The sequence below is a fragment of the Trichosurus vulpecula genome, chromosome 7 (assembly GCF_011100635.1).
Source record: "Trichosurus vulpecula isolate mTriVul1 chromosome 7, mTriVul1.pri, whole genome shotgun sequence".
In the NCBI taxonomy this organism is placed as follows: Eukaryota; Metazoa; Chordata; class Mammalia; order Diprotodontia; family Phalangeridae; genus Trichosurus; species Trichosurus vulpecula.
Window position 1 is genome coordinate 8,763,189 of NC_050579.1, and position 105,266 is coordinate 8,868,454.

Sequence of the window (105,266 nt, forward strand, 5' to 3'; positions counted from 1 at the left end):
ATACTTGGGAGTTTGCCTACCAAGACAACTACAGGAACTCTCTGACTAAAATTACAAAACATTATTTCCACAAATAGCGATCTAAATAACTGGAGGAATGTCCCTTGCTCATGGCTAAGCCAAGCCAATGTAATGAAGATGACAACACTACCTAAAGTCGTTTATTTACTCAAGTACATGGGAAAAAATAAGGAAATTAACGTAGAGAAATAACATGTCAATTGTCTCAAAGGAAGTCATGAAAAACGCGGCAAAAAAGGAGGCTCAACCTCACATTATGCTGCAAAGCAACAATCATCGAAATAATTTGGTTCTAGCCAAAAAATAAAGAAGTCGGTATTTTGGAAGAGAGTTGGTATACAACACATAGAAGCATTCAAATCTAGTGGTCTAATGTTCCTTGAATCCAAAGACTTCTGCTACAGAGATAAGGACCAAATATTCTTCAAAGTTGCTGGGAAAACTGCAAATCAGGCTTGCAGAAATTAGGTGTAAACCAATCTCTCTCACTATGTACAAAGAAATGCTCCACATGGATACATGACCTAAATAGGAAGGCAGTGGAATTTGCTAGTGAGGGAGGAGAGTTTGGGATGACACGATTGGACCTGCCCTTTAGGAAAAAATCAATTTGACAGATAAGTAATCCTAATGCCTACCTTATGCAACGTGCTTTGCACTTGCTGTGGTTACTTGTCATGATGAGGGCTGCATCTGGAGGGGGGAGATTGTTGGTGACCTGGGTTGACTCTGGGCTTTGGTCCTAGTGCTCATGACATGCTATGATAGAGCCATGTGAATCACAAGTTGAAGCTGCATGGTGTTTGTTTGTTAATAATAGTCAGGCTGAAAAGTCTACTCCATTCAGATCATTTTAAGCACCTACTACATGCCAAGAACTGTGCTGGGCCCTGGGGATACAGTGGCAATTTTGGCTCAGCTCAAGTTACATTCCATTCTGTCCTGTTTGTTGCTACTACTCTCCCTTTGACCCATCACCTAAAAATATATTGGAATTTACTACATATGAAATTTGTTTGTATACTTGGCTTTAAAGCTTAATGTTTCTCATTAAATTTTCCATTACGTTAAAAGGCTTTTATCTGCTCCCTTTTTCCCTCCTTCTCTTCCCTTGAGGAAAAAAGAAAAAGGAAAGCACTGTAACAGACCTACTTCCTAATATGGGTAATTCCCACATTGGCCATTTCCCAAAAATGAATGCCTCATCTGATGCATCCAGCCTCTCCCTTCTCTGCTGGAAGGTGGAGAGTATGCTTCATTGGGAATATTCTGCAGCTGTGTTTCATTAGCCCAATGATCAGCAGCCCTAAGTCTTTCCAAGGTGTTTGTCTTTACAGCATTGTGGTTTCTTTATAAAAAGGTCTTCTGATTCTCCTCACTTCTCTTGGCCTCAATTCATACATGCCTCCCTGTTTCTTGAAACAATCCTTTGGGCTATTTCGTCTGGCACAATAATATTCCATTAAATTCATACACCACCATTTGTTCAGCCACTCCCCAAGTGATGTGCACTCCCCTAATTTCCATTTCTTTACCAGAGACGATATGTTTTTGTCCAAATGTGTCCTTTTCTTTTCTTTGGGGTACAGGCAGGTTGACATATTGCTAGGTTAAAGAATATGCACAATTTCATGACTGTGAGTATTGTTCCATATTGTTCTTCTAAATGTCTGTATCAACTCATAGCTACACCAATAATGTATTAATGTGTATGTTTCCCGCAGAGTTTCAAACATTTGTTATTTTCCTTTTTATAAAACTTTACCAATCCTAGCTTCCATTGCATCCCTGAAGTCTTAGCTACAATCTCCCCTTCACCAGAAAGCCATTCTCAATTACCCTGAATTATGGTGCCTTTTCTCTTTTAATCATTTCCTATTTATCCTGAATGCAATTTGTTTGTATGGATTTTCTTGCTTGTTATAACCTCCATCACATCCAGAGCACCTTGTGAATAAGGTCTATCTTTGGTTTTCACTATGTCCCACTGCTTAGCTGCCAGGAAGAAACTGGCTGTCCTGAAAGCAATCTGAAACATGGGATATGGGATTATTCTGAAATATGGGAAGTAAAATATCCATAATACTATCCACAGGGCTGTTTTGAAGGTCATAAGTGGTAATGCATGCTTCAAATACTTTGCAGTCCTGAAAAGTGCTTCAGATATGTGAGCCATCATCACCATGATCACTACCACCATCCTCATCCTCATCTTCACCATCATTCTATACTGGCTCTCCAGGGCCAGAAGATAAAGGCAAAGTAAGGGGGTTGTAAAGCAATTACTCAGGAAACTTCATGCAAGAGAATTGTATAAAGGTTTTAAAGAGTAACTAATGCCTAGTTAACACAAATTGTTCTCAGAGAATAAGAAAGAAAACACCCTTCGGAGGTCTTTGTGAGACCCATCACTTGAGACCAGCACTTGGACCAGGAAAGGATCAAGAAAAGGAAGAGAGCTCTAGATCATTACATTACCCTTAATGAAACCACATTCAAAGACTTTAAATAAAATCACTACAAAAAGACAAAAATGTGCCCAAGAGAGTGAATTTCATACTATTTCATTTCTATTTCAGAGAGCAGCCTGGTTAGTGAGGGGGCACAATGCTGACCTCAAAGCAAGCAAGACCTGATTCTAGGCCAGCCTTTGACACAGCCAGGTTGGGGGACTGCTCAGCATTTTAGGCAATCCCCTCAGACTGTAAGACTAGGGAAAGGCACCAGGACCCCACATTGAGAGAGAATTTTGTCTGACCCGAGTTTCTTGTGCCAGTGACTTCAGGCCCAGTCCCTATGCTGATGTGGAGTTGATAATATGCAGCCAAAATCAGGCCAGAGTTAACACAGGACTTGGTCAGCATTCTGAACTCAATGAGGCTCTGTGATGGCATTGAAGGCAGGATGTCCAGTTCACTCTGCCCATGTCTTCTCCTCTCGCATAAACACTATTCAGGGCTTTCTATTGTCCGTACTCACACACAGCAACCCCACCTCCCATCTCTGTGCCCTTGTCTTCCATACCAGGACTACCTTCCCTCCATTAATTCCACCTTGTAGAATTCCTAGATTACTTCAAACATCAGGCCAGGTGTCCATGCAACTTCTCCCTACCCCACCTGCTAGTGTCTTCTACAAAACAAAAGAAAACAGAAATCAAACCCCACTACACTAAAAACAAGAACTGTATCTGCTCTTGCATGGCCTTGGCATAGTAGGGGCTAATTAAGTGTTTGCTGGATGAATGTCTGAATGAGTGAATGAATGACTAATTGGTTGAACAAATGAATGGCCATCTTCCCAAGCCATTGTGTTGGTAAGGATTTTACTGCTAAACTCCTGGGAAAATGATTAACACTCATTACCTCCATTTCCTCTGCTCTGACTCCTTTTTATTTATTTTTTTTGTTTTTTCACCTTTATTATTTTTAATTAGTTTTTTTTATTTTTAGTTTTACATGTTCTCGAGTTTCAAGTTTTCTTCCCTTCCCTTCCCTTTCCCCTTCCCTGATATGGATTCTATATAAACCTTTGCATTAAACTTATTTACACAATAGTCAAGTTGCAAAGAAGAATTATTACCAATGGAATGAATAATGAGAAAGAAGAAACAAAACCAAAAATAACAAAAACAACAGAGAAAAAAAGGAGTGCAGATAGTTTGCCTCAATTTGCATTCAGACTCCATAGTTCTTTCTCTGGATGTAGATAGCTCTCTCCACCATGAGTCCTTTGGAGTTGTCTTTGAACCTTGTATTGCTGAGAAAAGTGAAGTCTATCAAGGTTTGTCATCACAGAATCCAGATATCTGTGGTTGTGTATAATGTTTTCCTAGTTCCTCTCTGCTCATTTAGCATTATATCGTGCAGGTTCTTCCAGGTTATTAGGAAGTCCCTATCTTCCCCATTTCTTATAGCGCAATAGCATTCCATCATATTCCTTTACCACAACCTGTTCAGCCATTCCCCAATTGATGGGCATCCCCTTGATTTCCAATTCTTTGCCACTACAAAGACAGCCACTATAAGTATTTGTGTACATATGGGTCCTTTTCCCACTTGTGTGATCTCTTTGGGGTACAGCCCTTGAAGTGGTATTGCTGGTTCAAAGGGTATGAACACGTTTTATGCTCCTAAATAACATCTCAAATGTGCAAAAACTCTAGGAGAATATTGTTTTAAAATTAGTTCCAACTTCCCCCTAGCCCTGCACGTCAATGCTGGCTTTACAGTTTTATTTACAGAAAATAAAACAGCTGTACTGATGAGATCTACATACAGCATTATTCATTATAATGATATTTACAACTTTATACAATACCTAGGAAAAACAGAGGAGAGCTTGAATTTTACAACAAAGATAGGAAACACATATATAAGGACAAATGTTGACAGAGTTTAACATCACAAGAGGACTTTCTATTCTTAATACAAAACCCCGGAAATCACTCAGCTGGACCACTAAAGCTTCTTAATCTGACTGTCCAGGTTATTAAAATAGGGATGGTTAAATGCCATTTTGCCAGAAATTCATTTGGCAGGATCATAGACCAAGATTTTAGAGAGCAGATTTATGCTGTTTTCACCAAGGTTCTTGACATGTGATGAAAAAACTTCCTGGTTTCCACTTTCTATTCTTATAATCCTACAGCAACGGGAGCGGAGCCAGGATGGCCGCATGAAGGCAGCGTCTTATCGGAGCTCTCTCACAAGGTCTGTCAGATTCCCATAAAAAAGTGAATTTGAGCAGATTTGAGAGAATCAGAAACAGTGAGTCTGCGTGGGGCAAATTTCCGAGCCAGGAGAGTCTGAAAGGCTGAAGGCACGAATCTGGAGGCTCAGAGAGTGCTCAGCATGGGGCATGTGGAGCTGCTCCAGACCAAAATGGAAGCGGCCGGTCGGGAAATCCACGTGGGAGAGAGGCTGGGAGAAAGCTAGGTGACCGAAACCAGTGGAGATCCCCAGGCCACCCAACACAGGACGACAGTCTGTGGAAGCGAGGAGAGGCAGCACAACACCAACGGCCAGGAAAACATCAACTCCTGATGCTTACAGCCCAGAAACTTGGATTCTTGAAATTCTGGGAGACATAATGACCAGATAAATGGCTCTAATCCCTCCCCCCCTCACCCAGATAATTCCTCTGGGGGAAAAAGAAGAAAGCTGGAACAGAGGAGAAAGTAGTTTGGCTTCAGTGGACAAATAGTAGAAGCTCATTAGTCCCATAGGGGCAGAGTCGGCAGGGGTCAACACCAGGAGCCCAGATGTAATCTTGCTCCCCTGTGGGAAGAGCCAGAGATCAGCTCAAACAACAAACAGCTGAGACCACTGCTGAAAAGTAAGTGCTGGAGAGCCCCCGTAGGGAGTGAGATGCCAGGGAGCCAGACCCCTTCCCCACACCTCAGGAAACTGAAGGCTATAATTCTAAACTCACAATCCCCAGAATAAGAAAGCTGGGACAGAGAGCCCTGAGCCCAATAGGTAGAAATTTGTTGTAAAGCCAGGAAAAGGCAAAACAACAAACATGAAGAAGAATACAAAAATAAAAAACCGAGGACAATAGATTCTTTTTATGGAGACAGGCGGGATCAAAATACCAAAATGGAAGAGGACAGCAATGACACTATAGACGTGTCTGATACCTCAAAAGGAAATATGTACTGGTCTCCAGCCCAAAAAGCATTGCTGGAAGAGCTAAACGAGGATTTTAAAAACCAAAGTAGGGAGCTAAAAGAAGACGAAATCAAGTCCCTAAAGAATAAGACTGGTGAAACGGCTACAGAGATACAAAATCTAAAGACAAAAAATGACACCCTGAGAGGTAAAATCAACCAATTGGAAAAGGAGACTCAAAAGCAAAATGAAAACACTAACTCATTAAAAACTAGAGTTGAGCAAGTGGAAGCTAATAAATCTATGAGGCACCAAGAAGTAGTAAAGCAAAATGTTAAGAATGAAAAAATAGAAAAAAAATATGAAATACCTGATTGGGAAAACAACTGACCTGGAAAATAGATGCAGTAGAAACAATGTAAGAGTTATTGGCCTACCGGAAATCCACGATGAAAAAAGGAGCCTCGACAGTATCTTTGAAGAAATTATCAAAGACAACTGCCCAGAGGTCCTAGAACAAGAGGGAAAAATAGTCATTGAAAGAATTCACCGATCACCCCTGAAAGAGATCCCAAACTGAAAACACTAAGAAATATTATAGCCAAATTTCAGAAGTATAAACTCAAGGAGGAAATACTGCAAGCAGCCAAAAAGAAGCAATTCAAATATCGTGGAACTACAGTCAGGATCACGCAGTATCTATCAGTTCCACATTAAAAGACAGGAGAAATTTGAATATGATATTCCGAAGGGCAAAGGAGCTGGGACTACAACCAAGGATCAACTACCCAGCAAAACTAAGCATAAGTTTTCAGGCAAGGCGATGGACATTCAATGAAATAAGGGAATTCCAGACCTTCTTGATGAAAAGGCCAGAACTCAATGGAATATTTGATCTCCAAATACAAAACTCAAGAGAGACATAAAAAGGTAACCAGGGGGAAAAACCCCACAAACCTTATTAACCAATAAGGGCAGGTTGTTTACATCTTTATGTGGGATTATATCATCTTATGTATGTTATATATATACGTATATATATATATATATATATATATATATATATATATATATACACATATATAAGTCAGTCTTGAGAATGGTACAGGTATTATGACAATTGAAAGGGATATACATAGGTTGTGAATGCCTGTATAAATTAACTGATGTAAAGATATAAAATATAAGTAAGAGATATAAAGGGAGGGCTATGAGAGAAGCGGTAAGGAGGTAGTAGAAAAGGGTAAATTACACCAAATGAAGTGGCACAAAAACATATTATAGTAGAGGGAAAGAAGGGAGGGAGAAGAGCAGTATTTGAGCTTTACTGTCATCTGATCTAGTTCAAGAAGGGAATATCATACCCTGATAAGTTTAGAAATCTAACTTGTCCCACAGGAAGTAGGCGGGGAAGGGGGGAAAAAGGTAGGGGAGTGGTCAGAAGGGAGGGGAGAAGTAGCAAGTGGGAAACGGTAAGATAAGGGAGGGGAATAAAGAGGGAGGGTAAACTGAGGAAGGCGGCGGTCAAAAGCAAAATTTTGTTGAGGATGAGAAGGGGAAAGGGAGAAATAAAAGCATAAACAGGGGGAAAGAGGATGGAGAAAAAGACACAGATAGAAATCAGAACTCTGAACGTGAAGGGAATGAACACTCTCATAAAACAGAAGCAGATAGCAGAATGGATTAGAAACCATATTACTACAATATGCTGTTTACAAGAAACTCATTTGAAACAGGCACATAGGGTAAAGGTAAGAGGCTGCAGTAAAATATATTGTGTCTCAGCTAAAGTAAAAAAAGCAGGTGTAGCAATCCTAATCTCAGACAAAGCAAAACTAAAGATACATTTAATTAAAAGAGATAAGGAAGGACATTATATCCTGCTAGAAGGCACCATAAACAATGAAGCAATATCATTGCTTAATATATATGCACCAAGTGTTAAGGCAGAGAAATTCTTAGAGGAGAGGTTAAGGGAGTTAAAGGAAGAAATAGACAGCAAAACTATAATATTGGGAGATCTCAACCTCCCCCTTTCTGAATCTGATAAATCTAACCTCAAAATAAATATGAAAAAGTTAAGGAGGTAAACAGAATTTTAGAAAAGGCAGATATGATAGACCTCTGGAGAAAACTGAATGGGGATAAAAGGAATATACTTTCTTCTCAGCAGCACATGGCACATACTCAAAAATTGACCATGTACTAGGGCATAAAAACCTCACAGTCCAGTGCAGAAAAGCAGAAGTAGTCGAAGCATCCTTTTCAGATCATGATGCAATAAGAATCATTTTTTAATAAAGAGCCATGGAAATATAAGCTAAAAGCTAATTGGAAACTAAATAATCTAATTCCAAAGAATGAGTGGACCAAAGAACAGATCAGAGAAACAATTAATAACTTCATTCAAGAGAATGACCATAATGAAACAACATACCAAAACTTATGGGATGCAGCAAAAGCAGTTCTTAGGGGAAGTTTTATATCCCTAAATGCTTACATGAATAAAATAGGGAAAAAGGAGATCAATGATCTGGGCGTACAGCTGTAAAAGCTAGAAAAAGAGCAAATTGAAAACCCCCAATTAAATAACAAATTAGAAATATTGAAAATCAAAGGAGAGATTAATAAAATTTAAACCAAGAAAACTATTGAAGTAATAAATAAAACAAAGAGCTGGTTTTATGAAAAAGCCAATAAAATTGATAAACCTTTGGCAAATTTGAGTAAAAAAAAGAAAGAAGAAAATCAAATTACCAGTATCAAAAATGAAAAGGGTAAGTTCACCTCTAATGAAGAGGAAATCAAAACAATAATTAGGAATTATTTTGCCAAACTATATACCCATAAATTTGACAACCTTAGAGATATAGATGAATATCTACAAAAACGTAAACTGCCCAGGTTAACAGCAAAGGAAGTAAAATTTCTAAATAAACCCATCTCAGAAAAAGAAATTGAGCATCCCATCATTGAACTCCCCAGGAAAAAATCTCCAGGGCCAGATGGTTTTACATGTGAATTCTATCAAACATTTTAAGATCAACTAATTCCAATACTTTGTAGAGTATTTGGGGAAATAGGTGAAGAAGGAGTCCTACCAAATTCTTTTTATGACACAAATATGGTACTAATTCCCAAACCAGGTAGAATCAAAACAGAGAAACAAAATTATACACCAATTTCTCTAATGAATATTGATGCAAAAATTTTAAATAAAATATTAGCAAAATGATTTGCAGGAACTCATCACTGAGAATAATCCACTATGACCAGGTAGGATTTATTCCAGGAATGCAAGGCTGGTTCAATATTAGGAAAACTGTTAGCATAATTGACCATATCAACAACAAAACTAGCAGAAACCATATGATCATCTCAGTAGATGCAGAAAAAGCCTTTGACAAAGTACAAAACCTATTCCCATTAAAACACTAGAAAGCACAGGAATAAATGAAACCTTCCTTAAAATTATAAATAGCATCTACCTAAAACCATCAACAAGCATTATTTCTAATGGGGATAAGCTAGATGCATTCCCAATAAGATCAGGTTTGAAACAAGGATGTCCATTATCACCCCTATTATTCAATTTGGTACTAGAAATATTAGCACTAGCAATAAGAGAAGAAAAAGAAATTGAAGGAATTAGAATAGGAAAAGAAGAAACTAAATTATCATTTTTGCAGATGATATGATGATTTATTTAGAGAATCCTAGAGAATCAAGTAAAAAACTACTTGAAATAATAAACAACTTTAGCAAAGTTGCAAGAAATAAAATAAACCCACATAAATCCTCAGCATTCCTATACATTACTGACAAAGCCCAACAGCAAGAGATAGAAAGAGAAATTCCATTCAAAGTTACTGTAGACACTATAAAATATTTGGGAGTCTATTTGCCAAGACAAACCCAGGGCCTATATGAACATAACTATAACACACTTTTCACGTGAATAAAGTCAGATCTAAATAAATGGAAAAATATCAGTTGCTCATGGTTAGGCCGAGCTAATATAATATAAATGACAATTTTACCTAAATTAATCTATCTATTCAGTGCCATACCAATCGAAATACCAAAAAATTATTTTACTGAGCTGGACAAAATAATAACAATATTCATCTGGAAAAAAGAGGTCTAGAATATCTAGGGTATTAATGAAAAGAAATGCTAGAGAAGGTGGCCTAGCCATACCAGATATTAAACTGTACTGCAGAATAGCAGTCATCAAAACTACCTGGCACTCCTTAAGAAACAGGGATGTGAATCAGTGGAATAAGATAGGTACACAAGATGGAGAAATGAACAACTATAGCAATCTATTCTTTGATAAACCCAAAGAGGCCAGCTTCTGGGCTAATAATTCACTATTTCACAAAAACTGTTGGAAAAATTGGAAAATGGAATGGCCAAAACTGGGCATAGACCAATATCTTACACCATATACCAAAATAAACTCAAAATGAGTTCATGATTGAGGCGTAAAAGCTGATAGTATAAGTAATTTGGGAAAGCAAGGAATAGTTTACTTATCAGATTTATGGAAAAGTAAAGAATTCATGAACCAACAAGAAATAGAGAGCATTACAAAATGCAAAATGGATAATTTTTTTATGTCAAATTGAAATATTTTTGTACAAAAAAGCCAATGCAATAAAAATTAGGAAGGAAGCAGAAAATTGGGAGAAAATCTTTGCAACTAGTAACTCTGATAAAGGCCTCATTTCTAAAATATACAGGGGACTGAGCCAAATATATAGGATTACAAGCCATTTTCCAATTGAGAAATGGTCAAAAGATGAACAGGCAGTTTTCAGAGGAAGAAATTAAAGCTATCTATAGGCATATGAAAAAATGCTCTTGATCACTACTGATTAGAGAAATTCAAATCAAAACAACTCTCAGATACCGCATCTCTCTTGTAAGATTTGCTAACATAACAAAGCAGGAGCATGATAAATGCTGGAGCGGATGTGGGAAAATTGGAACATTGTTACATTGCTGGTGGAGTTGTGAGATGATCCAGCCATTTTGGATTGTAATTTGGAACTACCCTGAAATAGCCACAGGAATGTTTATACCCTTTCACCCAGCAATACCACTTCTAGGGTTGTATCCCAAAAAAATCACACAACAACGAAAGGGACCCATATGTACAAAGATATTTATAGCAGCTCCTTTTGTGGTAGCCAAGAATTGGAAATCATAGGGATGCCTATCAATTGGGGAATGGTTGAACAAGCTGTGTTATATGAAGGTAATGGAATACTATTGTGCCATAAGAAATGGGGATGATACGGACTTTGTAACAACTTGGAAAAACGTACACGACATAATGCTGAGTGAGCAGAGCAGAGCCAGGAGAACATTGCACACAACCACAGATATATGGATTCTGTGAGGACCAACCCTGACATAATTCGCTCTTCTTAGCAACGCAATGTGCAAGGACAACTCCAGCCGACTCACAATGGAGAATGCTATCTTCATCCAGAGAAAGAACTGTGAAGTTTGAATGCAGATTGAGGAACACTACATGCTCACCTTTTTTCTTCTCTTTTGTTTTTGTTTTTGGGATTTTTTTTGGTTCTGTCTCTTCTTTCTCATGTTTCATTCCATTGGTCATAATTCTTCTCCACAACTTGACTACTGTATAAATTAATTGAATGCGAAGTTATACATGGTAGTTATGTGAGATTCCATGCCATCTTGGGGAGGGACGTGGGAGGGAGGGGAGAAAATCTGGAACTCAAAATTCTGTAGAACCATGTGTGGTAAAGTAAAATTAAAAAAAATATTAAAACAAAAAACAATTTCTATTCATCTCTGTTCTTTTTGTTGAGAAGGCTTGACAGTCCTCTATTTTACTCACAATCCATATTTTTCCTTGGAGTATTATACTCAGTTTTGATCGGTAGGTGATTCTCGGTTTTAATCCTAGCTCCTTTGACTCCCTGAATATCATATTCCAAGCCCTTCAATCCCTTAATGTAGAAGCTGCTAGATCTTGTGTTATACTGACTGTGTTTCCACAATACTCAAATTGTTTGTTTCTGACTGCTTGACCTGGGAACTCTGAAATTTGGCTACAATATTCTTTGTAGTTTTGTTTTTGGGATCTTTTTCAACAGGTGATAGGTGGATTATTTCAATTTCCATCTTACCCTCTGGTTCTAGAATATCAAGGCAATTTTCCTTAATGATTTCTTGAAAGATGATGTCTAGGCTCTTTTTTTGATCATGGCTTTCAGGTTGTCCAATAATTTTTAAGTTGTCTCCTCTGGATCTATTCTCCAAGTCCGTGGTTTTTCCAATGAAATATTTCAAATTTTCTTCCATTTTTTCCTCTCTTTGAGTTCTGTTCTATAATTTCTTGATTTCTCAGAAAGTCACTAGCTTTCACTTGCTCCATTCTAATTTTTAAGGTGGTATTTTATTCAATGACCTTTTGGACCTCCTTTTCCATTTGGCTTATTCTGCCCTTCAAAGCATTCTTCTCTTCATTGGCTTTTTGGACCTCTTTGGCCATTTGCATTAGTCTATTTTAAGGGGCTATTTTTTGCAGTAGCTTTGGGTCTCCTTTAGCAAGGTGTTGACTTGCTTTTCATGATGTTCTTGCATCACTCTCATTTCTCTTCCCAATTTTCCCTTTACTTCTCCTACTTGCTTTTCCAAGTCCTTTTAGAGCTCTTCCATGGCTTGAGACCAATTCATATTTTTCTTGGAGGCTTTTGATGTGGGCTCTTTTACTTTGTTGACTTCTTCTAACTGTATATTTTTATCTTTTTTGTCACCAAAAAAGATTCAGTATTGTGCATCTTTCACTGCTTGCTCATGTTCCCAGCCAACTACTTGACTCTTGAGGTTTTTTTCAGGGTATGACTGCCTTCAGAGAGGTGAGTGCTTTGCCCCAAGCTTCAGGGGTATTCCACTGCTGTTTTCAGAGCTACTTCTACAAAGAAAAGTCTGCCACAGCAGTGCTCCTCCTCCCCTAAGAATCGCTAACCAAGACCATGACCCAGATCCAAGCAGGGCAAAGCAAGGGGACCCTTCCTTTGTGCCAGAAAAGCACTCCCTGCACTCTCACTCTTATCTGACTCTTGATTCATTCCACCAAGTGGGCCTGGGGCTGGAAGCATCCACAGCTGGAATGCTGGAAGCACCTGCAGCATCTTTCTGCTGCTTCTGCCACTGCCCGCCACATCCACTGCCCTCGGGGCTGGGGCCACACCATGCACTTCTCTTACTCAGATCCAGCAGTTTTCCCACTGACCTGCTAAAATGTCTTTGGCATTTGTGGATTGAGAAGTCTGGTAACTCTTATAGCTCAGTGATTCATGGCCCTACCTGTTACAGGCCAAGTTAGAACCGAGCCCTGCCCTCCTCGGACCTCCACAGCCAGGGGCCTGCTGAGATAAACTCAGGGCTCTGAGATATGGGTGGAGCCAGGAGGAGGGGTCTCACCTTTGTTGCCTCCCTAGCAATTCCAGGTCTTTGCCCGGACCTGCTTGAGCACATGGAACTTCCGGCTCTCTGTCTGGGCTTGCCAGAGCACATGGAAATTCCGGTTCTTTGCCTGGACTGTCTGACCACAGGGAGCTTCAGGTTAGCTCGGGAAGAGAAGGGGAGGAGAGTAGGCAGAGTCGGGGTGCTCCTAGTACCCAGGTGTCTTGATTTTACCTGTTCTTTCACCCATGTAACCAAAGAATGTACCTACGTCACTAAAGATATAAAAGTTTGCTGCTATCCTGAATAAATCGGAGTCATTCACCACCTTTGGCTCCTGCCCCATACATTGTCCATGAGATCAGGCCCTTTGCTAGGCAAATGCCTGGGTGTGGGGGGCTCACAGACCCCAAAGAGTTTGTTGTCATGAGGCCGGGGACTCGCAATACCTACCCTCTGCTCCGCTTAATCTCCACAGCACCTGGCCTGTCCTGGTGCGGCCCCCACTGGCCTGCACTCTGCCCCCAACACTGATCTATAGACCCTTACCACTGACCATCCAGACTGTACTGGACTGGAGACTTGCTTCCTTCTGCAATTTCGTGTGTTCTGTAGTTCTAGAATTTGTTCAGAGACATTTTTATAGGTGTTTGGAAGGATTTGTGGGAGAGCATAAGCAATTCCCTGTTTTCCAGGAGCCATTTTGGCTCTGCCAGTTTTCTCATCTTTAAATGATTAGTTTGGATTAGGTTGCTTCCCACTCAAGATCTATGATTCCATGATCAAAGAGGTCAGAAAATGAGGTTATTTTATTGCACAGAGGACAAAAAGAGGTCTGTGCTGAGGGAGAAAGAGATATTCCCATTTTTGCAATCTTTTTTTTTTGTTTTTTTTGTGTGTTTTTTTCTTTTTTTTAATTGAATTTTATTTTACCAGAACACAAATATGAAATTAAGAAAAAAAACAAGAATGTATCATAAACTTAAATATTGAAAATTAAATATAAAGAAAAAAGAAAAAAAAAGCATGTCATGTGCATTGCAGAACATAGGAGAGGATTCAAAATATTTAACAATAAATTTTCATTTCAAGTAAGGCTGTACGATAAATAATACACCTTGTGTTGAGAATTGTCCATTTTTTCTTTGCTTCATTGTGTTTTTTTTTTTGTTCTCTGTTGTGCACTACTTTTTAACTTATTCTTTTTTTCTCCTGCAACTGCAGAAGACTCCAATATAATTTAGATATTTCTTGATATATACATACACACACAGATATATACATACACTTATACAAATATACATGTGTATATAGATGTATACTTTCCCAAATATAAGCTACTTCTGAACTTTGTTTTTTATGTTTGTACATATCTTTTGTTTCCTATCCTTCCTGCCTCCTCTACTTTACTTCTACCTGCTACATCACCTTCCTGTTACTTGCCTAACTCTCTCCTCCAGCAAACACCCTGCCCTCCTATTACTTGCCTTTCCCCCCTCTAAGGATCCCTCCCTTATTCCCCATTCCCATTAATCTAAACTCCCTTTACCTATTCCCTCATTCCCCACTCTAAAAATCCCTCCCTCGTCCTAATTCCTCCCTTTTCCTCTCCACTTCTCACTAAACCCTTACCATTTTATTTCTTCTAAGTTTAGAAGACCTTTACACTCTTCTAAATATATATGTAATGTTCCTTTTTAAACCCATTCCCAAGGAAAGCAGGTCACCACAACTACCAGCCTTCCTCCCCCATCTAATACCTCTGCATCCTTTCTTCATCTTGCACCTCTTTTGTATAAAATAGCTACTCTTTTTAGCTCTTTCTAAATGGTTTCACTTTTTCAATTCACATCATAGTCGTGTTTATCCCCCTCTTTCTTATGAGATCAATAATTATTAATAAGAATGTTAGATATATATTTTACATTTTATGTTACATGAAAGGTAAGCCGTCTCTTCTCGTAAATCCCTTATGGTCAGTCTTTGTTATCTACCTTATATGTCTCTTAGTTCTTGTATGTCAAATCTTCTATTAAGTTGAGGATGTTTTTTAACAAAGTCTTGAAAGTCTGGGGGTTTGTCAATTGTCCATTTATTTTCATTCAAAATAATACTGAAATTTGAAGGGTTTGATATTTTTCATCAGAGCCCCAGGTCTTTTGCTCTTTGATATATTGTGTTCCAAGACCTGTGGTCCTTTAAGGTCTCTGCTGCTAGGTCTTGTGTAATTCAAAATGTGGCACCATTTTATTTGAATTCTTTTAATCTTGATGCTTTTATTATTTTATCCTTGATCTTGGGATTTTGGAATTTGACTATGATATTTCTACGAGTTTTTCTCATCGAATCTCTTTTAAGTGGTGTTTGTTGGATTTTTTTCTATTTCTACTTCCCTGCCCTATTCTAATGTTTTGGAACAATTTTCTTTAATTATTTCCTGTATTATTATATCAAGATTTTTTTCTCATTATGACTTTCAGTTACTCTGATTATTTTTATATTGTCTCTTCCTGATCTATTCTCCAAATCTGTTCTTTTTCTTGTTTTGCTTTCTTTTCTATTTTTTTCATTATTCATGCTTTGTTTAATTATTTCTTCATCTATTATCTATTATAATTTCAGTGACTTCACATCGCCCAATTCTAATTTTCAAGATGTCATTTTCCTCCTTGAGATTCTGGATCTCTGTTTCTAATTGGCTGATCTTCCTTTCACAGCCTTCTTGTTTTTCTTGGATTATTTTTATTTTTAGTATTTAGTTTTTCCTCCATCTCTGTCATTTGATTTTTAAAGTCTCCTTAAAGATCTTCTATAAATTCTTTTTGGGAAAATGACCATTTAACATTACTCTTTGGGGATTTCTTTACTTCAATGTCCTCCTCTGAAGATGAACCCCGGTCATCTCTATTCCCATAATAGGTTTCTATGGTTGGATTCTTTCTCCTTTGCCTATGCATTTTTTGTGGTAGTAACTTGATTTTTTTATAGTCACCTCTAGCCCTGGGGTATGGGAAGTGGTGCCTCTCATGCCAGATCTTCAGCTCCCTCTAGCCTGGAACCAAAGCCAAACCTCCAACCTCCTGTAAGTGCCCACAGCCAGGGGCTTTCTGCTCCACTGCTTCTGCACTCACTGAGTGTCTGTTGGTTCCTTTTCACCTCCAATGCTCTTCACAGAACAGTTAGGTCTGGCGTTCCTCATCGAGAGTCCCGCAACCTTCCTTGGCTCAAAGGCATGACTTCCCTGACTATGCTGGGGTAAAATGCTCCGGTGGCTGGGGCCAAGGCAGCCTCTCAAACCAACTAACCCCAGGTCTTGCCGCTTGTTGTTAAGATGGAAGCTAGCCTGGAATTGTTTACTCCTCACCAGGACCAAAATCAGTCCTGGGGTTCTTCTTCAGCTCTTCTCAGACTGTTTCTGGAAGATCCTGGTTGTGCCTCTATTCTTCTTTGTGTCCACCCAACTTTGTTTGCACTAAGGTGCTATTTTAACTCTTGTGGGGAAAAATCTTGAGAGCTTAGAATTTTCTGACCTACTCCGCCGTCTTTCCAGAATCCTCTACCTGCCATCATTACTCTGAAGAGATTAATCATAAATGTAACAAACCAAAAGTTCAGCCTCTCATCCAATTATCTTTCATTTCATTGATTTATTCCACAACGACCAGATAAGGATAATGCATAAAATTACCAGGTTGTGAAAGATAATAGGGCAAAGGTTACAGCCGCTATCCTTTCTTAGAAATCCTGAACGTTACAGAGATGGTGAGAGAGCGCCGATCTTCTCCCTGGCCTCTGGTGGAGCTGTGACCTGTGCTGCCTGCCTGGGTTTGGCCAAAGTGGGGAAGCTGCTGGCAATTGCCATGGATGGAAGCCATGGGCTCAGCATGCATAAAGTGGTCCAGGAACTCAGTCTGAGAGGCCACAAAAGTGTCATCCTGGCATTGGAGCTGTCCATGCACATCAGAGAAGGGCCATTCTACACTTTGAAGACCTTTTCAGTCACTTTCAGCAAGGACCAGTTTCATAATATGCAGAAAAATCTCCATTTGCTCTTTGAAACACCACTTTTCCTGAAACAGTTCCTTGATATGACTGGGGGCATGAAAGTTTTTGCTGACAGTCATTTTGGCTTTGGTACTGACTTAGTATCTAATAAGGAACTGATGAAATCCCTGGAGCAGGCCCACTATGATGCTGTTTTAACTGATCCTGTGATTCCTTGTGGAGCTATCCTGGCTCAAAATCTCTCCACTCCAACTGTGTATTTCTTCTGGGAAATTCCATGTGATTTTATAGCTAAAGGCACTCGGTGTCCTCATCCATTATTCTATATTCCGGGGATGTTCACTAAGAACACTGACTGCATGACTTTCTTGCAGTGGGTAAAGAACATTTTGTATACTTTGCCCCAGTGTGTGGCATGCCATATGGTTTTTTTTTTTCATCTTTTGCAAGATTGCCTTCAGAACTCCTTCAGAAAGACATGAGTATAGTGGATGTTCTGAGCCATGGATCTGTGTGGCTTATGAAGTCAGACTTTCTGCTGGATTACCCCAGGCCAATAATGCCAAACATCATCTTCACTGGAAGCATGAACTGTGCCAATCCCAAGCACCTCTCACGGGGTTGGTATGTGACATGTAACAAGCCATCGTATTAATTGATACCTTTGGGTCAAATGAGAGCATACCAATTTTCATTTTTTAAGAGAAAAATCTTGTTACTTTTAATTTGCTTAATATTTTCCCCAATTACAAATAAATACAATTTTTAACATTCATTTTTAAAGTTTTGAGTTCCAAATTCTATCCCTTCCACCCTCTCCTGCCCCTCCCTGAGATGTGTAAGCAATCTGATAGAAAGTATGCATGCGAAATCATGTAAAACATTTCCATATTAGTCATTTTGTGCAAGAAAATTAGACAGGAAGGAAAGAAGGAAGGAAGGAAGGAAGGAAGGAAGGAAGGAAGGAAGGAAGGAAGGGATATAGGGAGGGAGGAAGGAAGGAATGAAACAACGAAGGAAGGAAGGAAAGTATTGTGATTCAGTCTTTATTCAGTATTCAGACACCATCAGTTCTTTCTCTGGAGGCAAACAGCATTTTTCATCATGAGTCCTTTGGGATTGCCTTGGATCATTTTATTACTGAGAAGAGATAGGTCATTCTTCATTGTAAGGTATTGCTGTTACGGTATATAATGTTCTCCTGGTTCTGCTCACTTTACTCTGTAACGGTAAATCTGATTTGATCTTAATGCATCTCCTAGATAGCTGGCCCCATGTCGTCCCAGGCCTGTAGAGATGGATTTGGGAGGGATAAATGTATGATCAGTTTTTTTTCTCACAAATCTTTCTTGGTAGTGATTTCTTTGTCTTCCTTTCCTCTAATTCTCCAGGCTTCATGACCATTAGGAATAAGGGGGTCCTGCATTCTAGTCCTGGTTCTACCACTGACAGAAAGCCCTTTGGTCAGAATGACTTGATTTTTCTTGGGTTTGTTTTCCTCTTTAGTTAAAGAAGGGAGATGTATGACATAAACCCAGGCTTCTTAATTGATTCTTTTGGTTTCCAGGCATAGACTCACAGGCTTATACATTGAAGGGACATCAGAAACAATCTAGTCAAATCCATCACCTGACAAATGATGAGAGGCAAGGTGCTTTGGAGGATAGAACATTGGATCTGCAAGCATGAAGGCCTGGGTTTTAAATTCCACCTCAAACATTTCCTCATTGTGTTATGCTGAAAAAGCCAATTAACTTCTCTAATATTTACTTTCACCATCTGTAAAGTGAATTTTAGATCAATTACCATTATAATCTCTTCAAGCTCATAATTTACGAGCCCATGAAATCAAAACTCAGAGAATTTAATTGACTCACCACAGGTTATGCAAGCAAGAATCCTTATACTCAGGAGCATCATGATGAACACGTTTTATTTTTTTCAGTCAAAATTATTCCTATTTCCCCCATTAAATATTAAACATGAAACAATTTAAAGTGTCCATTCAACAACTCAACAAAGATTTATCATATGAAAGGTATTGAGGATACACAGATCTTGCCTTCATGGTACTTACCTTCAAAAGATTATCACGCTGAGCCAGACTCTTCCTTTTCTTGGCTCAATATTTGGAGCTTCTGTTGATATAGTTGAAACCCAAATGTACCATACCAAATTATTTTGTAAAAGTCTGGACCATACTTGCTCTAAGGTCTCTTTCAGGTCCCGTGATGTCTCAGTCTGAATTCATGTAGAGAGCAGTAAATGAAGGAACGTTAGGATTTAATTGAATCTTAATACAGAGAAGAATTTTTCAGAGAGGGAAATGCTCTCTGCAATATTCAGGGACTTACACTTTCTAATTTACAGCCTGGACTTTGTAAGCAATTCTAAATGTGTTGTTATTCAAGGCAGAAAACCAAGGGGTTGTGTAGGGTCTAGTTTATGGCCAGGAGCTTGTACAGTTGCCAACGCTCCTACTCCTAAGAGTTTATCTGTCTTAGATGGACGTTACCTTCAGTTTTGCCTAAAGTTAAATAAGAAAATTACTTACCTGAGAATGTACAGAGATTATTTTGATCAAGGAGTTTAGGACAATGATGTAGAAGGAAACATTATTCCCTCTACTAGGGGAGCTTCTACAACATTTGCCAAACCCTTTGCAGATGGGAACACTTATGTATTCATATTTGTCTATGTATTTAGATATGTACTGAATCTGAAAAATGTTTATTATGGGTTTTGGAAGAAATTGATTTTTTCTATATTAACTAAAATTCTGAACATTTATATGAAATAGTAAACAGTACTGCTCTCCATCTCTATATCCCTCTTAATTTTCGAGGCAGTGTGTGTCAGTCTACAAGCATTGATGAAGTGCCTACCATACCAGGTGCTGCACTAGGTGCTGTAGATATGAAGACGTGTGTGTATTTGTGTGTGTGTTTGTGTGTGTGTGTGTGTGTGTGTGTGTGTGTGTGTGTGAGAGAGAGAGAGAGAGAGAGAGAGAGAAATTAAAAAGAGACATAGAGAGTATTGAGAAAGTATGTTGTGGGGGAGGGGGAAAACAGCCATCTGCACACATAGGAACACATAATTGACTGCAGAAAACAGACCAGATGACATTCCTACATTGGATACATAACATTCTATACAATTTTCCCAATAACATGGAATGTCATATGCTGTATTCATTCACCTTTTGCTAACCTGGCTTTAGAACTCCTATAGAGAGACACAAGTTAAGTGACCATTCTGAGCCACGGATCTGTGTGGCTGGTGAGGGCAGCCTTTGTGATGGATTACCCTAAACCAATCATGCCAAACATCGTCTTCATTGGGGGCATCAACTGTGCCGGTGCCAAGCAGCTCTCTCAGCTGGGTATGTGATATTTTAGCCAACACGGCAGATGCTGTTCAGTGGGCTAATTAAAGCATCTTCTTTCTTAAGAGAAAACATGACTGTATACTTAATTAGCCCCCAAAGGTAAGATCATCCAGGGTGGTCCCAGAAAATCATTATAAGCTCTATAGATACAAAGTAGAGGTGATGGTTGACATGGGGATAGTTTGCCTGCAGACAGCTTTTTGCAGTGATTTCTTTGTTTTTTTTTTTATTTTATTACACCAGTCTTTTGTGCAATATGAAATCAGGAGACCTGGTTCTAGTCCGGGATCTGCTACTGTCTAGCTGTGTGGCCTTGGACAAATGAATTTATTTTGCCAAGTCAGACCCTTCTGCCTGTACAAGAGATCCCCTTCCATCCTGCCTTCTCCAGCATCTACACTCTTGCTAATCTTTCAGTTCTTCCTGGCTATTGGCTATTTCTCTGTCACCTACAAACATGCACTTTGCTCCCCCTTCTTCAAAATATACTCATTTGGTATATCTGTACTTGTGGACTACTATCCTGTGTCTCTCTGGGTTTCTTGCGGCTAAACTCCTTGAGAAGGTAATCCACAACATGAGTTTCCACTTCCCTTCTTTCATTCTATTCTTAAATCTTCAGTCTGGATTCTCACTGCATCTTTCAACCCAAACTGCCCTCTCCAAAGTTATCAATAATCTCATAATGGCCAAATCCTATGACCTTTTCTCATTTCTCATCCTTCTTGATCTCTCTGCAGTCTTGCACATCGTCAGTCATCTTCTCCTCTTTCCTGCCCTCTGGCCCTCCTCCTCACCTGACTACTTCTTCTCAGTCTCCTTTGCTGGATCAGTGTCTAGGTTATGCCCACTTCTCATGGGTGTCCCACGAATCTCTGTCCAGCAGCATCTTCTCCTATTGTATTTTATCTCAAGATCTCATCATTTCCCATGGTTCCAAATGTTATCTCTGTGCTGATGATTCTCAGATTATCCAGCCTTAACCTCTCTGCTGATCTCTAGTCTAACATCTCTAACTGCCTGTTGGACCTATCAAACTGGATGCCTTACAGACATCTGCATGTCAGCATTCCCCAAAGTGAATATTCTCTGTGTCTCCAAACCATTCTGTCCTCCTGACTTTCCTGTTATTCTCAAGGGCACTACCGTCCTCCCAGTCTGTAGACTCATGGGTCATGTGTTATCCTTGACTGCTCACTCTTTTTCACCTCCCCATTCAATATGGCTTATGCCAAGTTCCATTAATTTTGTCTTTGTAATATTTCTCCTCCTAGATTGCCTTGCTAGTATCACTCCCCTTCTTCTCTTCTCTGACACCATCACCCCCCTGGGTCAGGCCCTTCTCACCTCACCTTACCCCTGTACTCTTGCCATAGACTAATGGTTGGACAGCTTTGCAGAGATGGCCATAGGACACCAACCTTGGCCCTGGGCTCTGCTGGGGCTGGCTTTCTTTGCCGGGGGGAGGCTGCTGGTGATCTCCTGTGATGGCAACCACTGACTCAGCATACATGAATTGGTCCAGGAGCTCAGGCCATGAAAGTGTTGTCCTGGCAATGGAGCTGTCTTTGTGTGTCAGGGAAAGACAGCACTACACTTTGAGGACCTCTCCAGTCATATTCAGCAAGGACCACTTTCAAGAATTAATGGGATTATGTTTAAACAATCAGGCTAGCAACTGTTGTGGGGGTGAAAGGCCAACACAAGCCCAACAACAAGCATGCTACCAGCACTCTGCAGAAGTTCAAGTTCTTTTGATCTGCTTTACTAAGGAAAGCAATGTTAAGGGATTAACAAGCTTACTTTAATCTGGCATACAAATACCATTCACTTAGTTCAGGGGGAAAAGCCAGCACCCTGAACTTCAAAGCAAAATACAAACAAATTACAAACATCAACAGACAGACCAAACACAATTCATAGTTATCAACATCTAAGTTCAGTCCAGGAGCTCATAACAAAGGCTGGCCCAGAGTCACTCGCGCCACCACGGCTGTGGGTAAGAGCTCCGAAAAATAGAAAGCCAACCCCTGGTTTTATATCTTTTTCAGCGTCAAGGGTGAGTCACACATGCGACTCACCCATATGACCTGAAATTGTCACAAAGAGGTGACTTAAACCCACGTGGTCTAAAAGCCTCTGATGTCCCAAACATGTCACTCAAACCTATGTAAACTAGGCCCTCCCCTGAGGCAAGGAGGTCACCAAGGACTCCCAATCTAATCAAGGAAACAAAGGCCAAACTCTTCAAGGGCACTTGGTTGAACTGAGTGCTAAGAGCCCAATTTGATTGTCAACACAGATCCGAATTTTATTTGAAATTGGACTCAAAACCTTTTGTGAAGAGATTTTTTGACTTTGCTGTAACCTTTAAGAGGATGTGTGACATGTATTAACTTCTGTAGAGACTTATTCTCTAACAATGAAAAGATGAAGTCCCTGGAAGAGGCCCACTATGATGCTTTATCAACTGATACCCCTAACCCCTGTGGACCCATTCTGGCACAGAATCTGGCCATCCCAACTGTTTACTTCTTCAGAGGACTCCCTTATGGTTTAGAAGCTGAAGGCGCTTAGTGCCCAAACCCATCTTCCTATATCCTCAGATTGGCCACAGGAAACACTGACTAAGTGACATTCCCACAGGGGGAAAAGAATATTCTAAACCCTTTTCCCCAGAACACGGCATGCTATTTCTACATGAAACCCTATCGTAACCTCATTTCAGAACTCCGTCAGAGGTTCATGAGTATAGTGGATGTTCTGAGACATGGATCTGTGTGGCTGGTGAGGACAGAGTTTGTGATGTGTTACCATAAGTCCATCATGTCAAATATGGTCTTCTTTGGGGGCATCATTTGCGACAGTGCCAAGCAGCTTTCTCAGGTTGGTAAGTGATATGTTAGCCAACATTGCAGGTGACCCCCGTGGGTTAATTAAAGGGTCTTCTTTCTAGGAGAAAATCTGACTACATTTTTAAATAATTGCCCAACATTTGGACATCCAGAGAATTCCAAGAAGACTGACTTATGATGTTTCTGATGTTTTCTTAAATAGTCAGAACTGTGGGATTAGATTGAGGCAGAGACATCTGTTTGAGGGCTTTTGTTTGCATTTTTGCCAGGATTTCTTTGCGTTCTCATTGTCTCTAGTTCTCCAGACTTTTGGGTTTTTAGGAATCAGGAAACCTGGTTCTGCCACTAAATAACTATGTGGCCATGGAGAAAGGAGTCTGACTTCTTTGAGGTTTATTTTCTTCTTTAGTCAATTAAAAAGATGTAATATACAGACTTAAGCTTACTAAATTAGTCTTTGGATCTTAGGTCAGAAGCTCACAGACTAATAGATTGAGGGGATCTTAGAGACCTCCCATGATTCCCTCCCATGATTTTGCAAATGGTAAGAGGTAATCTGTAATAGGGGATAGAACACTGGATGTGAAGTAATAAACACTTGCATTCCAACATTCCCTCACTCTGTTTTGCTGGGGAAGTCACTTACTGGAAAAACATTCTCACTCTCTGTACATCAGCTTCATCATCTGAAAAATGAACCTGACCTCAGTGACTTCTAAGATATCTTCAATTTCTCAGTCTATGAGCCAATAGTAGTGAGGGCAGTGGGGAGCAGAGCCAAGATCGTGTCTGGAAAACAGGGATTTGCCTAACATTCTCCCCCAGGACCTTCCAAACACATATAAAAATGGCTCTGAACAAATTCTGGAAATGCAGAACCCACAAAATAGCAGAGAGAAGCAGGGCTTCAGCCCAGGAGAGTGTGGATGTTTGCTGGGTAAGGTCTATCGCTGCAGCTAGGAGCAGAGTGGAATAGAGCCCAGCGTGGCCCATGCCAGAACCAACCAGACCAGGAGCTGGGCAGAACAGGCCTTAGCGCCCTGAATCAGTGAGCTTTGGCAGTTATCAGACTTCTCAACCCACAAACACCAAAAACAACAGAGAATGTTAGTGGGGAAAAAGAAACTGCCGGGGGACAGAGTGAAAGGAGTTCGTGATTGGCCACTGCCCCAGGGGACGGCAGAGGTGGTGCAACTTTGAGGCTGCATAAAGAGTTACAGCTGCAGTTGCTTCTGGCCCCAGGCCCACATGGTGGGAGGAATGAAGTGGCGGATCAGAGCAGGAGTTCAGAGTCTGCTTAAATCTGAGTTGTGGACCTGGTTGGTGTTTCTTGGGGGAAAAGGAGCACTTGTGTGGCAGAGCTTGCTGTATGGAAATAGCTCTGAAAGAAACAGCTTAGCCCCAAAATCTTGGGAAAAAATACTCTCTACTCTACAAGGAGTCATACTCTGATGAGAAGCTCAAGGGTCAAGTAGTTGGCAGGGAATATGGCCAGGCAGCAAAAATGGATTCAGATTCAGACTCACAATCTTTCTTTGGCAACAAAGAAGACCAAAACATACAGCCAGAAGTCAACAAAATAAATGACCCTACATCAAAAGCCTCCAAGAAAAACATGCACTGGTCTCAAGAAATAAAAGAGCTCAAAAAGGATTGGGAAAAACGAGTTAGAAAATTAGAGGAAAAATTGGGAAGAGAAATGAGAGTGATGCAGAAAAACCATGAAGAAACTAGTCAATGACATTCTAAAGGAGACCCCAAAAATACTGAAGAAAATAACACCTTAAAAATAGACTAACTCATATGGCAAAAGAGCTCCAAAAAGCCAATCAGGAGAAGGATTCATTGAAAGGCATAATTAGCTAAATGCAAAAGGAAGTCTAAAAGACCACTGAAGAAAATACTACCTTAAAAATTAGTTTGGAGCAAGTGGAAGCTAGTGACTTTATGAGAAATCAAGATATTTTAAAACAGAACCAAAGGAATGAAAAAATGGAAGACAATGTGAAATATCTCATTGGAAAAACCACTGACCTGGAAAATAGATATAGAAGAGATAATTTAAAAATTATTGGATTACATGAAAGCCATGATCAAAAAAGATATCGTCTTTCAAGAAATTATCAAGGAAAACTGCACTGATATTCTAGAGCCACAGGGCAAAATGGAAATTGAAAGAATCCATCGATCGCCTCCTCAAATAGATCCCAAAAAGAAATCTCCTAGGAATATTGTCGCCAAATTCCAGAGCTCTCATATCAAGGAGAAAATCCTGCAAGCAGCCAGAAAGAAACAATTTGAGTATTGTGGAAACATAATCAGGATAACACAAGATCTAGCAGCTTCTACATTAAGGGATCAAAGGGCTTGGAATATGATATTCCAGAGGTCAATGCAGCTAGGATTAAAAACAAGAACTACTTACCCAGCAAAACTGAGTATCATGCTCGAAAGCAAAACATTGGTTTTCAATAAAATAGAGGAAGTTCAAGCATTCTCAATGAAAACACCAGAGCTGAAAAGAAAATTTGACTTTCAAACACAAGAATGAAGAGAAGCATGAAAAGGTAAACAAGAAAGAGAATTCTTTTTTTTACTTTTTTTACTTTTTTTATTTTTATTTTACAACACACTGTTCTACATAATTTTGACTTCCAGATTTTCTCCCCTCCCTCCCCGTCCCTCCCCAAGATGACATGGAATCTCATATACCTACCATATATAACTTCACATTGGATTAATTTATACACTAGTCAAGCTGTGGAGAAGAATTATGACCAATATAATGAATCATGAGAGAGAAGGAACAGAACCAAAAAAAAACCCCAAAAACAAAAACAAAAGAGAAGAAAAAAGGTGAGCATGTAGTGCGCCTCAATCTGCATTCAAACTTTACAGTTCTTTCTCTGGGTGTAGATAGCTTTCTCCATCTTGAGTCCTTTGGAGTTGTCCTTGCACCTTGTGTTGCTGAGGAGAGGGAAATCTGTCAGAGTTGGTCCTCACAGAATCGAAATATCTGTGGTTGTGTACAATGTTCTCCTGGCTCTGCTCCGCTCACTCAGCATTATGTCGTGTAGGTTTTTCCAGGTTGTTATGAAGTCCCTATCATCCCCATTTCTTATGGCACAATAGTATTCCATTACCTTCATATACCACAGCTTGTTCAGACATTCCCCAATTGATGAGCATCCCTATGATTTCCAATTCTTGGCTACCACAAAAAGAGCCGCTATAAATATCTTTGTACATATGGGTCCCTTTCCCTCTTGTGTAATTTTTTTGGGATACATCCCTAGAAGTGGTATTGCTGGGTAAAAGGGTATGAACATTCCTATGGCTCTTTGGTTGTAGTTCCAAATTACTCCGCAAAATGGCTGGATCAGCTCACAACTCCACCAGCAAGGTAACAATGTTCCAATTTTCCCACATACTCTCCAGCATTTGTCATTTTCCTGTTATGTTATTTTAGCCAATCTGACAGGAGATATGTGGTATCTAAGAGTTGTTTTGATTTGCATTTCTCTAATCAGTAGTGATCAAGAGCATTTTTTCATATGCCTATAGATAGCTTTAATTTCTTCCTCTGAAAACTGCCTGTTCATATCCTTTGACCATTACTCAATTGGGGAATGGCTGGTATTCCTATATATTTGGCTCAGTTCACTGTATATTTTAGAAATGAGACCTTTATCAGAAAAACTAGTTGTAAAGACTTTCTCCCAATTTTCTGCTTCCCTCCTAATTTTTGTTGCATTGGCTTTTCTGTACAAAAACATTTCAATTTAACATAATCAAAATTATCCATTTTGCATTTTGTAAGGTGTAACCAGAATGGACTTTGTTGCTTCCCTGGACACTGGGGCTTCCTCTTCTGGGGCAGGAAGCTCAGTGGCCATGCCAAAAATCAGAGAACTTCCTGTGTGATGAGTCATGGGGCTGGCTGAGGTGAGGTGGTTAACCTGGTCTACGCTAGGGGGAGGGGCCAAGTGAAGAACCAATTGGCCCTGGTCATTCAAGCGGCGCTTGATGATGTCAAAAACTCTATAAGAGGGGAGAGGACAGCTTGAAGATCCCCTCTTACTTTTCCGTTTGGAGCCAGAGACACCTACAGCCGAAGCTGAGCTGCCGGTAGCAGAGCTGACTGGAGTGCTGAGCAAGGACTGGAGGCCCGTGGGTAATCTTCTTACCATAGAGGGGAAGCATGTCTACGATTTTGCTTTATACTATCCCACTTTTCTGTGGCCTCCTGGTTACCCTTGTGAGGCGGACTTATTGGGCCTGGAAGCTTTTGATGAAAATATCAGAATGGGGACACTGGTTTGTGGGCTTCTTACTGTGGAGTGTAAATACATGCTTTAGTTCTCCTGCCTTCTGCCTAGAGAATTCCTTATATCCTGCGGTTCCGGGCCTTTTAGGCACATATGAGATTCTCTTGGAAATCATAAATTCTGCCTTCCTAATATATAAGGCTCTCTGTCTCTTGTTGGGTCATGAATTCTTTTCTTTTCCATAAATCCAATACTTAAAATATTCCTTGCTCTCCCAAATTACTTATATTATCAGCTTTTACTCCGAAATCATGAACCCATTTTGACTTTATTCTGGTATATGGTGTAAGATATGGGTCTATGCCCAGTTTCTGCCCAACCATTTTCCACTTTTCCCAGCAGTTTTGGTGAAATAGTGAATTCTTAGCCCAGAAGCTGGCCTCTTTGGGTTTATCAAAGAGTAGATTGCTATAGTCGTTGACTTCTCCATCTTGTGTACCTATCTTATTCCACTGATTCACATCCCTGTTTCTTAGCCAGTACCAGGTAGTTTTGATTCCTCCTGTTCTGTAGTACAGTTTAATATCTGGTATGGCTAGGCCACATTCTCTAGCATTTCTTTTCATTAATACCCTAGATATTCTAGACCTCTTGTTTTCCAAATTAATTTTGTTATTATTTTGTCCAGCTCAGTAAAATAATTTTTTGTCATTTTTATTATATTAGCTCGTCCTAATCATGAGCAACTGATATTTTTCCATTTATTTAGATCTGACTTTATTCGTGTGAAAAGTGTTTCATAGTTATGTTCATATAGGCCCTGGGTTTGTCTTGGCAAATAGACTCCCAAATATTTCATAGTGTCTACAGTAACTTTGAATGGAATTTCTCTTTCTATCTCTTGCTGTTGGGATTTGTCAGTAATGTATAGGAATGCTGAGGATTTATGTGGGTTTATTTTATATCCTGCAACTTTGGTAAAGTTGTTTATTATTTCAAGTAGTTTTTTACTTGATTCTCTAGGATTCTCTAGATACATCATCATATCATCTGCAAAAAGTGATAACTTAGTTTCTTCTTTTCCTAATCTAATTCCTTCAATTTCTTTTTCTTCTCTTATTGCTACAGCTAACTTTTCTAGTACCAAATTGAATAGTAGGGGTGGTAATGGACATCCTTGTTTCAACCCTGATCTCATTGGGAATGCATCTAGCTTATCCCCATTACAAATAATGCTTGTTGATGGTTTTCGGTAGATGTTATTTATAATTTTTAGGAAGGTTCCATTTATTCCTATGCTTTACAGTGTTTTTAATAGGAATGGGTGTTGTACTTTGTCAAACGCTTTTTCTGCATCTATTGAGATGATCATATGGTTTCTGCCAGTTTTGTTGTTGATATCGTCAATTATGCTAATAGTTTTCATAATATTGAACAAGGTTTGTATTCCTGGAATAAATCCTACCTGGTCATAGTGTATTATTCTCGTGATGAGTTGCTGCAATCTTTTTGCTAATATTTTATGTAATATTGTTGCATCAATATTCATTAGAGAAATTTGTTTATAATTTTCTTTCTCTGTTTTGACTCTACCTGGTTTGGGTATTAGTACCATATTTGTGTATTTTAGGAAGGCAGAATTTATGATTTCAAAGAGGATCTCATATGCGCCTAAAAGGTCCGGAACCGCAGGATATAAGGAATTCTCTAGGCAGAAGGCAGGAGAACTAAAGCATGTATTTACACTCCACAATAACAAGCCCACAAACCAGCGTCCTCATTTTGATATTTTCATCAAAAGCTTCCAGGCCCAATAAGTCCGCCTTATAAGGGTAACTAGGAGGCCACAGAGAAGCGAGATGGTATAAGGCAAAATCGTATACATGCTTCCCCTCTACGGTAAGAAGATTACCCACTAGCCTCTAGTCAGCTCTGCTACTGGCAGCTCAGCTTCGGCTGTAGGTGTCTCTGGCTCCAACCGGAAAAGGAAAGGAGCATCTTCAAGCTGTCCTCTCCCCTCTTATAGAGTTTTTGACATCATCAAGCACCGCCTGAACGACCAGGGCCGATTGGTTCTTGACTTGGCTCTTCCCCCTAGCATAGACCACGTTAACACACTTCCCCTCAGCCAGCCCCACGACTCATCACACAGGAAGCTCTGGTCCTGCCCCGGAAGAGCAAGCCCCAGCGTCCAGGGAAGCTCAACGAGGCAAGCTGAGTCATTCAAAGAAAACAAAGTCCATTCTGGCTACATTGTGTCATAAAAAGAATTTGGTAGGACTCCTTCTTCACCTATTTTCCCAGATATTCTACAAAGTATTGGAATTAGTTGTTCTTTAAATGTTTGATAGAATTCACATGTAAAACCATCTGGCCCTGGAGACTTTTTTCCTAGGGAGTTCAATGATGGGATGCTCAATTGGTTTTTCTGACATGGGATTATTTAGAAATTTTACTTCCTTTTCTGTTAACCTGGGCAGTTTATGTTTTTTGTAGATATTCATCCATATCTCTAAGGTTGTGAAATTTATGGGCATAAAATTGGGCAAATAATTACTTATTATTGTTTTCATTTCCTCTTCATTAGAGGTGAACTCATCCTTTTCATTTTTCATACTGGTAAATTGATTTTCTTCTCTCTTTTTTTTAAATCAAATTGGCCAAAGGTTTATCAATTTTATTGGTTTTTTCATAAAACCAGCTCTTTGTTTTATTTATTACTTCAATAGTTTTCTTGGTTTAAATTTTATTAATCTCTCCTTTGATTTTAAACATTTCTAATTTGTTATTTAATTGGGGGTTTTCAATTTGCTCTTTTTCTAGCTTTTTCAGCTGTATGCCCAGATCATTGATCTCCTTTTTCCCTATTTTATTCATGTAAGCATTTAGGGATATAAAATTTCCCTACGAACTGCTTTTGCTGCATCACATAGGTTTTGGTATGTTGTTCCATTATTGTTATTCTCTTGAATGAAGTTATTAATTGTTTCTCTAATTTGTTCTTTGGCCCACTCATTCTTTAGAATTAGATTATTTAGTTTCCAATTAGCTTTTAGCTTATTTTTCCATGGTTCTTTATTAAAAATGATTCTTATTGCATCATGATCTGAAAAGGATGCTTCGACTACTTCTGCTTTTCGGCACTGGACTGTGAGGTTTTTATGCCCTAGTACATGGTCAATTTTTGAGTATGTGCCATGTACCGCTGAGAAGAAAGTATATTCCTTTTTATCCCCATTCAGTTTTCTCCAGAGGTCTATCATATCTGCCTTTTCTAAAATTCTGTTTACCTCCTTAACTTTTTTCTTATTTATTTTGAGGTTAGATTTATCAAATTCAGAAAGGGGGAGGTTGAGATCTCCCATTTCTTCCTGTAACTCCCTTAACCTCTCCTCTAAGAATTTGTATGCCTTACCACTTGGTGCATATATGTTAAGCAATGATATTGCTTCATTGTTTATGGTGCCTTCTAGCAGGATATAATGTCCTTCCTTATCTCTTTTAATTAAATGTATCTTTACTTTTGCTTTGTCTGAGATTAGGATTGCTACACCTGCTTTTTTTACTTTAGCTGAGACACAATATATTTTACTCCAGCCTTTTACCTTTACTCTGTTTGTATCCCCTAGTTTCAAATGTGTTTTTTGTAAACAACATATTGTAGGATTATGGTTTTTAATCCATTCTGCTGTCTGCTTTTGTTTTGTGAGAATGTTCAACCCCTGCACGTTCAGGGTTATGATTTCTATCTGTGTCTTTTTCTCCATCCTAATTCCCCCTGTTTATGCTTTTATTTCTCCCTTTCCCCTTCTCCTCCTCAACAAAGTTTTGCTTTTCACCGCCGCTTTCCTCAGTTAACCCTCCCTCTTTATTCCCCTCCCTTGTCTTACCATTTCCCACTTGCTACTTCTCCCCTCCCTTCTCACCAACCACCTCCCTTTTTTCCCCCCTTCCCCTCCTAATTCCTGTGGGACAAGTTAGATTTCTAAACTTATCAGGGTATGTTATTCCCTTCTTGAACTAGATCAGATGAGAGTAAAGCTCAAATACTGCTCTTCTCCCTCCCTTCTTTCCCTCTACTATAATATGTTTTTGTGCCGCTTCATTTGGGGTAATTTACCCTTTTCTACTACCTCCTTACCTCTTCTCTCATAGCCCTCCCTTTATATCTCTTACTTATATTTTTTAACTTTGCATCAGTTAATTTATACAGGCATTCACAATCTATGTATATCCCTTTCAATTGTCAAAATAGCTGTACCATTCTCAAGACTGACATATATATGTATATATGAAAAACATACATAAGATGATATAATCCCACATAAAGATGTAAACAACCTGCCCTTATTGGTTAATAAGGTTTGTGGGGTTTTTCCCCCTGGTTATCTTTTTATGTCTCTCTTGAGTTTTGTATTGGGAGATCAAATTTTCCATTGAGTTCTGGCCTTTTAATCAGGAAGGTCTGTAGGAAGGGAAGGGAAGTCAGGTGAGGGGGAATGAGTGAATCTTGCTCTCATCAGATTTGACCTAAGGAGGTAATACCATACATACTCAATTGGGTAACTTACCCCACAGGAAAAAAGGAGGAAGAAGAAGATAAAAAGGGGGGATGATAGAAGGGTGGGAAGATGGGGGTGGAGGTAATCAAAAACAAACACTTTTGAAAAGGGACAGGGTTAAGGGAGAAAATTGAATAAAGGGGGATAGGTTAGGAAGGAGCAAAATATAGTTAGTCTTTCACAACATGAGTATTGTGGAAGGGCTATACATAATTATATGTATGTGGCCTATGTTGAATTGCTTGACTTCTTAGAGAGGGTGTGTGGGAAGGGAAGAGGGGAGAGAATTTGGAACTCAAAGTTTTAAAAATGGATGTTCAAAAACAACAAAAAAAAGTTTTTGCATGCAACTAGAAAATAAGATACACAGGCAATGGGGCGTAGAAATTTATCTTGCCCTACAAGAAAGAAAGGGAAAAGGGGATGGGAGGGGAGTGGGGTGACAGAAGGGAGGGCTGACTGGGGAACAGGGCAACCAGAATATATGCCATCTTGGAGTGGGGGAAGGTAGAAATAGGGAGAAAATTTGCAATTCAAACTCTTGTGAAAATCAATGCTGAAAACTAAATATATTAAATAAAAAAAGAAATAGAAAAGGTGTCAAGGAAAAGCAGTTCTGTTGGGAGGGAAGGGAGGGCAGGTGAGGAGGAATGTGTGAATCTTGCTCTCATCAGATTTGACCTGAGAAGGTAATAACATACACACTTAATTGGGTATCTTGCCCCACAGACAAAAGGAGGAAAGGGGCAAAAAAGGGGGACAATAGAAGGGAGGACAGATATGAGGATGAGATAATCAAAAGCAAACACTTTTGAAAAGGGATAGGCTCAAAGGAGAAAACTGAATAAAGGGGGATAGGATAGGAAGGAGCAAAATATAGTTAGCCTTCCACAACATTAGTATTGTGGGAAGGTTTTGCATAATGATACAGAGTGACCTGTGTTGAATTGTTTGCCTTCCTAGGGAGGGTGGGTGGGGAGGAAGATGAGAGAGAATTTCGAACGCAAAGTTTTAAAAGCAGATGTTAAAAAACATTTTTACATGCAACTACGAAATAAGATGTACAGGCTATGGGGCATAGAAATCTATCTTACCCTACAAGAAAGTAAGGGAAAAGTGGATGGTGAGGAGTGGGGTGACAGAAGGGAGGCCTGACTGGGGAATGGGGCAATCAGAATATATGCCATCTTATAATGTGGTTCAGAAGATTAACTAATGGGAAATGGGCATAAAAGAGAGGAGAAGAAAGTCAGCAATAAGAGTGGATAGACAAGTTACTGAGAAAGTGTTTCCCTTCTCTTGGCCTTTGTTCTCCCTTCTCTGCAATGGGGAGATTTGATGAGGTGACTTCTAAATCCCACTGCACCTCGAAATTCGTAGGCTGTAATCTTTACATAAAAGTGTTGTCAAGGCAGCTTTGCTCTGAGTATGTTTTTGTTGGAACAGGTGAACATGGAACATGGAAAGCAGCCCTGAAAATGGCTCAGCAGCCATCACACCAGAGGTACCAGTCCTCACTGAACACATGGTTCATGTAAAGCAAACTTTCATATGGTGGTCAGAAGAATTGGTACAAGGATATTTTCAAGGTCTCTCTCAAGAACTTTGGAATGGATTCTGTGACATGGGATACACTGGCCCAGGACTGCTCAGCATGGTGTTCCCACATCAGAGAAAGCCTTGTGCTCTAGTAGCAAAGCAGAATTGAAATAGTTCAAAGGAAACACAGGATGAATAAGTTTGGAGTATCCACCCCAAATATTCACACAGACTACTTGTGCTCAATCTGTTCTAGAGCAATCTGAGCTTTCATTGGCCTGATCAGCCACAGCGGGACACATTAAATCTTGACTCAAGCGTAGTGATGTCATTTTGGCCCTCTTCAAGAACGAAGGGCAACAATCAACCAACCATGTTTTTGTTCCAAAGGAGGAGAGATCAATGGAGAGGGAGAGAGAGAGTGAGAGATTGACATTTCTTTTAATGATTAATATAAGGAAGTAAATCATTCATATATGTGAAGAATCAAAAGTTCAATCTCTTTTGTGATTACCCTTTGCCTTGTGAAATTGATTGCTTCCAGATAAATTTATGGCACAGGGTTGTGAAAACTGCCAGATTATAAAAGGGAACAGAGCAAAGCTTACCAGTCCTGCACTTTCTGAGGGATCCTAGACTTTGCAGATATGGCCCCAGGGCTCTGACCTTGGCCCTGGGCTCTCGTGGGGCTGGATCTCTGTGATGCCTATCTGGGTTTTGTCGAAGGAGGGAAGCTGCCGGTGATGCCCTTTGATGGTGCCATTGGCTCAGCACGTGTGAAGTGGTCCAGGAGCTCAGTCTGAGAGACCATAAGGCTGTTGTCTGGCAATAGAGCTATCCTATATGTCACGGAAGGACAGTACTACTCATTGAAGACCTTTACAGTCACATTCAGCAAGGGCCATTTTCAAGGCATATTGGGATATGACTTCCAATTGATGTTTGACCCAAAACCTTTTCTGAAGAGATTTTTCGACATTGCTGTACCCTTTAAGAGGATGGGTGACATGTACCTTAGCTTTTGTTATTCTATAACATGAAACTGATGAATTTTCTGTAAGAGGCCCACTATGATGCTGTTTTAACTGATCCCACTAATCTCTGTGGACCTGTTCTGGCACAGTATCTAGCCATCCCAACTGTTTATTTCTTGTGAGGACTCCCTTGGGTTTTAGATGCTGAAAGCAACCAGTGACCAGACCCATCTTCATATATCCCCAGATCAGCTACAGAAAACACAGACCAGATGACATTCCTACAGCAGGCAAAGAACATTCTATATTATTTGGTCCAGAACGTAGCATGCCATGTCACCATGAAGCCTATGGAAACCTGGCTTGAGAATCCCTTCAGAGATACATGAGTATAGTGGATGTTCTGAGCCATGGATCTGTGTGGCTTGTGAGGACAGACTTTGTGATGGATTACCCTAAAACCATCATGCCAAATACGGTCTTTACTGGTGACATCAATTGTGCCAGTGCCAAGCAGCTTTCTCAGGCTGGTATGTGATGTGTTAGCCAACATTGCAGATGGACCCAGTAGCTTAACGAGAGCATCTCGTTTCTAAGAGAATATCAGGCTACATTTTTAATTAGTCCCCTGACTTTTGGTGACCGAGGGTGGGCTGAGGAGAAGATTGCCTTATAAATTATGTGACATTTTCTAAATTAGGCAGAACCGTGGGGTTGGCTTGAGGCAGAGACATATGTCTGAGGGGTTTTGTTTGCATTTTGACAGGATTTCATTGTGTTTTCATTGGCTCTATGTCTCCCATCTTTCAGATTCTTAGGAATCCGGAGACCTGGAACTGCCACTGGCCAACAGTGTAGCCATGGGTAAAGGTGTCTGACCTCTTTGAAGTATATTTTCTTCTTTTATCAGTTAAAAGAGATTCAATACACATACTTGGGCTTCTTAAATTAGCCCTTGGGTCCTTGGTCAGAGGCTCACTGGCTCATAGATTGAAAGGACCTCAGAGACCTTCTGGTCTTTCCCCAAATGGTGAGAGACAGCATGGTTTGGTGGATAGAACACTGGACTTGAAGTCATGAAGATTTTGATTCAAATATTTTCTCAATCTCTGATGCTGGAAAAGCCATTTACTGGTTAGAGATGCCCACTCTCTGGGCATCAGTTTTATCATGCATAAAATGAGCTTGGATTCATTGACTTCTAAGGTCTCTTCAATTTCTCAGTCTATGAGCCTATAGAATTGAGGGCAGCTACATAGCACAGTGGATAGAGTGCCAGATAATAAGGGCCTTGACTAGGATGGAGGCTCTGTGACTGGAGAAAAGGCAAGATATATGACAGCTGATATGAACATAGACTCAATAAGGCATGGGACCTGAGACTAGGGCTGAATGAGAGGAATGACCCAACCCAATGTTGTGAATCCAGGTGACTGGAAGGCTGAGGATGCCATCAGCAGCAATGGAAGGGTTTGGGTGGAAAGTATTGGGAAGTTGGGAAAAACAGATTGATTTGTGTTTCAATTGCAATGCTCATTCAATTCACTAAAGTCTTGCTGCAAAATGATTTAAGGCAGAGAGACAATGCAGCCTAGCTGATAGAAAGGTGGCTGTGGAGTGAGGAAGATGAGGGTTCAAGTCTTCATCTGACCCAGTGAATTGCACATCAGGCCCTGTTTCTGACCAGAAGGCAGAAATGTTGCTATGAGTAGACAGGAAGGGTAGGAGACACTTGGGTGAGATGACCACATCATCTTCCCTTTATGGTGTGCAAGCAGGTGTGCTCTGACACACAGTGTAGACTTGGATGAGAAGGTTTCAAGGAGTTCTGAGAAGGGGGAGGGGCATCCGTTCTCTTAGGGCATTACAACTGAGCATCAGATGGCTCAAGGGGCCTTGGAGTCTTCCACGAATGAAACACACAGAAAGCCAAAGAGGAAGCTAGAGAGGGAGGAGGAGGATCAGAGGGTGCAGAAAATGGGAGAAAGCAATCTAAGGAAGAAGCAGGTGACACCAGTTTCCAGTGCAGCAGAAAAGTTAGGTCAGATGGGAATAGAAACCGCATCATAAGAGAGTAAGAAGTCAGCAGGAGGAAATTCATTCTGGTGCAGAATGCTTATTAATGGGAAATAGTTAGACAGAAGAGGAGAAGAAAAACAGCAATGGGAGAGGGCAGCCCAATTCCAGGGCAAATCCCTTCCCTTCTCTTGGCCTCAATTTTCTCTTCTGTAAATTGAAGGTGTTAGGTGAGATGACTTCTAAATGATCCTTGGGAGGCTGTGATCATTATGGACAGGGATTGTTAAGACACTTTTGCTCTGGGTGTGTTTTTGGTCCAGAGGAGGAGATATCAAGGGAGAGGAAGAAAGAGATATTGACATTTCTTTTAATGATTAATTTAAGAAAGTTAATCATATATGTGAAGAACTAAAAGTTCAATCCCTCTTCAAATTACCTATTTCTTCAATAACTTTATCCCTTCCATAACCAGACAAGACACAGAGTTGACAAGACATGGAACAGAGCAGAATTCATAAAGATCCTTCTCACTCTCAGGCATTCTAGACTTTGAAGAGATGGCCATGGGGTCTCTACCTTGGTCTTGGATTCTGTTGGGGCTAGCTCTCTGTGCTGCCTGCCTGGGCTTTGCCAAAGGAAGGAAGCTGCTGATGATCCCCCTGGATGGCAGCCACTGGCTTAGCATGTGTGAAATGATCCAGGAGCTCAGTCTGAGAGGCATGAAAGTGACATCCTGACACGGAGCTGTCTGTACACATTGGGGATTGATAGCAGTACAATTTGAGGACCTTTCCTGTCACTTTCAGCAAGGACCTTTTCCAGTCGATGAACCGCAATAGTTCCCATAAGCTGTTTGACTGACAACTTTTCCTGAAGAGATTTTTGATGCTGTTAAAACCTTGAAGAATGCCTTTGATATGTACTTTAACTTTTGTTCAGACTTTTTCTATAACAAGGAACTGATGACGTCCCTGAAGAGGCCCACTATGATGCCATTTTAACAGATCCCACTCTTCTCCATGAAGTCCTTGTGGCAAAGCATTTGTCCATTCCAGCTGTTTATTTTTGAGAGGACTCCCCAGTGGGTTAGATATTGAAAGCTCTCAGTGCTCTGCCCCAACTTCCTATACCCTAGAATAGCCACCAAAAACCCAGAATGGATAACCTTCCTACAGCATGTAAAGAACATTCTTGTACTCTTGGCCCCAGAACATGGCTTGCTATATAATGTATTAACCTTTTACAAGGCTGGCTTGAGAACTCCCTCAGAGAGACTTGAGCATAGTGGATGTTCTGAGCTATGCATCTGTGTGGCTTGTGCGGATAGACTTTGTAATGGATTACCATAAACCAATCATACCAAACATGGTCTTCACTGGGGGAATCAACTGTGCCAGTGCCAAGCAGTTCTCTCAGGTTGGTAGATGATTCATTGGCCAACATTGCAGCTGCCACCCAGTGGGTTCATTAGAACATCTTGTTTCTAAGATAAAATCTGGCTACATTTTTAATTACTCCCTGAACTTTTGCTATCCCAGGGTGTGCCTAGAAGAAGATTACCTTATAAGGTTTGTGAAATTTTTGTGAAATAAGTTAAACTGTGGTGTTGGACTGAGGCAGAGGGATCTGTCTGAGGGATTTTGTTTGCAAACATTTTTGTCATGATTTCCTTCCATTCTCATTATCTCTAGTTCTTCAGTCTTTCAGTTCCTTAGAAATTAGCAGACCTAGTTCAGCCACTGACAGCTGTGCAGATGAAGGAGTCTGATTTTTTGAAGTTTATTTTCCTCTTTAGTCAAATGAAGGAGATGTCTCATGGAGTCTTGGGCTTCTTCAATGAGTGTTTGAAGTGTTGGTCATGGCCTCACAGGTTCATAGGTTGGAGAGACTTCAGAAACCATCCAGTCCCTCCCCTCATTTAAAAATGAGATGCAACCTGGTTTAGCAGATAGAAACTGGATCTGAAGTCATGAAGATGTGAATTCAAAGGTTTTTTCACTCTCTGAAAGCCACCTACTGGACAAAGATGCCCACTTGCTAGATGTCAGTTTCATCATATGAAAAAATGAGAAGATTCAGTGACTTCTAAGGTCCCTTCTGGCTCTCAGTCTATGAGCCTATAGTACTGAGGGCAGCAAGATAGCACAGTGGATACAGTGCCAGGTGCAGAGAGACTTAACTAGGTTGGAGGCTCTGTGAGTGAAGAAATGGCAAGAAATGTAATAGATGATATGAATATGGATTCAATAGACTGGAGAAGGGGGGTGGGAAGGATAGCAAAGACCCAAAGCAAGGTTGTGAATCCAGGTGATTGGCAGCCTGGCAGTGCCACCAACAGAGATGGAAGGGTTTGGGTGGAGAGAAGTGTGACCTTGGGGAAAATAGGCTGATTTGTGTTTCAATTGCAATGATGATTCAATTCAGTAAACACATGTGGTGAAATGATTTAAGAAAGAGAGGCAGTGTGGATGAGATGATAGAGGGGAGGCCATGGAATGAGGAAGATGAGGGTTCAAGTCTTCCTGTGACCCAGTGAATTAGACATTATGGCCTGTTTCTGACCAGAAGGCAGAAATGTTCACATGAGCAGACAGGATGGGTAGGAGACAAATCATCTTCTCTTTATGGTATGTAAGCAGGTAAGATCTGACACACATTGTAGACATGGGAGAGGAGATTACAAAAAGTTCTGAGAAAAGAGAGGGGGATGCCCTCCCTTAGGACCTAACAACTGAACATCAGATGATTCATGGGTCCTTGTCATCTTCCAAGAATGAAACTCAGACACAAAACCAGAGAGGAAGATAGAGAGAAAGGCTGAGAATAAGAAGAGTTCAGTATATGGAGAGAGAGAGAAATCAAAGGAAGAAGCAAGGGACACCCAGAGTCCAGTGAAGCTGAAATGTCAGGTCAAGAACTGAAACCACATTATAAAGGAATAAGTGAGAAGTCAGGAGGAGGAAATTCAATCTGGCGCAGACAATTCATTAATGAGAAATGGGCAGAAAAGGGAGGAGAAGAAAGTTGGCAATGAGAGTGGGCAGCCAAGTTCCTAGATAAGTCCCTTCCCTTTCCTTGACCTGTTTTCCATTTTGTAAAATGGGGGGTATCGGATGAAATGACTTCTAAGTCCCCCTACACCTTGAATTTGAAAGGCTGTGATTGTGACATGTATTTCCAATACTATTTTGCTCTGAGTATGTTTTTTGTTCAGAGGGGGAGAGATCGATGGGGAGAGATAGAAAAAAAACTGATATTTATTTTAATAATTAATGTAAGGAAGTTAATCATCTATGTTATGTATCAAACATTCATTTCCTTTTCGAATTACCTGTTCCTTCATTAAATTTATTGTTTCCTCGATGAGAGAAAGATAAAGAACAAAGTTGTCAAGACAGGGAACTGAGCAAAGTTTACATAGACTTTGTTCACTCTCAGGGGTTCTGGTCTTTGCAAAGATGGCTACAGAGCTGCAACCTTCACAATGGGCTATGGTGGAGATGGCTCTCTGTGCTGCTTTCGTGGACTTTGCCAAAGTGGGGAAGCTGCTCTTGATCCCCCTGGATGGCAGCCACTGGCTCAGCATGCATGAAGTGGTCCAGGACCTCAGTCTGACAAGCCATCAAAGTGTCCTCCTGGCACCGGAGCTATCCCAGCACATCATGGATGGACAGTACTACACTCTGAGAACCTATCCTGTCACTTTCAGGAAGGACCTTCTAAAGGTGATGAACAGTAATAATTCCTGTAAGCTGTTTGACCCAGAACCTTTCCAGAAGAGATTTTTACTTTTTTTGTTACATTCAATTTTATTTGATATTTTTTAGTTTTCGGCATTGATTTCCACAAGATTTTGAGTTAGAAGTTTTCTCCCATGTCTACCCTCCCCCCCACTCCAAGATGGCATATATTCTGATTGCCCCGTTTCCTGGTCAGCCCTCCCTTCTATCACCCCCCTTCCTGTACCCCCCAATCCATTTTCTCCTTACTTTCTTGTTGAGCAACATAGATTTCTATGACCCATTGCCTGTATATCTCATTTCCCATTGCATGCAAAAACAATGGGTCTTTTTGAGCATCTGCTTTTAAAATTTTGAACTCCAAATTCTCTCCCCTTTTCCCTCCCCACCAACTCTCTGTAAGAAGGCAAGCAATTCAACACAAGCCACACATGTATCAATATGCAAAACACTCCCATAAATATTCATGTTATGTACCATTAACTACATTTCCCTCCCTCCTATTCTGTCTCCCTTTATTCAATTTACTCCCTTGATTCTGTCCTTTTCAAAAGTGTTTGCTTTTGATTACTTCTTCCCCCTCTCTGCCCTCCCTTCTATTGTCCCCTTTTTATCCCCTTCCATCTACTTTCATGTGGGGTAAGATGCCCATTTGAGTGTGTATGGTATTCCCTCATCAAGTCAAATCCGATGAGAGTAAGATTCACTCATTCCCCCTCACCTGTCCCCTCTTCCCTTCCAACAGAACTGTTTCTTCTTGCCACTTTTATGTGAGATAATTTACCCCATTCTGTCTCTCCCTTTCTTCTCTCAATATATTCCTCTCATTCTTTAATTTAATTTTATTTTTTTAGATATCATCGCTTCATATTCAACTCACCCTGTGCCCTCTCTCTCTCTCTCTCTCTCTCTCTCTCTCTCTCTCTCTCTCTCTCTCTCTCTGTGTGTGTGTGTATACATATACATATATACATATATATATATATATATATATATATATATATACACATATATATATGTATATGTTCCTTCAGCTACCCTAATAGGAATGTAAACAAAACAGTTCAACTTTATGATTTCTCTTTCTTGTTTACCTTTTCATGCTTCTCTTCATTCTTGTGTTTGAAAGTCAAATTTTCTATTCAGTCCTGGTCTTTTCACTGAGAAAGCTTGAAAGTCCTCTATTTTATTGAAAATCCACATTTTGCCTTGGAGCATTATATTCAGTTTTGCTGGGTAGGTGATTCTTGGTTTTAATCCTTGCTCTACTGACCTCTGGAATATCATATTCCAAGCCCTTCAATCCTTTAATGTAGAAGCTGCTAGATCTTGTATTATCCTTATTGTGTTTCCACAATACTCAAATTGTTTCTTTCTGGCTGATCGCAGTATTTTCTCCTTGATCTGGGAGCTCTGGAATTTGGCAAAAATATTCCTAGGAGTTTTCTTTTTGGGATCTTTTCCAGGAGGCAATCGGTGGATTCTTTAAATTCTATTTTACCCTCTGGCTCTAGAATATCAGGGCAGTTCTCCTTGATAATTTCTTGAAAGATGATATCTAGGCTCTTTTTTTGATTATGGCTTTCAGGTAGTCAAATAAGTTTTAAATTATCTCTCCTGGATCTATTTTCCAGTTCAGTGGCTTTTCCAATGCGATATTTCACATTGTCTTACATTTTTTCATTCCTTTGGTTCTGTTTTATAATATCTTGATGTCTCATAAAATCACTAGCTTCCACTTGTTCTAATCTAATTTTTAAGGTAGTATTTTCTTCAGTGGTTTTCCTTTTCCATTTGGGTAATTCTGCCTTTCAAGGCCTTCTTCTCATCATTGGCTTTTTGGAGCTCTTTTGCCATTTGAGTTAGTCTTTTTTTAAGGTGTTATTTTCTTCTGTGTTTTTTTTGGGTCTCCTTTAGCAAGTCATTGACTTGTTTTTCATGTTTTCTTTCATCTCTCTCATTTCTCTTCCCAGTTTTTCCTCTCCTCTTACTTGCTTTTTCAAACTCTTTTTAAGCTCTTCCATGGGCTGAGATCAATTCTTTTTTTGTTTTCTCAGAGGCTGTTGAGGTAGGCTCTTTGACTTTGTTGACTTCTGACTGTATGTTTTGATCTTCTTTGTAACCAAAAAAGGTACCTAGAATTTGAGTTTGAGACTGAGTTTGAGTCTGAGTTACTTTTCACTGCCAGTTCTTGTTGCCAGACAACTACTTGACCATTGACCTTTTTGTCATTGTATCACTGCCTGTAGAGTATAGAGTACTTTGTCTCAAGCTTTAGGGTCCAAGCATTACAGTTTTCAGAGCTACTTCTACTCCACTGTCACCCCAGGCTCCACCACAGCAGCGCTCCTCCTCCCCCAAGAACCACCAACAAGGACCTCAGTCAATGTCCAAGCAGTGCACAGCAAAAGGACCTTCTTTGGGCCCACAAAGTGCTCCTTGCTCTCCTGCTCTGATCTGCTGCTAGATTCCTCCCACATTGTAAGCCAGGGACTATGGAAGCAGCTGATGCTGGAGTTCTGGAAGCAGCCTCTGGAGCTTTCTGCTGCCACCTCTGCCACCGCTGCACCACCTCCGCCACCCCCAGGGCTGGTGCCCGGACCCATCTCAAAGCGATCCCGCAGTTTCCCACTGACCTGCTCTTTGGCGTTTGTGGGTTGAGAAGTCTGGTAACTGCCACAGCTCAATGATTCATGGCCCTAGGGCCTGTTCCCCTGGCTGACTACCAATCTGGTCTGTCCTGGCACAGCACACGCTGGGCTGTGCTCTGCTCCCAGCACCATGTGATAGACCCTTCCTTGTCACCATCCAGGTCATCCTGGGCTGGAGACCTGCTTACATCTGCACTTTTGTGTGTTCCACAGCTCTAAAATTTGTTCAGAGCCATTTTTACAGGTAGCTGGAGGGATTTGGGGGACAGCTTAAGCAAGTCCCTGCTTTCCAGGTGCCATCTTGGCTCCACCCCTGGGTTAGTCTGTTTTTTAAGGTGTTGTTTTCTTGAGTATTTTTGGGTCCCCTTTAGCAAGTTGTTGATTTGTTTTTCATGATTTTCTTGCGTCTCTCTTATTTCTCTTCCCAATTTTTCCTCTACTTTCTTACTTGCTTTTCCAAATCCTTTTTGAGCTCTTCCATATCAAGAGACCAATTTGTATTTTTCTTGGAGGATTTTTTTCATACTAATATTTTTATTTTATATTTAATGTTCAGCAAACTATTATACTAACATAAGCCAATTATTATATAGCATAAGTAGAGAAAATAATCGATATATGTAATTTAAGAAAAGTGTCAGTCTGAAAGCTCCTCTGCTGTCCTAAAAGCATCTTTGGGATAATTCTTGTAGCTGACAAGGAGAATACAGTTGATTAATACTGTTCCCACATGGTTTTAGTTTCTTTCCCTAGGTGTTATATTTTAAGAGCTCTTGGTTTCATGCAGTTAGGAGTTTATTAATGTTTGGTAGGGCAGTATCTGTTTAAAATAGTCTTAAATTTTTGTAGGTCAATGTTATATACAGGCAATTTTATCTGTGATACTATTCCAGTTTTTGTAGTTTATTTGTTGAATTCTTACGATATTTGGAAGTTTAAATTTGTACTATGGCAATCTGTTACCTGTGAGTTTATGAAGATTAGCAAGATTCTTATAAACAAAACTGGCTACTCAGTCAAGTCTTTCTAGGCACATAAATAAGTGCTAATTTTTTTTGTAACTTGCAGTAATATGTTGCACAGTTTTTGCCTTTCTGTATCAATTTACAAGTCTAATCTTCTTAAGAATAAACATTGCAATGGCCGCATGAAAACAGTGTCTTACCAGAGCTCTCTCACAAGGTCTGTCAGATTCCTATAAAAAAGTGAACTTGAGCAGATTTGAAAGAGTTACAAACAGCGAGCAGTCTGAGTGGGGCAAATTTCTGAGCCGGGAGAGTCTGAAAGGCTGAAGGCATGAATCTGTAGGCTCAGAGAGTGCTCAGCGTGTGGAGCTACTCCAGAACAAAGCAGAAGCGACCGGCCGGTAAACCCACGTGGGAGACAGGCTGGGAGAAAGCTGGCTGCCTGAAACCGGCGGAGATTCCCAGGCCTCCCAACACAGGACAGCAGTCTGTGAAAGCGACAAGAGGCAGCACAATGCCACCGGCCATGAAACACCAACTCCTGAGACTTGCAGCCTGAAGGAATGAAACGTGGCTTCTTGAACTTCCAGGACACATAATGGCCATGTAAATGGCTTTAATCCCTCAACCCCTCACCCAGAGAATTGCTTGGGAAAAAAAAGAATGCTGGAACAGAGGAGAAAGAAGCAGGGCTTCAGTGGTCGAATAGCAGGAGTTCATTAGTGACAGAGGGGCAAAGCTGGCAGGGGTCAACACCAGGAGCCCAGACCTAATGTTGTTCCCCCAGGGGAAGTGCCAGACATCAGCTCAAACAACAAACGGCTGAGACCATTGCTGAAGAGCAACAGTGCTGGAGAGCACCCACAGGTAGTGAGATGTCAGGGAGCCAGACCCCTCCCCCACACCTCAGGAAACTGAAGGGTATAATTCTCGACTCACAATCCCCAGAATAAGAAAGCTGGGACAGAGAGCTCTGAGCCCCAAAAGTAGAAATTTGTTGTAACGCCAGGAAAAGGCAAACCAACATGAAGAAGAACACAAAAAAAACCGAGGACAATAGATTCTTTTTAGGGAGAGAGGCATGATCAAAATACCAATCTGTAAGAGGACAGCAATGACAGTATAGATACATCTGATACCGCAAAAGATAATGTGAACTGGTCTCCAGCCCAAAAACCATTGCTGGAAGAGCTAAAGGAGGATTTAAAAAACCAAATTAGGGAGGTAAAAGAAAACATGGAAAAAATGGAAAAGTCCCTAAAGAATAAGATTGGTGAAGTGGCCACAAAGATTCAGAATCTAGAGAGAAAAGATGACACCCTGACAAGTAAAATCAACCAATTGGAAAAGGAGACACAAAAGCAAAAGGAAAACACTAACTTATTAAAAATTAGAGTTGAGCAAGTGGAAGCTAATGAATCTATGAAGCACCAAGAAGTAGTAAAACAAAATGTAAAGAATGAAAAAATAGAAAAAAATGTGAAATATCTGATTGGGAAAACAACTGATCTGAAAAAAAAGATCCAGGAGAGACTACTTAAGAGTTATTGGTCTACCGGAAATCCACAATGAAAAAAAGAGCCTTGACAGTATCTTCGAAGAAATTATCAACGACAACTGCCCAGAGGTCCTATAACCAGAGGGCAAAATACTCATTGAAAGAATTCACCAACCACCCCCAGAAAGAGATCCCAAACTGAAAACACCAGGAAATATCATAGCCAAAATTCAGAACTAGAAACTCAAGGAGAAAATATTGCAAGCAGCCAAAAAGAAGAAATTCAAATATCGTGGAACTACAATCAGGATCATGCAGGATCTCTCAGCTTCCAAATTAAAAAGACAGGAGATATTGGAATATGATATTCTGAAGGGCAAAGGAGCTGGGACTACAACCAAGGATCAACTACCCAGCAAAACTAAGCGTAATTTTTCAGGCAAGGAGATGGACATTCAATGAAATGGGGGAATTCCAGACCTTCCTGATGAAAAGGCCGGAACTCAATGGAAAATTTGATCTCCAAATACAAAACTCAAGAGAGACATAAAAAGGTAACCAGGGGGAAAAACCCCCACAAAACTTATTAACCAATAAGGGCAAGTTGTTTGCATCTTTATGTGGGATTATGTCATCTTATGTATGATATATATATATGTGTGTGTGTGTGTGTGTGTGTGTGTGTGTGTGTATTTATATATATATATATATATATATATATATATATATATATATATATATATATATATATATATATATATATATGTCAGTCTTGACAATGGTACAGCTATTATGACAACTGAAAGGGATAAACATAGATTATGAATGCCTGTATAAATTAACTGATGTAAGGATTAAAAAAAAACATAAGCAAGTGATGTAAAGGGAGGGCTATGAGAGAAGAGATAAGTAGGCAGTAGAAAAGGGTAAATTACACCAAATGAAGAGGCACATATTATAGTACAGGGACAGAAGCAAGGGAGAAGAGCAGTATTTGACTTTTATTGTCATCTGATCTGGTTCAAGAAGGGAATAACGTACCTGATAAGTTTAGAAATCTAACTTCTCCTACTGGAAGTAGGAGGGGGAGGGGGGAAAAGGGTGGGGTGGTCGGAAGGGAGGGGAGAAGTAGCAAGTGGGAAACAGTAACATAAGGGAGGGGAAGAAAGAGGAAAGTAAACTGAGGAAGGCTGCGGTCAAAAGCAAAACTTTTTGAGGAAGACAAGGGGAAAGGTAGAAATAAAAGCATAAACAGGGGGAAATAGGATGGAGAAAAAGGCATAGATAGAAATCATAACTCTGAACGTGAATGGGATGAACTCTCACATAAAACAGAAGCAGAGGGCAGAATGGATTAAAAACCATAAACCTACAATATGCTGTTTACAAGAAACGCATTTGAAACAGGGGGACACACACAGGGTAAAGGTAAAAGACTGGAGTAAAATATATTTTGCCTCAGCTGAAGTAAAAAAAAAGCAGGTGTAGCAATCCTAATCTCAGACAAAGCAAAAGTAAAGATGGATTTGATTGAAAGACATAAGGAAGGACATTATATCCTGCTAAAAGGCACCATAAACAATGAAGCAATATCATTGTTTAACATATATGCACCAAGTGGTAACGCATACAAATTATTAGAGGAGAGGTTAAGGGAGTTACAGGAAGAAATAGACAGCAAAACTATAGTATTGGGACACCTCAACCTCCCCCTTTCTGAACTTGATAAATCTAACCTCAAAATAAATAAGAAAAAAATTAAGGAGGTAAACAGAATTTTAGGAAAGGCAGATATGATAGACCTCTGGAGAAAACTTAATGGGGATAAAAAGGAATATACTTTCCTTTCAGTGGTACATGGTACATACTCAAAAATTGACCATGTACTAGGGCATAAAAAACATCACAATCCAGTGAAGAAAGTCAGAAGTACTCAAAGCACACTTTTCAGACCATGATGCAATAAGAATTATTTGTAACAAAGAACCATGGAAAAATAAGCTAAAAATACTTGGAAACTAAATAATTTACTTCTAAAGAATGAAAGGGCCAAAGAACAAAGCAGAGAAACAATTAATAACCTCATTCAAGAGAATGACAATAATGAAACAAAATACCAAAACTTATGGGATGCAGCAAAAGCAGTTCTTACGGGAAGTTTTATATCCCTAAATGCTTACATGAATAAAATAGGGAAAAAGGAGATTAATGATCTAGGCATACAGCCGAAAAAGCTAGAAAAAGAGCAAATTGAAAACCCCCAATTAAATACCAAATTAGAAATACTGAAAATCAAAGGGGAAATTAATAAAATTGACACCAGGAAAACGATTGAATTAATAAATAAAGCAAAGAGCTGGTTTTATGAAAAAACCAATAAAAGTGATAAACCTTTGGCCAATTTGATTAAAAAAAAGAAAGAAGAAAATCAAATTACCAGTATGAAAAATGAAAAGGGTGAGGTCACCTCTAATGAAGAGGAAATCAAAACAATAATTAGGAATTATTTTGCGCAATTGTATGCCCATAAATTTGACAACCTTAGGGGTATGGATGAATATCTACAAAAACATACACTTCCCAGGTTAAAAGAAAACAAATTTAAATTTCTAAATAACCCCATCTCAGAAAAAGAAATTGTGCATGCCATCAATGAACTCCCTAGGAAAAAATCTCCAGGGTCAGATTGTTTTACATGTGAATTCTATCAAACATTTAAAGAACAATTGATTCCAGTATTTTATAGACTATTTGGGAAAATAGGTGAAGAAGGAGTCCTACCAAATTCTTTTTATGACACAAATATGGTACTAATACCCAAACCAGGTAGAGTCAAAACAGAGAAAGAAAATTATAGACCGATTTCTCCAATGAATATTGATGTAAAAATTTTAAATAAAATATTAGCAAAAAGATTGCAGCAACGTATCATGAGAATAATACACTATGACCAGGTAGGATTTATTCCAGAAACGCAAGGCTGGTTCAATATTAGGAAAGCTATTAGCATAATTGACCCTATCAAAAACAAAACAAGCAGAAACCATATGATCATCTCAATTGACGCAGATAAAGCCTTTGTCAAAATACAACACCCATTCCTATTAAAAACACTAGAAAGCATAGGAATAAGAGGAACCTTCCTTAAAATTATAAACAGCATCTACCTAAAATCATCGACAAGCATTTTTTGTAATGCAGATAAGCTAGATGCATTCCCATTAAGATCAGGGGTGAAACAAGGATGTCCATTATCACCCCTACTATTCAATTTGGTACTAGAAATGTTAGCTGTAGCAATAAGACAAGAAAAAGAAATTGAAGGAATTAGAATAGGAAAAGAAGAAACCAAATTATCACCTTTTGCAGACAATATGATGATTTATTTAGAAAATCCCAGAGAATCATGTAAAAAACTACTTGAAATAATAAACAACATTAGCAAAGTTGCAGGATGTAAAATAAACCCACATAAATCCTCAGCATTCCTATACATTACTGACAAAGCCCAACAGCAAGAGATAGAAAGAGAAATTCCATTCAAAGTTACCGTAGACACTATGAAATATTTAAGAGTCTATTTGCCAAGACAAACCCAGGGCCTACAAGAACATAACTATGGAACACTTTTCACATGAGTTAAGTCAGGTCTACATAAGTGGAAAAATATCAGTTGCTCATGGTTAGGCCAAGCTAATATAATAAAAATGACAATTTTACCTAAATTAATCTATTTATTCAGTGCCATACCAATTGAACTACCAAAAATTATTTTACAGAGCTGGACAAAGTAATAACAAAATTCATCTGTAAAAACAAGAGGTCTAGAATATCTAGGGTACTAATGAAAAGAAATGCTGGAGAAGGTAGCCTAGCCATACCAGATATTAAACTGTACTACAGAGCAGCAGTCATCAAAACTGCCTGGTACTGGTTAAGAAAGAAGGGTGTGGATCAGTGGAATAGGATAGGTACACAAGTAGGAGAAATCAACAAGTTTAGCAATCTACTCTTTGATAAACCCAAAGAGGCCAGCTTCTGGGCTAATAATTCACTATTTCACAAAAACTGTTGGGAAAATTGGAAAATGGTAGGGCAGAAACTGGACATAGACCAATATCTTACACCAGATACCAAAATAAAGTGAAAATGGGTTGATGATTTAGGAGTAAAGGCTGATACTATAAGTAATTTGGGAGATCAAGGAATAGTTTACTTATCAGATTTATGGAAAAGAAAAGAATTCATGACCCAAGAAGAGATAGAAAGCAATACAAAATGCAAAATGGATAATTTTGATTATGTCAAATTGAAATGTTTTTGTACAAAAAAAGCAAATGTAGCAAAAATTAGGAGGGAAGCAGAAAATTGGGAGAAAATCTTTACAACTAGTATCTCTGATAAAGGCCTCATTTCTAAAATATAGAGGGAACTGAGCCAAATATATAGGAATACAAGCCATTCCCCAATTGAGAAATGGTCAAAGGATATGAACAGGCAGTTTTCAGAGGAAGAAATTAAAGCTATCTATATGCATTTGAAAAAATGCTCTAAATCACTACTGATTAGAGAAATGCGAATCAAAACAACTCTTAGATACCACATCTCTCCTGTCAGATTGGCTAAAATAACAAAACAGGAAAATGATAAATGCTGGAGAGGATGTGAGAAAATTGAAACATTGTTACATTGCTGGTGGAGTTGTGAGATGATCCAGCCATTTTGGACAGTAATTTGGAACAACGCCCATAGGTCCATAAAAATGTTCATACCCTTTGACCCAGCAGTACCATTTCTAGGGTTGTATCCCAAAGAAATCACACAAGCAGGAAAAGGATTCATATGTACAAAAATATTTATAGCAGCTGTTTTTGTGGTAGCCAAGAATTGGAAATCAAAGGGATGCCCGTCAATTGGGGAATGGCTGAAGAAGCTGTGGTATATGAAGGTAATGGAATACTATTGTGCCATAAGAAATGGGGATGATACGGACTTAATAACAACCTGGAATAACCTACACGACAAAATGCTGAGTGAGCGGAGCAGAGCCAGAACATTGTAGACAACCACAGATATATGGATTCCGTGAGGACCAACCCTGACAGACTTCGCTCTTCTTGGCAACACAAGGTACAAAGACAACTCCAAAGGACTCACGATGGAGAATGCTATCTACATCCAGAGAAAGAACTATGAATTTTGAATGCAGATTGAGGCACACTTCATGCTTGCTTTTTTTTTTTCTTCTCTTTTGTTTTTGTTTTTGGGGTTTTTTTTGGTTCTGTTTTTTTCTTTCTCATGATTCATTCCATTGGTCATAAATCTCCACAACTTGACTAGTGTATAAATTAATTCAATGTGAAGTTATACATGGTAGTTATATGAGATTTCATGCAGTGTTGGGGAGGGAGGGGGGAGGCAGTGGAGAAAATTTGGAACTCAAAATTAAGTAGAACCATGTGTTGTAAACTAAAAATAAAAACAAAATAAAAAGAAAATACAAAAAAAAATAAACATTCCAGGAGCAGCTAGATGGTGCCGTGAGTAGAGCAGGAGCCCTGGAATCAGGAGGACCTGAATTCGAATCCAGCCTGAGACACTTGACACACTTGCTAGCTATGTGATCTTAGGCAAGTCACTTAACCTCAATTGCCCTGCCTTCCCCCCTCAAAAACAATCAAAGAATAAACATTCCATAAATTTTGGTTTTCATGATATTGCTCTCTCCTGTTTCTCATCCTATCTATTTGACTAATTTCTCAGTGTTCTTTGCTAGAATTTCACCCAGGTTACTCCCATTAACTGTGGATGCCCAACAACTTTCTCTCTTCTTCTATTCTTTCTCTATATTATTTCATTTGGAGATCTCACTAGCTCCCATGGCTTTAATTATCTCTACACTGATTATTCTCAGATCTATTTACCCAGCTCTAATCTCTGCTGGCCTACAGATTCTAACCTCCAACTATCCATTGAAAAGGTTAAACTGGATCTCCCATAGACATCTTAAACTCAACATGTCCCCAAACTGAACTCATTATCTTTCCCACCTGAACTCTCCCATGCTCCAAACTTCCCTATTATTCTTTTTATTTAATAATAAAATAATTTATTTAATATATTTAGTTTTCAGCATTGATTTTCACAAGAGTTTGAATTACATATTTTCTGCCCATTTCTACCGTCCCTCCCACTCAAATATGGCATTTATTCTAGTTGCCCTCTTCCCCAGTCAGCCCTCCCTTCTGTCACCCCACACACCTCCCACCCCGTTTTTCCTTCCTTTCTTGTAGGGCAAGATAAATTTCTATGCCCCATTGCCTTTGTAACTTATTTTCTAGTTACATGCAAAAATGGTTTTTTTTTGTTTTTGAATGTTTGTTTTTAAAACTTTGAGTTCCAAATTCTGTCCCCTCTTCTCTTCCCACCCACCCTCCCTAAGAAGTCAAGCAATTCAGCATACGCCACATGTGTATCATTATGTAAAGACCATCCACAATACTCATGTTGTGAAAGACTAACTATGTTTTGCTCCATCCTAACCTATCCCCCTTTATTGAATTTTCTCCCTTGACCATGTCCCGTTTAGAAAGTGTTTGTTTTTGATTACCTCCTCCCCCATCTGACCTCCCTTCTATCATCCCCCCTTTTTACCTTCTTCCTCCTTCTTTCCTGTGGGTTAAGATACCCAATTGAGTGTGTATGGTATTCCCTCCTCAGGTCAAATCTGATGCGAGGAAGATTTACTCATTCCCCCTCACCTGCCTTCTCTTCTCTTCCTACAGAACTGCTTTTTCTTGCTACTTTTATGTGAGATAATTTTCCCCATTCTATCTCTCCCTTTCTCCCTCTATCAATATATTCCTCTCTCATCCCTTAATTTGATTTTATTATTTTAGATATCATCCCTTCATATTCAACTCACCCTGTGCCCTCTCTCTCTCTCTCTCTCTCTCTCTCTCTCTCTCTCTCTATATATATATATATATATATATATATATATATATATATGTATATATACACATACATATATACACACATACACACACAAGTATATATATACGCACATATATATATGCACATATATATATACACACATTCCCTTCAGCTACTCTAATACTGATGTCTCATGAATCATACACATCATCTTTCCATATAGGAATGTAAACAAAACAGCTCAATTTTAGTAAGTCCCTTGCGATTTCTTTTTCTTGATTACCTTTTCATGCTTCTCTTGATTCTTGTGTTTAAAACTCAAATTTTCTATTCAGCTCTGGTCTTTTCACTGAGAAAGCTTGAAAGTCCTCTATTTTGTTGAAAATCCATATATTGCCTTGTAGCATGATACTCAGTTTTGCTGGGTAGGGGATTCTTGGTTTTAACCCTAGCTCCACTGACTTCCAGAATATCATATTCCAAGCCCTTTGATCTCTTAATGTAGAAGCTGCTAGATCTTTTATTATTCTGATTGTGTTTCCACAATCCTTAAACTGTTTCTTTCTGGCTGCTTGCAGTGTTTTCTTGGAGCTCTGGAATTTGGAGACAATATTCCTAGGAGATTTCTTTTTGGGATCTATTTGAGGAGGCGATCAGTGGATTCTTTCAATTTTTATTTAACCCTCTGGCTCTAGAATATCCAGGCAGTTCTCCTTGATAATTTCTTGAAAGATGATTTCTAGGCTCTTTTTTGATCATGACTTTCTGGTAGTTCAATAATTTTTAAATTATCTCTCCCAGATCTATTTTCCATGTCAGTGGTTTTTCTAATGAGATACTTCACATTGACTTCCACGTTTTCATTCCTTTGGTTCTGTTTTATAATATTGTGATTTCTCATCAAGTCACTAGCTTCCACTTGCTCCAATCTAATTTTTAAGGTAGTATTTTCTTCAGTGGTCTTTTGGACCTCCTTTTCCATTTAGCTAATTCTGCCTTTCAAGGCATTCTTCTCCTAATTGGCTTTTTGGAGCTCTTTTGCCATTTGAGTTGGTCTATTTTTAAAGGTGTTTTCTCCAGTATTTTTTGGGGTCTCCTTTAGCAAGTCATTGACTTCTTTTTCGTGGTTTTCTCGCATCCTTCTCATTTCTCTTCTCAATTTTTCCTCTAATTTTCTAACTTGCTTTTCCAAATCCCTTTTAAGCTCTTCCATGCCCTGAGACCACTTTATGTTTTTCTTGGAGGCTTTTGTTGTAGGCTCTTTGACTTTGTTGACTTCTACTGGCTGTATGCTTTGGTCTCCTTTGTCACCAAAGAAAGATTACAAAGTCTGAGATTGAATCTGGGTGCATTTTCACTGCCTGGCCATGTTCTCAGCCATCTTACTTGACCCTTGAGTTTTTTTCTCGGGGTATGACTGCTTGTAGAGTAAAGAGTAATATATTCCAAGCTTTAGGGGATGTGCTGTTTTTTTCAGAGCTATTGCAGTCAGCTCTGCCACACCAGCACTCCTCCTTCTGCGAGAACCCCCAACCCACACTGGACTCAGATCTTCAGCAGGCTCTGCAATCTTGCTCTGATCCTCCACTTAATTCCTCCCACCAGGTGGGACTGGGCCAGAAACAATGGCAGCTGTAGTTCTGTAGCTTCCCCACCTCCGCTGCCCCCGGGGTGATGACTGAACCGCAAACTCCTTCTTTCACTCTGTCCCCAGCAGCTTTTCCCACTAACCTTCTCCATTGTCTTCTGTGTTTGTGGGTTGAGAAGTCTGGTAACTGCTGCAGCTAACTGATTCAGGGCACTAGGGCCCCCTCCACCTGGCTCCCAGTCTGTTTAGTCCTGCTGCTACCTGTGCTGGGCTCTGCTCTGCCCCACTCCACTCCCAGCTCCATGCACGATAGACCTCCCCCAGTGACCATTCAGGCTGTCCTGCACTAGAGCCCTGCTTCCCTCTGCTATTTTGTGCACTCTGCAGTTCTTCTCTGTTGTCTTTGGTGTTTGAGGGTTGAGAAGTCTGGCAGCAGCCACAGCTCACTGATTCAGGGCACTAGCGCCTGCTTCTCCTGGCTCCTGGTCTGGTTTGTCTGCGCAGCCAATGCTGGGCTCTGCTCCACTCTGCTCCCAGCTCTGTGCATGATAGACCTCACCCAACAACCATCCACAATGTCCTGGCTGGAGCCCCGCTTCCCTCTCCTATATTGTGGGTTATGCAGTTCTAGAATTGGTTCAGAGCCATTTTTATAGGGTTTTGGAAGGACTTGGAGGGGACCTCACGCTAGTCCCTGCTTTCCAGCTGCCATCTTGGCTCTGCACCCCTTCTTGGAGGCTTTTGATGTCGGCTCTTTGACTTTCTTTATTTCCTATGGCTGTGTGTTTTGATCTTCTTTGTCACCAAAAAAAAAGATTCTAGAGTGTGAGTCTGAGTGTGAGTCTGTGTCCCTTTTCACTGCCTGGACATGTTCCCAGTCAACTACTTGACCTCTGAGCCTTTTGTCAGGGTGTGTCTGCTTGTAGAGTAGAGAGTGCTTTGTCCCAAGCTTTAGGGTCTGCTCTGTTGCTTTCAGAGCTACTTCTACTCCACTGTCACAGCAAGCTCTGACACATCAGTGCTCCTCTTTCCCCAAGAACTGCCAACAAGATTGCAACCCAGATCCAAGCAGAGCAAATCAAAGCCTGCACTCCTACTCTGGTCTGCCACTTGATTCCTGCCACTGGTCTGTCCTGGCGTGACCCATGCCGGGCTGTGCTCTGCTCCCAGCACCATGTGATAGACCCTTCCTTGTTATCATCCAGGCCATCCTGGGCTGGAGACCTGCTTCCCTCTGCTCTTTTGTGTGTTCCACAGCTCTAAAATTTGTTCAGAGCCATTTTTACAGGTGTTTGGAGGGATTTGGGGGAGAGCTTAAGCAAGTCCCTGCTTTCCAGCTGCCATCTTGGCTCCATCCCTTTGCCTTGATTTCTTTGTGTTTTCATTGTCTCTATTTCTCTAGTCCCTCAGGTCCTAAGAAAGTAGGAGACCTAGTTCTGCAAAAGACCTACTGTGTGGCCATGGGTAAAGGGATTTGACTTCTTTGCAGTTTACTGTCTCCTTTTGTCAGTTAAACAAGATGTAATACACAACCTTAAATGAGTCTTTGGGTCTTTGGTCGGAGGCTCACTGGCTCATAGATTGAAAGTACCTCAGAGAACTTCTAGTCCCTCCCGCCTTTTTACTTACAGTGAGAGAAAACCTGGTTTGGCGGACAGAACACTGGACTTGAAGTCATGAAAACTTAAATTTAAACATTGTCTCACTCTGTGATGCTGGGCAAGCCACTTACTGGATAGAGATGCCCATTCTTTGGGTATCAGTATATTTATCTGAATAATGTGCCAGTACTCAGGGACTTCTAATGTCTATTAACATTCTAAATCTATGAGCCTGTAGAACTGAGGTCAGCTAGATAGCACAGTGTATAGAGTGGAAGCTCTGTGAGTGGAGAAAAAGAAAGAGATACTACTGATGATATGAATATAGACTCATTAAGATATGGGAAGTGACTGGAGTCTGGGGAAGAAGCAGGGGAAAGACAGGAGAAGACAGTATAAAAATAATGAGGCACATTGAAGACAGATGCAGTTGATGGAAGGTAATGGAAGAGAGGATGAATTCATAGCTGGGGGGCAGAGGAAAGCCTCCTGAAGCAGGTGAAATGTGAACTGAGACCTGAAGGATGCCGTGAAAGCCAAGGTTCTACCAGAAAGACCTGCCTAGCAATACTGATAAAGACTGCTCTGTCCTAGACCATCAGGTTGTGGGGGAGGGAGGCCAGGCCCTGGACAGCTGTACTGGGCTCCTTGCCTCATGAAAATTAACAGGGAAATCTCTTCATTCAGAAAGGGACAGAGTGGTCATTACTTCCAAAGGCTCAACTCATTGATTTTTTGGACAAACAATTTTCAAATTCCATACCATTCCCCTTTCATGATTCCTTCATCTATCTCAGAAGGCCCATTGAGTGACATACCTGAACCATGTGAAAGGCCACACAGGCTAGAGGGTCATCAGAGTGAAGATTGTGTGTGTGTGTGTGTGTGTGTGTGTGTGTGTGTATGAAGTAGGGGGAAGGAGGAAATGCAGGGAGAGAGAAAGAGAGAGAGACAGAGAAAGAAAGAGACAGGGGGGACAGGGTTGTGAACAACCATCCCTACATATAGTAACACATAAACAATGTGTTCTTTGACATGTTATCACATTATACATAACATGTTGTTATCACATACCTGTCAATCATGTTTATTGTAACGCAGAATAAGAGAAAGAGATCTAAACGGAGAAACAGGAGATCTGATTTGAATCTGCATTCTACTTTTTGTGTGTCCTTGGGGCCTAAACATCTTAGCTTGGAATGCAGCTGAGGGCTGGGGCATGGCATCCCAGGAACCAAGGGGAGAGGTTCATCTTCTCTTTTCCTAACCCATCTCTTCTCTTTACTAAAGCAAATAATGGGACAGGCCAGAAATCCCATGCAATCAATCTTCCCTAGGATGTGATAGGTGAGGAAGGAGGTCTCAGATGTAGGAGAGGGATGGTTCTGTTCTGTCCTGCCCTATCATATCAGCACGCAATAATCATAATATAGATGATAATTGTCAAAATGCCTATGTGGTTCTGAATCACAGAATATATATGACTCTCCACTTAGAAGGTATAAGAAATAAACCATTTACTCAGATACCGAATAACCAGATCCCAAAACCAATAAGTCCACAACATCATTCCCCCTTCAAATGAATGGGGTGCAAAATCTTGGGGTAAGGGGTGGTCTCATCCTCTATACCTTCTTCCTGCTGAAATTTGAGGCAGACCTGTCCCTGCCCCAAGACGTCAAGAATCCCATTCGAGAGGTCAGTTCTTTAGTTGGCATCCAGAACGTGGTTGATGCTAGGTCCAGAGATGACACATCACAGTCACATACAGGTCCAGAAGTGACATCTGAACACAAAAGGTGACATCTGGATTAAGTGATCAGGCATCTGCTCTTGGATGGGACTAAGCCTGCAGGAAACAAATCTCACAAATAAATTTAACAAAAAAATGCAAAAAATGAAAAAAGAAACAATCATAGCCTAATTCATGATAGAATACATGAGTCATAGATACAGTTTCATAATCATTTTCTCCTGTTTACCATGAATTTCCCAATTTGATTTTTCCACGTAGCTAACCCATTAGCTACTGCTCATGAATCAGTGGATATATGACACTGTCCTCCTTTCTCTGTTTTAATAGCTTGATATACTGCCATCAAATGAGCATATTGATTACTTCCACCCATCCCAGTACTTTCCAAAGACCACTTAATACATAGGTTATAGGCTACTGCTTTCCAGTGTCTTTTATGGCCCAAATATCTTTTGCCTTACCATCAGTAAATCATGGATGCTCCTTCTGTTCTTCCATCAATCCATCATATCCATCATTCCACTTTACCAAAGATTGTACCAACTGTTGCTTTGGTTCATGGGGTTTGTCATTTCCATTGATTCAATTAGAGCAGAAACTCCAATTTTGCCTGTTTTCAATCTAGTCTGAATACACCATTTCCATTTAATTATGCTAGCCTCTTGTACACGCCTAATCCTATGAGATGCTGGGGTACTCATTACCCAAGTCATTATTGCTATTCTGGGCCTCAATATCACTTCATGGCCCAGAATCAGTTGTTCAGTCTCTACCAAAGCCTAATATGCAGCTAACAACTGCTTTTCAAAGTGCGTCTATTGTATTCCAGATGAAGGCAGTTTCCTTGACCAAAATCCTAAGGGCACATTTCAGTTTTGTTGTTTTTGCCATAAACTCCAGTTTCCATAGTCATCCTGTGCAGTCATTTCTAATTCCACTGGGCCACTTTGTATAGGCCATAAATCTAGAGCCAATTGTATAGCAGCTTTGGCTTCTTCAAAAGCTTTACTCTGTTCAAGCCCCAAATCAAATTCGTATTTTTTTTCCTTGTAACTTTATATAAAGGCTTCAAAATCTGTCCAACATATGGAATGTGATATCTCCAATATCCAAACAGTCCTATGAACTTTTGGGCCTCTTTCTTATTATTGGGGACAGGAAAATCTTGAATATTTTGTTGAGCTTGTGGAAGAATTTCCCCCAGTCTTTTATTCCACTGTATACACAAAAACTTTACAGTTTCAGCTGGTCCGTGAATCTTTACAGGGTTAATTTCCCATCCTTTGCTTTCCATGTGCTCAATTAAAAGTATCAAACTCTTCTCCATTTCTTTTACATTTTCTCCCTGTATCATAATATCATCTAGGTAGGGGTTAAACTGTACACCAAGTAACTTTAATTCATCCAAATGTTCAGCCACAATCCTCTGACAAATAGTTGGGTTATACAGATATCCTTCTGGCAATCGGGTAAAAGTATAATGTTGGCCCTGCCACATGAAAGCAAACTGGTTCCATTGTTTAGAGTCTATTAGGATAGTAAAGAAAGCATTGGCCAAATCAATAACTGTGTACCAAGTTCCATCATATTTCTGGATCCTTTCTATTAAGGTAACAGTATCTGGAACAGCAGCATACAAGGGAGGAATCACTTTATTTAATTGTCTATACTCCACTGTCATTCTCCACATTCCATCTGACTTTTGTACTGGCCATACAGAATTATTCCACTGAGTGCTTGTAGGGACTAACACTCCTACTTCAACATATTCCTTTGTAGTATTGGCAATTTCATCTTGCCCACCTGGCACACAATTCTGCTTCGAAGTAATTACTTTAGAAGGTTCAGGTAAAGTGATTGGGTCCATTTTTACTTTTCCCACTAAAATTGTATTAATTCCTATCTTTCTTACTGCAAATTGGTATCCACCTTCAGGTAATTCAGAGATACCTTTCAATATATCTATTCCAATGATGTATTCAGGAATGGGTACAATGACTATGGTATATTCTTTCTTAGGCAATTGTCTAATTTTCATCGTGAGTTTGACTTGTCTGGTTTTTATTTCAGTCCCTCCTAGTCCTGTGATGGTAACAGGAGTTCCATGCTTAAATTTGTCAGGGTTTCCATATGTCAAGGTGGCCTCTGCCCCAGTGTCTATCAATGCCCAAGTTATAATATTCGATCCATTTATCCAATATATAGTCAGATAAATATGTGTTGGTAACCAAAAATGGGCTCCTTAGCACTTAGTCAACAAGTGCCCTTGACTAGTTTGGCTTTTTCCCCTGAACTGAATGCTGTTTGTACGTTGGATTGGAGAAAGCTTGTCAGCCCCTTCACCTTGCTTCCCTTGCTTAAGCTGATTGAAAGAACCTGTGCTTTCCCCGGTGTACCTTACTCCCCCGCAGAAGCCGGATGGTTAAAAAGAGCTTCCGTTGGAGCCAGAGGCTGCTACAGCCACAGCTACAGCCACAGCCAAAGCTGAAGCAGGAGTTGCCGGTAGCAGAGCTGATCTACAGGAGGAAGCTGAACAAGGACTTGAAGCCAGTGGGTAATCTTTTTACCATAGAGGGGGAAGCATGATTTTGCTTTCCACCATCATGCTTCTCTGAAGCCTCCTGGTTACTCTTGTAAGGCGTACTTATTGGGCCTGGAAGCTTTTGATCAATATGCCAAAATGGGGATGCTGGTTCATGGGTTGGTTACTGTGGAGCCTAAATATATGCTTTGATTCTTCTGCCTCTTATCTTGAGAATTTCTTATATCCAGTGGTTCCAAACCTTTCAGACATATATATGATCCTCTTTGAGATTATAAACTCTGCCCTCCTAATACAGGTCTATAATCCCATCTGTGTGTTTCTTCAATCTCAGCTGGGGCTTGGCCTATTTCCTAGTGTCTCTGAAGGTTTGACTTACTTGCATACAAGGGTTGAAGATCTGTAGGATTTGTAGGGGTAGTTATTACCTCTCTATTCCATCTGCTCTTAAGCCCCTTATCTCGGTACATTTTGTATAGCTCATTAGTTGGAATACCATTTATTCTTCTAAAATCTACCCCTGCGATCAATAGAATATTAAACATTTCTTTTTTTGTCACTCTGTTCTGATGTTGAATCAGCTGGGTATTCACTCTTCTTTCCCGAGTAAATGTATCTTTTCCCCAGTGATCTAAATCTTTTAACTGTGAAATCTTATCTGGCACCTCTGAAAGAGGGTTCCCTACTTCCACAATTAGCAGAGTCAGAATTAAACGTTTATAAGCAGGGGGAGCTATTATAATGATCATATTCCTATGAGAGACTCCCAAGGGAGTAGCATAATAAACTTCAGCATTGCCTAACATAATAGCAGTCTTCATTACCTCCTACTTTACCTTTCTCATACAGTCTCTAAGTGTATACCAGGGTCTCTCTGCAGTAGGCCACCTAGATTCAGCAGGATATTCTGTATTACCACCCATGAAGCTAAAGTTAAATTTGCTTGTTTGGCTACCTCCTTGTAAATGATATTCCTTAAAAACTTGCTGTACAAAAAGATTCTGACTAATACTTATGAATCTCATGTCATCCACAGTATCTAAAGATACTCCTGCAGTCACTTCTTTACTGATTTTCATCATCCAACATACTAACGATTCTCCTGTTCTCTTAGTGAACCTACTCAAGATATCTGTGATTTCCTCCTGTGTAAAATCCTCCACCATCTCTCTGGACACTTTATCGTTATCTTGGGTTTCTTGCCTCCTTCGTGGAATGGGGCACACTGCTTTTGAGGACCTAACAGTTTATCATTCTCTTGTGAGACATTGTAGCATCCTGTTCCTCAAATTCTGATTTTTTATCATCCTGTCTACAGTCTCTCCCCCTGTCACCATGGCAACCTGCAGACTGGCAGAGCAGTTAGACTCGACCTGGGCTGGACTGAAATGTACTCTTGACCTCCTTGGCTCCCTGTGTCTTCTAGCCAAATTAACAGCAAAATCAGTAGATTCCTGAACAATAATCTGTTGTTCTGCTACCTGAGATTCCCCTTCTTTCTGTGGTATAGAAATATTCTCATTTGGGCTAACTATTTCACTAACTGTCTGATGATGATTTCTTTCTCTTAACAATCTGCCCCTGCTTTCATATATAATAAGGTACTCTATGAGTAAAATCCAGCCTCATCTAGAGATTACTGTTGGCAATTCTGTCTATAGCTTAACTGTAATTTCTTGCAAACATCTTTCCAAATCTTTACGTTCTCCCCGCTGTAGCTACTATTTCCAGTCCTCAGAAAAACCAGTGCCTTTAGACCATTCCCTTGTTAGGAAGAATAAGTTAGATGATCCCATCCTGGAATAACAATTTTTTTTAAAGCCCTTCTACCTCCAAATGGAGATCGTATACCTTGCAATCCAATCGTATACATCTCCAATTGTATCAGCAAGGTAACAATCATAATATAAATGAAAATTGTCAAAAGGGCTATGTGGTTCTTTATCACAAAATATACAGGACTCACCACACAGAAGGTAAAAGAAGTAAACCATTTATTCAGACACCAAGTAACCACATCCCAAAACCAGTAAGTCCAAAACTTCCCAGCTGATAACCCTCCATCCCACAACCTTCCACCACCTGCTGGAGCCTTGCCTCCAACAAGCAAACTTACAGCACAGCTATCACATGTTTCCTCTCTTTCCTTCAGCTCTAACTGCCATAACTGCTCTCTCAGCATTTCCTGTGACACAATTTCTTTTTTCCTCTCAGCACACTCCTCCCTCTACATGTGACTTAGGTTTCCTATGATGTTAGCAGGTCACATGGCCTATTAATAGGTGGAAAAGGACTTCAAATCTTAATTGCTATTACACCTATCAAATCACATCTTGATTGTTGGGTGGGGATCTGCATTACATAATTTAAGAGAGCATTGGTCAACCAGTTTAAGATCTTCCAAAAAGAAAAAAGTACGGAGACCCTTGACTAGGTTGGAGGCTCTGTGAGTGGAGAAAAGGCAAGATATCACAGATGATATAAACATAGACTCAATAAGTTATGGGAAGTGACTGGAGACAGGGGATGAAGGAAAAGAAATACCAGACTGAAGGTTGCCAGTCCAAGTGCCTGGAAGTCATCAACAGAGATGGAAAGGTTTGGGTGAAGAGGAGTGGGAAGTTGGGGGAAATAGAATGATTTGTGTTTCAATTGCATTGCCGATAAAATTCGCTAAACATTTGTTGGGAAATGATTTAAGAGAAGAGAAGAAGTGTGCCAGAGATGGTAGATAGGAGTCTGTGAAGTGAGGGAGTTGAGGGCTCATGTCTTCCTCTGTCCCAATGAATTACAAATCAGGTCCAGTTTCTAACCAAGAAGGCAGGAATGTTAGTATGAGCAGCCAGGAAGTGCAGTACATACTTGGGTCTTATGACCATGTCGTCTTCTCTTTAAGAGACATAAATGGGTATGATCTGACACACACTGTAGACTAGGGAGAGCAGGGTACAAGGAGTTCTGAGAAGAGAGAGGTGCATCTGCTCCCTTAGGACTTTAAAACAGAATATCTGATGAATGAAGAGGGCTTGGGGTCTTCCGACAATTAAACTCAGATAGAAAGACAAAGAGTTAGACAAAGCTAGAGAGAAAGGCTGAGAATCAGAGCAGTGCAGAAATTTGGGGAGAAAAATCCAAGGAAGAAGGAGGGGTCACCAGTGTCCAGTACAGTAGGAAAATCAGATCAGATGGGAGCAGAAACTGAATCATAAGAGAGTAAGTAGGAAGTCAGCATGAGGAAATTCAAGTGAGTGCAGAAAACTCAATAGAAAATTGGCAGATAAAGGAGGAAAAGAAAGTCGGCAATGAGAGTGGGCAGAAAAGTTCCTGGAAAAGTCATTCCTTTCTCCTGGCTTTAGTTTTCTCCTCTGTACAATGGGGAGATTTGATGAGATGACTTCTAAATCCCCCTCCACCTGGAAATTTGTAGGTTTTAATCCCCACATACAAGTGTTATCAAGGCAGTTTTGCTCAGAGAATGTTTTAGGTGCAAAGGTGGAGAGAACAATGGAGAGGGAGACAGAGATATTGACATTTCTTTTTAATGATTAATCTAAGGAAGTAAATCAGTTGTATATGTGAAGAGCCCAAAGCTCAATCTTTCTTGCAATTACTATTTGTCTCAAGAAATTTATTGCCTTTATAACCCCACGTATATAAGGCAGAGGGTTGTGAAAACTGCAAGGTTGTGAGAAGGAACAGAGAAGAGTTTAGAGACCCTGCTTTCTTAGAGATCCCGGATATTGCAGAGATGGCCGCAGGTTTCCGACCTCAGCCCTGGACTCTGGTGGGACTGGCTCTCTGTGCTGCCTGCCTGGGATTTGTCAATGGGGCGAGACTGCTGGTGATCCCCTTTGATGGCAGCCATTGGTTCAGCATGCGTGAAGTCGTCCAGGAGCTCAGCCTGAGAGGGCACAAAACTGTTGTCCTGGCACCTGAGCTGTCTTTGTATGTCAGGGAAGAACAGTACTACACTTTGAGGACCTTTCCAGTCACATTCAGCAAAGAGAGTTTTGAAGAATTAATGGGATCTAATTTCCAGTTGATGTTTGACCCAAAACCTTTTCTGAAGAGAATGTTGAACATGGCTGTATTCTTTAAGAGGTTTTCTCACATGTATTTTAGCTTTTGTACAGAATTATTCTATAACAAGGAACTGATGAAGTCCCTGGAAGAGGATCACTATGATGCCATTTTAACCGATCCCGCTTATCCCTGTGGAGCCATTGCGGCACAGTATCTGTCCATTCCAGCTGTTTACTTCTTGAGAGGACTCCCCTGTGGTTTAGATTCAGAAAGCACTCAATGCCCAGACCCATCTTCCTATGTCCCCAGATGGGCCACAGAAAACACAGACCATATGACCTTCTTACAGCGGGTCAAGAACTTTCTATATTCTTTCTCCTATCAGGTGGTGTGCCACATGTACATGAAACCCTATGAAAACCTGGCTTCAGAACTACTTCAGAGAGACATGAGTATAGTGGATGTTCTGAGCCATGGATCTGTGTGGCTTGTGAGGACAGACTTTGTGATGGATTACCCTAAGCCCATCATGCCAAACATGGTCTTCATTGGGGGCATCAACTGTGCCAGTGCCAAGGAGCTCTCTCAGGTTGGTATGTGATACCTTAGCTAACGTTGCAGGTGCCTCCCAGGGGGTTAATTAGAGCATCTCGTTTCTAAGAGGAAATTGAGCTACATCCGAGTGGTTTTGTTTACATTTTTACAAGATTTCTTTGTGTTCTCATTGTCTCTAGTTCAGTCTTTCAGTTCCTTAAAAATTAGGATACCTGGTTCTGCCACTGACCAACTGTGTGGCCATGGGGAAAGGAGTCTGACTTCTTTGAGGTTTATTTTCCTCTTTAGCCAGTTAAAAAGATGGAATCCACAGTCTTGTGCTTCTTAACTGAGTCTTTGGGTCTTTGGTCAGAAGTTCACAGACTCATAGGTTGAAGGGCCCTCGGAGACCATCTATTCCCTCCCATGATTTTACGAATAGTGTGAGGCAACTTGGTTTAAGGAATAGAACACTGGACTTGAAGTCATAAACCCTTGGATTTAAACATTTTCTCAGTCTATGATGATGGGGAAGCCACCTAGTGGACACAGATGCCAACTCTCTGGACATCAGTTTCATTATCTAAAAAATGAGAAGACTTAGTGACTTCTAAGGTCTCTTCAAGTTCTCAGTATATGAGCCTATAGAATTGAGGGCAGCTACATAGCACAGTGGATAGAGTGCTAGGTGATGAGGGCCTTGACCAGGTTGGAGGCTCTGTGAGAGGAGAAAAGGCAAGATATATGCCAGATGATATGAACATAGACTCACTAAGACATGGGAAGTGACTGGAGCCTGGGGGGGGGGGGGAAGGAGAGGAAAGACCCAATGCAAGGTTGTGAATACAAGTGAATGGCAGCCTTGCAGTGCCATCAACAGAGATGGAAGGGTTTTGGTGAAGAGCAGTGGGAAGTTGGGGAAAATTGACTGATTTGTATTCAGAATGCAATGCCATTTCAATTCACTAAAAAGCTTGTTGGGAAATGATTTAAGACACAGAGGCAGTTTGGCCTAAATGAGAGATGGGTGGCCATGGAGTCAGGAAGATGAGTATTCAAGTCTTCCTCTGACCTAATGAATTGCACAGCAGGGTCTATTTATGAACAAGAAGGCAAAAAGTTATTATGAACACACAGAAAGAGTAGGAAACACTTGAGTCCTATGACCATGTCATCTTCTCTTTATCATACACAAGTCGGTATGATATGACACACGCTGTAGACTTTCAGAGATATAGGAGATAGTGGCAGCCATCTTGTGACCAAAGGGAAATTATTAAGCAGTGAATTTCTTATCATTCCATAACCCTGGTGAAAGGTTCCTTTTTATCAGTACTCCAGATTTCTTCGGGGTGAAAACTCTCTTCACCTAAACAGCTGGCAATTCGTCCTCCACTCTTAGTCTTAGATAATTGTTTCAGGCACTAAGGCATTAAGTGACAGGGCATTATGAATTGCAGACCGCCTGCCACTCATTGTGCTGGGCACTGGTGCACCCAGGAAGGCAAAAACCACCCCTGCCCATTAGAAGCAGACACTCTAATGGGAGGGGACAATGTACAAATAATGAGGCACATTCTAGACAGATGCATCTGACAGAAGGTAATTGGAGAGAGGAAGAATCCATAGCTGGGGAGAAGAGGAAAGCCTCCTGAAGCAGAAGTGTGAACTGAGACCTGAGGCTTGCCAGAAAGGCCAAGGTTCTAACAGAGACACCTGTTGGCAATAGAGATGAAGACTCTGCTCTGCACTGTCCCATCAGGCTTTTGGTGGAGGGGGGAGGGGAAGGCCATCCCCTGAAAACAACTGCAATGGGCTCCTTGACTCATGAAAACTGAGGTGGAATCCTCCTCATTTAGGAAGGGACACAGTGGTCACTATTCCCAAGGTCTCATCTCACTGAAGGGTTCAACAAACACTTTCCAAACATCATTTCTTAGCAAACCCCCTTCGTAGTTCATCCATCTACTTTTGAAGGAACCTGGAGTGATGTGCCTGAACCATGTGAATGGCAACAGAGTCTGAAAGGTCATTAGAGTGTGGTATGTGTGTGTGTGAAGGAGACAGGGGGTGAGAGAGAGAGAGAGAGAGACAGAGAAAGAGAGACAGAGACAGAGAGACAAAGAGAGAGAAATAGAGACACAGAGAGAGAAGCAATAGAGACAATGTGAGAGAGTTGGCGAGGAATGTGAACAGCCATCCACACACATAGAAATACAGAAATAATGTATTCTGTGACATACTATCAGAGTATAGAAAACATATTATTATCACATACATATCAATCATGTTTATGGTAACATGGAATAAGAGAGATCTAAATTGAGAGACAGAAAACAAGAGTTTGAATCTGCATTCTGCTACTTGTGTGTCCTTGGGGCCTCAACATCTTAGCCTGACATGCAGCTGAGAGTGCTGGGGCATGGCATCCCAGCAACCAAGGAGCAAGGGGAAGGGGAGAGATTCATCTTCCCTTTTATTGTCTCATCTTCTCTTCTTTTTACTAAAGCCAATAATGTGACAGGCCATAAAGCTCAAGCAATCAATCTTCCTTAGGTTGTGATAGGAGAAGGAAGAGGTCTCAGACTAGGGGAGGGATGGGACTGTTCTGTCCTGGCCCATTAGACCACATCAGGGCTGTTGGCTGGAGTTCTAGGTGACATATCTTTAGGAGGGCATTGGTTGACAAGTCCAAGATCTTCCAGAAAAAGGCATCCAGGATGAGGAAAGGCCTCAAGATCAGGCCACAGAAGAGCCAGTGGAAGGAGCTGAGCAGCTGGACCTGGATGCCAGAGCACTTAGGGGGATATGAGCTGTACTCAAGCAGATGGACACTGTCTCGTGAGAGAAGCATTGGGTATGGTCTGCCTGGCCCCAGTGAACATGACCAGAAGGAATGGTTGGATAAGGACACTTTAGGCTTGCATATTTTTAGCTGTGACAATGAGAGCTTTCCCAAATTTGACCGTACTGACTCAGCAGGCAGTGGTTTTCTCCACAACCCAGTGTCTCAAATTCTCAGAGCCAGCATGCTACCTGTCAATCAACAAAATTTATTAAGCATCTGGCATGTGCCACACTCTGTGACTGTTCACTTATGGCTGAGACTATCTGGCCACTCAATTTCCTTCAAACTTTGAAATTCTACTAACCCTATGGCCAAAGACAAAGCCTCAGGTGCAAGCCAACTAACTTCTAGACAGAAGGGCCCTGGTGAGATAGGGAGAGAGGAAAGGATGGTGCTGGGCATCGAACTGAACTCCCCATGAGAGACAAAGGGAAAGGGAACACAGAACTAGCCCAAGAGAGGGCTAGGAACACTTCATGGATAGGGGGAGTTCTATTTTAACTTGAAGAAATTGTAGTTAAGTGACTTGCCCAGAGTCACACATCTAATCGTCATCAAGCATGTGAAACTAGATTTAAACTCAGGTCTTTCTGACTCCAGGGCCAATGCTCTAACCACTGTGCCCAGCTGGCCCATAGAGAGCTTTTAAATGAGGAAATTCTCCCTCTCAATGTAGGATGGCACCTTCTCTGGAATTTAGAGCTACATAGAGCACTGACGTTCAAAGAAGTGCCTAGGCACCCAGAGGGAGGAGGTTTCAGAGACAGGACTGAAATGCAGGTTTTACCGAAGCAGAGGTGAGCTCTAACCACTTCTCTGCATTGCCACTGGTAGAAATAAGAAGGAAGTTTTTAGCTGTTGGCATATGGTTTTTAGGGATTCTGTTCTGTTCCACAAGACTTCAGACCTTGCTTGTCAAGGCACAGTTGAAGGGCCATATTTATCCAGATTGCCTGGTCCCCAAACTCCCTCATTGTACATGCTTTGTATCTGCTTATGGGTCCACATGTTGAATTTGTAAGTAGAGTATGAGCTTCATGAGTGTAGAGATGCTTGTCTTTTTGTGTTTCTGCACCCAGCACATCACCTAATTGATTGGACATGGTAGGCACTTGGCAAATGCTCTGTTGGAGCATATTTAATTTCAAAAGCCTAGATGCCTTCTCCCACAGACTAATTAGTCTTCTGCAATTTTCCACACTAGATGAGGTGATGAGATCCTTGATTAGGTGGGAGGCTCTGTGAATGGAGAAAAGGCAAGAGATATAACAGATTGGTATGGGACATGACTGGAGACAGGGGATGAAGGATGGGCAAGAACCAACCCGAGAGAGTGAATCCAGGTGGCTGGAAGGCTGGGAGTGTACCACCAATGCCATATGAGTAGCTGCTGTGATTATGCAAATGTATTTTAAGGATCTAATCACCATCTATAATAGGAACTCCTCACTCAAGACTGAACTCGTAGAATATTTATTCTGTACACTAATATCAGACAAGATAACATTATGGAGATACCGGAAAGCAAAGCTTAACAGGGCAACAAAAGTATTTACACCTATTACCAGCCCTGAGAACACCACTATCTCAACTTACTTTCACAACTGAGAAGCTCCTAGATAACAACTACTTAAAAAGGTTGCAAGCTAATAGTCCCTTCCGGTGGGCAGGGTCCCACTCCAGAGGGTTTCTGCCCCTCACGAATTTTTGCCATCAGTATTCTCAGTGCTCAAAACCGCATACTAGTTTTATCCTCCTCCTCCTCCTGCTCCTCTTCTTCCTTCTCTTCTTCCTCCTCTTCCTCTTCCTCCCCCTCTTGCTCCTCCTCTGCCTTCTTCTTCTTCTTCTTCTTCTTCTTCTTCTTCTTCTTCTTCTTCTTCTTCTTCTTCTTATTTTTCTACTTCTTCTTCTTTTCCATTCATTTTCTCCCCTTTTCCTCAGTACATTCTATGTTAACGCTTTCTATATATACACAGTTCTACTTGGCAACTGATTGGCTAGAGCCCACATGCACGAAGGCATGAGAGCCCCTGTGCTTAGTCTCAGCATGGAACATCTGTGATTGGTGGGGTATGGTCATATGGGACTATTAACGGACCTAGAAGGTCTTCATATTCGATTAACCCAACAGGGTGCCATCAACCAAGATGGAAGAGTTTGGGGGAAGAAGAGTGGGAGGTCGGAGGAAATAAACCAATTTGTGTTTCAATTGCAATGCCGATTCAATTCAGTAAACACTTGTGGAGAAATGATTTAAGACATAGAGGCAATGTGGCAGAGAGGATAGAGGGGTGGACATGGAGTGAGGAAGATAAGGGTTCAAGTTTTCCTCTGACCCAATGAATTACGCATCAGGCCTGTTTCTGACCAAGAAGGCAAAAATGTTAATATGAGCGGAGAGGAAAGGTAGGAGATATTTGGGTCCTATGACCACATCATCTTCTCTTTATGGCATCTAGACAAGTATGATCTGACACACACTGTAGACTTGGGAGAGCAGGTTACAAGGAGCTCTGAGAAAGGAGAGGAGGATACCCACACTTAGGACCTTATAACTGAACATCAGGTGGCTCAAGAGGCCTGGTGGGGTCTTCCAAGAATGAAACTCAGATAGAAAGACAAAGGGAAAACTAGAGAGGAAGGAGAAGAATCAGACCTGCAGAAAATGGAGGAGAAATCCAAGGAGGAAGCAGGGTACACCTCTGTGTCCAGTGTGACCAGTGCAGCAGAAATGTCAAGTCAGATGGGAACAGAAACCACATCCTAAGAGAGAAGGTAAAAATCAGCAGGAGGAAATTCAGTCTGGTGCAGACCACTTGCTCATGGGAACTGGACAGAAAAGGAAGAAGAAGAAGGTTGGCAATGAGAGTAGGCAGAAAGTTCCTGGGAAAGTCTTTCCCTTCTCTTGGCCTTAGTTTTCTCTTCTGTACAATGGGGATATTTGGTGAGATGTCTTCTAAATCTCCCTCCACCTATAAATTTGGGAGGCCATTGTCAAGCATTGTCAAGACAGTTTTGCTCAGAGTGTTTTTTAGGTCCAGAGGAGGAGATAACAATGGAGAAGGAGAAATAGAAATTGACACTTTTTTAATGATTAATCTAAGGAAGTAAATCAATCATGTATACAAAGAACCAAAAGTCCAATCTCTCTTCCAATTAGTGTTTGCTTCATGAAATTTATTGCTTCCATGACCAGAAAAATATACAGCTTAGAGTCGTGAAAACTGCCACATTGTGAGAGAGAACAGAATAAAGTTTACCAATCCAGCTCTTTTGGAGGGATCTTGGATGTTACAGAGATGGCCACAAGGCTCCAACCTTGGCCCTGGGCTCTGGTGGGGCTGACTCTTTGGGCTGTCAGCTTGGACTTTGACAAAAGGGGAAGCTGCTGGTGATCCCCATGTATGGCAGTCACTGGCTCAGCATGTGTGAAATTGTTCAGGACCTCAGTCTGAGACTCTACCAAAGTGTTGTCTTGGCACCAGGGGTGTGCACGCATGCCACAAAAAGATAGTACTACACTTTGAGGAAGTTTCAAGTTATTTTCATCAAGGACTGCTTTCAAGAGTTAATGAAATGTCTTTTCCTTCGGACACTTGATGCAAAACTTATTTGGAGGGCGGAGCCAAGATGGCCACATGAAAACAACGTCTTACAGGAGCTCTTTCACAAGGTCTGTCAGATTCCTATACAAAAGTGAATGTGTGCAGATTTGAGAGAGTTAGAAACCACGAGCAGTCTGAGTGGGGCAAATTTCCAAGCCGGGACACTCTGAAAGACCAAAGGCATGAATCTGTACGCTTGGAGAGTGATCAGCATGCGGAGCTGCTCTAGACCAAAGCGGAAGCAGCCGGGCTGGGAAACCCACATGGGAGACAGGCTGGGAGAAAGCTGGGCACCCGAAACTGGAGGAGATCCCCAGTCCTCCCAACACAGGTCAGCAGTCTATGGAAGCGGCGAGAGGCAGTGCAACGCCACTGGCCATGAAACACCAGTTCCTGGTGCTTGCAGCCCAGAAACTTGGTTCTTGAAATTCCAGGAGACATAATGGCAAGGAAAATGGCACTAATCCTTCCCCTCCCCACCCAGAGAATTCCGGGGGTGGGGGGGAAAGAACGCTGGAACAGAGTAGATAGAAGTGGGTCTTCAGTGGCCAAATAGTAGAAGTTCATTAGTCCCAGAGGAGCACAGCAGGCAGGAGTCAACACCAGGAGCCCAGACCTAATGTTGTTCCCCCAGGGGAAGTGCCAGACATCAGCTCAAACAACAGACAGCTGAGACCATTGCCAAAGATCAACAGTGCTGGAGAGCACCCACAGGGAGTGAAACGTCAGGGAGTCAGACCCCCTCCCCCACACCTCAGGAAACTGAAGGGTATAATTCTCGACTCACAATCCCCAGAATAAGAAAGCTGGGACAGAGAGCCCTGAGCCCTAAAGGCAGATATTTGTTGCAAAGCCAGGAAAAGGCTAACCAAGATGAAGAAGAACACAAAAAAACCAAGGACCATTGATTCTTTTTATGGAGACAGGAATAATCAAAATACCAATTTGGAAGCGGGCAGCAATGACACTATAAATATGTCTCATACCTCAAAAGGAAATGTGAACTGGTCTCCAGCCCGAAAAGCATTGCTGGAAGAGCTAAAGGAGCACTTAAAAAATGAAATTAGGGAGCTAAAAGAAGATGAAATCAAGTCCCTAAAGAATAGGACTGGTGAAATGGCTACAGAGATACAGAATCTAAAGAGAGAAAATGATACCCTGAGAGGCAAAATCAACCAATTGGAAAAGGAGACTCAAAAGGAAAATGAAAACACTAACTCATTAAAAATTAGGGTTGACTCCCAAATATTTTATACTGTCTACGTAACTTTGAATGGAATTTCTCTTTCTATCTCTTGCTGTTGGGCTTTGTCAGTAATGTATAGGAATGCTGAGGATTTATGTGGGTTTATTTTATATCCTGCAACTTTGCTAAAGTTGTTTATTATTTCAAGTACTTTTTTACTTGATTCCCTAGGATTCTCTAAATAAATCATCATATCATCTGCAAAAAGTGATAATTTGGTTTCTTCTTTTCCTATTCTAATTCCTTCAATTTCTTTTTCTTGTCTTATTGCTACAGCTAATGTTTCTAGTACCAAATTGAACACTAGGGGTGATAATGGACATCCTTATTTCACCCCTGATCTTATTGGGAATGCATATAGCTTATCCTCATTACAAATAATGCTTCTTGATGGTTTTAGGTAGATGATATTTACAATTTTAAGGAAGGTTCCACTTATTCCTATGCTTTCTAGTGTTTTTAATAGGAATTGATGTTGTACTTTGTCAAAGGCTTTATCTGCATCTATTGAGATGATCATATGGTTTCTGCTAGTTTTGTTGTTGATATGGTCAATTATGCTGATAGTTTTCCTAATGCTGAATCAGCCTTGCATTCCTGGAATAAATCCTACCTGGTCATAGTGGATTATTCTCGTGATGAGTTGCTGCAATCTTTTTGCTAATATTTTATTTAAAATTTTTGCATCAATATTCATTAGAGAAATTGGTCTATAATTTTCTTTCTCTGTTTTGACTCTACCTGGTTTGGGTATTAGTACCATATTTGTGTCATAAAAAGAATTTGGTAGGACTCCTTCTTCACCTATTTTCTCAAATAGTCTACAAAGTATTGGAATTAGTTGTTCTTTAAATGTTTGATAGAATTCACATGTAAAACCATCTGGCCCTGGAGACTTTTTCCTAGGGAGTTCATTGATGGCATGCTCAATTTCTTTTTCTGAGATGGGGATATTAAGAAATTTCACTTCCTTTTCTGTTAGCCTGGGCAGTATATGTTTTTGTAGATATTCATCCATATCTGTAAGGTTGTCAAATTTATGGGCATACATTTGGCAAAAATAATTCCTTATTATTGTTTTGATTTCCTCTTCATTAGAGGTGACCTCACCCTTTTCATTTTTGATACTGTTAATTTGATTTTCTTCTTTCTTTTTTTTAATCAAATTGGACAAAGGTTTATCAATTTTATTGGTTTTTTCATAAAACCAGCTCTTTGTTTTATTTATTAATTCAATAGTTTTCTTGCCTCCAATTTTATTCATCTCTCCTTTGATTTTCATTATTTCTAATTTGGTATTTAATTGGGGGTTTTCAATTTGCTCTTTTTCTAGCTTTTTCAGCTGTATGCCCAGATCATTGATCTCCTCTTTCCCTATTTTATTCATGTAAGCATTTAGGGATATAAAACTTCCCCTAAGAACTGCTTTTGCTGCATCCCATAAGTTTTGGTATGTTGTTTCATTATTGTCATTCTCTTGAATGAAATTATTAATTGTTTCTCTGATTTGTTCTTTGGCCCACTCATTCTTTAGAATTAAATTATTTAGTTTCCAATTAGTTTTTAGCTTATTTTTCCATTGTTGTTTATTAAAAATGATACTGCATCATGATCTGAAAAGGATGCTTCGAATACTTCTGGTGTTCTCCACTAGATTGTGAGGTTTTTATGCCCTAGTACACGGTCAAGTTTTGAGTATGTGCCATGTACTTTTGAGAAGAAAGTATATTCCTTTTTATCCACATTCAGTTTCCTCCAGAGGTCTATCATATGTGCCTTTTCTAAAATTCTGTTTACCTCCTTAACTTTTTTCTTATTTATTTTGAGGTTAGATTTATCAAGTTCAGAAAGAGGGAGGTTGAGGTCTCCTAATATTATAGTTTGCTGTCTATTTCTTCCTTTAAGTCCCTTAACCTCTCATCTAAGAATTTGTATGCCTTAACACTTGCTGCATATATGTTAAGCAATGATATTTGGGAGTCTATTTACCAAGACAAACCCAGGGCCTATATGAACATAATTAAACTAAACTAATCTATTTTTCAGTGCCATACCAATTGAACTACCAAAAAAAATTACTGAGCTGGACAAAATAATAACAAAATTCATCTGGAAAAACAAGAGGTCTAGAATATCTAGTGTATTAATGAAAAGAAATGCTAGAGAAGGTGGCCTAGCCATACCAGATATTAAACTGTACTATACAGCAGCAGTCATCAAACCTGCCTGGTACTGGTTAAGAAACAGGGGTGTGGATCAGTGGAATAGGATAGCTACACAACTAGGAGAAATCAACAAGTTTAGCAATCTACACTTTGATAAACCCAAAGAGGCCAGCTTCTGGGCTAATAATTCAATATTTCACAAAAACTGTTGGGAAAATTGGAAAATGGTAGGGCAAAAATTGGGCATAGACCAATATCTTACACCATATACCAAAATAAAGTCAAAATGGGTTCATGATTTCAGAGTGAAAGCTGATACTATAAGTAATTTAGGAAAGCAAGGAATAGTTTACTTATCAGATTTATGGAAAAGAAAAGAATTCATGACCCAACAAGAGATAGAGAGCATTACAAAATGCAAAATGATTTGATTATGTCAAATTGAAATGTTTTTCTACAAAAAGCCAATGCAACAAAAATTAAGAGGGAAGCAGAAAACTGGAAGAAAATCTTTGCAACTAGTATCTCTGATAAAGGCCTCATTTTAAAATCTACAGGGAACTGACCCAAATATATAGGAATACAAGCCATTCCCCAATTGAGAAATGGTCAAAGGATATGAACAGGCAGTTTTCAGAGGAAGAAATTAAAGCTATCTCTAGGCATATGAAAAAATGCTCTGGATCACTACTGATTAGAGAAATGCAAATCAAAACAACTCTAAGATACCACATCTCTCCTGTCAGATTGGCGAAAATAACAAAACAGGAAAATGAGAAATGCAGGAAAGGATGTGGGGAAATTGTAACATTGTTACATTGCTGGTGGAGTCGTGAGCTGATCCAGCCATTTTGGAGAGCAATTTGGAACTATGCCCAAAGGGCTATAAATATGTGCATACTCTTTGACCCAGCAGTACCACTTCTAGGATTGTATCCCAAAGAAATCACACAAACGGGAAAAGGGCCCATATGTACAAGGATATTTATAGCGGCTATTTTTGTGGTAGCTATGAATTGGAAATCAAAGGGATGCCCATCAATTGGGGAATGGTTGAGCAAGCTGTGGTATATGAAGGTAATGGAATACTATTGTGCCATAAGAAATGGGGATGATATGGACTTCGTAACAACCTGGAAAAAACTACACAACATAATCCTGAGAGAGTGGAGCAGAGCCAGGAGAACATTGTACACAACCACAGATATATGGATTCCGTGAGGACCAACCCTGACAGACTTTGCTCTTCTCAGCAACGTAAGGTGCAAGGACAACTTCAGGGGACTCACGATGGAGAATGCTATCTACATCCAGAGAAAGAACTGTGAAGTTTGAATACGGATTGAGGCACACTACATGCTCGCCTTTTTTCTTCTGTTTTGTTTTTGTTTTTGGGTTTTTTTTTTTGTTCTGTCTCTTCTTTCTCATGATTCATTCCATTGGGCATAATTCTCCACAACTTGACTAGTGTATAAATTAATTCAATGCGAAAAAATATTAGGGTTGAGCAAGTGGAAGCTAATGAATCTGCGAGGCACCAAGAAGTAGTAAAATAAAATGTAGAGAATGAAAAAATAGAAAAAAATGTGCAATATATGATTGGGAAAAAAACTGACCTGGAAAATAGATCCAGGAGAGACAATTTAAGAGTTATTGGTCTAACAGAAATCCATGATGAATAAAGAGCCTTGACAGTATCTTCAAAGATAGTATCAAAGACAACTGCCCAGAGGTCCTAGAACCAGAGGGCAAAATAGTCATTGAAAGAATTCACCGATCACCCCCTGAAAGAGATCCCAAACTGAAAACACTAAGAAACATCATAGCCAAATTTCAGAACTACAAAGTCAAGGAGAAAATACTTCAAGCAGCCAAAAAGAAACAATTCAAAGATAGTGGAACTACAGTCAGGATCACGCAGGATCTCTCAGCATCCACCTTAAAAGATAGGAGAAATTGGAATATGATATTCTGGAGGACAAAGGAGCTGGGACTGCAACCTAGGATCAACTACCCAGCAAAACTAAGCATAATTTTTCAGGCAAGGAGATGGACATTCAATGATATGGGGAAATTCCAGAAATTCCTGATGAAAAGGTCAGAACTTAATGGAAAATTTGATCTCCAAATACAAAACTCAAGAGAGACATAAAAAGGTAAACAGGGGGAAAACTCCCCAAAAATTTATTAATCAATAAGGGCAAATTATTTGCATCTTTGAATTGGATTATGTCATCTTATGTATGTACTGATAATCAAAGGAGAGATCAATAAAATTGAAACCAAGACAACTATTGAATTAATAAATAAAACAAACAGCTGGTTTTATGAAAAAACCAATAAAATTGATAAACCTTTTTCAATTTGATTAAAAAAAAGAAAAAAGAAAATCAAATTACCAGTATCAAAAATGAAAAGGGTGAGTTCACCTCTAATGGAGAGGAAATCAAAACAATAATTAGGAATTAGTTTGCCCAATTGTATGGCCATAAATTTCACAACATTGAAGATATGGATGAATATCTACAAAAACATAAATTGCCCAGGGTAACAGAGAAGGAAGTAAAATTTCTAAATAACCCCATATCAGAAAAAGAAATTAAGCATGTTATCAATGAACTGCGTAGGAAAAAATCTCCAGGGCCAGGCGGTTTTACATGTGAATTCTATCAAACATTTAAAGAACAACTAATTCCTATACTTTGTACACTATTTGGGAAAATAGGTGAAGAAAGACTCCAACCAAATTCTTTTTATGACACAAATATGGTACTAATACCCAAACCAGGTAGAGTCAAAACAGAGAAAGAAAATTATAGACCAATCTCCCTAATGAATATTGATGCAAAAATTTTAAATACAATATTAGCAAAAAGATTGCAGCAACTTATCATGAGAATAATACACTATGACCAAGTAGGATTTATTCCAGGAATGCAAGGCTGGTTGAAAATTAGGATAACTATTATCATATTTTACCATGTCAACATCAAAATAGCAGAAACCATATGATCCTCTCAATAGATGCAGAAAAAGCCTTTGACAAAATACAACACCCATTCCTATTAAAACACTAGATAGCATAGGAATAAATGGAACCTTCCTTATAATTATAAATACCATCTACCTAAAACCATCAACAAGCATTATTTGTAATGGGGATAATCTAGATGCATTCCCAATAAGATCAGAGGTAAAAAAAAGGATGTCCATTATCACCCCTACTATTCAATTTGGTGCTAGGACAAAACAGGAAAATGATAAATGCAGGAAAGGATGTGGGGAAATTGGAACATTGTTACATTGCTGGTGGAGTTGTGAGCTGATCCAGCCATTTTTGAGAGTAATTTGGAACTATGCCCAAAGGGCTATAAAAATGTTCATACCCTTTGACCTAGCAAACCTCTTCTATGGTTGTATCCCAAAGAAATCACACAAGCGGGAAAAGGACCCTTATGTACAAAGATATTTATAGCGGCTCTTTTTGTGGTAGCCAAGAATTGGAAATCATAGGGATGCTCATCAATTGGGGAATGGCTGAACAAGCTGTGGTATATGAAGGTACTGGAATACTATTGTGCCATAAGAAAGGTGATGATACGGTCTTCATAACAACCTGGAAAAAACCTACACAACATAATGCTGAGTGAGTGGAGCAGAGCCAGGAGAACATTATACACAACCACAGATATATAGATCCTGTGAGGACCAACCCTGGCAGACTTTGCTCCTCTCAGCAACACAAGGTACAAAGGCAACTCCAAAGGACTCACGATGGAGAATGCTATCTACATCCAGGGAAAGAACTATGAAGCATGAATGCAGATTGAGGCACACTTCATGCTAGCCTCCCCCCCGCCACCTTTTTTTTTCTTTCCTTTTCTCTCTTTTGTTTTTGTTTTTGGGTTGGTTTTTTTTGTTCTTGTTTCTTCTTTGGAATGATTCATTTCATTGATCACAGTTCTTCTCCATAACTTGTGTATAAATTATTTCAATGCGAAGTTATACATACGATTCTATATGGAATTCCATGCTGTCTTGGGGACGGAGGGAGGAGATAGGGAAGAAAATCTGGAACTCAAAATTATGTAGAACAGAATGTTCTAAACTAAAAATAAAAATTTATTAAAAAAAGAAAATTTTTGACCTTGCTAGAGTCAGTCAGATGGTGATAGACATGTCCCTTAGCTTTTGTACAGACATGTCTATAAAAAGCAACTGATGAAGTCCTTGGAAGAGGCCCACTTTCAAGGAATTTTAACCGATCCCACTAATCCCTGTGGAGCCTTCGTGGCACTATATCTGTCCCTCCCAACTGTTTATTTCTTGAGGAATCCCCTGTGGTTTAGATGCTGAAAGCACTCAGTGCCCCGACCTATCTTTCTATATCTCCATAATGGCCACAGAAAACAGATCAGATCAACTTCCTACAGTGGGTAAAGAACATTCTATATCCTTTGGTCCATAACATAGCATGCCATGTCACCATGAAACCCTATGAAAACCTGGCTTCAGAACTCCTGCAGAGAGACATAAATAAAGTGAATGTTCTGAGCCATGGATCTGTGTGGCTTATCAGGACAGACTTTGTGATGGACTATCCCAAACCAATCATGCAAACATGGTCTTCACTGAGTGACTTAGTCACTCAAAGTTGTCCTTAAAACAGTGGGTTAATTAGAGCATCTTGTTTCTGAGAGAAAGTCCAGCTACATTATTAATTAGTGAACCAGCATGTGCCAAGATGGAGATTGACTTATACTTTTGTGACATTTTCTCAATTAGGCAGAACTGTTTGATTGGCTTGAGGCAGAGGGATATGTCTGAGTGATTTTGTTTGTAAACACATTTTGCCATGAATTTTTTTCTGTTCTCATTGTCTCTAGTTCTCCAGTCTTTCAGGTCCTTAGGCATCAAGAGACCTGATTGTGCCACTCGCCAACTGTGTGGCCACGGGTAAATGGGTCTGACTTCTTAGCAGTTTACTTTCTTCTTCACTCAAATGAGGGAGATACAGTACACAGACTTTGGCTTTTCAAATGAGGCTTCGGATCTTTGGACAGAAGCTCAAAGACTCATAGATTGAAGGGACCTCAGAGTATGTCCTAATATGTCCTTTCATTTTAAAAATGATGAGAGGTAACCTGGTTCACTAGATAGAACACTGCCCTTGGAGTCATGAAGGCTTGGAGTGAAACATTTTCTCACTCTGATGCTGGGAAGCCACTTACTGGACAGAGATGCCCTTCCTCTGGGCATCAGTTTCATCATCTGAAAAATGAGAAGACTCAGTGACTTCTAAGGTCTCCTCAGTTTCTAAAGCTATGAGCCTATAGAATTGAGGACAGTTAGATAGCACTGTGGATAGAGTGCTAAGTGATTAGGGCCTTCACTAGGTTGCAAGCTCTGTGAGAGGAGAAAAGGTAAGACATATAACAGGTGGCATGAAATAGACTCAATATGGCATGGTATCTGAATGGAGATCACGGTTGAAGGACTAGAAAGACCGGACTCAAGATGGTGAATCCAGGCAACTGGAAGGCCAGGGGTGCCTTCAACAGAGATGGAAGGGTTTGGGTGAAGAGGAGTGGAAGTTGGGGAAAATAGACTGATGTGTGTTTCAATTGCAATGAGAATTCAATTCAATAAACACTTGTGGAGAAATGATTTAAGACAGACAGGCAGTGTGACAGAAATGATAGAGCGGAGGCTATGGAGTGAGGAAGACATGGGTTCAAGTCTTCTCTGATCCAATCAGTTATACATCAGTGCGTGTTTCTGACCAAGAAGGTAGAAATGTCAGTATGAAAAGACAGGAAGTTTAGGAGACACTTGCATTCTATGTCCATGTCATCTTCTCTTTATGGCACCTAGGCAGGTATGATTTGACACACACTGTACACTAGGGAGAGCAGGTTACAAAGTGTTCTGAGAAAGAAGAGGAGGATCCCATCCCTTAGGACCTTATAACTGAACATCAGGTGGCTCAAGAGGCCTTGGGTTATTCTAGGAATGGAACTCAGTCAGAAAGCCAAAGAGGAAGCTAGAGAGGAAGGAGGATCAGAGAGTGCAGAAAATGAGAGACAAATTCAAGGAAGAAGCAGGGAACACCAGCGTCCAGTGCAGCAGAAAAGTTGAGTCAGACAGAAACATGAACCACATCAAAAGGGAGTAAGAAGTCAGGAGGAGGAAATTCAATCTGGTGCAGGCCTCTCATTAATGGGAAATGGCCTGAAAATGGAAGAGAAGAAAGTTGGCCATTGGAGAAGGCAAACGACTATTTGGGCAAATCCATTCCATTCTCTTGGCCTCAATTTTCTCTTCTGTACAAAAAAGAGATTGGATGAGATGATTTCTAAATTCCCTTCCACTTCGAAATCTTGGAGGTTGTAATCCTGACATACAAGTGTTGTCAAGAAAGTTTTGCTCTGAATATGTTTTTGGTACAGAGTAGGAGAGATCAATGGAGAGTGACAGAGAGAGAGAGAGAGAGAGAGAGAGAGAGAGAGAGAGAGAGAGAGATACTGAAATTCCTTCTAATGATTAATCTAAGGAAGTTAATCACATAAGTGAAGAATCAAAAATGCATTCTCTCTTCCAATTACCTTTTGCTTCATTAAATGTATTATTTCCATGACTAGGCAAAGATAAGTCACAGAGTTGTCAAGAGAGGAAACAGAGCAAGGTTTACAGACCCCATTCATTCTCAGGGGTTCTGGACTTTGAAGAGATGGCCACAGGGTCCTGACCTTGGCCCTGGGCTCTGATGGGTCTGGCTTTCTATGCTACCTGGGCTTTGACAAAGGTGGGGAGCTGCTGGCGATCCCCATGGATGGCAGCCACTGGCTCAGCATGTGTGAAGTGGTCCAGGAGCTCAGTCTGACAGGCCATGAAAGTGTTGTCCTGGCACCAGAGCTGTCCATGCACATCAGGGATGGACAGTAATACACTCTGAGGACCTTTTCAATCACTTTCAGCGGGGACCTTTTCCAGAAGATGATGCACAATAGTTCCAGTAAGATGTTTGACCCAGAACCTTTCCTGAAGAGACTTTTCAATATGATTACAACCTTGAAGCATGTCACTGATATGTACCTTGGCTTCTGCACAGACTTAGTCTACGAGAAGGAACTGATGAAGTGCCTGGAAGAGGCCCACTATGATATTGTTTTAACCTATCCCACTCTTCCCTGTGGAGCACTGGTGGGCCAGTAACTGTCTATTCCAGCTTTTTATTTCTTGTGAGGACTCCCCTGTGGTTTAGATGCTGAAAGCACTCGGTGCCCAGACCAATCTTCTTGTATTCCACAGACCAGATGACATTCCTACAGAGGGTAAAGAACATTCTATACTCTTTTCCTCGTAATGTGGAGTGCTATATGATTTATTCACCGTTTGCAAGCCTGGCTTCAGAACTCCTTCCGACAGACATGTGCACAGTGGATGTTCTGAGCTATGTATCTATATGGCTTCTGAGGTCAGATTTTGTGATGGATTGCCCTAAGCATATCATGCCAAACATGGTCTCCATTGGGGGGCATCAACTGTGCTACTGTCAAGTAGCTCTCTCTGGGTGGTATACGATGCCTTAGGCAACATTACAGGTGCCACCCAGTGGGTTAATTAGAGGATATTCTTTCTAAGAGAAAATCTGGCTACATTTTTAGTTAGCCCCCAAACTTTTGGTGTCCCAGGGTGCACAAGGAAATGGATTTCCTTATAATATTAGTGACATTTTCTGGAAAAGGCAGAACTGTGGGTTTGGATTGAGACAGAGGGATATGTACTAGGGGTTTGATTCGCATTTTTGCCATGATTTCTTTGTGTTCTCATTTTCTTTCTCCTCTCCTGCCTTGAAGGCATTGTTTGCTTGTGCATGCATGTTTGGTTTTATGCAAATAGTTTGAACATTCTAATGAATTTGGTTTGATATCAATATGGTACTTGCTGTTGTTAAGTCTTGTCTTACTCTTTGTGACATCATGGACCACAGTGTACCAGCTCTTCAGTCCCCCACCATCTCCCAAAGTCTATCCAAGTCCATGTTAGTGACACTATCTATCCATCTCAACTTCTGCCAGTGCCCTTTTCCTTTTGTGTGATCTACAGTAGGGGCTTCTTTGCCAATCTCCATTTTCTCTCTGCCTGCTTACTAAGTGCCCCCAGCCCCCTCTTCATCCAGTCAGATATTGAAGATTTCCTGAGTGCCAGGCACCCAGCTAAGCACCGGGGAGGAAGCAGTCAGCACAGACCCTGGCCCCTGCCCTGCCTGCTTCATTACCCCCAATAGGATAGCCTTCTTCACTTAGGTCTGATCTCTCAGTCTTCTTCCAGCTAGAACTGTATGATTCATTCCTAGGTAACCTTTGTGCAGCATGGCTCAAGGGTTTAACGTCTGTCACCTCCATTTACTACTTTCATCATCAAAAAAAATCTGTGAGTTGCGGATGCCAAGCAGAGCTTCCCATTGCACTTTGGATACCTGTGGCGGGGGTGGAAGGGGGAAGGGAGGGGATGAGTGGGGCCAGGCAGGGGAAAGGACAGGGAGGGGAAAGTTGGGGCAAGGACAGGCAAGGACACGGACAGGTAGGCAGAAAGCTGGGTGGAGTTTTCTGGGATTTTTGAAGCATATTTTTATTATTTAATATGTTTAGTTTTCAACATTGATTTCCACAAGATTTTGAGTTACAAATTTTCTCCTAATTTCTACCCTCTCCCACTCCAAGATGGCATACATTTTGATTGCTCCATTCTCCAGTCTTCCCCCCGTTCTGTCACCCCACTCCTCCCCAGTCCCTTTCCCCTTACTTTTGTTTGGGGCAAGATAGATTTGTATACCCCATTGCCAGTATATCTTGTTTCCCAGTTGCATGCAAAAACAACTTTTTTGAGCATTTGTTTTTAGAAGTTTGAATTCCAAATTCTCTCCCTTCTTCCCTCTCCACTCACCCTATTTGAGAAGGTAAGCAATTCAACATAGGCCACACATGTATCATTATGCAAAGCACTTCCATAATAGTCATATTGTAAAAGACTTACTATATTTCCCTCCATCCTATCTTGTCCTACTTTATTCAATTTCTCCCTTGACCCTGCCATTTTCAGAAGTATTTGCTTTTGATTACCTCCTCCCCTGATCTGCCCTGACTTCTATTATGCTCCCTCTCTTATCCTCTTCTTCGAATTTTCCTGTGGGGTAAGATATATATAGTATGTGTTTGTATGTATGTACGTATGTATGTATGTATGTATGTATGTATGTATATTCTCTTCAACTACACTAATAGTGAGAAACGTTTCATGACTTACACACAACATCTTTTGACGTAGGAATGTAAACAAAACAGTTCAACTTTAGTAAGTGCCTTATGATTTCTCTTTCCTGTTTACCTTTTCATACTTCTCCTGATTCTTGCATTTGAAAGTCAAATTTTCTATTCAGCTCTGGTCTTTTCATCGAGAAAGCTTGCAAGTCCTCTATTTTTTTCAAAATCCATATGTAGCCCCGCATTATTATGCATAGTTTTGCTGGGTAGGTGATTCTTGATTTTAATCCTAGCTTCTTTGACCTCTGAAATATCATGTTCCAAGCCCTTCAGTCCCTTAACGCAGTAGCTGCTAGATCTTGTGTTATCCTGATTGTGCTGCCATAATACTCAAATTGTTTCTTTCTGGCTGCTTGCAGTATTTTCTCCTTGATCTGGGAGCTCTGGAATTTGGTGACAATATTTCTACGAGTTTTCCTTTTGAGATCCCTTTCAAGAGGCAATCAGTGGATTCTTTCAATTTGTATTTTACCCTCTGGTTGTAGAATGTCAGGGCAGTTTTCCTTGATAATTTCTTGAAAGATGATTTCTAAGCTCCTTTTTTGATCATGACTTTCTGGTAGTTCAATAATTTTTAAATTATCTCTCCTGGATCTATTCTCCAGGTCAGTGGTTTTTCCAACAAAATATTTCACGTGGGTTTCCATTTATTCATTCTTTTGATTCTGTTTTATAATTTCTTGATTTCTCATAAAGTCACTAGCTTCCACTTGCTCCAATCCAATTTTTAAGGTGATATTTTGTTCAACGGTCTTTTGGACTTCCATTTCCATTTGGCTAATTCTGCCTTTTAAAGCATTCTTCTCCTCATTGGAATTTTGGGGCTCTTTGGCCATTTGGGTTAGTCTTCTTTTTAAGGTGCCATTTTCTTCAGTATTTCTTGGTGTCTCCTTTACAAGTCATTGACTTTTTTTTCCTTTTTTTGAAAATTATATTTTTATTTTTAGTTTCAACATTTAGTTTCACATGTTCTTGAGTTTCAATTTTTCTTCCCTTCCCTCCCTTCCTCCCTCCCCCCAACATGATGGCATGTAGTCTGATATAGATTCTACATAAACTTTCACATCAACCTTATCTACACAATAGTCAAGTGGCAAAGAAGAATCATGAGCAATGGAATGAACCATGAGAGAGAAGAAACAAAACTAAAACAAAAAAGAGAGCAAATTTGCACCCCGACTCCAAAGTTCTTTCTCTGGATGAAGCTAGCTTTTTCCATCATGAGTCTTTTGGAGCTATCTTTGAGCCTTGCATTGCTGGGGAGAGTCCAGTCTATCAAAGTTACTAATCACAGAATCAATATATCTGTGGTTGTGTATAATGTCTTCCTGGTTCTACTCCCCTTACTCAGCATCAGATCATGTAGCTCTTTCCAGGTTATTATGAAGTCTGTATCTTCCCCATTTCTTCTGGCACAATAGTATTCCATTACATTCATATACCACAAATCGTTCAGCCATTCCCCAATTGATGGGCAGTTCTTTGACACCACAAAAAGAGCAGCTATAAATATTTTTGTACATACAGGTCCCTTTTTCCACTTGTGTGATGTCTTTGGGATATAGCCAAAGGAGTGGTATCACAAGGCCAAAGGGTATGCATATTTTATAGCCCTTTGGGCATAGTTCCAATTTGCTCACCAAAAATGACTGTATCTGTTCACAACTCCACCAACAATGTATTAATGTTCCAAGTTTCCCACATCCTTTCCGGCATTTATCATTTTCCTGTTTTGTCATTTTAGCCAATCTGGCAGGAGATATGTGGTACCTGAGAGCTGTTTTGATTAGCATTTCTCTAATCAATAGTGATTTACAATTTTTTCCATATGCCTATACATGTCTATAATTTGTTCCTCTGAATACTGCTTGTTCATATCCTTTGACCATTTCTCAATTGGGGAATGACTTTTATTCCTATAAATTTGGTTCAGTTCCCTGTATGTTTTAGATATGAGGCCTTCATCAGAGACATTGGATGTAAAGATTTTCTCCCAATTTTCTTCTTCCCTCTTAATTTTTGTTGCATTGCCTTTGTTTATACAAAAACGTTTCAGTTTAGAATAATCAAAATTATTCATTTTGCATTTTATAATGCTCTCTATCTCTTTTTGGGTTACAAATTCTTCCCTTTCCCATAAATCTGACAGATAAAATATTCGTTGATCTCCAAAACTGCTTATAGTGTTAGCATTTATTCCTACATCATGTACCAATTTTGACTTTATTTTGGTGTATTTTGTCATTGACTTGTTTTTCATGACTTTCTTTCATCACTCTTATGTCTCTTCCCAAATTTTCCTTTACTGCTCTCCCTTGATTTTCCAAATCATTTTTGACCTCTTCCATGGGCTGAGACCAATGCATATTTTTCTCAGAGGCTTTTGATGTAGGCTCTTACACTTTGTTGAGTTCCTCTGTCTGGCTGTTTTGATATTTTTTGTCACCAAAAAAAGGTTTCTATAGTCTGAGTCTGAATCTGAGTCCTTTTACACTGCCTGTTCATGTTCTCAGCCAACTACTTGACCCTTGAGGTTTTTATCATGGTATGGCTGCTTTTAGAATGGAGAGTACTTTATCCCAAGATTTAGGGACCTTGCGCTGCTGCTTTCAGAGCTATTTCTACTCCACAGTCACTGCAAGCTCTGCCACACCAGAGCTCCTCCACCCCCAAGGATCACTAACCAGGAATGCAACACAGATACAAGCAGGGCAAAGCAAGAGATCCCTGCCTCTGTGCCAGCAAAGTCCTCTCTGCACTGCTGCTTTGATCAGCCACTTGATTATTCCCACTGTGTGGTCCAGGGACTCTGGAAGCAGCCACAGGAACTTCCTGCTGCTGCCACCATGCCACGTCTGCCGCCCTGGAGCCTGGGACCAGACCTCGCAGTTCTCTCACCCAGATCCAGCAGTTTTCCCACTAACCTGCTCCTTTCTCTTTGTCATTTGTAGATTGAGAAGTTTGGTAACTGTGACACCTCAGTGATTCAAGCCCTGAAGTCCTGCTCCACCCAACTACCTCTCTATTTAGTCATTGGTGACCTACTCTGGGCTGTGCTCTACTCCTAGCACATGCGATAGATCCTTCTCAGCGATCTTCCAGGCTGTCTTGGGCTGGAGACTTTTTTCCAACTGTTATTTCATGGGGTCTGTACCTCGAGAATTTATTCAGGGCCATTTTTACAGGTGTTTGGAGGGTTTGGGGGGAGAGCTTAAGTGAGTCCCAGTTTTCCAGCCACCATCTTGGCTCTGCCCCTCAGTTTTCTGGGATTGAGGGAAGTTTTAAGGAAGATGGTGCTGAATAGCTCACTTAGTCAAACCCCCTTACTCTATCTTAGCACAGTGCCTGGCACATAGTAAGCACAGTGGAAGGACTAGCTATCATCATCACCATTATTATTTTTGCTGTAATTACTAGATATGAGGTATCTGAAATGCTAATAGGTTAATCACTTGCCCACAACAAACCTTGTATGTGGAAAGCAGGAGTTCAAACCCAAGCTCGCAGTCAACAACTCCAATACTGCACATACATGGAAATTTCCCCCTCCATCCTGGTTTAATCTGAGGTCCTTGGGGCAAGAGACTGCTTCTTTCCAACCCCAGGACACAACATGGCACCCGTCATGGGGTGACTGCTTATGAAGTGATTCTTTGTGAATTCCTTGCTTCTTCGGGCAACAAGAACAAGAGAAATCCTCCTCCTTACAATATTTGAAGATACCTATTATTTCTCTTCCTCCCTCTTGATCCCCAGACTTCTGAAGGCAAAAAGCCTCTAGTACATTAGACTGATTCTCACGGGCATGATTGACAGGTTTCTCATCATCCTGGTATTTGGCATACTCTCACATGTTATTCTCCCTTATGAAATATTCAGAATATTCAGCGTAGGGTCTGTCTGGGAACAGAGACTGGACTTTATTCACTAAGTAGCTGAGTAGCTTTAGGCAAGTCACTTAATTTCTTTGAGACCAATTTTTTTTTCATCTAAAAAAGAGTACTCAACATCTTTATGGATTTGTGGTAAGGATAAGATAAATTGTAAAGTATAACAACTCGACACTAATATAAGTTTGCCTCGTCTTCCTCTGAGGACCTCATCAACTTTCCACATATTGGGCTATGGCACCTGATGTACCATGATGTTAAAAAAAGAAAGAGAAAGCATCAATAAAACATCTTTATTTTAAAACATTACAAAAACCAAACAAAAAGGTAGAAGGGAATGTTTGACTTGTGGGGTGTTTGTTCAGACGTTGTGGGAAATGTTTGGCATCTATCAGGTTATTACTGCCTACAATTTCATCATTCTCGTTCTACTGTTCCTTTAAAGACATTGCTTTGCTGTCTTTCTTTTTCAGAACCAGCCTTTTTCTGGGCTCAGAGAAGAATATTGTGCACAGATTGTATGATATTCATTAAATTAGATTCTTTCCTCTTGTTTTAGGAATTTGAAGCCTATGTGAATGCTTCTGGGGAACATGGAGTTGTGGTCTTCTCCCTGGGCAGTTTGGTGTCAGATATCCCAATGACCAAAGCCATGGAAATCGCTGAAGCCTTGGGCACTATACCTCAAACAGTAAGTACAACACTCTGCTACTCTTGTATGTCCCTAGAGAAAGCCTAATAATTCCAGGCCCCCAGAAACCAAATGAGTTGTCTTTACTAGGAGATGAGGTTTGGAGTTTCACTGACAGATTGTCTTACTCCACCTCCCAGTCAAGTTGCACTGAATTTAGCCAAAGCTCCTTTAAATATCCTCCTTACAACTGGATTTTAAAAGTATGACAGGGCATCTTTTATTGAATATTTGTTTTTCTTATATATATTTTGAATAGGACTAAAAAGTTGACTGTTTAGTAAAAATATCCCATTGGACATTGTGGCATCTGTTTAGTGGATTAAATATCTGAATAGCATCATAAAAGTCTAGACTTGAACCTGGAAGATACCTTAGTGGTCACAAAAACCAACCCTCCAACATTTTACAAATGAAGAAACTGAGGCTGAGAGAGATGAAGGACTTGACCACTGTCCCACAGGTAGCAAATAACAGAGTTAAGATTAGCCCTTAATTCTCCTGACTCTATATCCAGTGCTCTCTACACATTACAACCCACCCCTAAGTCCTACAAAATATTATCTTGCATTCTCAAAATACTTTAGACCATTTATGTGTTATGACTACTCCATTGAAGGGTGAAATATTGCCCCCAAAGGGCATCATTCCAGTTGTGGAGCCCATTTAGTCCAACTCTCTCATTTTACTGATAAGAAAACCCCAGAAAGGTCCATCCAAGATTACACAGATATCAATACAGTGACAATCTTGGTTTGCACCCACATCTACTGACTGCAAATATACCATAGTTCTTTCATGTGAGTTAGAAATGACATTCATCCTGAGGCAAAAAAATAGTTTTCTAGAATGAGTCAGGGATCCATGCTAAAGGAATTTAGAACAAATTAATCTGCGGTTTCTATAACATATCTAAATTCTATAATGTTCAGGGAAAGTTTTGGTCACAAGTTTTTCTAACCCAACCCTTTTCCATGTCACTTTGACATGCGTTACCATATCAGTAAGAAACAATTGTAACCTTAACTCATCCAGAAACTAGCCAATGAACTTAGGCATTTGATTTCTTGCTTCAAAAAGGCATTTTTTCCAAAGGGCACAAATGGGAGATAGACCTGAAACAAAGCATGTATTTTACCTTTGATGGAATGGCTGAAGGCTCTGTTCATTGATCTCAAGTACTCATTGGTCGATACTTCTCCTCGTAGGCTGAAACTGCATCATGGGCTTTTCGCAAATTCTTTACTTTTTGCTCTCCCAAGGTATTGTGGCGGCACACTGGAACACCACCAAGTAATCTAGCCAAGAACACCAAACTTGTGAAATGGCTTCCACAGAATGATCTACTTGGTATGTGCTCAAGTGTGTGGTAGGGGTAGGAGGGATGAAGTATGAATGTGAAAACGCTGTTACAGTGGTGCCTGTAGACTATATTGAAGTGAGCATCAGTAGACACAACCACAGCCAGCTTTAATGTTTTTTTGAATAATTAAGATCTTTTATTTTTGGTTTAGAACGCTCAGTTCCACATAATTTTGAGTTCCAGATTTTCTTCCCCCCCCCCTTCAGCGCTTCCTCCCCAAGACAGCATGGAATCCAACATGTCTTCTACATATAACTTTGCATTTAACTTATCTACACAACAGTCAAGTTGTAAAGAAGAATTATGACCAATGGAATGAATCAGGAGAAAGAAAAAACAGAATCAAAAAAAAAACCCAAAACAAAAAAAAAAGACAAAAAAAGTAGGAAAAAAAAAAGGCGAGCATAAAGTGAGCCTCAATCTGCATCAAGACTCCATAGTTCTTTCACTGAATGTAGATAGCATTCTCCTTCATGAGTCGTTTGGAGTTGTCTTTGCACCTTGTATTGCAGAAAAGAGCAAAATCTATCAGGGTTAGTCATCACAGAATCCAGATATGTGTGGTTGTGTATAATGTTCTCCTGGTTCTGCTCCATTCGCTCAGCATTATATCGCATAGCTTTTTCCAGGTTGTTATGAAGTCCATATCATCCCCATTTCTTATAGCACAATAGGATTCCATTATCTTCATATACGACAGCTTGTTCAGCCATTCCCCAATTGATGGGAATCCCCTTGATTTCCAATTCTTTGCTACCATAAATAGAGCCACTATAAATAATTTTGTACATAAGGGTCCTTTTCCCACTTGTGTGATCTCTTTGGGATACAACTCTAGAAATGGTATTGCTGGGTCAAAGGGTATTAACATTTTTATAGCCCCCTGGGCATAGTTCGAAATTGCTCTCCTGAATGGCTGGATCAGTTCACAACTCCACCAGCAATGTAAAAATGGCACATTTTTCCAACATCCCCTCTAACGTTCATCATTTTTCTGTTTTGTCATTTTAGCCAATCTGACAGGAGAGATGTGGTACCTAAAAACTGTTTTGATTTGCATTTCTCTAATCAGTAGTGATTTCGAACATTTTTTTCATATGCCTGTACATATCTTTAATTTCTTCCTCTGAAAACTACCTGTACTTATCCTTTGACCATTTCTCAATTGGGGAATGACTTCTTTTCCTATAAATATTTCTCAGTTCCCTGTATATTTTAGAGATGGGGCCTTAATCAGAGACACTGGTCGTAAATATTTTCTCCCAATTTTCTGCTTCCCTCCTAATCTTTGTTGCACTGGCTTTTTTATGCAAAAACGTTTCAATTTAACATAATCAAAATTATTAATTTTGCATTTTATAATGCTCTCTATCTCTTGTTGTGTCATGAATTCTTTGCTATTCCATAAATCTGATATGTAAACTATTCCTTGCTTTCCCAAATTCCTTAGAGTATCAGCCTTTATTCCTAAATCATGAACCCATTTTGACTTTATTTTGGTATATGGTGTAAGATGTTGGTGTATGCCAAGTTTCTGCCCTACCATTATCCAATTTTCCCAGTACTTTTTTGAAATAATCAATTCTTAGCCCATAAGCTGGATTCTTTGGGTTCATCAAAGAGTAAATTGCTATAGTCATTGAGTGCTGCGTCTTGTGTACTCATCTTATTCCACTGATCCACCAGTCTATTTCTTAGCCAGTACCAGGTGTTTTGATGACTGCTGCTTTATAGTACAGTTTAATATCTGGTATGGCTAGGCCACCTTCCATAGTATTTCTTTTCATCAATTCCCTAGATATTCTGGACACCGTGTTCTTCCAGATGAATTTTGTTATTATTTTGTGCAGCTCTGTAAAATATTCTTTTGATAGTTCGATTGGTATGTCACTGAATAAATCAATTACTCTAGGTAAAATTGTCATTTTTATTATATTAGCTTGGCCTAACCAAGAGCAGCTGATATTTGTTTTCCAATTATTTAAATCTGACTTTATTTACTTGAAAAGTGTTTCACAATTACGTTCATATAAGCTCTGGGTTTGTCTTGGCAAATAGACTCCCAAATATTTTATAGTGTCGACAGTAACTTTGAATGGAATTTCTCTTTCTATCTCTCACTGTTGGTCTTTGTTAGCAATGCATAGGAATGCTGAGGATTTATGTGGGTTTATGTCATATCCTGCAGCTTTGCTAAAGTTGTTCATTATTTCAAGTAGTTTTTTACTTGATTCTCTAGGATTCTCTAAGTAAATCATCATATCATCTAAAAAGGGAAAATTTAGTTTCTTCTTTGCCTATTTGTAAGCAGAATGGCCTTTGTTTCCTTTGAGTGACTCAGTTTATCTCATTGGGACTTACTGGGTGCTGGGCCCCAGGCCCAGAGCCCTGTTAGGTGTGGAAACTTGGTGGGGTAGGGCTAACTCAAGGGAGGGCCTAGTTTACATATCTGGGATAGCAGAGGCTTTTTTCACCTGAACAAAATGAATGTTCTGAAGTTCAGGGTGCTGGCTTTTTCCCCTGAACTAACTGAATGCTGTCTGTATGCTCCCCTGAACTAACTGAATGCTGTCTGTATGTTGGATTGAAGTAAGCTTGTCAGCCCCTTCACCTTGCTTCCCTTGGCTAAGCAGATCGAAAGAACCTGTGCTTTCCCGGTGAACTGCTTCACCTTGCTTAAGCAGATCGAAAGAACGTCTGCTTTAGCGGCCTGCCGGCTACACCCCCACGGAAGCTGCTAGATGGATGGTTAAAAACAGCTTCCATTGGAGCCAGAGGCAGCCACAGCCAAAGCTGAAGCAGGAGCTGCCGGTAGCAGAGCTGACCTATGTGTGGATTGAAGAGTGCTGAGCATGGACTTGATGCCAGTGGGTAATCTCTTTACCATAGAGGGGAAGCATGTATATGATTTTGTTTTATAACATCATGCTTCTCTGTGGCCTCCTGGTTACTCTTGTGAGGCGGACTTGTTGGGCCTGGAGACTTTTGATCCAAATATCAAAATGGGGATGGTGCTTTGTGGGTCTGTTACTCTGAAGTTTAAATACATGCTTTAATTCTTCTGCCTCCTGCCTTGAGAATTCCTTATATCCTGCTGTTCCAGACCTTTCAGACATATATGTGATTCTCTGTGAAATTATAAATTCTGCCTTCATAATACACTATTCTAATTCTTTCACTTTGTTTTTCTTCTCGTACTGCTATAGCTAATATTTCTAGCACTAAATTGAATAGTGGGGGTGGTAATGGACATCCCTGTTTCACCCCTGATCTTATTGGGAATTAATCTACCTTATCTCCATTACAAATAATGCTTGTTGATGATTTTAGGTAGATGCTAGTTATAATTGTAAGGAAGGTTCCATTTATTCTTATGCATTCTAGTGTTTTTAATAGGAATGGGTGTTGTATTTTGTCAAAGCATTTTTCTGCATCTATTAAGATGATCATATGGTTTCTGCTAGTTTTGTTTTTGATATGATAAATTATGCTGATAGTTTTCCTAATGCTGAATCAGCCTTGCATTCCTGGAATAAATCCTACCTGATCATAGGGTATTATTCTCGTGATAAGTTGCTGCAATATTTTTGCTAATATATTATTTAAAATTTTTGCATCAATATTCATTAGGGAAATTTGTCTATAATTTTTTTTCTCTGTTTTGACTCTACCTGGTTTGGGTATTAGTACCATATTTGTGTCACAAAAAGAATTTTGAAGGACTCCTTCTTCAGCTATTTTCCCAAAAAGTCTATAAAGTGTAGGAATTATTAGTTCTTTAAATGTTTGATAAAATTCATAAGTAAAACCATCTGGCCCCGGAGATTTTTTCCTAGGGAGTTCATTGATGGCTTGCTCAATTTCTTTTTCTGGGATGGGGTTATTTAGGCATTTTACTTCCTCTTCTGTTAACCTGGGCAATTTATGTTTTTGTAGATATTCATCCATATCTCTAAGGTTGTCTAATTTATGAGCCTACAGTTGGGCAAAATAATTCCTAATTATTGTTTTGATTTCCTCTTCATTAGAGGTGAACTCACCCGTTTCATTTTTGATACTGGTAATTTGACTTTCTTCATTCTTTCTACCACGTGGGATTTCCAGCCGGCCGCTTCTGCCTCGGTCTGGAGCGGCACGGAATGCCACACGCCGAGTACTTTCCGAGCGTACAGATTCGTGCCTCCGGCCTTTCAGACTCTCCCGGCTCAGAAATTTGCTCAGACTGCTCACAGTTTCTAACTCTCTCAAGTCTGCTCAAATTCACTTCTTTATAGGAATCTGACTGACCTTGTGAGAGAGCTCTGGTAAGATGCTGTTTTCAAGTGGCCACCTTGGCTCCAGTTTTATTTATTAATTCAATAGTTTCCTTGATTTCAATTGTATTTATTTCTAATTTAGCTTTCTGGGCCAAGCAATAGGGGCTAATTCCACTGATCCATGGCCATCCTTCACATATGTGAGTACAGGTCTCATATACTCCTTGAAGCATTCCTTTTTCTAGACTCAACTCCCCCATTTCCATCATCATTCCTTATATAGCATGGATTTCAAGATATTTGCCATCCAGATAACCTTCTTCTGTATGCTTTCCAGCTTATCAATGTCCATTTTAAAATGTGCCATCCTGCACAGAGCACAATGTTCCATACATGGTCTGACAAGGGCAGGGTTCAGTAATTGTATTTGGAGGGCAGAGTTTATAATTTCAAAGAGGATCATATATATGTCTGAAAGGTTTGGAACCACTGGATATAAGTAATTCTCAAAGTAGGAGGCAGAAGAATCAAAGCATATATTTAGGCTCCACAGTAACCAACCCACAAGCCAGCATCCCCATTGTGATATTTTGATCAAAAGCTTCCAGGCCCAATAAGTCCTCCTCACAAGAGTAACCAGGAGGCCACAGAGAAGCATGATGGTATAAAGCAAAATGATACGCTTGCTTCCCTTCTATGGTAAAAAGATTACCCACTGGCCTCAAGTCCTTGTTCAGCACTCCTCAATCCTCTTGTAGGTCAGCTCTGCTACCTGCAGCTCCTGCTTCAGCTTCGGCTGTGGCTGTAGCTGTAGCAGCCTCTGGCTCCAACGGAAGCTGTTTGTAAACATCCAGCTTCTGCGGGGGCGTAAGGTACACGAGGAAAGCACAGGTTCTTTCGATCAACTTAAGCAAGGGAAGCAAGGTGAATGGGCCAACAAGCTTACTCCAATCCAACATATAAACAGCATTCAGTTAGTTCAGGGGAAAAAGCCAAACTATTCAAGGGCACTTGTTGACTAAGTGCTAAGGAGCCAATTTTTGGTTACCAACACGTTAATGAACTGCAAATTTTTGCTAGCTTTTGGTTGACTCAAGCTTGGAGTCCACGGAAATTCACAGACTTACTTCCAGCAAAAAAAGATATAGGTGTTAGTGGTAATGGGTTGGACTAGATGGACTAACTCCAAGGTTCTCTGAATTTTTCAGCTCTGGAACTCTGGGAGCTCTGACCATGGGTATGGGCTGTCGAGAGTGTCAGATAAGGGAACCAATAGTTGGCTTTCATCATTTCTTTCTGCATCCATAAATGTGAAAACAGAAAAAGGACAACAGTTGGGAATTAATGGCCCAAGGTGAATTTTCCTGAAATCAATTAACCTAAAGACTATTTGCCCAAATTTGTAATAAAAAGAAAGCATTGCTGTTGTGACATCAAAATGACACAATCCAGTATTTATTGGCCCAGCTGACACATAGTGTCATTACGTTTACAACTATGGCTTTTAAGTAAATTAGCTATAGCAAAATCATTGTTTTTCCCTAAAGGCACTATGGAGTGGTAGGGAGGGTCTAAATGGTAGCTAAAAGTCATCAGTCATCAAAGGAGGATTCTGGGAAGGCAAGTTTTAAAGCTCAGAAGCATTTTCACCACTGTCCACGGTGTGGTCATCTTGTTCAAGAATCACAGACTTGGGCAGCTACACGATGCAGTAGATAGAGCACTGAAACTGGAGTCAAGAAGACCTGGGATCAAATCTGACGTCAGTTACTACTAGCTCTTTGACCCTGGGCAAGTCACTCACCCCTGTTTTCCTTATTTTCCACATGTGTAAAAAGAGCTGGAGAAAGAAATGGCAAACCACTCCAGTATCTCTGCCAAGAAAACCCCAAATGGGGCCACAAAGAGTCAGACATGACTGCTCAACTGAACAACAAGAAACAAAGCCTGTCATAGGGTGTGTAAATGAACAAATAACAGAACTTGTTTTATACTATCATAGAGACCAAGTCTACTAGTGTTTTCTAATGCTTGACCAATGAAGTATATTTTAGAAAAAAAATACTCTGATTTTCCCCCATAGATAATAGTAACAGTAACTCTTTGAAGTGCCCTAAGATTGTGAAATCTCCTATTTTCTGCATTAGTAGATTATCAAGTCATCAAGAGGAATTCTTTCTCTATTTTCCTTCCTAAGCTCACCCGAAGACCCAGGCATTCATCTCTCATGCTGGCTCTCATGGGATCTATGAAGCGCTGTGTAATGGAGTGCCAATGGTGTTGATGCCTTTGTCTGGAGATCAGATGGACAATGCTAAACGCATGGAGTCAAGAGGGGCAGGAGTGACCCTGAATATCCTTGAAATGACATCGGATGATCTCAGCAAGACACTGAAGAAGGTTATCAATGATAAAAGGTAAGAAATCAAGTTAGGATGGCATGGCCATTCTCTACAGACACTTATAATTCAGCTATGCCCCTTCTAAGAGCAAACCTAATTTATGTTAATCCAGATTAGTAATAAGATAAATTGGCAAAGAATCATTCATTTTGATTATATTTTAAATTAACAGCTTATGGGAGCTCTTTTTGAAAATTGCTGTTACTTTCCAATGACTTCTCTCCCTCACAACAAAGTACAAGTTTTCAAAACAAAGATGTCTGAGCAGGAATGCCCTCTGTGACTTCCTAACAAGTGGTTTTATTTGACATGTGGTAAAATCTCTAATACTTGGGACTTGATGACCTCCTTGAAATCCCATCTTGCACCTTGGGATGGCTGTAATTGAAAACTGGAAATCTGCTTCTCTATGTCTTCCTTCCATGATCCTACTTCCACCCTCAGGCACCAAGCAAGACAAGTCTCTTCTCCCTTCCATGTGATAGTCCCTCACACCTTGAAGGCAGCTGTCATGTGTCCCCTAAAATTTTCCCTTCCCTAGGCTAAATGATGCCAAGTTCTATCAGCCAATTCACATTCAAGTTCATTCCTGAACATCATCCTCTGCATGTGCTTGACTTCATTATTGTCATTCATAAACTAAGTAGCCAGCCTGAGCACAGGACTCCTGATCCAGTCCATCCAGGAATCCTCATTATAAAAAGTCAGCTTGGACCAAGGCAGCTTCTTCCAATCTTTCTGACCACCACGTCACATCCTTGAGTGCTAGATAGCAAGCTTGCAGTCTGTAAGACATGTACACGAACTATGGTCTAGTCATATTTCTTCTACCCTCTGATTGATCCTGTATCTTCTTTGATCTTTCATTGACCAAGTACAGTCTTAAAATATCTTTTTTGGTGTCCAAAGCAAATTGAGTTAACCAACAACCTGCTTTTATTGTAGCCTTTAGGGTGCTGCCATGATTTATCCAGAGTTTGGTCACCTTTAGTTTCCTTCTCACCTAATGCCTAGTGCAATCACTTCTTGATTGACTGAGCTAAGTTAGCTGATGAGCTCCCTGTGTAGCCACATCAAGATCTTCAGAGACTTCACCTTGTATTCTTCTTCACTGAAATAAAAAAAAATTTGGTTCATGATTTTCAGTTTCCTCTCCGCCTTGAGCTGATTTTATTAGTAGAATTTAAAGCAGTAGCATCCTAAACATTCTTTTTTTTCAATTCTGAAATTCATTCTCTAAAACCTTGGTCATTTCCTCCTCTATCACAGACACTGTAATGAAGTGTTCACTTTTCCTCCAAGGTCCTGTTATGTTTATTTCAACAATAAGTTCCCTGTCAGTAATCAGATTCAGATCCAAGAGAATTGTTCTTCCTGAAATTTACTACACATTTTGAAAGGCAAGCAAGGCAATGGAGGAGTGGCTCCAGCTCTTTGCTTTATGCAGGAAGACCCTTCTAGAATATATTTGGTTATCTGAAGTGGGCCATTACTCTACCATTTTGCCACCATAGTACCTTTGTGATTCACTTCAGGAACCATCATTCTTCCCTCTGGTCATGCAATCTGCTGTTTATTTCTTCCACTACCATTCCTCTGTCTCTTCCTCCATAAGTCCTCCCCAAACACTCAACACCATATTTCACCACTTCAATTTGTAGATTTCCTCACAAGAGTCAATTTCTTGATATACACTCAATAAATTCTTGTTGAACTAAATTGAATTGAATATACATTGTCATTTCATCCTCTTTTATCTACTCTGCTGCATTTGGACAAGTTATTTCCTTCCACATATGTATTATAGTCAAAAGTCACATCTCATTAATTAATAGAACTGCACATTTCCATGTGGGCTTCTCCATAATAATTTTTCTTCTTATGCAAAACCTACTAAATTCTGTGGCATTTGGCTCTGTGGATATATGCAGACAATTTTCTTCTTCCCTGACTATTTTCTGTTTGATGCCCTCTTGATCAAATTCACAGATTTTAAGCCAATTTTTTGGCTTTCTTAGAGGCATTCCATCCATGGTCAAGTCTATCATTCCTAGCTCCTAAGCTGTAGTTCAGAAATTCAAATCCTATTCTCTGACACTGTCTTTAATATCTTTAGCATCACTTGTCTAGTTGTGTCTGATATTCTGTTAAACTCTGCCAATCCCCTAATGCATAAACCAATTGCTTCCAGCTGTTCTTTGTGTGAGAAGATCTTCGAAGAAATCCTGTTTGATGTACTGATAGAAAAATAGGAATCTGAAATCTCAAGGCTTGAGTTTGAATCATGTCTCTCATTCTTACCATAGACTAGCCATTTCTGCTCTCTGATCTTTAGTTTCCTCTTTTGTCAAATGAGGGAGTCAAACTTCATAAACCCCAGAGACTCCTTCCAGCTCAAGCATGCATAAATTTCTGGCCACCTGATGGCTCTTCCTTTATATATTGTCTCTGTAGCTAATCCTTTGCTATGTTGGTGTCTTCTACCCATCTGTTAATTCATCAATTAATTAATTCATCAAAGACATAAATTCTTAAATTGATCTATGATGTTAGTTCTTCCTCTTGGAAATGGTCCACCTCCATGAGAATGTGAATCCACCATCCCTGGAGGTCTTCAAGTGGAGATTGAATGATTACTTCTTAAAAACTGTCTTAGAAGAGACTTATGCTTTGGAAGTAGGATTAATCACTTAATATATGAGGTCCTTCCAGCTCTGTAAACCCATGATTCTATAATTCCTTAATTCTGGAATCTATGAACCTAACCTCTTATGGAGTGACCAAATAACACTGAGAAAGATATAGGTCTTGGCTTCTGTGTAGCTTGACTACCTCTACAGCAAACCAAAGAGGTCATAGTTCTCTATCATTGGAGGTTTTGCATATTAATCTACATTTTTAATATTTTTAGCTACAAGGAAAACATCATGCATCTGTCAGCTCTTCACAAAGATCGGCCTATCAGCCCCCTTGACCTTGCCGTGTTCTGGATCGAATTTGTGATGAGAAACAAAGGGGCCCCCCATTTACGCCCTGCTGCCCACGACCTCAACTGGATCCAGTACCATTCCTTGGATGTAATTGCTTTCCTCCTGGCTATTGTATTGACTGTTGTACTAATTGCTCTGAAATGCCTCAAGTTTTGTTTCCAGAATTGCTTTTCTAAAAAAGGAAAAGCTAAGAATGCCACCAAACCTAAGTCTCACTGAGCCACACTTTAAAAACTAAATGAAATTTTAGTTTTTTTTTTCTCTCTGTGGTTTCAGAAAATGTACCCATATGAATTACATGCACACCCAGGCACACAAGTACACATATGTACCTTCATGCAGACAACTCATTTTGTAATCAATTTTTGATAAAGAAAATCTCAATCTTATCTTTTTGTTTATTGAAGTAGGAGCATAGAGTTTGAGATCTAGAAGAGGGCCATTTAGTCCAACCACCTCATATTACAGCTGAAGAAATGGAAATGAAATGATAGGGAAATATTTCTGCAGAAGATGAGTCTTAGAGGAGGGGGCGGGTAGCTGACTTCCCACTTAACGTGCAGGAGAGATGGGCTACACTTAGATTGTCCTCAAGGCATAGAATTAAGAACAATAATGACTGAGGGAATTACATCATTTAGGTCAGGGTCAGAGAAAACCTCCTAACAATTGGAACTATCCAGCAGGAATGGCCAAACTGAGGTAGAGGTTAGTTCCCATTCACTGGGGCTTTCCAAGTCGACTTGGATGAGCAGAGCCTGGAATGCTGTATAAATACAACCTGGGAGGTTGCTCCACATACAGATTTGACTCGCTGACCCCTGAGGTCTTTTCCAACTCTCAGATTCTGTGATTCTAAGACCTTTTCTGGGGTTACACACCTAGTTTGCAGCTGAGCTAGGACAGAAGGAAGGTCTTCTGACTGTTAGCCCTGCTTTTTCCCTCTCAAAACACAATGCTATCAAGACACAAAAATCTAGAACATAACTGCAGGGCTGATGTTCCTTCCACATTCTTCAAGATTCTAGCTTCAAATCATTTGTTTAGAACAACTGTATGAGTCAGTTATTCACTTGGAATCACTTTTTAAGGCTAGGAACACATGTGACTTCCTAATGAGTGGTGACTTAATCATTTACTATAAAGGTTAATGCATTCCCCCACCACCTTCTCTCTAGTTCCAGCTTCCATTTCTTTGCAAAACACTGCTGGTTGAGCTCTTCCACTAATAATACATGGCCTCATGGGCGGAAGATTCATGCAATTCCTTTGGATACAAGAAGGTGGGCACACCTGCTAAGATGGGCTGCTGCTCTTCTTCATAATGTTGGGAATTAATTAGACTGTGTCTCTCAAAGGAAATGGATTGTTTCTGCATTGCAAGACCAAGATAGATCAGGCCAAACAAAGAAAAATGCCATGTGGTGCTCTGCTAGTACAAATGGATCAGAATGTCATCAGTCACCCACAAGCAGGGCTTGTAGCAAAGTAACAAGTTATTATATTGATCAATACAAAACTAAATACATGAATAAATCCCTACTAATTATTTTTCCTGGAGGCTCTTTTTTGTGACTTTGTTTTGCTCTTGTGTGCATTGTTTTGGCTTCTTTTAATAACCATTTAGGCACTGATTTATCCAGCATTGTATGTTTGTGGAACAGCAACAGTCTTGATGGAGTTTTCAGCCTAATAGGGCCACTAAGAAGAGATATGTTGCTACTTGGATGCATCTGCAACCTCATTGATGTGGGCCCTCCTCTCTTCTTCCAAAGGTCCACCTCCTTCTAACACTCATCCACCCCTTCTCAGTCTTCTGGATCATTGTCAAAGTGCTCCAATCAATAATCAACAGGCTTGAAGCACTCAATGTCCTAAAAGCCTTCTTCCTAATATCTCAGCACAATGCGGGTGGAAGTGAAACACATGAGTTGTCCATTTAGCTCTGTGGCCTTTGCTGTGTGACTGACTACCCCCTTTTCAATCTCTTTAACACTGCTTCCAGGGTTCAATTGTTCAGTAGAAACAGAAGCTGTAGAAGGGTGGGATGTTACAGTTGTAGACCTAGACCTATAAGAGGACACAGAAGCCATCCAATCTAGCCCCCTTACTTCACAGCTGCAGAGTATAAGAAACTAGATGGAGGGAGCCCAAGATCTTCTGGTGACTAAGTGCTGAAGCCAAGATTCAAACACCCCTACTCTGACTCCAGGATCAGATCGAGCACATCTGTGGCAGCCTTTTTCTCCATCACCATGCTTCTTACCACTTCCCTTTGTGTGACTGATAGTCTCAGTTCTTTGGCATCCCCAGGGTTCCATGGCTTGCACCTAAACAATATTGCTAGAAGAATCTTGGTATTAAAAGAAATATACCTTGGGAATATAAGGCTGGGTAGAAGGTCCCACAGGAACTCAGAGGCAGCAGAGAGGAATTATTGATGCAGGAAGTAGGAGTCATGGACAGTTTCACAGACTGAATGACATTTGAGATGGAACTCCAAGGGCAAATAGGGTTTGGATGGAGTTGGGAGGAAGGAAGAGCATTCTAGGGAGAGTGGACATCTTGACCAAAGCAAGAGAGATCAGAGAGTATGGAGGTATAGTCAGAAAAGCACAAAGATGTATCTTTGGGCTGGGGAGTTTGGAATTCTTCCCATGGGAATAAAAATTCCACATAGATTTAAAAGGAGTGCCATGATGTGATGAGGGAGGATAGCAATATTGAGGATGGATTCAAGTTGGGAAAGACTGGAGGCATGGAGACCTTTAGAATAGAATCCAAGGGAAAGTGAATGAAGTCTAGATCAGGGCTGTTTTATGGGAAAGTATGAAAGGTCCAGATGAGAGAAGTCAGATGGTGTAGAAATGACACTAGCTGGTACCTCTGAGCTTGACCAACAAGTCCAGCTGTGCCACCTGACAAAGACCTAATGCTCATAAAGCTAGACGGACTTAAGATAACAGACACAAGAGCAGGTGGAAACCTTCAAGGAGTGTGTCCCATTCGTGCCAGCCCTTTCAGGATGGCTGGCCCCAAACCTCAGCTCCCTGCACTACAAGGCATGTTCTGGACTCCACTGGTATCAAGTCAATGTGGCCATGGCCAGGATACTGGCTCCCATTGATCAGGCTTAGGTCTGGTCATCCCCATCTCTTGTAGGTACATTCACCTGAGGGAGAAGTGTCCATGGTGGAAATGTCAACTCATCCACATCATGGATTACTCGTGGTTGGTCATCCTTTAAAACATGCCCCCTTACTTCTTTAGAAAGACTCACCTTTTTTCAGAAGAAGAAATCAAAGCTTTCTTTGTTCATATGAAAAAATGCTCTACATCATTACTGAAGAGAAAAATGCAATTTAAAACAACTCTGAACCTCACACCTATCAGACTGGCTAATACAACAAAAAAAGCAAATGTTAGATATTGGAGGAGATGTGGGAAAACTGGGACACTAATGCACTGTTGGTGGAGCCTCCATTCTGGAAAGCAATTTGCAAGTATGCGCAAAGGGCTATGAAACCATCCATACTCTTTGATACCACTACTAGGTTTGTATTTCAAGGAGATCATAAAAAGGACTGGTTAATATAAAAATATTTATAGCAGCTCTTTTTGTGGTGGCAAAAAATTGGAAATTGAAGAGATGCTCATGAATTGGGGAATGGCTGAACAAGTTATGGTACATGAATGTAATGGAATAGTACTGTGCTTTAAGAAATGATCAGGTGGACTTCAGAAAAACCTGTAAAGACTTATGTGAAGTGATACAGAGTGAAGTGAGCAGAACCAGAAAAACATTATACACAGTAAGAGCAACATTATACAAATATTGACTCTTTTCTCAGGGATACAATGATCCAAGACAGTTCCAAAGACTCATGATGGAAAATGCTGTCCACATCCAGAAAAAGAACTAATAGAGTCTGAACGAAGACTGAAGCAGACTGTTTTCATTTTCTTTCTTCTTTTTCATGTTTTTTTTTCCTTTTGGTCTGTTTCTTCTTTCAAAACATTACTAATATGGAAATATGATTTACATGATTGTGCATACATACCTTATATCAAATTGCTTACTATTGTCAGGAGGGAGGTAGAGAGAGGTGAGAGGTGGGGGGAGAAGGAGAGAGAGAAATTTGGAATTCAAAAATTTTAAATAAATGTTAAAAATTGTCTTTACATATAATTTGAAAAAAAATCTATTTAAAAAAAGAAGCCTGTGGGGATCCCAGTTTTTGTATTCTGTCAGTTCTATTTGCTGTGAAGGCCATAAATGCTACCTTCATGAATTTCACTAGAAAGGCAGCTAGATGGTGCATTGCATAGAGCACTAGGCTTGGAATCAGGAAGATATGAATACAAATCTCAAGCTCAAAAAGGATTTGGAAAAGCAAGTTAGAGATGTAGAGACAAAAATGGGAAGAGAAATGAGGATGATGGGAGAAAACCATGAAAAACAAGTCAATGAATTGCTAAAGGACACCTAAAAAAATACTGAAAAAATTACTGAAGAAAAACAGTTTAAAAAATAGACTAACTGAAATGGCAAAAGAGCTATAAAAAGCCAATGAGGAGAAGAATGCCTTGAAAGGCAGAATTAGCCAAATGGAAAAGGAGGTTCAAAAGACCAGTGAAGAAAATTCTACCTTAAAAATAAGATTGGAGCAAGTGGAAGCTAGTGACTTTATGAGAAATCAAGATATTATAAAACAAAGCCAAAGGAATGAAAAAGTGGAAGACAATGTGAAATGTCTCATTGGAAAAACTACTGACCTGGAAAATAGATCCAGGAGAGAGAATTTAAAAATTACTGGACTACCTGAAAGCCATGATCAAAAAATACCCTAGATATCATCTTTCCAGAAATTATCAAGGAGAACTGCCCTGATATTCTAGAGCCAGAGGGCAAAATAGAAATTGAAAGAATCCACAGATCGCTTCTTGAAAAAGATCCCAAAAAGAAAACTCCTAGGAATATTTTTGCCAAATTGCAGAGCTCCCAGATCAAGGAGAAAATACTGCAAGCAGCCAGAAAGAAACAATTTGAGTATTGTGGATACACAATAAGGATAACACAAGATCTAGCAGCTTCTACATTAAGAGATTGATGGGCTTGGAATATGATATTCTGGAGGTCAGTGGAGCTAAGGTTAAAACGAAGAATCACCTACCCAGCAAAACTGAGTATCATGCTCCAAGGCAAAATATGGATTTTCAATAAAATAGAGGACTTTCAGTCTTTCTCAGTGAAAATACCAGAGCTGAATAGAATATTTGACTTTCAAACACAAGAATCAAGAGAAGCATGAAAAGGTAAACAAGAAAGAGAAATCACAAGGGACTTACTAAAGTTGAACTGTTTTGTTTACATTCCTTCATGGAAACATGATATGTATGATTCATGAGACCTCAGTATTAGGTAGCTGAAGGGAATATAAATATATATGTATATGTGTGTACTTATATGTGTGTATGCATGTGTGTGTGTGTATATATATATATATATATATACATATATATACATGTATATGGCACAGGGTGAGTTGAATATGAAGTGTTGATATCTAAAATAATAAAATCAAATTAAGGGATGAGAGAGGAATATATTGAGAGAGGGAGAAAGGGAGAGATAGAATGGAGTAAATTATCTCGCATATAAGTGTCAAGAAAAAGCAGTTCTGTAGGGAGGGGAGAGGGGGCAGGTGAAGGGGAATGAGTGCATCTTGCTCCCATTGGATTTGACCTGAGGAGGCAATAACATACACACTCCATTGGGTATCTTACCCCACAGTAAAGAAGGAGGAAAAACATAAAGAGGAGGGTCGATAGAAGGGAGGGCAAATAGGGGGAGGAGGTAATCAGAAACAAACACTTTCAAAAAGGGGCAGGGTCAAGGGAGAAATTTGAATAAAGAGGGATAGGTTAGGAAGGAGCAAAATATAGTTAATCTTT

At 40.1% G+C, this 105,266-nt stretch overlaps 1 protein-coding gene and 1 pseudogene across 3 annotated transcripts; both read left to right on the forward strand.

The window, feature by feature from the left end:
- Positions 1-16,945: 16,945 nt before the first annotated feature.
- Positions 16,946-17,745, forward strand: LOC118856504 (annotated as a pseudogene).
- A 19,410-nt stretch (positions 17,746-37,155) lies between these two features.
- On the forward strand, positions 37,156-100,866 carry LOC118856157 (UDP-glucuronosyltransferase 1-2-like). 3 transcript variants are annotated; one of them, XM_036766278.1, is made up of 6 exons: positions 37,156-38,111; positions 64,381-64,584; positions 88,169-88,300; positions 89,563-89,650; positions 96,117-96,336; positions 99,233-100,866. In XM_036766278.1, the coding sequence occupies exons 1-6, from the start codon at positions 38,031-38,033 to the stop codon at positions 99,528-99,530; spliced, it is 1,023 nt and encodes a 340-aa protein (XP_036622173.1). In that variant the 5' UTR covers positions 37,156-38,030; the 3' UTR covers positions 99,531-100,866. The 3 variants fall into 3 exon arrangements, with proteins under 3 accessions (XP_036622173.1, XP_036622172.1, XP_036622171.1); XM_036766277.1 differs by lacking the exon at positions 37,156-38,111 and adding an exon at positions 40,077-40,420; XM_036766276.1 differs by lacking the exon at positions 37,156-38,111 and having other exon boundaries at positions 63,565-64,584.
- The last annotated feature ends 4,400 nt before the right edge of the window (positions 100,867-105,266 follow it).

Excerpts from the sequence above, each read along its gene's own strand:
- LOC118856157 (XM_036766276.1), top strand. The coding sequence starts at position 63,721 with ATGGCCGCAGGTTTCCGACCTCAGCCCTGGACTCTGGTGGGACTGGCT. Across the intron at positions 88,301-89,562 it reads TGGGCACTATACCTCAAACA|GTATTGTGGCGGCACACTGG; the intron begins GTAAGTACAACA and ends TGCTCTCCCAAG. Across the intron at positions 89,651-96,116 it reads TCCACAGAATGATCTACTTG|CTCACCCGAAGACCCAGGCA; the intron begins GTATGTGCTCAA and ends TTCCTTCCTAAG.